This window comes from Setaria viridis, chromosome 9 (assembly GCF_005286985.2).
Source record: "Setaria viridis chromosome 9, Setaria_viridis_v4.0, whole genome shotgun sequence".
NCBI lineage: Eukaryota > Viridiplantae > Streptophyta > Magnoliopsida > Poales > Poaceae > Setaria > Setaria viridis.
In genome coordinates this window covers 40830263-40970513 of record NC_048271.2, presented here as the reverse complement: position 1 = coordinate 40970513, position 140251 = coordinate 40830263, and the positions used below count along the sequence as shown (strand labels likewise).

Here is a 140251-nt window from a genome sequence, read left to right as displayed (position 1 = left end):
AAGTTAAAGATTATAAATGTGGATGAAAATATTATAGAGTAATTACTAACTGAAATCTATCACAATTGGATGAAGATATTAAGTATAATATCTACATAAGTATTGTGTTCGAATATTTAACAAACGAGAGGTAGCTTATGGTAATAGTTTTGTAGCAATGTAGTCTCATTTTTTTTCCATTGGAGACTCCGCATTAGTTCCCATGAGACAAGCAAGAAAAAAGAGAGATTCTCATAAAAATTAAAAACATCAAACACCAATCCTGTAAACTCTAATAATCATAGCCATTGATTTATTATATTTTTTAAAAAGTTATCCACCACTGTCATTGTGGAAATATTCAAAAATGAGCTCTAAACCTATACCTAAATTACCGAGCTCAGCTATTATAAAACATAATCTAAAGTAACCCCGTAATCTTTATCCAATTTACTAATACACATCATTATAAAGCATAACTTAAAATGTCTTTCTAAAATTTTATCTATATTACCCACGTATGTCGTTATTAAAAATAACCTAAATTAAATACCTAAATCTTAATCTAATTATCTTCACGTGCATCATATAGAAATGTCAAAAAGTAAACTAATATATAATTCTAAATTACCTATTTATGTCATTGTTAATATAAAAATACTACATTAAAGTATATACACATGATGAGTGCCACCATTAGACCATGTATACATGTATGTGCAGAATCGATGAAAAATATTGATTTGTATGCTAAACATAATGTATAGAGGATTGGAGTTGCGATACAAAATGGAAAAAGTATGAATATGAATGAAAAAGTGCATAGAATAATTATTAATTAAAAATCAATCACAACTAGACAAAGATAGATACATATCTATATAAGTATTATGTTGAAGTATTGGAAAAATAAGAGAGTAGTAGGTAAAACAATTTTGATTATTAGCTAAGAGTTTAATTTCTAAATAATTTTCAAATCCAATAGCTTATAAAAACATTAGCCCGTGCGGGAGCACGGGTTGATGGACTAGTTAATCCTAAATTTGTGGTGAATGATAAGGAGAACTTTGATTGATTAGTAAAAAAAAAGCTCTTTTACGGCACACACTACTTAATCGTATAGTATATATAAGATAGTGTTTAGTTTGTGCTAAGGTAACGTAAACGTAAAGGGAATCATATTACAGTGTATTTGGCGGCGGAATGGGCGATTACCCTCTTTATTTAGTTACACTCTGGTAACGTAATCAGATTACGGTATGGGTGTTGTATCTGATTACGGTGGGGAGGAGGAATGACAAGCTTGTATAGATATTATTTAGGTAGGGGATTCGATTATAGTGTCAATTGATTACAAACCACCACAACCAAAATATATGTAATGGGATTCGTTAACTTCAGTAATACGTTACATTTGAGCTAACCAAACACCACCTAAGATCTAACTATTTATTATTATAGATAATTTAGTAATTATTACACTATAAAAAGTGATATTTCAAATGGAACGGTCTTTTAAACTTTATGCTAGTATCACAAATAAAATTATAGTGATACCATTTGTGTTCTTTTTATCATGATACCCTTATACTACTTATACTACTCATGTATATTACCCATACCACATGTGAAAGTTTCACTATTATACACTTAATCTTAACCGTCTATGTTTTTACACTAGTCCTTTTCGAACACTAGTATAACCTAGTATTGTGTACTATAAAAGAGCTTCAAAAATAACATCAATCACATGCAAATTTAACATACTGATTCAAGTGAAAAGATCTCCCAAGATGAGGAGTAAAATCCACAATATGTCCTAAACTTTCATTATAATCAACGATGGGTACTAGAAGTTATCTCTATAAATTTCTAGAGGATTACAGCATCAACAACACATTCATTTAAGATGCAACTTAAAATCTACAACAATAGCCACAACCATCTGGTAAGAGGCACGACATTAGTCAAGTAAAGAAGTTACGTAAACACAAGTCCTCAATGCGTAAAATTTTGTGGACTTGTAGTCCCATGAGTTATCTACTCATTATCAACAACTCAATCGGACACCGTACACCACCCAAACTAATAATCTACCATAATTACTCTAGATAGAAACTGCACTAACCTGAAGTGAAAAACTCTCAAGTCTAATACTTGAATCAACAAATAATCAAACCAACTAACCAAATCGAAATAGTCTAAGTATAGAATGAGCTCACAAAGTTTGGTGTTGATCTACCTATGATTGAACTTCCGATCATGAGCTTGAGAACGATCCGTTTAGAGCGACCAAATATGGATGAATTGACCTCTGCACATTGTTTTTTGTGTGTTCTCCTCTCATCTCTCTTGCACAACCATCACTAGTTGAAGCAAAAGAAGGCTACGTTTTTGTGCTTGCTGCTTCCTCCGGAGAAATAATTTTAACCGTTCATTCGTGCCAAAAGAATTGTGTACGAGCAAGATATTCATGAGCAATGAGAAAAGATTGTTTATAAGACTACGAACTTTTAAGGGCGACAAAGTTTTGTCTTATTTAATCTCATATAATCCAATGCGTCATAGGTTAAAAGTCCGCGGATACCCTATAAAATGATGACATGAAACAACACATCGGAGGTATTATTTCATCCATCAACAAAAATTAGTTTAGTCGACGTGGTAGACCCACAAAATCTCTTTTGAGAGTGGCCTTTAGAGAGGCTCTGCTCTGATAATTATATATAAAAAGAAGAATTGAGATCATAGTGCACTTCATCTTTTTCGTAAAGCGTGATCTATTATCTTAATACAATAATGTTAAAAAGAACTACCACGTTCGTCGCGAGATTCTCGAAATTATCATGTTAATCTAAAAAAGAGAAGAACCTAGACCGTTATATTACTCAAAAAATCCATACATAATATAATTATTAATAGATAAAGAAATCTGAAAGAAAATTATAAAAATATAACTTGCACGTATAGAAGCCCACGTAAGGAAGCCTCAAGGAAACATCTCCGACCTTAACATGTTCACATTATGGATTCCAAAAAGAAATATATTACATATGTGTGTAAGAACATAGCGCAAAGCTAACTGTTTAGAGCAGCCAAAACACAACCCGATATCGACTGGAGATGTTATGCAATGGAGGCTGAAAGATTCAGCAGCCATGCGATTGGAGCTGGTGCTACAAGTATCGTAGAGGTCATGGAGGTCAGGGGTATGATGATACAATCCGTTTTGGTTCAAGCGGGCAAGCGAGACCGAGAATTGAACGGGTGGTAACCGTTGATGGACCACCGGTAAGAAAGAGGCCTGGAGCGGGAACCATGTCTGAGTTTCAAGGACGATGGATTAAAAAACCATGCAGAGATCAATTTCAGAGAAAGACGAAGGATCAATGGGAACCAGAAGCAAAAAAGATTGTGGTGGGAGTTCATCGTGAACCGGATTTGCCTTTAGTAGTTTAAACTTTAAATGTCACTGGCTGGTCTGGAGAAAGAGCAGAAGAGGAAGAAAAGGAAAGAGTTATTGCCGTCCAAGATTGGACGGTCGCATAGGGCAGAGGACAAAATAAGTCATACTCCTCGGCTTGATGGCTGGATGAGCTATTTGGCTAAAGAAGGCACTTGCGAGCCTGCGAGACGTGAGCTAAAACTGCCATGCTGTTTGACGGCAGAGGAGGCGCTAGGCGTTGTAGCTCTGGCGGGCAGACGCCAGTGATGCCGTCGCGAGCGGCTGGCTGTAACCGGTCAACGTACTAAAATGGAAGCAATAAGGACAAAATATGTTTTAGTTTCAGATTCATGGGTTTTGCGAAAAGAACTTTTTTATAGTTTTTTCATAAAGGAAAGCTCAGTTTTCAAGTAGAAACCTGGAAAGGATGTTCAGCCCACAGCCCAGGTTTCTAAAAAAGAAGTGCACAAGAGGGAAGGCAGGATATGGCCAGACTAGACCTGACCATTTTAAACCCGACCCAGCCCGAGCCCGATAGGTTTTGGCGCGCCCACGCATCTACCTGGTCGGGCGTGGCCAGAAAATCAAGCCCGAAAAAAATCGAGCCGGTTCAAGCCCACCCAAATAATTAATTTTATTTATTTTCCAACTAAAAAGAACAAGCGGCTCGAGCCAGCACGACAACGCCCACGGACAGTTCGTGAACACAAATTTTTGACCCAAAATGAACCGGGTTTTTTGCTGACCCGGCTCGAGCCTGGCCCAGCCCACAAGACGCTCAGGTCTAAGCCAGACCAGATTGTAGAGCTTGCTTGCATGGCTGCGGTCGCAACTCGCAGTCACAAGCAACGATTGATCTAGCAAGCAGAGGACCATCGTCGCTAAGTTGCTGATGGGCCAACATTTGTTCTTCCCATTGCTCCTTTATTAAATATACAACGGGTTCCTTTACCGTCAATTGAACGAATAAACAAATAAAGAAGTACTAACTACAGATATGTTAAATTGGTGAACAGCAACACCAAAATCATATACTCCTATACGTGCCTACACCGATGGAAAAAGATCCTCAGTGTTTCCTACAGGCTACTGCTACAGATATGTTTTCTACTTCATCTTGAATTGTTCTTCAATATAATATATTACATTTTAGTACTGTAGTGTTAAAATTCACCATATTCGATGAGAGGATCTACCACATTAATCATAAAAAGAAAATAATATACATCTTTTGTTTTCCTAAATGTACCACGTGATGTTATAGAAGAGAATTGCACCTAAACTCGTCTTATTTAAGCACGTGAACCTTTTGCAACAAGACCACAGAAAGCGGAGGTAACGTTGGATATCAGAAGCATAATGCATAAATCGACATTGGAAGTGTGGGTGCTTGCAGTGACAATTAGCATTGTTCAGGAGTGTGGGTGTCAGCAACGACAACCAACATTGTGCAGGAATATGGCATGTGGTTGTCAGCAGCAACACCTAGAATTGTGGACGTGTGTGTGCTTCGTGCAACATTGAGGGCAACAAGCACAAGCCACTAAGCCCGTGCAGCTTTTGCAACAAGACCAAAGTCAACATCCTATTGGACTTCAGTCAATGGCTTAGTTAGGGTCGCGAGATAGAAGAGTGGAGGTGATGCTGGACACCAGAGGCATGTGCATAAATCAAACATCGAAAGTGTGGGCATCAGCAATGATAACTAGCTTCGTGCAACATAAAGCATTTTGAACACATGCGTGCTTCGTGCAACATTAAAGACCAGAAGGTGCAAGCCACTGCTTTGCACATGACTACGTACAAAGACGTGGTGTAGATGAAAGGTTGGAAAGAGAGAGAAACAAATAAGGGATCCTAGAGACAAAATCACAATGAAAGAAAGTCCAGCCGAGGCACTGGAGATAGTGAGCCTGATGCATGGCTATAAGAACGGTGAACACTCATGACAAATTTGATCAGCTTCAACGAGAAAAATGGTGGGCACCTAACGATGAAGCCACCATGCTTGGCCTCATGCGATTTCAATCACGAAAACCATTATCATTCATTCATTTGAGCCGTAGAGCTTTTGATGACTTAATTTCATATATACCTCATGAGAGTTTTAATTAGTTGAGAGAGGAGGTGGGTGGGAATCTGTATGCAATCAGGCGTTGTTGTATGCTGTTAACCTCCACCACCACTAACGAGTAGAGCTAGCGGTCAAATCTAGACTGATGGGCGAAAATTTGCACGAACAATATGGTTGTCTATCCCCCAAAACCCATCAAGTTAACTGACAATTGGTGGAACGGGCGACAGTAGGAAATGGAGAGGGCATCCATTAGATGGAGCAGGAGTTGGATCGAGCAGTTAAGCAATAGGTGGTGGAGCAACTTGATAGCATAATAGCAACCACAAGATGGCGCTTTTCGAAGGTTGAAGAGGAATGTAGAGAGCAACGGTAGAGAAATGGCCATTATCTGCGAGGGTTGAGGAGGAATCATCACGTACAATCGGTCCTTATATTTTAGTATAAGGTATCTCCTTTTCTCTTCAATTAAACTTCAAAAAGGCATGCCACAAAATATGACAATAAAAAAATGATAATATCTTGATCTGTTATACAATCACACGACTAAATACAATTATTTACATTCATTTATTTTGAAATAAAATATCCAAATATTGACATAAAAAACTAGCTACCCGCGCAAATTGCGGGCCATCTTAATAAAGCAATGCGCGGGCCATCTTAATAGTGCTTTATGACTATACGCGTAGTTTTCGGTAGCACGCGCTGCCGTTGAGCACGGTCGCTCTCGACTAAACCAAAAGCCTTGGAGCAGAAGGGTCAACTGCGAAGTCAAGGCGAGCAAGACTTGTCATTGTAAAATCTTACTAGTCATTAGCGGAAAAATAAGAGGAGCATGCGTTCTCACTCCCCGCGGATCGATCATGAGGAAGCCAAGCAACGAATAATCACTCCACTGATGATGACGGACTGAAGTGATAGTTCGAGGTGAGCACGTGGACTAGATCAGCTCAGCCAGCACACCCGGCTCGCCGCCGGCCGCCGCGAAATTGCCGAGAGGCAAACGGGCCTTTGATGGTTTAGCGGCCACTTCGGCAGCAGGCAGCAAGCGGGGTACAAGAACTAGGGCCCGAACTGCTGCTGAATCTGCTGCACGGTGGCGGCTGACCGGACCTGATCTGGCCTGACCCCGTCGCGCACGGTGGCCCGTGCTGGTACACTGCGCTGCAGGAGGTCTGCACGGCGAATCTGGTGGCTGGTACGACGGCGTGAACCCTGCGCCGGGCCGTGGAACTCCAGTCTCCATCATCTCTCACTGAGGTGAGGTCCCTCCGATCTGAACGAGCCCGCCCCTACCGGAAAGCAGGCACCACTGCACTCACGCGCCAACCATGGGATGCCAATGCCATGCCACGCCATGTGTGGACGCGGTCACCTCTGCAGCCATGAGATGAGATTGAGAGCAAATCGCCTTCCAGATTCCAGAGATCGAAGTATACAATGAAGGAGTCAAAGTCTTGGTCAGTCTTCGTCCCCTTCCTTGGCCCAGCAGCGGGCCGGGCCGGGTGGGCCCCACGGTTTACTCCGAGCCCGAGCTGGCTGGCAGGCTCACTCCCCCTCCCCCGGCCACGACAACGACGGAGTACTATATAAGCAGGAGCAAACCACCACTACAAGCCGAGCTCGCTCGTGGCCATAGCGCTCAAGCAACAGGACAGAGCTCCCCGCCGCCCCCAGCGACCTCCGCTGCGCTCAGCAAGCTTCACCACTGGCCATGGCGAAGGCGAGCGCCGAGACAAACACCACGGCGCTGTTCTTCTCCTTCTCCGCGGTCGTCCTCCTCCTCCTCGCCCTCCAGCCGCCGGACCGGCGCCCCGGCGGCGGCACCCTCGCCGACCTCCTGCTCGCCGCGCTCGACCGCTTCCCCGACGCCCGCGGCCTCCTCGACCTCGCCACCAGGAGGAACATGGTCCTGCTCTGCCACGCCATCCTCCTCGTCATCCTCAGGAACGCCGGCATCCTCGGCGCCCCCGCTCGCCGCCGCGGCGCGACCGCGACCACAGCCTCCGCCGTCGTCGCCGACGCCGCTGATGCAGGCGCCTGCTGCGCTCCTGTTCTGACCGACGCGGCGGAGAGGAGCATCGTCGTGTGGCGGCGGCCGCGGGGCGGCGCCAAGCAGGACGCGCACGCCGACGGGAGCGGCCATCGTCTCGTCAGGCGTCGTCAGGCGCGGCGAAGCGCCCAGCAGCACCCAGCGGCCGCCGCGGCGCCGATCCCACGCGCCGTGCCAGCATTGGCCGAACAACCGGAACAGCAGCAGCCGCCTCTGACCAGCAAAGAGATCGTCCTCGTTGACCATGATCGCGCCGCGGCGGTCGTTGAGCTTCATATGACTTCTGCGAGTACGACGGATGGCGAGAAGAGCGACGGAAGGGACGTAGACACCGCAGCGGAGGAGACGCCGGAGCTAGCCGATGACAGGAGAATCGAGGAGTTCATCGCCAAGCAGTGGAGCAAGATTCGGCATGAGAGCCTGCAGCTGGACAGGTCGTCAGGGTCCCAATCCCAAGCGATAACAACATGCTAGCATAAAAAAACGATCCGTGTAGTAACAGAAAGAAACCTGTGATGACAAGCTCCCCGTCGATCGACCCGTGCGTGCGTCCTAGCCTAGGTGGCTTCGAGCACTTTGATGTGGGTGTGGGTGTTCCTCTGTTTCGCCGGACGAAATCTTTCGTCGTTGTTCATAGGCCAAATCATTTTCTGTTTTCAGTCAGCTCTCCTTTCTTCAAACCCACTTTCCATACACCGAAAAGTGAACCATAGGCGCAAACAGAGTGGTAAGCACGTAAACAGAGCAGAAGCAGAGCGCGATCGCGGGTCAGGGAGAGCTCGCTCTCAACGGTGAGGCCGAGCAAAGGAAGTCGTCGCCGTCGCTGCTGAGCGTTGACGCAGGAGTCAAGATCGATCGCGTACAAAAGACCTCCGCGAGACACGACAAGTCAGTGGTAATACGAGAAGGGTACCATTTTGACGTGGACATTGCGAGCCTGACTACGTTTTTTTAAGACATATATAAAGAGTTTTGCTAAATATCTGTCATCGGATTTATTCCTAAAAATCTGTCGAATTCTGAGCCACACGATTCCGCTTTGAGATATGTGCTATGGCCTTCCTCCATTTCTTTCGCTGCGCGGGCTCAGGCCATTCACGGGTCTGGACGTGCATCCGACTACCCGGTAACTGTTGCTGCCTTATCCTCTCGCCTCTTCCGTGTGAACTGTGAAGAACCCCACTGGACTCCATGTTCGCCGCTGGCCCGGGGGATTGCTTCTCCATCGATCTCCGGCACAAATCAAACCCTTCTGTTATCTACAGTTCGTTCTCTGATTTGATCACCATTTCTCCTCCTTCCCCTCTTTTAATTTTCTGATTCGTTTTGTTCATTTGAAGGTACAAGTAGATCTGGAGGCGCGAATCAACCATCCTGGCACAAGATTGAGTCCGCAGCACCATTCCCTTCAGGAAGCTCCATTGAATCCCAGGTTTATCCTGTGATTTCTTTGAGCAAGCCATGAACACATAAATGAAATCTCCTCCCTGTCATTTTCTTTCTTTTCCCCAAATTTGTTTGAGCTCCTCTTGAGCGTGGTAGGGTTATTATTAGGGATGTGATTTGTTTTGTGATTCAGCAGACAACTACTTGATCTGTAGCTATTTTTAGTGCTAACTTGCATTGTATTTTTCTTCAGATTTCACTAGTGAGAGACTGAGAGTTAGGATGTGAGTCGCATTGACCTGATTCGTTTGCACCCTGGACAAATTGTTGGGTTCCTGAACAACTCGAGAGAGTTAGGATGTGAGAAACAATTAGAACTTGCTTTAGTGATTCTTGTCTTGTCTCTATTTTTTTTTTACTAATTCGAATCCATGTATTTCTGGCTACCTGTCTTGCTAGTGTGCATGCGGGTGTTTTAGCTATCTAGTTATTTGTTTGAGCTGGCTGGGAAGAGATACTACTGGAAAGAGCCATGGTCTTATTTTTGTGCAATTTAATATTGGTGCTTTATTATTATTATAGTTGTGATTTCCACCTGAATATATGCTAATTTCTGTTCCTGCAATTTGTCCGTTATTAGATGGTAACTAGCCTATGAAAGTTTCATGTGGAGGCCATGACTATCATCTACCCCTTCTTGGACATCTTTTCTGCACTCTGTCCCTGCTATTTGTTTTTGCTAGTTCTTCTTTTCAGCTTGATGAATCTAAACCATGTGTCTCTTTTGGTTGCTATATGAATTTTCCTATGTTGCTTCTCTATAAGATTCAAAAATTAGTATCATGTTTTGTGATGTAGTTTCCTACCCAGCCTAGTCCTGATGTGTGAAGTGCTGTCTGCTCACTGGTTGTGCATGTGTTATTCAAATAAAGGCGGCATGTAGTTTTGTTGGAAGGTTTGCTAAAGTTAATAATGAAAATCTTTCTCTGACAGCCTGTGTTGATTTACGTTAAGTTGACCCTTTAACTGAAACTTTTGTTTTAAAAGGATGTCTTTAACTGAAATCGACACGTCGGATGTTCGGATGCTAAACTGTGTCATATCGGATGTTCAGATGCTAATTAGGAGGACTGAACATGAGCTAATTATAGAACTAATTGCAGAACTCCTGAGCTAATTCGTGAGACGAATCTATTAAGCCTAATTAATCCATCATTAGATCATGGACTAATTAGGCTTAATAGATTCGTCTCGCGAATTAGACTCCATCCGTGCAATTAGTTTTGTAATTAGTCTATATTTAATACTCCTAATTAGTATTCAAACATCCGATGTGACAGGTGCTAAACTTTAGCGGGTGGTATCCAAACGCCTCCTAAGAGTACAATCACGATCAGAACACAGAGTCACTACTCACTAGTGAGCCACTCGACGTCGCGGTTTACTAGTAAAGGTCACATGTTCTTGAAATTGTCAGCAAACACGACGATTCACAGGTAAACGGGAGGGCCATAATCGAGTGCTCAAATCTTTGGACTTGGCCACTTGGGCGCGGCTGACGGCCAATATGCCTAGCTGGGTATGGGTAGGTTTCCCTTCACCTTTTTGTGCTCGTTTTACGTTTCATGAAAAGCTAGCATCGGCCAAACTGTTCCTGCTACTCTCTGCAACCCTTTAACTCTGATGGTGTTCGGTTTACACTAATTGGAGATCAGTCTTTTCTTTGGAGCAATCAACTGGAAAGTAACTGTGCAGCTAATTAACAGTGACTTTACAAAACCACAGGCGGATTGTTCTGGCACAGCCAAGCAAACTTTTTTTGAAGAAAAAGCATGATGAGTTTTTTTTGGGAATTTAGCCTAGCCAGTAATTTTGGGCCGTAATTGGGCCGGTCTTAGTCTTATGTGGGCTGAATAGTCAAGAACACACAGGAATACGTAGGCCGGGCCACCAGCCTTCTGACGTCGGAACACGCCCATATGCTTCCGGTGTTTGAGTTCGTGCAACTAATTTTACCCGTTCGATGTGCCGCATCCACACAACCCTGGCTCTCTCCCACCCACACGGCCACGCCGCTGGTGCCTCGCGCGCCGGCCTCCTGCCCGCGCGGCCCGCGCCCCCCCGCCGCCGAGTGCGGCTCCTTCTTGTACACGCGCGCAGCTGCGTCCTGCCGCTGTTGCCCGCCGTCCGCCACGGCCCTCGCGCACCCCCACGCGCCGCCGGCCGCTGCCGCCGCCGGCGACCCTACCGTCCTGGAGGAAGAAGATTCCGAAGAAGATAGAGGAAGTGTATTTTTTTGAGATGTTGATTGTTGTTTATAAAAATGTTGAATCCACTTTTCTCAAATGTTGAAATAGGCTAGGGAAAATGTTGAAGGTCGTTACAAAATGTTGAATCTAATATTTTCATATGTTTATCCAACTATCAGAAATTGTTGAATGTAATATACTGAAATGATTATATTTATTTGGGCCTACTGGGCCTTAAAGCTTAACCAACTTGCGGAAGTCGTAGGAGCCCCTCTGTCGTCCACGAATTCAATGCTTAAAAAAAGATTCAATGAGCAGAAACTAGGCTTCCTCGTTCATGTTCGCATCAGAAGCAGTTGCCGTCTTCCTGGCCGGCTTGCCCTGCCCCATTCTAACACATCATCCACGTACTTACAGGATCATCACATTCACCTTTTTCATACTACATCCGTACGCTACGAGATATGGAATGGACGAATGGTGATAGGCGTGGCTGACCATCTCTAAACCATTCCTGATGGCTGAGGCGAGAAGAGTAGAGCAAGTTCAGAGGAAGCTTTTTCCATGCCAATTCAGGAACGCCTTGCGTGCTGCTCAGACCCACCGTATCACGCTCCAAGATTGTTACAGTAATAGTATTTGTACACCCGTACAAAAATGCACACTACACTACACGGGGTAACTTTTTCCTCCATCGTAAATACATAAAAACACGGACACAAGCATAGCATATATACGATTTGTTCAGCTTTACATTCGACGGGGCGCTTCATCCTACACTCACACGTCTACTCACTTTAATCCCTCCAAAATACAAAAGAGAGCAGTACTCATATACCAACACAACACAACACCATGAACCAAAGCAAAAGGAAGTGAAAAATACGGTACATCCTAACATATTCTACTAGGAATTTTACAATGAACAACACGACGAAGCTGCAGATCTTCGTATATTTCCGAGACGAAAAGGCATCATGCACCCAGCTGAATAAAATTTCCACGCGCAAAGCTACGATCACATGACGCTGCACCCGGCGCTGGGCTCCTCCTCGTAGTACTGCTGCTGCCCGTACGGGCTCCTGCCGTAGCCGCCGTACGGCGCGTACGCGGCGTGGCCGTACGCCGCGGGCCCGCCGCCGCCGTAGTACCCGCCGGCGGGCGGGCCGCCGTACGGCTGCGCGCTGTAGCCCCACTCGGGGGCGGGCGCCGGCCAGATGGACGGCGCGGCCTGCGCCTGCGCCTGCGGCTGATGCTGATGCTGGTGCTGCGGCATCATCGGCGGCATCATCCCCGGCATCCGCACGGGCGCCGCCGCGGCCATCGACATCGACGGGCCGGTGCGGGGCGCCTCGAGACGCGCCGCCACGGGGGTGTTGGTGGTGATGATCTTCGGCTTGCCGCCGCCGCCGTGGCCGTGGCCGTGCCCGTGACCGTGGTGCGCGTGCCCGCCACCGCCCGCCGGCTTGCCCATGTCGAAGTCGAAATCGTCGAAGTCGTCGTCGTCCAGGTCGTCGTCGTCGTCGAACTTGACGTGCTTCTTCTCCGGCTTCGCCTTGCCGCCGCCGTGGCCTCCACCGCCATGCCCGCCGTGGCCCTTGCCCTGGGCGTTCCCGTGCCCGTGGCCATGGCCATGGCCATGACCGTGGTCGTTACCCTTCCCGGGCTTGGGCGCCTTGGCGGCGGCGGCTGCGGGGGCACCGTGCTTCTGCTTCCCTCCGCCTCCGCCCCAGGCACCGACCCCGGCGACGTGTATGTCGGTGATGATCTTGCCGGCGTTGTGGGTGAGGCGGTCCGCGACCTCCTCGCCGTCGAAGGGGCCGGACACCGTCACCGTGTTGCTCTTCTCGTCGTAGGTGATGGTCCTGATGCTCACCTTGTCTGTCCACGAGCAGAGTGAGGAAACAGAGGATCATCAGTTCATCATGGATTGAGTTAGACCACCCCTTTCTTTTGTTGTAATTTAGGCAATTTTCTTGGAGGAGAGCAGAGATTTGTGATAGAGAATTTGGGAGGAAGGCAAACCTTGGACCTTGCAGAGGACCTTCCTAATCTTCTTGTAGCATTTCTCACACTCGAGATCCACTCTCATGACAACCGTCGACATCTGAATGCAAATTTTGGGATCTCAATCTCATACAAATGTAGTAGTAAAAAGATTAAAGAAAGGCAACTGAAGAATCTTTTCCACGAGAAGCAGAGGAGCCGTAGCAGTGATTACAGTAACATGATCGACATCCTAGCTAATAGCTTGGGGGCAGAGTGTTTTGCAAGCTAACCAGGACTGTTTCCAGTTAGGTGGTTGGTCCTCTTTTTTTTTTTTTGTAAAAAGGGAAGAGGAATCGCACGTTGCTTGCTGTCTACTTCGCGCGTGGTACTTGAGTGTGGAGGGAGCACACTCGAAAGCCATGCGCAATCACACCGGGAGTTGGCATGACGCCGACACCAAGCGATCCCGGAACAGATTCATGGCGTGGTCTGGTTTGAAAATGCAAGCAAACAAGGTGAACTCTCGGATGAGGTTTGAAACAGTGCGTTAGCACAAATTCCTCTTCGTCTAAATTTCTGGTAATAAGTTGCCTTCTTGAAAGCTAAGAAACACGATCTTTGGAAGGTACAGAAAGTCGTAGTACAAAGGGGAGGAAACTAGCAACAAAAACTCGGTTAACCTTTGGACTCAAATCAGAAAGGGAGTTGGAGAGAGAGAGAGAGAGAGAGAGAGAGAGAGGAGGTTTCTTTGCTTACCTTGGGGTGCTGCTATGGATGCTTGGAGAAGGCCTTGCCACCTTTGTTGCAGGTGCAGAGGACAGAGGAAGCAGGAGGTTGCCCGGGGGGAAGAGATAAGGGAGAGGAGGGTGGTGGGCGAGAGAGTGGGAGCCTCCCAGCACTGAGCTCAGTTCAGCTCCCTTTTGTTGAGACGCCAGAGCAGAGGCAGGGTGATTAACCTGGCAAGGGCAGGGCAGAGGCTGGCGGCGTGACGCTCTCGAGTGCTCCCAGCTACTTAGATAAGCACCAGACTAGCTCTGGCCGCCACGTGGGCCCGCCCCCGGCTTAAACCACCTGTCTATCGCCGCCCTTTTCCACCGGTACAACCATCATTGCCACGAGCTGCTTAATTAATCTGCTCCTGCTAGCCTTCTGTATTATTCCCGCGGTAAGATTACTCTCTTTTTACTTTTTTTTTTTAAAAAAGGGAAAATTGTACTCCCAAAGCGGGTTGCGGGCACCCAGACCAGATTCATGTCGACCGCGGCATCCGCTACCATCTAAGCAAGGTCTCGATCATCGCTACAGGGTAGGAGGAGTTAGCGAAAAGTGAGTTTGTTGAGCGGCGACACCAATGCAACTCACTCGCCTGGGATAGCATGCAGTGGATTAAGTTAACCAAAAGCTTGCAATGAATCTTTGAACAAATAATGCAAGCTTCTTCCACGCAACGTGTGAATGGTTGAATGGCCGGCTGGCCGCGCCACTAGTAGCAGTACCCCGGGAATTAGGCAATGCAATGCCGCTTTGAGTGGCAAACCCTCCCTGTCCCTGGCCCCAGGCTAGTGGAGTGGGCACTGACACCAATCGTTTGGTTAGGCCCGGCCTGCCCAATTTTCCGTTCCAGAGGTTCAGAGGTTGGTTGTTGTTATCTCCCACAGAGCTAGCTATAAAGCTACCGAGGATGCAACAAAGGAAGAGGGAGTGAAAACGAGTGTCACGTACTCACGTAGCTTTCGTGGGAGCGGCGTCGTGGGGCTGTTGGCCTCGGCCATACCGGCCCGGCTGGTTGTATCCGTGACTTGCTCGGTGGGCACTGATGCTGCTAGTGCTAGGCGAAGAAGGATTACCACCACTCCACATACAAGATACTACCAGTGTCACCCATGATTGCCAACCGATTAATCAATGTGCACTGCTAGGAGCGTCGTGACATGCATGATGTACCGATCGATTTTGACGTGCTGGTGTGCCTTCGCTCTCGCCCTGCAGCAGGAAAGAGAGCTCCGGACCTACGCCACCGACGAGCAAAGCCCCAGAAAGCGGAAGCTGTGCTGAACCTGGACGGGTAGCAAAATCTCCTCGGTCCCAAACACAACCATCAACCAACGTGCAATGTAACGCAGCATCCTCCGGTTTGCCTACCAGCGATTTGACTCACTCTGACCCTAGTATCTTTCCGGTCCTCCGTCGGTATCGAGACGGTGCTCTGCCCATGCAAGGCCTGCCTGCCTTTCGCAGTATCCTGAAAGCTTGGCATCTGGGACCGATTGCAAATTCAGATCAGGATTCCCGGCCGGCCTTCGCATCACCCATTGCAAAAACAACAAAGGTTCCGGCAACGTTTAGCTTTTCCAAAACTTTATCATCAACAACGGGCAGTACGTTGAGAAGCTTCGACCTGGGGCTCCACGCTTTCTTTTTTAACCTAACATCAGCTTTGATTCCCTTGTACTGACGCTCCAGAGCATCTTCGTGCACCGTCCGCGTACGGCCCGTAAGCATCACGGATAATGAAAAGAGCCGACGAAAACATTAACAGGTTGATGATGGCAAGCATCATGAAGCGTCCCCCGAGTGTCCCTGCTTGGACCAGAGACCAAGAGGCAGATGCAATGGACATAAACCTGCAAAGCAACGCCTCAACCACCGGTCTCAGCGAGGCTTATCCATCAAAGCAAACGCAATGTTCCGGAGCAGCGTGCTGGTCGTACATATCCAGAGGATCAGGAATTCCTGCAGCTCCTAGTTTATGGGCAAACAATTCCCAGTAGTACACTGATAAATCGCCAGGCTTTCTCACTCAGTCAAGCTGCTGGCAGGGCAGAAGGTATCACTCGGAACGAGCCGTGATGGACACAAGGTCAAGCACCTCTCTTGAAGGGGTCCTTGGCATGGTTGCCACCATTGTGGCGATGGAAGTCTCCTTTGTTGTTCCGGCCAGCTCCAGACACCTTCTGATCAGCTTCCCTCGCTTTGTTCTTGTCACGGAACCCAGTTGTAGCTGAAGTGTCCTCTGGCTTCTTAGCTCGGGATGGTGGTGCACCGTGTGGTCCAAGATAGATGTTTTCTGTGTCCTTAGTGGCCTGTAGAGAAAAAAAAAAGCAGCAATGTAACAAATAGGTATGCATGGGCAATGATTATATACCAAGTGGAACAACCAGATTTCTTGCTTTGCTGCTGTTCAATAGTACAAAACATCAATTTTGCCATATGCAACTCTCCCCAAGGTCAGCACAACAAGCATCATGTTTCTTAAACATGGCCAGTGCCATGTTAATTTACAGCTTACAGTAAGTCAGTCCTCATTCACGGCGCAATGAAAATTAAATTATGCTGGTGTTTAGCTGTCATACACAACCAAGGAGAACAGCCTGATTAGAAAGAAACCTTTGGAGGTGGCTGAGGATCAGAAGCCCGTGCAGCTTCCCAGTCACCGAGATTGGATTCTTCAACACTGAAGCTTGGGATCACAAAGTCATCATTATCTGTGAAATGTAACACATAGCATGTGAAAAATATGTTCCCTAAAAAACCAACAGGCACTTTTTTTTCCTCGAACACGCAACAGGCACTTAGTTCTAAAAATAATAAATTGACCAATACCTTCCTAAAAAATAACAAAAAGAAAGAAAAAGGTCCACTTTTCAACCTAAGTTTTTTTTTCCTAGTCTGTCTTTCAACTTCCAGCTTTGAAGCCATATAAAACACAAACACAAAATACCAGTCAGAACAAAACCAGGGTGGCTGACGCCTCCTTCCCTCCAGCAGTTTTAGAGTTCAGGGACCATGACCATAGTTTATTTCCTAAAATAAGCTTAACCATATAAGGAGTGCAGATAAGTACAAAGAAACGAACTTAAACATCAAGATGACCCAAAGAATGCACAAAAACTTACTAATAAGGAACCTACATAATCAGATTAGTAAAGTATAAACAAGATTTAACTTTCTCATTATCATCCCTACGTAGACCTCTCAGCGTGCACCGACCCTGTTTCAGGTGCAAACAAAGGGCAGATAAAATGGTATTTCACTGACCTATTACTCGACTTGCTGGACCAGGACATCGACGTGTGTGTACTAACACCAAATCCCCAAATCCAAATAACACATCATATTTATCACCAATGACCAATCAATAAAGGGCGTGTTTGGTTCCACAGGCGAGCCTCGACTGGCCTTGCCCGCACAGAAACCGGAGCAAAGGAACGTGTTTGGTTTCCTTGCAGTTTTGCCATGGGGCCTGTGCAAGTTTTTCCTCGCTGAAGTGAGTAAGCCGCAACGGCTCTCCGCCGTGGGCAAGGCAAGCCTCGTCTGGCAAAGCGAGGCCAGGAAAGCCTCTCTAGTCTCTCCACAACCAAAAGTGCTGAAAGTCTCTCATCCGACACCCCAAAACTAGCCCAATTCAGGTGACCGGTAAAGCTCAATGAACCAAATCATTCTTGTAGGCGAAGACAGCACGCAAAGAAATAAATTACAACATAATAGTAATAGAAACTGAGTTTATTGGTCCATAGAAAAAAAAAAGTACTTCCATGATGCTATGAAAACTCGTCATTGGAGATGTCATGTGCCCTCCGCACACATGACAAATCTACGTGACTACGCCTATACAGAAAGCGCTTTCTACAACAAGGCCACATTAGACAGCAGCATCTGAAACATATAACCAAAGCACCTATTCATGCTTGGAACCAAAACTCTGTTCTTCCACAATTATTAACGCTCAACCAGCTCTACCCTACAGGACATGGCTGAGGCACAATTGCACCAAATTCATCAAGATTTATTCATTGCATCTCATCTCACAATCCTCATACATTGGATATATCAAACCAGAAACATATGATGAGCTGTTTTCAGAGGGAGCCAAATATGTATGGAGGCACTTCATCAGGATTGTTTTCGCCATCATCTGCTCTGAGCTTTTTAATTTTGTCAATGCTTATACCACTTTATTTTTTACCAGCTCTCACCTACAATTTCTTGTTTCTTCTCATTACCTAAGGCGAGGCAAATTGTTGATAAGTGACCGAGGGATATTGACATGGCTATGTTGCTAAAGCTAACTACAAACAATTTAAGAGATGAAGCACGAGCAAGTTTTTATGTTATATTGGATGTACCAAATTGCAATAAGAAAAACTGAATATTCGTTTCAGTTGCTATCTCAACGAACCTAGTCCTGTTGACGCTTTTGAAATAGGGTAACAGCAAGGTCTGAGATGTCTCTGATGGTGGCAAACTTCGCCGGGATTCTTTACTAAGCATAACAGAACCAATTTTGTGTGCATAACCAATTTTTGTGAGCATAAATTTGCCAAAGATTAATATTCTCTTTCCCTCTTCCCCCAAATCGCGTGATGTACCTAATTCAGAAAAAAAAAGTCAACCAAGTAGACCATCCAGACTCCAGTAACGGAGCTCATCCTCTACCCCACTGCGCCAGATAGCACCGCGTCAATACTAACCAGACTAATACTGTATTTCAATGCACAGCCTAAAGGCTAACATTACTGACCCAAACCACTTTCTCTTGTTGCGAAGTGCTGCTAAGGCTGGTTCAGATGTCAAGTTTCCAAACCCAACTCGTTCCTAGTAGAAAAAAGAAAACCAAACCAAGCTAGAAATGAAAAAAAAAACGTGGAGAGAATGAGGCGGGACGGGAATGAATTTAGAAAGTTACCCCAGTCGTCGGCGTCGGACGCGGCGGGGCCGGTCACGGGGTGCGGATCCATCGGGCACAAAAGGACATCGAACTTCGGATGAGGCTGGGCGCGAGAGCCCGAGGTAACCTTCTTGAAGGATTCCGGCGGTGGCTGCGAGGAGGCGAAGGGGGCGGTGAGAGGTTAGGCGGCCGCCGGTCTCGAAATCCGGGGGGCGGCTGCGGCTGGTGGGGGTAGGGGGTATCCGTCGATTTGGCGAGCGGCGATGGAAGAGACGACGAGAACTCGAGAACGTCGAGATGGGATTTGGAATCTGTGGGTGGATGGTCTTCCCGTTATACCCCTGGTTTTCTATTCTCTCAAATTTTTTGCAGTCCTACCCATTCCATGTGTCATGATCTTCGTGTGGGCAGCTTGTGTTTGAGCGAACTGTGTTCATCTCCCTTGGAAGTTGGAACTCAAGGTTCTCAAACTGAAGGATCAAGAAACACTTAAGAATTGGAATGCACTGTCAATTCAAACCTTACAGGATCCTAAAACGCAGGAAAATTTGAAAAGAAGCCTTTGGAGGCAAAGGGGAAACATAGGAAACAGATGTACATGCACCTCATGTTTAGTTTTCTCCGAAGTTCCTTTGGAATAGCCCAATCCATATGAATCAAGCATTTCTTTGTTTCAAATAGTCTCAAAAAAAATTCTATTAGAATTGAATCTTCTAAGATTAATAGGGTATAGCCAACATAGTAGGGCATGTCATTGAATTGGTTTCAACACGAAAATCAGCTATGATATTGAAATGGGCCATAATTCAAATTATATTATTTGGATGGCCATTACATTGGCTTTTGGAATCCTAGGAAGTAGCACAATCCGATTCCTATTTAAATGCGCAGAAGGTTTGCCATTATCTATGAACGATGAAGAACCCATTTTTTTAATAAAGGAAATAGTTCCTACCTCTGCGACCACACACAGTCAAGTTTTTACATCATCCTCAGCTTAGAAGCTGAACACAAAAAATAGGGAAACAAGTACACATAGAGCATGAATAATTCAAAAGCATAGTCTATTATTGTTTCTCCATCCATTCTTGGTGAATATATCCAAAGCGACGATCTCTAGTGCTTTGCTTGCCGGATAAATGGTCTTCCTTGTGTCCTCATGCTGCAACAGGGACCAAAATCGTAGCCAATATGCTCCCCTAAAAATGACCTCATAAACAAATTGAAACGTTTTTTTCTCAAACACCAAATCGTTACGTGTACACTAAATAGCCCACATAAGAGCTGCCACCCCCATAGAGATTAAAGTTTTATCTTTTTTCAATACATGTTAACCAATTTCCAAGCATATGGCTTATTAATTTTGGAGGGTTAACCCAGTAGCTATCTGAACAATTCTTCAAATGTCTTTAGCATGTTGACAATTAAAAAAGAGATGTTTGATTGTTTCATTACAATCACAAAAACAACACTTTTGACTCCCAGTTCCTTTTAGTTAAATTATCCTTTGTTAAAATGACACCTCATTGCAGCTACCAAAGGAAAATCTTTATCTTTAGATGAATGTTTAGCTTCCATGTAAATTTATTATTGAACGGCACACCATGGTTTATCAAATACTCATACATAGACCGAACTGAAAAACGTCCATCTCGATGCAGGTCCCATGTGAAAATATCTCTACCTTGTGAAAGCTGGTGGTCGGCTATTTTAGCTACTAGGTTATACCAGGCAATCAATTTATCCCCAACTAATGCTCTTCAAAGAGAAATATTCAGATGCAGGTCCCATGTGAAAATATCTCTACCTTGTGAAAGCTGGTGGTTGGCTATTTTAGCTACTAGGTTATACCAGGCAATCAATTTATCCCCAACTAATGCTCTTCGAAAAGAAATATTCGGTGGCCTTTGATTCATAATATTCGCCACACGAGGATAATTGACTATATTATACAGGCTACAAAATTGCTCTTCAAGTGGTTTGGGCTCACCCAAGTATCCTCCCAAAATCTGGTTTGTGAACCATCTCTTATCTTGAAGGTCCCACATCTCAGAAAATCTTTCTTGACCTTTAATAAACCCTTCCAAAAGTGTGACTCTCCAGGTTTAATATGAACCTGAGAAAAACACTTTGAGCTCAGATATTTATTTCCGAGTAGGGTCTGGCAGGTACCTTCTTTGTTGAGTAGTTTGAATAACCATTTTGAGAAGGTATTTATTTTTAATCTAGAGATATGTTATTCTGAACTGAAAGCGAATTTTGCTTATTGGAAACGCAAAGACAACTTATCACTAGAACATTTGAAGAAAGCAAACAAAATAATGATTCCTTGACATCGGCGACGGCCCGTTGTGTTGCGCCTCCGGCCTGCTCGCTTCGCGTGCTGGCTGCCCCACTCGCGACGGCCCGTTGTGTTGCGCCCGCACTCGCCAGGCCCATAACGTCGCGCAAGGCTTCCTCCTGTAGTGGTTCACATTTTGTGTGAATGCATGGTATTATTTTCCCTTGCCTAAAGGAGCTGGTCACGTATAGGCATATTGCCATGTATTTAATTAGATGTGCTATCCGCGAAGAAACCATGTTCATACGAGATATGTATAGGAGTTCTGTTTATACTGTTCACGCGACTAGTGCTCCTGTTCATACTGCTCACGGCAACTATGAGGTGTTTGGTAGCACTTAACTCAAAAAAAAATAGCTCCACTTCACCAACTCTACAAAATTCTCGGTCAAATTCGTTCAGCTCCACTGACTCCAGCTCCAGAAAAAAGAAGGTAGAGTTGATATCCACGTTTTTTTGGAGCACCTCAAGGGATGCTCCAAAAATACCGATTTCAGATCTCCTCATAAAGTTGTGGAGTAATTACCCACCATGCATGCCACTGATTACAAAAGATACTGGTTTGTCAAACAAAACATAAACGCTTCCTGTCGCCCTCCTCCCCCTTCTTCTCCGTCAATTTTTCCCCACCGTCGCCGGGTACGCCGCCTCCGGCCGGGCCGAGCTGCCCTCCCCCCTCCCCGCCCCGAGCTGGCGCTACCCCTTGCCTGGCCGGACGCCGCCGCTATCTTGGTTGGGCCGCACCGCATCCACCCACCTCACCCGCCGCGCCGCCCCCAGCCTGGCCAGGCGCCGCTGCCTCGAGCTTCCTCGAGCTTGGTCGGGCTGCGCCGCCTCCACCCACCTCGGCCTCCGCAACTGCATCGCCGTGCCGCCCCCAGCCTGACTGGGCGTCGCCATCTCCACCCACCACCATGCCCTGCCGGCCCTACTCTCCCGTCCGTCCGGTGGCAAGGGTATAATAGAGTTTTCACAACAAGACCTCCTGTTTTTAAAGCTGAGTCTGTGCTTCTTGCCAAACATGTAGATAACTCTAGTATTTTTGTGGAGTTGGTGGAGTGGAGTGAAGTTGGTGGAGTGGATAGTTACATGCGCATCGAAGAGCCCAGTCCACACACGCTGCGGCCATGCATGCCCACACACGCTGCGGCCATGCATGTCGGAGCAGATGATGGATCGGATCACCTGAAATGAACAGAAATGCATCACAGTCATGTACCCATGTAAAGAATAATCCGACCCAAAATTCCAAATTAACATACACACACACACACCCCAATCATCGGCGAATATATGATCGTGGCTCCACCCTAGCCACGGCACTGTAATAACTCAGGAATCTGGCCCGGATCACTTGTTTCAGATATTTCATTTTTCAAACATGTCCATGTCGATGCCGTCATAAAACGAAACATTGATCCGTCACCATCTCCTTCGCCCCTTTCAACTGCCCCCCGGGCTTTGTGTGTTGCATCTTGGCACACGACTGGGCAATTCAGCCGCAACAGCTCTCCTGACACCGAAAGAGCATCAGAAAGGGTACCATGCGTGCATGAACATCCGCCGGTTCCGCTATCTGCCAAGTGAACTGCGTCAACTTTGGCCACTGTGTTAGTTTCCTCTAGTACACATCATTGGCGATGGATGATTCAGAGTAAACGAGGATAAAATCAAGAGAGACATGTAGTGCGACATATGGGCCCCTGTGGATCGAGCACTAGTTTTGCTTAAATAAAGTTCTCCACTTACTTAAAGAGCTAGGATTCTCTATCATTTTTCATAAAAAGAGGCTTCTTGCGTATAGTTTGATTAATTGTTAGTCAAAATTTGCTAAGTTTTAACCTTTTAATAAAAATCATACGCGTACTAAAACCGAACGTAGAGCACAAGGTTATGAGAAAACAGAAGCATGATTTTAACAGTGCTTCTCCCACCAGTTTAACAGGTCATGATTTTAACAGAAGCATGCATTGAAGTGGTATTGGAACTTTTTCAAATACTTTTTGCTGTAACTAACTATACATATATATTCAGTAGTACAATATAGCAACCACATAATCTTATGCCCAAACCTGGATGTTATGTTTAAGTTGAATATTAAATCCATAAGAAGTTGCGCCATACCAATCCAATGAAATCCTGAATGGAGAAAATCTTTGTGGCGCCGATATGATCTTGACACCAATGGACCACGATTCCTCCCCCGCCGCCACAACACATGGCCGTCTCTTTTGTTTTGCATGTTTCATATGGCATGTTGACCGCGAAAAGTTAGTAAACTCTGGATCACAGAATAGTCTAGTTTTTTATATCAACATATAGTCAAATCAACATATCACTAATTACCAGTATACGTATTATTATATGAAAAATATAATAAGGTTGTGATTTTGTCAAAACCACTTTAGTTCAATTGAAATGCGCAAAAAAAGACATTGATAGTCAAAGATTAAATATATTGATGATGACTGCGCATTCTTACAGAACCTGTTATCACAACCGGTTCCAAACCCCTGTAAGTACTTAGTTTTGGAACATAGACTATGATAATGGGACTAATACTCATAAATATTAGTACCGGAAATGTGGTTATCTCACTACTGATTGGTAGTTTGAACTTTAAACAAGTACTGAGATCCTGGACAGGTACACGGTACCGGTCAGTAACACCAACCGATAGTGATTGATAGTTTGAACTACATTGGTGGTTAGTGGTTATACATACAACCGGAACCAATCTTTCCCGGAGGAAGTTGTGCCAGTTAGAATTATAGACCGTTAACTGATAGGCGGCATAGATACTAGTTATAGCCATGTATTAATCATTGTATCAAAGGTCAGTTCTGTAACAGTGATGCATACTAGCTACTCAAAACGACACTCCCTGTGTGGGAGGGGAAATAACAAACAAAAATAGCATCAAAAGAACAAATTTGAACTGATTGTCAGTACCTTCACCAGGATTCCGAGAATTAGGACACATATCACTGTTGGCGTCGCTCTCCTATCTCTGTTACTTCTTGTTAGGTCTGTACAGTTGGTTGTCTCTGCCCGACAGTGATGATTTCTATTTATTTCTACCGCGACGTCCTAGTGCAGTCTGTCATGAACAATTGGTTCCGCTGTCTGCCAATAATTATGTAGTGTCAACTTTGGCCACTGCTTGCTCTAGTACAGTGACAATGGCCGGCTCAGAGTGAAAGAGGAAAATATCAAGGGATATAGTTTTCTCCACAAAATTAAAAAAACCTTATCTACGTTTCCATTAAAAGAATAAGTTCTTCACAGAAAAAAGCCAGATCGAGTACCCTGGCTCAATATACAGCAACGAAAGATGATGTTTTTAATGCATGCACACTCCTTATCTCTTTTTTTCGAAGATATATAAATGTAACAGAATTGTTTAATTATAAGAACATTCTTCTACTGTTGGGAATTTCCTGAGCCTGCATGACTCTCACATGGTGGTGGAGTGGAGTAGACATGGCCACATTCAGAGACACCGCAATCATTAGCCGGACAAAAAGGATAGGGATTCTTACTCTACTTTCATCCATTAAAACCCATCCTTTTCGGGCTACATGACATTTGATCTGGCATTCCGGATTCACCGGCGCCGCTCATTCCTCCGCCATGCCCTCTTAGCCTCAAGTAGTCCGGCAACCACACGTATATGCATCCCCCCTTCGTCGTCGCCGTCTTTATAAGCCTAGCTAGGGAAGTTAAGTTCTCACTCACTCGTCTAGCTACGTAGACAGCCCACCCCCGCATTCCAAGCATTGATGATGCAGCAGAGCCGGCGGCAGCACGGCAGCTCCGGCGAGCTCGACGTGTTCCGGGCGACGAGCTACTTCGCCGGCGGCCTCCCTGACTGTCCTAGTAAGCCTGCAGACCGGATGATCCAAGAGTCTAAGGTGAGGATGATGGAGGATGAGCAGCTTGGGTTGCATGACGATGAGCGCCATGGTCAGCTGGGAGGAGTAGCCAAGCCGTCAGGTAAGAGCAAGCTCGCCGCCCTCTTGAGCTTCGTGGTCTCACCGTCACCGAGAGCTAGCTTTCGCAAGGAGACGCCGCCATCGCCGCCGCTTGCTAGTAAGCTTCTGGCAGCAGCAGGAGACGAGCCGGCTAATAAGGCCTCGTCGTCGTCGTCCTCGCGCGAGAGTAGCGTGCAGCTGCAGGGCTGTGGCGGCGTGCATGAGCTTGATCTGGGCGTGGCGACGGGGGACAGGAGGTTGCAGGGCGTCAGGGTTGTGAGGGGCCGCAGCGGTGGCGAGGAGAGGTGGGTGGTGAGGTGCGGTGCTTGGGATTGGGACGAGGAGGAGCACCTTGAGAGGATGCTCGATGATGGAGGATCAAGTGATCCCAAGGATGAGGTTGAGGAAGGAGATGATGGCAACCCTGGTGATGATGACTTGGAGAGTGACGCTAGTTCTGATCTATTCGATTTGGATCTTGAGTACATATGTTGATCTTCCAGTTAAAGTAGTATATCTAATATAGGATCAGATACAATTAACTGCTTTTCGCTGTTATTGGTCAAGGCTAGCTAGTAAGCTGGCTAGCGTGTAAACTGCAAATGAATTGTTCTGTACGTGCAGCATGTGCAATCACTGGTGGAAAAGTGATAGTCCCGGTTGGAGAGAGTCATATCTCTCCAAATCCAACCGGGATTAATCTTTTAGAACTAAACGTTCCTTCTTTAATCCCGTTTAGTAATACCAATTGGGATTAAAGGAGCCACCATGCAGGTGCATGCACGTGGCCCCTTTAGTCCCGGGACTAAAGATTTTTTTTCTTTTTACCCTGAATTTTTTTCCATATTAATGCTAATTATTGCTTCACTTATATATATACCTATACGTATACATCCTTAGCGTACACTACTTACACGTATATGCTCGTATTGTATGCATGTCGTACATATATTTCATGATAGTATATGCATAATATTAATTATAACTACTATATATACAATTCTTAGTATATTATACACATCAAACTAGTATTAATACAATTACTATCTATACAATAATTTGTCCTCGTAATTTTTAGGATCCTCCTGTCGTGGTGTTGCTCGATTCGGCTACTGAATGTCTATTGTAATAAAATTCTCCTTTGGGATTTATCACCTCGTCCACTAGAAATCCTATGAGTGCTTCTTGGATTGCCAAAAGCCTTTCCTTCTCCAAGGGTTCTTCACGAATCTACCACATATGTAATTTCGAAGTATGTGAATGTTACACCAACAATTAAATAAAAGGAGCTAGAAAATAATTAATAATTAACAGGTTTATTTTACGTACAATTATATCGTTCGATAGCACCTTATCCCTCATGAAATGGTGTATGTGCTCACAGACGTGGTATCCACGTAAATTATTCCCCTGTTGCTATCTCAAGCACTTTAGTGGAAAAAACAATTATGAAATATTCATATTATAGAATGTACAAAATGTGCAAACTTCATACATCCCAGAAAAGTTATACTAAATGTAAGTTTTTCTTTGAAATCACCATGGTGAATCTTAGAAATCGTTTCCATGCACTACAAATTAAAATAATGAATGATACAGTGTTAGGTGAAAATTTAGAAAACAAACTTTTGTATAGAGATAAAGATCCAGAATTATTACAAGTTAAGTATGTATTGAATGTCTTGGTACTCGTCCTTTGGTTTCCTTAATGAATCAAACACAATAAAATTGCTTTGATCAATCATAATTATAAGGAGAATCAAGTGGAAACTGCGTACATAAATTTTCATATTAAAACTAACTAACATTAATTAGGTAAGGAAAAGAAAACGAAAATAGATGGTACCCACACTTACTTAAAGTTGTAAGGTTGTGATTCTATTGCTCCAAGAATTTGTATATTCGGTCCAATGTATCCTTTGGGTGATCCCGTATCTAATCTTGGTTAGCAAGCGCTGGGTCCATGAAGCCAACATTGAAGTACGATTCTCGACGGCACCTCTGAATTTGCATCCTACATAAAATGAAAGACAAAGTTAGTAGGACGACACACGCAAAATAATAATCAGAGCCAAAATTAACATCTAATAAACACACACTTACAGAACCCAAACACTGATGAGAGAGACATTAAGGGCATCTTGATGGTACACTTCATAAATATCCTTGAATTCCAACCACAATAGTTTCTCACCTTCATTGAAAAAATCAATCGGTTTAACAAGAAGAGCGAACATGAGCCTGTCATTAGCCGACTGCTCCATATACCATTGATGGAATTCATACATCTTAGTTGTGAGTTTCCGTACCAATTCAGGTTTGACTAGAGGCTTGCCTAACTCAAAGGGTCATTTAGGTTCTTGGAACGTTTGAGCCACTAACGTTGGCAATAATCTGCTCCACTATATACCTTTCATCCTTTTCATCTCCCATCTCAACTAATAATGACATTAGTTATACACACATGTAATCATAGATACATTAAATTATTGAAATATACATACATGGATACTTATACACATGGAATCATAAAAGAAACTTATACACATTATTAAAATATACACATTATTGAAATATACAAATTATTGAAATACACACATTATTGAAATATACAAATTATTGACATATAAAATTATTGAAATATACACATGAAACCATACATTAAATTTCTAAGCATTTATAACAATTTCTAAGCATTTATACTATTTTCTAAGCATTTGTACTAATTTTCTACCAATTTCTACTTAATTTCCACTAGTTTCTACTAGTTTTGTTCTAATTTCCAAGCATTTGTACTATTTTCTAAGCATTTATACTAATTTTCTACTGATTTGTACATAATTTCTACTAGTTTCTACTAATTTCTACTAATTTTCTACTAATTTTCTACTAGTTTCTACTAAATTCTACTGATTCCTACTCAATTATACTAATTTCTACTAAATTCCTAATCTAATCTACTAATTTCCGAAAAAAATTCCTAATTGAAAAAAACGGCTTGTGTCAGCTAGCCGGGGTGCCGCGCCGGCCGTACACATACCGAACGGTGGCGCAGGGGTGCGTCAGGGCCGCGCGGGCGTCGCGGAGGGGGCCGGGGCGGAGGAAAGGCGGTGGCTGGCGGGGGCCGCGCTGGGGCACCCACTGCAGTGGCGAAGGGGCGCTGGGCTCTACGGTCTGGCGCCATGCGGCAGCGGCGGGCCGAGTGAGAAGAAGGGCACCGGGCCGGGAGGGCGCCGCCTGGAAGCTGGAGCGCGGATCGGTAGCGAAGGGTCGCGGCAGCGGTGCGGCGGCCCGGTGCTCCGGGGGATGGTGCCGGGGAGCCGGGGCGCGGAGTGGACAACGGCGGTGCGGCGGCCAGGGAGGGACGACAACGTTGAGGGGGACGCCCGTGGGGAGATGACAGCGGCGCCGGTGGTGATGCGGTGGCGAAGGAGGCGACGAGGAGGAGGCCGTGCGCGCGGAGATCGATCGTGAAATTGGCTAAGTCCAGAGGAGGGAGAGGGCCGGGATATTTATACTCCCCCTTTAGTCCCGGTTGATAACATCACCTGGGACTAAAGGGTCCCGGGTGGTATTACCAACAAGAACTAAAGGGGGTCCATGATCCTTTAGTCCCGGTTAGTAATGCCAACAGGGACTAAAGGCCCTTCCTTTTCGTTTCCGCTGGTGTACATATGGTTTTGTTGTTTTAATTTATATATATAATAAGTTGTTTTGGTCTGCTGTTGTTCAAGAAAAATAAAAAATACATATTTTGAATATGCAAAAATATATTAAATTAGCAAGTATATTTAAAATAAATTTGAATCAATTATTAATTATATACTAGTCTATTAAGTTTCTATTATAATTCTTTTAATGCATCAATTGATCACCAAACTCTTCAACTAAATAATTTCAACGCGCAAAAATGCAATTGATGTATGTGGTTAACTTAACATTATTTATATTGATCGAATAAAGGTTCACCATAGAGCATTACAATATAATTGAAAGGTTCTGATAGCCATAGAGCATTACATAAAAGTGCACCATATATAGTGCATTACAATGTAATGTTAAAAAAATTCTTTTTGATGAAAGTTCCTTGTCATGATTTCGGCGTAAGTACGAAGCCTCTTCTTTAGCTAGCATGATGCTTGGGTCAATTGTAGAATGGAGGCGTTCCATCAAACTGATCAGAATCATCTGACTGGTCTGTCTTATCCTTAACTGCCACAATTTTTCTTTTACTTGGAAGAACTATGTGGCCCTTTGGCTCCCATAGTTTTTCTTTATCTTCTGAATTTTTCTGAGGTTTGCTATACATCCTTCACATAGAAAACCTGATGCACATCATTAGCAAGGATGAATGGTTCATCATTGTATCCAGTCTTGGTCAGGTCCACTATTGTCATTCCATACTGATCTTTCGTTACGCCACCTCCAATCAGCTTCACCATTGGCAATGAAATAGAGGGATGTTCAGTGGTCCGTATTCGAGTTCCCAGATCTCCACTATGAAACCATAATGCGAGTCCTTGCTCCCGTTGCTGTCTATGGCATCTCTATGGACACCACTATTTTTGTTGGTGCTTTTTTGATCTTGACTCTCGTGTAAAATGTATAACCATTTATCTCGTAACCTTGGAATTTCACGATTGTGCTAGAAGGTCCCCTACCTAACCAAGCGAGTTGTTCATGAATCGCGGAGTTACCCATAAGGTTTTGACGCAACCAAGAGGGAAAAGTATCCATGTGATGACGTATAATCCAGGCATCAGATTTCGTCGGGTATTGGAAAAATAGAATCTGCTTGTGTTCCTCGATATACGGAGCCACAAAGGATGATTGTTGCATAACCATGAAGTGTGCTTTATAGAACGAATCACTATCATTGCTCAAATTTGATTTTCTTGTAAGTGTGCCCTTTCCCCGTAGTCTCCCCTCATGGCGTGATACTGGACCCCCAATCGAAGTAATTGAGTCAATAAAATCAACACAAAACTCAATGATCTCCTCTGTTCCATATCTCTTGGTGATGCTTTCTTCTGGACGGGCATGATTAAGAACATAGTTTTTTTAGACTAACGTGAACCTGTCGAAAGGCCAGATATTGTGCAGGAATACTGGACCGAGAATAGTAATCTCTTTGACTAGGTGAACCAGGAGGTGCATCATAATATTGAATAAGGATGGTGGAAATACCAACTCAAAGCTGACAAGACATCGTATCACATCATTCTGTAGCTTTAATAGCTTGGTTGGATCGATTGCCTTCTGCGAAATCGCATTGAGAAATACACATAGCTTTATGAGCGTCAATCGTACATTCTCTGGTAGAATACCCCTCAGTGCAACCAGAAGCAATTTGGTCATCAACATGTGGCAGTCATGGACCTTTAGATTTTTGAACTTCTTTTCTTCCATATTTATTATTCCTTTTATATTCGAGGAGTACCCAGACGGAACCTTGATACTATTCATGCAGTCAAACATGCTATCCTTCTCTTCCTTGCTGAGAGTGTAACTGGCAGGACGTAAGTAGTGCTGTCATTTATCTCTCTTTTCCGGATGTAGGTCATCTCGTTGCTTCATATGTTTTAGGTCCTATCGTACTTCCAGTGTATCTTTTAAGTTCCCATAACAACCCAGAAAGCCTAACACGTTCACGCAAAGATTCTTCGTCAAATGCATCACGTCTATTGCGTTGTGGACCTCTAGGATTTCTCAATAAGGTAGCTTCCAAAATATAGACTTCTTCTTCGACATGGGTGCACGTCCGTTATTGTCGTTCGGAATAGGTTCGCTAGCAAGACCCTTTCCAAAGACTACCCTTATATCCTTTATCATCTCAAATACACGTTTTCCATTACGGTGTGTAGGTTTTTTACGATGGTCTGGTGCCCCTTTGAAATGCATCCCTTTCTTTCATAACGGGTGGTTAGCTGAAAGAAATCGATGATGACTCATATACATGACCTTCCTACAGTGTTTCAAATACATGATGTTCGTGTCATCTAAACAGTGGGTGCAGACCCGATATCCCTTGTTTGTCTATCTTGAAAGGTTACTCAGCGCAGGCCAATCATTGATGGTTATGAATAACAATGCTCATTGGTCAAAGCTCTCTTGTTTATCCTCATCCCACACACGTACACCTTCTTCCTTCTAGAGCAGTAAAAGTTCATCAACCAACGGTTCTTCGGTCCACGTCAATGTCATTGCTGGGTTGTTTTGGGTCTTGGATAAGCACCGACATCATAATGAAGTTCCGCTTCATGCACAGCTAAGAAGGAAGGTTGAACATACATAGGGTCACATGCCAAGTACTATGACCACTACTCAACTCACCGAACGAATTGAATCCATTAGTACTTAAACTAAACCTTATGTTTCTTGCATCAATTTCAAAGTTCGAGAATGCTCTATCAATTGATCTTCACTGGGCCCCATCAGCGGGGTATCTCAGCATGTCATCTTGCTTGTGTTCTTCTTTGTGCCATCGCATGAACTTAGCATTCGCCTTGTTTCTGAACAAACACTTCAAATGTGGTATTATAGGAAAATAATACATCACGTTCGCGGGAACTCTCTTCTTGGGAGGCTGCCCCTCAACATCACCAGGATCATCTCGTCTGATCTTATACCGCAGCTCTCCGCACACAAGACAAGCATCCAATTTCTCGTATTCATCACCACGATAGAGGATACAATCATTAGGGCATGTGTGTATCTTATGAACCTCCAATCCCAGAGAGCAAACAACATGTTTAGCTTCATATGTTGTGGACGACAATTCATTATTTTGAGGAAGCATGTTCTTTACAATTTTCAATCTCCCATGAAATGTCTTATCGGATACACCATTTTTTTTTACCTTCCATTGCAGCATTTCCAGTGTGGTACCTAGTTTTTTATGCTCCTGCTTGCAATCTAGGTACAATAATTTTTTGTTATCATCTATCACACGTTGCAACTTTTTTGATTCTTTCTTAGTTTTGCAGTCTTTCTATGCATCCCGTAGCACCTGACCAAGATCATCAACAGGACCATCTTCTACAAACTCTTCTTCATCAGCCTCACCCATTGTAGTATCTGCAAAAGTTTGGCCTGCAACCCAGTCTGGAATGTTGTTATCATCATCCTCTTATTCGCCGTCTTCCATTATAACCCCTCTTTCACCGTACTTGGTCCAAACCAAATAGTTAGGTATGAAACCGTATCTAAACAAGTGGTTGTGCAGTGTCCCCCCAGGAAGAGTAATCTTTCTTGTTACTATATTGGAAGCATGGACAACATATGAATCCCTTCTCTGGCTTGTTGGCTTTGGTCACTATGTAAAAATAATACAAGACATCAACGAACTCCTTGGTCCGTCTGTTCGCGGTGTACATCCATTACCAGTCCATCTTCATTGTATTACGTGAAAAATAGACATAGATCTTCGTATTAGATAAAGAACTTGATCAATATTGATAATTTACACCAATCAACCTTCATATCATTCACTAGGTTGACAAAAAGAAAAATGCTAGAATTCTGGAACAAGATAATATAGATGCTCCATAGTGGACTTCACGTAGTCAATAATCCTAAAATAATGGTACAACATAGCAGAATCTTCACCCTCCAAGCCATCTCTGCACATGACTCAATCTTCTTCGAAGTCTATGGAGAGTCACCTCTACTCCCCCAGTATCAGAAAATAATGGTACAACAGAATACCTTCGAATCCAAATACTTTGGCTGAATATCATAAAGGAATCTTGAAATAATTGTCCAAATGCCTTTTGGAGCAAGTGCCACATTTTCATAATAGAAGTATGGTGGCATAATAGCCTGTCCAGGCAAAAGACCTGTTCACTGAGTATGGCCCATTTTGGCAAGCCAAAACCAACCAAACATCGATAGGTGGGTCCCCATACTTCTATTATGAAAACGTGGCTCCAAAAGGTATTTGTAAAACTATTTCAAGATTCTTTTATAATATTCAGCCAGAGTTTGTGGACTCGAAGTTCTTCTGTTCTACCATTATTTTAGGATTCTTGACTCTGTGAAGTCCACTATGGAGTGTCTGTTGTCTTTAGTGTATCTTTGTTGTCCTGTTCCACAATTCTACCATTAAGTTGACCGGTGTAATTTTCATATCATTCTAATTTAACATCCAAACTATCTAAAAAATTGTAGCAATAACCAAATTCTATTTCTTACACCTACAATTTATTTACCTCTGTTTTATTGCAATAACTAAATATTAAAAACATATTTACTCTATCTTTTTCCCCATACCTAATATTGCTCAAGATATTTATCAATACGAATCATATATAACAAGCAAGCTATCTATCAAATTATAGCTCAAAAGCATGTATAAATAAAAAATCCTCTTCATTCTCCCTCATTAAGCTCATTTTTCTCTATCTCTAAAGCATAAAACAAAGCATAATAACAATAAATGAAGGCAGGATGAAGTAGCTAACCTTTACAACACTTTGGATGAGTGAAATCTCCCAAGAAATTGAAGAAAAACATCGGGCAACACCTCTCTAAGCTTGCTTGGTCGCCATGTAAAAGGAGCCTGAAGCTCTCGGTCTGAGTGGCTCAGGCTCGGGGAGAAAGAAGCTGACTTTTATAGACGTGGCATTTAGTCCCGATTGGTAACACCAACCGGAATTAAATGTCATCCATTTAGTCCAAGTTGGAATTACCAATCGGGACTAAATGGATGGCCTTTAATCCTAGTTGGTGTTACCAACCGGGACTAAATGTTCCACTAGAATCCATCGTCTTTACTAGCCATTACAACCAGGACTAAAGAAATTCTTTAGTCCCGGTTGATATTACCAACAAGGACTAAAGCTTCCGTCGTCGGTGGTGGCTGGTGGTGACCGTTTGATCCGGGACTAAAGCTCTTTTAGTCCTGGGTCCAAAAAGCGTCAAGACATATTACGCTGGATGGAAGGTCTATTCTCCACCAGTGAATTGTGCACTCATGCCTTTTTTAATTGTACTGTCAAAACTCAAAAAGGATCAGTTGTTAAAGCTCATGGCCTCATATGTGTGTAGCCCACTGCACACAAGCATGCACGAAAATGATCGAGAAATTGATGAACAATCTTGAAACAGTTACTTATCGTGTACCTGCCTACACATGTACTGTTGATGTATATAGTTCGTCCCCTTTTTGTGTATGAATGCAGCTGGATGTCCTGTACATACAGCATATACATGTAAAAAAGCTCTATGAAGCTTGTGATGGTGGAAGGATCGAAAGACATGAAAAGTTGGCTGTTGGTGTTGGCTACGGCAGAAGGAATCAAAAGTGGATGGCCCATGCTACGCTGTGTGTGTACGTGTACGCCGGGCAAGCCCGTCTGTTGTAGGGCCGTGTGTGGGACGCGAAACTCGAAAGTCTTGGACAATCTTATCCCCTTGGTTGCGATCTAGCTGTACCTGTCCATCTACATGCAAGTGCTGTTCGGTTGTCAAATGAGTGTGCCTCCTTCGCTTCCTTCCTACCACACGGCGACTCTGCACGTGCACCAAAAATCGTTTCAGAAGTGTGATCATCAGCAGCCTACAACTACATGCATGCATGTGTATGCCTACGTTAATCACAACGTTCCAAAATGAGATGGGGGTGCAGATAGTATAGGCGAGATTGCTTGGTTCAAGGTTGTTTCGAGTCTTCTCGAAGTGTCAATTGATCAATTTAGATAATGAGATCTCTTTATCAACCAAGTCGTTGTAGTATAGTGGTGAGTATTCCCGCCTGTCACGCGGGTGACCCGGGTTCGATCCCCGGCAACGGCGTGTTTTTGGTTATTTTTATACCTGTTTTTTTTTCTGGACTTGTTCTTATGCAAAATATTTTAACTTCCCACGGTCCAAGCAACTTCTGCATAGATTGGATGGACACATGTATTTATAAACATCCTACTTCAGGAGGAGAAAACTTCCATTTTATGCTGCCATTCGTTATCTGCACTGCATTTGCTTAGTTAAAATTATGATAAATGGAAGTTGCTTACTGGTTCTCAATGTGTGCTTGCATTTGCAACCCATTACCAATTGGCTAGTCCTGGTGAATTCTTACTAGGTAATTAGCAATTTATAAATGTTATAGTACCCCTTAGACTAGTCTCATTGCACAGTAACTGTGCCTGTTGAGTGTCATGGGGATGAAACTTCTCTCACATGTGACGAAACTCCTCCTTCTCTCTCCTTATAAATACCTTGCTAAGTCAGTAAAATTGGTGATGTGGTATGAAAATTAATGCTTATGAAACTTTCCATGAAAATTAATGCTTATGAAACTTTCCATGAAAATTAATGCTTATGAAACTTTCCATGAAAATTAATGCTCATGAAAGTCCCATGGAGGCGCCATCTCAATGTTCGCGCGTGTGTGTTTTAAATTTCATGGGATACCCCAAGTCCAGTAGCATAAACTTCAGGACAATATTCATAATCTGTTATACAGCCCAGGCCCCAGGCACCATACAGCAGCTTACAGCTAAAGTAGCCACCGCTGACAAAACAGAAATCAAAGACACCATGAAACTCAAAAAGACTTGCTTTTGGCATCCGACTATGAAACAAACAAGGGTTTTCTCTTCCTCCCTATGAATCATCCCCTGGGCCCTGGCTGTGCATCAACACCCACAACAGGACGGGGCTGGAAGCTTGACCGGCTTTCCATCTCAATGTGGTGAGCTTTTTATAAATTTTTTTTTTGCCCCTGGATATATTTCCCACCGGTGAAGTGATGATCTATAAAGCATGTTTCACATTTTCATGCATATTTAAAAATGATTCAAATTTGAACCATGAAGCCATAGCGCCTTTCAAGTTCGAAACATGAAGTTTGAAAAAGAAAATTCCCATTTACGAACATGAAACTTGGTGTTGTTTCTTCCAGATTCCTATCGTTTACACTGTTGTATTGTTGTATCACTCTAAGGTAATCTAATTTCTATGGATATCTTCCCTTGAAACTACACTCGTCACATGCCCACGCTGCAAAACAGTCGTTCAGAGTTGAGACGAACCAGCATTAAACCACGCAACGAGGACGCACCACAGCAAGACCAAGCGGAAGCAGCCTTGTAATCACCCAAACCAAGTAACTGTTGCATATCTGTTATCCTATATGAATGTACCCCTCTAATAAAGTTGCCTATTCCTTATGGGTTCATGCAGAGCACACTACACCAGAACCTGGCTGCAAATGGAACAGAAAACGGGTGAATTCACATCATAGTTACTATATCATCACAAGAACAGTACATGTCCATCTACATCAATGTAAAATGCAGTATATCTTAACTCACCAAGCATGCCCTGATGTCCTGGCACCCGCACAACAGTCTACCATTGAGCAAGTCTGTGGATTGGAACACGCCCCCTCCATCACTTCTCTGGAATATTTCAGTTCAAAATAACGTCAGCATCATCCTGTAGAAAATCTGAAAAAGCTAGATAGTGCTTCCATACAAAGCAAGAGAGAAAATTTCCTATATTAAATAAAGTGAAATGCTTCTTTAGAATTTCTGAAAATGATAGTAGAATATTGATCTTCACATATGCTCAGTACCTTGTAGTAATCAACCGCGATAAAATTAGCCCATCGATTCCCTGCTGCTCCATAACATGTATTCACCATGTCAGTAAGACTTTGGGAATGCTGTAGACACGCAGTAAACTTTATAGGGACCGATGGGAAGTAGTTCATGAGGACCAGCGATTTAGTCTTGTCGCTAAGAGGTGCAGATTCAGCACGATTGGAGCATTTCCCAGCATCCATCCCATCATCACCATCTGAGATCAAGTGAAATATGTTACATTCAAGCATGCTGGTGGTGTTTGACTGCAATTCACAAAAGAAAAAAGATTCAAAGATTTGGTGCCTCACAATTGTTCTCAACCATGAAGTTCCACTGGTAAGCAATTCCTTCGGTACTCTGCTTTGAGCTGATGGAGGTGAACACCAGGAGGCGCTGGTTGCTTGCAACCATGTCACTGACAAGAGGCCAGTCCTGGCCATTCTGTGGCATTTTCGACACTGGGAACCAGTACTTCAGCAGGCCAGAGGTGTTGAACACGTTTGTCAGTCCATTCGGTGCATGAACATAGTCTTCCAGGATAATTGTGACAATTTCAGATGGATTGGCTGAAAGAAATGCCTCAATTTCCTGGAAGGTATCCAATGCTGGTTCCTAGAATAACACAAGGTATCGTAAAACACTGCAGTCTGAACACCTTCAGTTGAGATTCTACAGAGTCAGGCATGTTCAGTATACTCACAAATGCAGTGAAATCATTGCATTTCCCTCCACTTGAGTGGCATAGCCATACATCTCCTTTGAAGTCATATGTGTCTAGCATAAGTGCCCGAACGCCATTCTGCATATCATTGGTAATGTCATCAGAATAAGAATTCCTCGTGGAAAGATGCATATAATAGGACATGCTAAATTATTGAAGCACAAGAAGGTACATTTAACTGGTCAGTGACAGTATCCTCCTGGTTGTCGAAGGTGATGCGTGGAATCCCAGTGTGTGAAGGCTCACCAACGATCGCATATGAATTGTGCGTCGTGAGATAGGCATACTTGTTGAATGGCAATGAATTGTTCTGATAGACAACAAACCAGAAGCAAAATTCATTCAGGATATGACTCCAATACTTGGGAGAATGAACACAACTTATTACCCTTTGACTGTGAGTGCAAACGAGTCTTTTGGAGATTTATTAAATGGAAGTACAATCATCTAGATAGAGGCTTCTACTAGACAAAGGATGCAAAAGGAAGTATTCTGTATGGGGAAAAAAAAGAGAAAACAATTCAGGAAGGAAATAAATCACACTGCTGGAACAGTGTAACGTATAATTTTTCTCCGCCAAACAACCTTTGACGAAGATCATCTAGTACCAACTAGGTAGGAAAATCTGCGCACATCTACCAACTCGCAGAAACTCCTAAAAGTAAAGAATTGTGCTAATATCCTGAAACCTGAATGTACTGTTCGACATGTCGTCAGGGTGTGTTGCACAAGAACACCCTCACCCTGACGTGAGCGGAGAGAAATATCTTTTGCTAGTACGCTGCATTCTTCCTAACCGCTCATGTCTCGGCCTGGTAAATCAACTTGTAACAGGGAGCAGATCTGGTATCCGAAGAGATCATCATAATAACACGAATTCAGAACCGCAAACCACACGCACAGAACGACTGCTGCTCCTCCTCGGCTCGGCCGTTTTCCTTCACTAGAACAAGAGGGGAGAATCGAAGCGAAGTGCGACGGCGGCTTACAATGAGCTGGAAGGGGTTGGTGGCGGCGGAGCGGACGCAGTGGGAGCCGGAGAGCTTGGGCTCGCAGTCGAAGCACCACTGCCCGGCGCCGCAGTCCGCGCTCGTCGAGCAGGAGTCGCCCACCTGAATTCAGCAAGAAATCGCCGAGGTTCAGAATCAATCCCCCGCGTAGACAACCATGAATCGAGAAAAGGAGAGTTTTTTCAATCGGTTCTTGCCGGCCGCCGGCGCCGCTTACATTGGCAGTTGCCGCTCCCAGGGCCCCGAGCAAGAGGAGGAGCGTCGCCGCTGTAAAGGCGCGGCCCATGTGGGTGACTTGTTGCTGGTCCGCTCCACTCCTGAAAGTTGGAGAGAGAGAAGAACAGCGACGAGAAAAAAGGATAATGCCGTTCAGGATTCCTTCCTCAGGGGCTCCGTCCTTCTTCGGACTAATCAATCGTCGTCGGCTGGAGAGAGAAAGGAAAGACAGAGATTGTTGGGAAGGTAGGTGGCAGCGCAGGCCGGGTTAGCTTCGTCACGCGATTTATATACAGGACTGGCAGTAGATCGAGTACAGATTTGCAGCTTTGATTGCAGAAATAAAAGACTCGCTAATTTCAGAGAGCAAGAACAGCCGTGCAGATTTGCCAACTCGCTAATGCTGCTGCTGCTGGATTTCTACGCGCTGGTAACGTACGCACTGCTGCTGAATCTGAAATCTCTACTACGCGAGAGCCTTTGAGTCTACGCAGGCATTGATTGACGGAGAGGCACTGGATTGGAAAAGAAACGTGTTCAGATTTCAGCGTCCGCCTGGGGGCACACCACACCTGCCGAATTTTCACGTGAATGGAGCCTTGTGGAACAGAGGAATTTGCCGGTTGGGTTGGGTTGGGTTGGTGTTGCTTCCAAGGCGGTTTGTTTGTTGGGTGGCCACGACTCCGGTTTCGTCAGGTCGTCGGTTGTTAGCTTCATTGATGTGGTCAAGGGATGGAGACGCGACGTCAGGTCAGCCCATGCAGCCGCGCACCGGGCATGAACCCATCCAACTCAATGGCCAGTGGATACGAACTCCTGCAGCTTCAACAAGAGCCAAGATGCTCCTAATATTCTCGTCACAATCTAACTAGCGTGTTGGAAGAATCACAACTCCTTTTTAGGTTACTCATCATTATCTAGATGCATTGACGTTCTGCATATATAGGTTGCTTATTAACATTGCCTGCTTTGAATTTGATAGGAGGCTTTGCCTGTCCACAGGGACGTCAATCACTACCAAGCTAGTACTCATCCTTGAAGCTAATTAACGTTACTCATCATCATCTTAAAGGAAACACGGGCGCGTTCGGCTCATCTCCGCCGCCCATTCACAAATTTAATCGTTCATCTTACGGCGTAACCCGATTGAAGTGCCAAAGATAAAACAAAGCCGCACATCAAATTATCTGCCCAGGATCTGCGAACCGTTATTCAAATATTAACTAGCAGTTCGCTTCATGCATATCGTGTAAGTATGCTTTTCAAATGACAACTTGAACTAAACTAAAATTACAACAGGGTCACGTAATAATGCCAAAAAAAAAAGAGCATACTGAGCACGAGATTATATTGTCTACTATTGCATCTCAGCACACCTGTCAATTACTTAATGAAGGGTACATTTTTAAAAAAAAAGAAATTATCAATTTTTTTTATCAACAGCTAGATTTTGTGAAAAAAAATGGTGATATTCCAGGGTTGGATATACCAAAATTAAGATTAGAACAAATGGTGATCATACATGCAATCCTGAATTCTTGGTTGCTGGGAAAATCAACTTAAGGATAGATAGACATTGTTACACAAAGTATATTAAAAGTATATATTATGAATTTGTTGATTTCTTCGGAGCGTCGTTTCCAAAGGAAATTCAACTATTGTACGTGTAGTGAAAATATCTACAGCACAAATAGGCCTTAGGCCGAGGCTAGCCAATTCGGCCCATATATTACACAAACGCTGTCCCCCGCCGAGAAATTTCATTATTTAGGTTCCAATTTGCAAGTCTTTCAGAATTTAACGTCCGAACCCACGTATCAATGACTCATCCCGTATATAATTGTGATTGGAATGTCAAATTCTGAAAGATGTGCAAATTAAGATCTAAATAATAAAATCTCTCTGTTCCACCGAGACAAATGTCTGGCTTCGGAGTTCGGACAATGCCAATCACACATCTTGCACCTACCGTATTTATTTATGGAAAAAATCTATTTTAATCCATTCACCTATTCACTTTATTCGCTTAACCCCTAAGAAAATTTTTAGCTCGATTTACTCTCCCGAACTATTTCAATTGGTCCAACCTACCCCTTAATGAGTTTTTTTCCTTCATGTATAGTTAAATTTTAAGTTCAATTTTTGTGAGCAGATATAGATTAGGAATATTTAATACAAAATTTATCTTAGATACAAAATTGTATGAAAAGTAATCAAAATTTTTAATGTAGTTTTAGAGCATCATGTTATATGTCAAATAACAAAAAATGAAATTAAAACTTAACTAGTACGCCGATGAGTACGCGTAGAAAAGAAAAGAGAAATCTAATTAGAGATAGATTGGAACAACAAAAATAATTATAGGGAGTAAAGTGAGACTAAATTTTATCGGGATTTAAGCGGGGCAAAGTGCGGGGAAGTAAAATTAATTTTTCCTTTATTTATTTTACCGCTCATATTAATCTGGCGGATGTTGTTAACGGCCCCGACAAATCCGTCTCATCGGAATGTCACGTCACGCGCGGGACCGCGAAGCGTTTCGGCCTGCTACAATTCGATCCTGTTGGGGTCCATCCCTCCTTTTCTTTCTCTTTTCTATCGTGATCAGGCTGAGATATGGCTCCGGGCCCATGAAAGTAATTTCGGCCCGTTTAAGATTTTGGCTTGCTCCGCATACAGAAATTTAGCCTAGCTGCGGCCCATTTTCTAGTTTCCTTTTTTTATTATAGTGAGGATGTTTCTTTCTTTTCTTGTGCTTTCTTTTTTCCTTTCCTTTTCTCCTTTTTACCTAATTTCGTTTTCTTTTCTTTTGTATTTCCTTATTTCCTTATCTTTATTATTTCCGTATTTTTAATTTTTTTATATTTACATTTTAAAATATTTTTATTTATCTTTTATTTTCCTTTTTATTTATATTTTAAATATTTTTAAATTTTTTATTTTCTTATTTTTCCTTTTATAATTATCATATTTCCATTTATTTTCTATTACTATTTTACCTTTTCAATTTTACATTTTTTTAAAAATTATTTTCTTATATCTTTTGTTTTAATTTTCTCTCTCTTTTTACTTTTCCATACCATTTTATTACTTTATTTTTATTTTTCGTTGCATACTAACTTATAGTAAAAATATAAAATGAAGGGATAGCATATGTCTGCAGGTGATAAATAAGATGTTCCGTGTGTGTAACATTATCAATGGGGTATTGAGGAGAGCAAACACTAATATTCATTTCAAAGGTACTTTGGCGCAAACAATCCCTTCTGCTTTTGAGAACTTCTCGGTTTTGAATTTGATTCATTCTAACATGTTTTTGCTTTCAATTAGATTATATCATTTCAAATGGATACAGAATCATGGTTTCATCCGGAGCTGTGCACCTTAACAATGAACACTATGAGAATGCTCGGACCATTCACCCTTGGACATGGCAGGTAGTCGTCCTACATACGGCCTTTGGAATCCTACCAGTGTACAAAATAAGTTATATCACGCATTGGCATCTGAATGAAAAATATACGCAGTCAGGGTTGCAGATAACAGAAGTGTTTAACAATACGTATTGGTTCATTGCTCTGCAGAGCAAGAACAATAAAGTTCAGGATGTGCCAGCAGCATCCAACTTGTTTAGTCCTTGGTGGTGGCCCTCGTTAGTGCCCAGGCAATTTCGGTTTTCCTCCATCATCTTGTAACACGCTTTAGGTTAGTTTTGTATGTACTGTTCCAGGATGATTCTACACACTGTTCTGTTGCAGTCGACAGGCAGAGTTACAATTTTTTAACTGCAGACAACCGTACCTGACCACATTTTTCCTGATGACCAATCGATTTGCAGCTGGGATGAAGCAGAGGAAGATAAGGTTGTCTTCTTTCCTAACACTCGAACTCTCAAGGATACCCGATCAATCTGCGGCTGCGATCTGGCTCTATTATCAGCTGACCGCACAAAGGATTCCAGCTACTGTATGTTGTATTGCAATATAAATAGTAATAATAAAGGGAGAGAAAAATGGTTGCTCGTACTTGGTGCAATTTTTCTCCTTATGCATTTATCAATCTGTAACTAGTCTTCTTTCATACAAATATGTAACAACCCCATTTCCAGCAGTGCTTAGATATGGCAATGTAAGTTAGATGATTATTGAAGTGAGCAGCGTGGCGAGTTAATAGATAGTAGAAACACACACATGCCTGCAATCGAATGGAAAATTAAATTAGAACTCAAATCAAATAGTAATGCAGGAAGCACAAATATACTTATATTTTTTTTATATATCTACAAATCGAGGTATCAATTATGAATGAACAGGCATGTCATAGTTGTTTGCGATCACCATGGTAATGCAGCAGGTTCCATGCATCATGCATGTGACAAATCGAGGTATGAAGATTGATACTAGAATATTAATCATGGTAATATCTACACACCGTCACATGTATGGATCAGGCACCCCTGAATTCTAACAAGCATGTTCAAAGGCACACCTCCCAATCTTGATTAGGACATGCTATAGGCTGAAAAGGAAGTCGGCAACACCCTTTCATCCTTACATGTTACTCCCTCCGTGGCGGAACTGACTCAAGTACGCTGGTTAGAGCTGAGGACGTCCAACACGCCAATCAGTGTAAACTCGGTAGTCCGTCGAGTGTCCTCAGTTCACCTGAAGACTCCACTTTCAACTGATACATCTATACATTTCGGATCGCACACGCAGAAGCCCGTCACAGATATTACAACTTTAAACAAATAATTTATAGTAGCGGAATATTACAAACCATAAGAGAGTTGCCTTAACATACAATACCAATACTTAAGAGTGTTTAAAAACAAACCACTTCGTTCATAGTCAGGGACGATAACATTACAAAGGCTTAATTAAACAAACGTAAAAGAAACACGTCGTGGGTGCAACGTATTTCTCGTCTTTGGGAGCTCCCTCTTCCAAGCATAGGTCACTACTAACCTTCTTCAACTGCAACAAGAGTCACACAAACCCTAAGTGCTAAGTACTAAGGTACTTAGTAAGACTAACCCGTTAACGGAAAAGACTCAAGGATATGCAAGGCTTTCTTTAGGTTTCTTGCTGACTCAGGTTAAGTGGGCAAAGCTTACTAAGATTGATCCTTAGAACAACTTTTATTTCCCATTAGTTGCTAGACTGCTTCTATTTCAAAGTTTGGACTTCAAGCCAATACAAGCATGCTAACATCATAAAGCATTCATAAAGATCATTAGCAAGCAACTTTACGATGATGGTCAGAGATCAAGTGGTATTCATATTTGAGAAGTGCGACAATTCGAACCAATTTACATTTTTAGGAGATGGAGCTAATCACACGACACGTACGCAACCTGTTGGATCGTACGTGGTAACTTTTCCTTCTTCGACTTCCGTCGCCTGAACTGAGCTCGCATAGCCTGAGGTCGTGTCCTCATGTACATCATTGTCCGGTCAAAGGTCCCATGAGTTAATGCCCACAAACCCTGGCTTGTCCAGATAATGTCCTCGGGTCCATCCGTCCTGGTCTGTGTATCCTTCTTGGAACATCCTATAAAAGAAACGCGGTTAGGTCTAACGGCACTCACCAAACCCAAAAGTTTTTAAAACATGCTTATGCAACATGATGCAACGACTCCTACGTACTCACAGACTCATATACACTCTCGTAGAGAAATTGGTGGCATCGTAATCTCTCCCTAATAATATACTACCGAGTACTAACAACACGCAACAAACAGTTAGGCCCTGTTTGGTATGGCTCCAACTCCGGGTGGAGCTACTCCACTCTAGAACTCCACATGGAGCCAGCTTCGCTCCAAAACTCCAGAACTAAAATGGGATGTTTTGGCTAGATGGGTGCTCTCGGCTCCAAAAAAGATCAATTTCAGTGTGGATTGCCATTGTTGCCCCCCAATTAAGACCCCACTTGTCATCCTCTCTATCCCATCTTCTTCTTCCCCTTTCAATATGCCAACGGGTTGTGTGTATTTTACATCCATCCATCCCCTTTCAATATCCCAACATATGCTGTAAATGAATGGATGAACATGGTCAGGAGGAGTGAAACTCAAAAGACTTTTGCAAATGTTTCCCTTGGTCTGTCAAAATCTTCCACTTTCAATATGCCAACGGGCGGCAGGGTGGGCGGCGGGCTGGGCGGCGGGGCTGGGCGGCGAGCGGCGGGACAGGTGGCGGGCGGTGGGGCTGGGCAGCAGGCGGCGGGGTGGGCGGCGACGGGCGGCGGGCGGTGACGGGCGGTGGGTGGCGGGCGGTGACGGGCGGCGGGCGGCGACGGGCGACGACGGGCGGCGGGTGGCGGGCGGTGATGGGCGGCGGGCGGCGACGGGTGGCGACGGGCGACAGGCGGCGGGCGGCGACGGGCGACGGGCGCGACGTGGGGCGGCGACGGGCGGCGGGCGGCGACAGGCGGCGACGGGCAACGGGCGGCGACGGCGACGGGCGCTGGGCGGGCTACTGGCCTTGAGGATGGGGAACAATAGAATAGAACGAAACGTTTTTTTTCCATAACCAGTGGCATTGGTGGGTAATTATCCACCAACTCCACGAGGAGGTTCAAAAGAGAGGTTTCTGGAGCAGCAAAAGAGGTGCTCCAAAACTCCACCTCCATTTGCACTACAGCTCCATGGAGTTGGCAAGTCCATGGAGTTTTGGAGTTGGGGTGTTTGGCTGAACTTTTTGATGGAGTTGGTAGAGTTTAGGAGTGGAGCCGTGCCAAACACGACCTTAGCATCTGCAAAACAAACAACCGGTTAACACTACTGCCACCTATGACTCACGTTTTCTTTATTTAAAATAGAGTCTCAGTGTTTAAATAGTAATATTTGTTGATTATCCCAACCTATGGCTCTGATAGCAACTGTGGCATCCCGCCCCCAGGGCTGGGCCCGCTTACACCTGGCAGCTCTCTAGGATATCAAGAATTCCCTCGCAGACCAACACAAGTCTTTTCTGCGCACTTTGTCCTCACTCGTGCGCACCCGGGAAGAACTTTCCGGTCGGTCACCCATCCCGAAATTGCTCCAGGCCAAGCACGCTTAACTCCGGAGTTCTTTGAGGATGAGCTTCCGGAAAAGAAGTTGCAACTTGTTGGTATGAGTATTCTATCAATCCTGTTAAGCCTTGGGCCAGGATGTCACATACTCACCCCCTTAGAAGACCGACGCCCTCGTCGGTCAACCCCAAGCTATGAACGTCCCCTCTTGGCCATGTCCGTGTGTCCAGTGGTAGCGCATGTGCCATGTTGTGTAACCACTCTAGGCCCACACCAGCCATGCACACCATGCCTGCGCAACTGCGACCGCACGCGCCCGTGAAATCACGAGAGTCAGCTCTGATACCATCTGTGGCGGAACCGTCCAACTTAAACTGGTTTAAATGCGCCTAAGCGCTGCCGATACAGCAATTATCCGAAACGCACTTAAAACAGTATAAGTCCGGTCGTCCGTCGAGTGTCCCTAGGACTCATCGAATGATCTACGTCACGTCTTGTAGCCATACACCAGGATTGTTTCCGCGATGGGAAAGCATCAACAAATATTACATTTTTACATACATACATGAGGTACAAGTTATTACAGGACATAGTTTGAAATAAACTTAACCGTGCAGGTTAGATAGAGGTTCTAAGATTTAAATATAAGTGGTTCAGGTGGGAGATGAGCATTTAAGATTTCTTCTAAGGGTATTATGAGACTCATAACAATACCCTAGTTTTTCGGGGCTTCCTCCTCGGTGGATTCCTGTGGTGCCTCTGAAAAATAGCCACAAGGGATAACCCTGAGTACGAGGTACTCAGCAAGGCTTATCCGACTAACCAATATAATAGCTTTTCTTGGAACTACATGATAGCTTTTTCAGTGTACTTGGTTGACACATTTTTGTCAAAAGAGCTTACTAAAAGTGAGACCTTAGCTTTATCTTTTATTTTGATCAAGTTATTACCTAACCATTCTAAATGATGATAAAAGATTAATTGCAAACAACAAGGTATTAAGTCATACACCAAAACATTAGTGGAAAGATATAGCATTCATGAACTTATACTACGATGCTCAACAATGATCAAGTGCATTCATAACTGAGAATTGCGGCAATCCGGATCAAATTACTAAGCATTTCTAGACTTGGGTTATTTACTAAATGTTTGAACAAGTGGCAAAGATATCCTTAAAACAAGGTATGATAATGCACAAGAATGGGTTTCAAGCAACTCCTAGACCTAGTGCATTCATATAGCAAATAACCGATAATTGGACACATGAAATATTGACTCCAAAATAATAGGTATAATGCACCGGGGCTTGCCTTGTTCTACAAAAAAGTTAGCACTATCTGAAGGATTGGCCTCGTAGGGAACCAATTCAATGATCTCTTTGAACTCCGGAGATCCTTCTGAAAATTCCGAGAAACCCCTTTCCGGTGCTTCGGTGTCTATGACAAAGCATATGCAGGGGTTAGGAATGCAACTTTTTGAATACAAGACTATACAACTTCCCTTCATGATAAAGTTGCAAGCCAACAAGGACTATACAATTTATCATGATAAAATTGCAAGCCAACACACAAAAACCCGAAAAGATTAGCCTAACAATTTTATTTCCTTTACTAACCTTACCTAGGGCTTTTTCTTTTATTTTTAGAAAACGTTATAATTATTTTCTAGCCTTAAAACCTAATTTCCTATGAGTTAACAATAATTTGTGATTATGAAATGTTATTCCATATTTTATGCATTTACTAAAGATTAAGTATTTATTTAAATACCTTAAAAGAAAGGCATTAAAAAAATATCCAAATTTTTATTATTTTTCCTACGGTATAAAAATTTTAATATATAAAGGAAAATAAAATAAGCCTAACAAAATTAGTTTCACTAATTTTGGACACCCCTAGAAATTTCTGTGATTTAAATGGTGAGATTCGGATTTAATCTATTTATTCTACAAAGGAAATCTAAATTTTTCCCGAAAAACTCCCCGGCCTACTTTTCTCACGCACCCTAACTCTACCCCCTCTCTCTTATGCTGGGCCCGCAGCTCGGACCCACCCCCTTCTCCTATTCATCCTACCCGCGGGCCTCTTATACCTCTACTGGGCCTACTGGGCCGTTTTCTTTTTCTTTTTCCTTTCTCAACCCGGCACCGGCCCAACAGCCCACACTTCCTTTTTCTTCTCTCGCGCAGCTGCTAGCCCGCCTTACCGGCCTACCGGCCTGTTGGACTTCACGGCCTCCGTCCTTTTTCCTCCAACTGCCCCTCCCCGCACCAGCACTTGGGCCGACTGGACCCTCGGTCCACTTAAGCCATCGTCCAGCCTGCCTCCTCCCTCTTCTCTCCTCTCTGACGTGCGGGCCCGCAGCACCAGAGCCTTCTTCCTCCTCCCGTCAAAACCCGAGCGCAACAGGGGGCGATGCGGCTCGCCGGCCGGCGCCCCACTGGCGACAGGGCTAGGCCGGGGAAGCATCCCCATGCCCTAGCGCACCCGTGCGCGGCGGTAACTCCCCGGGTGATGGCCGGAGCCATTCCCTCCACGGCGACAGGCGGCGGCGCCTACGGCCGGTCGTGGCTAAGCACGACGACGGCTCGGCCTACCCCGACGACTACTTCTACGGCTTCCTAGTGCCCCGAGGACTCACCTACGACTACCCATAAGGAAAAAGAACAACGGCAGGAAGGTGCTCACCGTGAGCAGGAGGTGCGGCGGTGGCGGACGGAAACGACGTCGAGTACGGGTACTCCGGCAAGGATGCTGGGCAACAAGTTGACCGGGGTGTAGCTGGGGTACCTGCGGAGGAGTGGGCGAGAGGAATCAACGGGAGATGAGGTGTAGCAGTGGATTTTTTGGTCGGCGGCGGCGGCTCGACAGAGAAGGCGACGACGGTAAAAAGAACGGGCGGTAAAAGAGCGGCGACGGGAGCGGTAGTTATACAAAAGTTTCACCGGCGCATGAACGACACCGTGGCCTACTCGTAGGCTTGTGTGGTAGGGAGGTGGCGTAGCTGCTGTGCTGGCGGTCGACCAAAAACGCCGGCGGCGACACGTCGTGCTCAGCTCTGTCACCCCCCCTTCCTTTGTTTCTGATGCCCGAAAGTTCAGGTCCAAATCATGGTCGATTTTGAATGCGACGGCTCCATGGTCCTTTAAGAAATGTTGTAGATAAACTTGAAGTCTCCAAGTTTTATTTTTGCTCTGACTCGAGATAAACATCCTAACATATTCGAATTTTGAATTCTTTCCCCCATTTAACTGAATCATTCTGAACTTGAAGTTCAGTTCGTCAGTCATTTAATATGGCCATGTACCCATCTTTTAATTCACTTTCAGTGCACCAAACTCATTCTTTTCAGTCCAACTTCCATCCATTCATGTTCTACAACTTTCAAAGATTCCATTTTGCCCATAAACACCTATACCCTTTACACTATATTTTTCTGAAATTTATTCCAAACTCAGCCATTTCTCACTGTTTCAGACTTAGGCAATTTTGTTGTTTCAGTGCCTCGGCCGAAAATGGCAGAGTGCCAACTTTAGGCCTCAAGTTAAATTGGTTCCCTTGGTGGTTCTTGATCAACAACACCCCAATATGCTGGTCCAAAGTCCATACTTCATCACTGTACAGTTGCCTTAGTCCACTTATTTGGAAAATTTGGCAGAAATCAAATTCCAAAATGGGCTCTTATGCTGTTTTTCTGAAATCCTATTGTCGGACGGTGAATAGTGCTCTTCTATTTTGATTTCTTCTTTTGGTTTTCTTGAAATATTTAGGTCCAGATTTTGTCCCCAATCTTGATCTCCAAGTTCTAAACACTCTTATCCTTTCATTCCATATTTTTACCAAATTTTTCTGAATTTCGAATTCAAAAATCAAATTTCGGTCAAATTTGACCCGAATTTGATTTTTAGCCAATTTCTTCACCTTTTCTTCATGATTTACCTTTACTTCTTCTGAATTGTTTTGATGGCTAAAATGGCAGGTGTTACAGCCTCTCCCTCTTAACAGAATCTCGTCCCGAGATTCCAGGGGTTAAATTCTTGGCTTTGAGAATGGAAAGGAAACTGCGTCAGGTCAAATATCTTTCTCTTTTCTGTACAAGGAAAAAGGGGTGGTGGCTTCTGTTCATTTGATCTTGACGGTTTCAAATAGCTCAGGATATTTAGACTCTAGGTCTTCAGCCTGTTCCCAAGTAGCTTCATCTGGAGTATGATTCTTCCATTGTACCTTGTAAAACGTAATACTCCGAGTTCGGGTATCTCTTGTCTTTTGATCCAGAATTTTAATAGGCCTTTCTTCGTAGGTTAGGTCTGGTTCGAGCTCAATTTCTGGATCTTCTAGAATCTGTTCTGGAACTCTTAAGCACTTCTTGAGCTGGGATACATGAAATACATCATGTATAGAAGTAAGTTGGTCTGGTAACGATAGCTTGTATGCTACCGGACCCTTTCGTTCCAGAATTTCATAAGGACCAATATACCTTGGGGCTAATTTACCCTTTATTCCAAAACGTTGTACTCCTTTCATCGGGGATACTTTCAAGTATACAAAATCTCCGACATGAAATTCTAAAGACCGTCTCCTTTTATCTGAATAACTCTTCTGTCGAGACTGGGCTATTTCCAAATGTTTACGAATTTTTCGGACCTTTTCTTCGGTTTCTATAACCAAATCTGATCCCAAATGTGTTCTTTCTCCTACTTCCGACCAATTCAAGGGGGTTCGGCATTTTTGACAATACAAGGCTTCAAAAGGTGCCATTTTAATACTAGCTTGATAGCTATTATTATAGGAGAACTTGGCTAGGGGCAAACATTCGTCCCATAGCTTAGAGAAGGTAAGGACACAAACTCTTAACATGTCTTCCAAGATTTGGTTGTCTCTCTCTGTCTGTCCTCCGGTTTGAGGATGATAGGCCGAGCTTCTGATTAGAGTAGTTCTCATGTCTTTTTGTAGTTGTTCCCAAAACCTGGAAACAAACTGGGAACCTCGATCGGAGATAATTGTCCTTGGTACTCCGTGCAAAGATACGATCCGTGCTATATAGATCTTTGCATATGTCGACACTGGATATGTAGTCTTGACGGGGATGAAATGGGCTGACTTAGTAAGACGGTCGACAATAACCCAGATGGAATCATATCCTTTCGAAGTAGTAGGCAACCCAACTATGAAGTCCATGGAAATATCCTCCCATTTCCAGGTAGGGATTTCCGAAGGTTGAAGTAAACCCGCCGACTTTTGTAGGATTGGTTTAACTCTCCCGCAGGTATCACATTCGGCTACATATTCTGCAATTTCAGGTTTCATCTTGGCCCACCAAAATCTTTACTTCAAACCTTGGTACATTTTGTTAATTCCGGGATGAATGGCGAACTTAGATAGATGTGCTTCATCCAAGATCAATTTTCTTAGGTTTTCATCCTTAGGAACTACTATCCTTTTCTTGAAATATAGTCCCCCATCGTCTTCTTGAGTGAGTTCGGGAATCTTTCCTTCTGTCCTTTGTTGATAAAGCACCTTGATCCAAGGATCTTCTTTTTGGGCTATTATAATTCTTTCCTTTAGGGTGTCTTGCACAATAATGTTCTGGAGGGCACCTTGTTTTACTATTTCCAAGCTTAAATCTTCTAATTCTTCACATAGGATCTTAAGGTTAGACTGAACAGTAGTACAGTGGCATTGGGCCTTTCTGCTCAAAGCATCGGCCACCACATTGGCCTTACCAGGATGGTAGTGGATTTCTAGCTTATAATCTTTAATTAGTTCCAGCCACCTTCTCTGCCTCATGTTCAAGTCCATTTGTGTGAAAATGTACTTTAAGCTTTTGTGGTCAGTAAAGATACGACATTCACTACCTAAAAGATAGTGCCGCCATATCTTTAATGCATGGACTACCGCATCAAGCTCTAAATCATGGGTAGGGTAATGCTCTTCATGACGCTTCAGTTGACGAGAAGCATAAGCAATAACTCTGCCTTCTTGCATAAGAACACATCCTATCCTTGTCCCTGTGGCGTCACAGTACACGTCAAAGGGCTTCTCTAAATCAGGTTGAGCTAGCACTCGAGCTGGAGTCAACAGCTTCTTTAGGGTTTGAAACGATTCTTCACATTCGGGATTCCACCCGAATTTCTCTTCTTTCTTTAACAATTCCGTGATTGGCTTGGAAATTTTTGAGAAGTTAGGAATGAACCTACGGTAATACCCGACCATTTCCAAGGAACTTCTTACTTCATGAATAGAGGTTGGTGATTTCCAATCCAATATGTCTTTGACTTTTCCGGGATCTATTTCAATTCCTCTTTCGGACAGTATGTGCCCAAGGAATGGAACTTTCTTTAACCAGAATTTACATTTGCTGAACTTGGCGTATAATTGGTGTTCCTGGAGTCTATTTAGAACAATACGCAGGTGTTGCGCATGTTCCTCTTCATTTTTAGAGAAGACTAGGGTATCATCTATAAAGACGACCACAAATTTATCTAATTCCGGCATGAACACCGAATTCATGAGGTACATAAAATGCGCTGGGGCATTTGTCAGTCCGAAAGACATAACTAAGTACTCATACAATCCATATCGGGTTGAGAAGGCTGTCTTAGGTATGTCTTCGGGCTTTATCTTAATCTGATGATATCCTGACCGAAGATCGATTTTTAAAAAGACCTTAGCTCCAGCTAGTTGATCAAATAACAAGTCAATCTGTGGTAACGGATACTTGTTTTTAATGGTTACCGCATTCAAAGGGCGGTAATCCACACACAACCTTAACGTGCCATCTTTCTTTTTGACAAATAGAGCAGGGCAGCCCCATGGTGAAGTGCTAGGTCGGACAAAACCTTTGTCTAGCAATTCTTGGAGTTGGACTTTTAATTCTGCTAACTCCTTAGGCGGCATCCGATATGGCCTTCTCGAGATAGGAGCAGTGCCAGGTTCTAACTCAATAGTAAATTCTACCGCTCTATTAGGCGGTAGTCTAGGAAGATCTTCGGGAAACACATCTACAAACTCATTAACCACGGGAATAGATTCTAGAGTCACTGCTCTAATCTTTTTGACCATCTGGTCCAGACAAGGATGAGCGGGTAATTGGAGCTCAAAAGGATGACCTTGGTCACCTCTCATACTAATGACCTGGTTATCCATATCGATTTGAACTTTATGTTTCTTCATCCAATTTACCCCCAAAATAATATCTATTCCCTGATCTTCCAGAATTAAAGGATAAGCACCCACCTTATTTCCTTCTAAATTCAAAGTCACATTACGAGCTACCTGATTTGTATTTTGAGTAGCTCCAGTAGCTTGAATAGCGTATTTGACATTTAAGGTGTGCACTTCTAGTTGGTGTTGCTTAACAAACTCTCTACTTATAAAAGTATGTGATGCACCCGAATCAAATAAAATCATGGCAGGATAATCATTGACAAGGTACATACCTGCCAGAATAGGTTCACCTTCCGGAATCTCCTCCACATTCATATAATGAGCTTGCCCCGTCTTGGTATTCAAAAATTTGCGACGAACAAATTTTTGTCCGGTGCCCTGACCAGAGGTTTGAGCCCTCAAATTTGCATTTCCCCCAGCTTTGGGAAAACGGCAGTCTCGGGCAAAGTGTCCCGGTTTCCAACAGTTAAAACAAACCTGTGGATTCCCCGGAGGAGTAGGGCTGCGAAATCCAAGCGGTGGCGCATTTCCAGGACGAGGAGTATTAGGAGGAGTTCTGACATTCCAGGGCTGAAATAGCCTCTGTTGAAAAGAAGGCCGATACGCGGGTCGAGGAGGACCTCGGTATACTACCTTCATCCTCTGCGGGGCATTCCCGAAGGTTCCAAAAGAAATATTCTTCCTCTTCAAGGATTCTTCTTTCTTTAAAGTTTCATCTAAGATTCTCATCTTTTCTTCTGCAGTAATGGCTGTGCTTACCGTAGAACTATAATCAGCAAAGGTGCAGGTAGACAACTTCTCCTGCATCCGTGCATTAAGCCCGCGAAGATAACAGTACCTTTTTCTAGACTCCGTGTTAACATGTTCCGGTGCATACTGGGCCAAGTGATCAAACTCATTGGTGTAATCCAGAATGCTATGGGTCCCTTGCTGCAGCCCTAGGAATTGTTCCAGCTTCATTCGCATAATTCCTTCTGGCACAAACTGTGTTCGGAAGGCTTCCTTGAAGTTTTCCCGAGTAACCACATCTTTTAACAAGAAACCATGTCATGTCTGATCCTTCATTAAACAAGTTGTTTTGCACTCTAATCAATTTTAGATGTTATCCTTATGCAAGTAACAGAGAATTACTTGACTTCTGCGGCACTAGCAGATTAGACTTAACCTTCTAATCTTTTTGAACATGTGGCAAAGATGTCCTTCAAACAAGGAAGGGAGAAATGCATAAAAGGACTCTACTCAACTCCTAGACTTAATGCACAATCATGAAATACAACAGTTTGGGCTCAAATTAGCAAGGTTAAATAGGATTAATATATCGGGGCTTGCCTTGCTGCTCCTCAGGGTTAGGGGTCTCGACGACGAGATCTGGGGCAGCCTCGAGACTATGCTCCACCATGATCACGTCCTCGCCTTCCTGAGCTAGCTCAGACGGGATCTCCATGTACTCCACCTCCAGCGGCTCCGAATCTACACGAAATGATGCAATGAATGATAAGCAACATAAAATAACCATCCGCTAAATGTTATCCAGGCCAACCTATTCAAATAAGAGCTCCTTACATTTTTCCTAGAACAAGAGTTATTTATTTAACCAAGGAATAATTATAAATCAATTAAATATGATTTATCCTAATTTTTAATAAAAGAAAAGCATTTTAAATCTAATAAACCATTTTTATAAATTCTAAATGGTCACTTATTTTTATTAATTACATAATAGCTTATAGTCCTTATTTTGAATTTTCCTATATTTTATCTATTTAAGGAGGCAAATAAAGGAAATACATCCTAATTTTAAAAGAGGTTTAAATCAAGGAAAAAATATTTTATTATACCATTTATGATTTTTATTGAATCAAAAATAAAAATATGAACTCAAAAAAATTGATTTCATCAATTTTGGAGTTTTCTACAAATAGTTATGAATTTTGGAAGTGTAAACCTATTGAAATGCATTTTTAAAACAAAACAGCCAAAACTTCACAGAAACCCCCTGGCCTTTAACTAATTCCCGCCCGCGGTCCTTCCACTTTACAAAACAGGCCCCCCGGCCTGGACCGTGTCCTCGCGGGGTTGACCGGCGGCGCCCTCGCCGGCGGTGAGGCTCCCCCGCGGCGGCAAGCACATGGCTCGGCTCGTCTTGGCGCGGAGCACCCAGTGGTGGTGTTATAGATGCGGGACGGCGACCACAGGCGGCTAGCAGCTGCGGCGGCGGTGGCGACGCGCGCACGGCAGTGACGCGGCGGCTGCGGCGAACCGGCGACCAAAACCCGGACGAGGACTAAACGTATCCCACCTACGCTATCTCTCGCACCTCCCCCTCATGCTCTAATCCCTGGCGCAAGGCCCAGACAAGCTCGCCCCACCGGCGGCCATAGCGGCGGCGGGCTCTGGCTAGGGTTGGGCGTTCCGGCCACCGTAGCCAGACTCTTCTCCAACGGGAGCGCGCAAAAGCCTCCGCGAGCTCCATAGAACCCATTCCCGTAGCTAGCTCGAGCGGAGAGGGTGGGAAGGGGGTCCTCACCGTGGGGGTGTTGATGGCGGGCGGCGGAACAGGGATAGGTCGGCGGCGCTTGAGTTGATTTCGTCGGACGGGAAGCTGTCGGGGTTGCTCAGGAAGTTGTCATGGCGCGGTGTGCGGGAGGAATCGGTCGGTGGTTGCTCGACGGGGGCGGAATCGGCGGCGAGGTGAGGCGGGCGGCACTGGCGGGAAGCAGAGGAACACGAGAGGATGACGACGGCGTTGTGAAACATTTGAAACTTCACCTCTATCCCCCACGGCCACCTCCTGCCTGCTTGCTTGCTCTGGCTTCGCCGCATGCTGGCGCGTGGCGCGTGAGGATTTTCACCGCGGCGGCTTAGGCGGTGGTGGCGCCGCTGTGATGCAGGCCAGTTGCTGCCATTGCTTGAAGCTCCCAAATGCACAGAAAAGCCACCTCTTCTTGAATGAAAATCATCCAAAACCAAATGCAAATTTTTTCGAGATCCTTTAACCAAAATTTTAGAGGGTTCATAAATCTGCAACTGATTGATAGGAATTTCTCTCAAAGGAGCATTGGTTTGGGAGATCCGATGTTCTGAACTTTCGGCCAAAAACTTGACACTTCCAACTTCAGTTTCAGACTTCAATGCCATTCTGACAGTCTGAAACAGCACATAATTCAAACTTGGAGCTTCATTGAAAATATTCAAACTTCCATTTTTGTGAACAACATCTAGTCCCAAATGTTCTATACACATTTCACTTAAACTCTCAGCAGAATATTTTCCAAAGTTTCCATACAGAATCTTTTTAAAACAGGGCTCAAACATGAGTACCTGACCACATTTAGCATTCTCACAATTCAGGTTCAAATCTGAAATTTCAAATTTTATTTGAACTTGGCCCACTTTAACTTGTCTCATTTGATCCAAAATCACCTCTTTGACTTGAGTTCATCATGGTTGACTTAGTCAACTCTCATTTTGACTTTGTTTGACCAAGTCTTTATGTTCTTTTCCTTTCTCTTTTTCTTTATATTTCTCCTCGTTAGCTCTTTAAGTGGAGCTTAATCCTCGTTTAAACACCATTGGTGTTACACCCTCCATCCCAAATTACTATTCGTTTTTGGCTTTTTTAGATACAAAATTTTTGATATGCACTTAGATATATATTATGTCTAGATACATACCAAAATTTATGTATCTAGAAAAACTAAAACGAATAGTAATTTGGGACGGAGGCAGTACCTCTTTTCCTTCTAACTGCAGTAATTTTTTATTCTAGTGCACTCTTCATCCATATATGTTGCATACTAGTCCCACTTCACCTTGACGTCGTCACCTCTTTTCTCCAACTCGAGCTGCACACTTCCATCAGGAAAAATAGCTACGTTATTTTCACCCTTTCCAGGCAGTAGCATGATAGAACCAGCAGGCCAAGGTAGGCCTTTTCTGTTGTTTTGATTCACAATCTCATCATTTGTACCATAGAAAAGCTGAAGGTTAGCATGTAGCAAAATACTTCATTCGTCCCAAATTACTATTCGTTTTCAATTTTTTAGATACATAATTTTTCTTTGCATTTAGATATAAGTGTATATCTAGATAAATCTAAGTAAAAGTTACGATAAGTACTGGTATTTTTTTTAGCGCTCGTGACTGGTCAGGTGTTCAGATCAGCGGCGTGCAGTTGTGTGCACGTGGTGTGTATCTGTAGTCGTAGGTAAGACTTTTTCCTACGGAGGATATACGGCCGGTAACCTGGTCCACCAGTCAACGGCCCAGCACCCGTTGTTACCTCGGTCCTCGGAGCATCGATCCCTACAAAACCTGGCCGTCCCCCCGGCCCGTTGCTTCGGCCCCTCCGTCTACATACGTGTCTTCCAAGCCAGCAGCCAGCAAACCTAGGGTTTATTTCGGCCGCCGCCGTCCGCAGACGGCAGACCGACCCAGCCAGCGGAGGCGAGAGATGGCGACCACGACGGACACGACCCGCGAGCCGTGCCCTGACCGCATCCTCGAGGACGCCGGCGGCGCCTTCGGGATGGGCGCGGTGGGCGGCTCCGCCTACTACTTCGCCAAGGGCCTCTACAACTCCCCCAACGGCCACCGCCTCGCGGGCGGCGGGACGGCCGTCCGCATGAACGCGCCGCGCGTCGGGGGCAGCTTCGCCGTCTGGGGCAGCCTCTTCTCCACCTTCGACTGCGCCATGGTGTACGCGCGCCAGAAGGAGGACCCCTGGAACTCCATCGCCGCCGGCGCCGCGACGGGGGGGCTCCTCTCCCTCCGCCACGGACTCCTCGCCACCGGCAGGTCCGCGGTCTTCGGCGGCGCACTCCTCGCGCTCATCGAGGGCGCAGGGATCATGATGAACCGCGTCCGGGACTACCCGCCGGAGGACCTGCAGAAGTACTTCCCCGGACTGCAGGATCAGGGACAGTACGGACCACCACCTGGTTTCCTCGGAGTGCCGCCGCCGGCGTCGCCGGTCGTTGTTGAGGAGGTCCCCATCGCCGCGCCTGGCCCGACCGGGTGGCTTGGAGGTTTGTTCGGGAGGAAGCAACAGGACAAGGTTGCTGGAGGGGATCTTAAGTCGGAGGTGTTGCAGATGGATTTGCCCCCCGAGGCTATTCCCTCTTTCGATTGATGATTCAACTGGAAAATGTAAGGTTTTCGTCTGATTAATTATGTATGTTCGTGATGAACTGCGGTAGATTTGACTCTGTTTTTGAATAATGCGCGTTTTGCCGGGCTGTGTGCTATGGCCTTTTTCTTGTGCATATATTATTATATATGATGATCGGGAGCAGTGTTACATCGGATGTTCGGATGCTAATTAGGAGGGCTAAATATGAGCTAATTATAAAACTAATTGCAGAACCCCTGTGCTAATTCACGAGACGAATCTATTAAGCCTAATTAATCCATCATTAGCAAATGGTTACTGTAGCACCACATTGTCAAATCATGGACTAATTGGGCTTAATAGATTCGTCTCGCGAATTAGACTTCATCTGTGCAATTAGTTTTGTAATTAACCTATGTTTAATACTCCTAATTAGCATCCAAACATCCGATTGATAGGTGCTAAACTTTAGTAATTGGTATCCAAACGGAGCCTTTGGTGGAACTTTTCGCATGAAGTGGGACTAATGAGAAGCCGAGCATAAGCTCTGTGGTCGCTGGTATATCTGGTTTTTTCACAGTATAACAGCTGTAGCGGTAGAGCACACAAATTATCTCCATGTCTGCTTGAGCCAGCATATTAGGCTCAGTGATATGATGGTGATTGGTGAAATTAGTGAGGATGACGTGTGGTGATTTTTCCTGCAATTCTCTACCGCTAGCTTATTATCCAGTGATGCATGCGCCACTGTTAGTTCCAGCTATGTGTCGATGAGTACGTGCACCAAATTGCATATTGAATTTTTATGTAGATCTGTTGTTGATTGACACCACTCAAGATATGCAGATGTACACTACGTTTGCCTTCACTAACTATGCCAATTTGAATTAGGTTTCAGTTCTAATAAATCTAAATTTGATTGTGAAAGAGATGGCAGAGCCAAAGCCACCTATCAAAATCATAATATATACTCCATCCATTCCAAATTGTATACCGTTTTGCTTTTTTAGATTCATAGATATTATTATGCATCTAGACATACACTATATCTAAGTGCATAGCAAAAACTATACACTAAAAAAAGCCAAAACGACCTACAATTTGGAACGGAGGGAGTAGCTGAGAGGAAGCTCACCTTCACTGTTAGCAATTGGTTCTCATGTGGAAGTTGACCTCCCTTTTCACCAGCTCTAGGCATGGTAAAACATGGTCGTTGGATGCTGTCGTACCTGACGATAAATGGAATGAAGTTCAAGCCAACGGTCTGGTGTTCGGGCTTGCACCATGCACGGTCGGCTTACTGCAATTGAAAAGGCATATATACATAAGGCTTTATGTCAGAAGACCAAATCATTTGAAGTTGTTTCTTAAGTTGAAAGATCACAATTTTTCGTTCAAGGTGAATCAGAAGCAAGCAATGAAAGTTCACTTTTTTGCAATATATTTCGAAATTCCTAAAATGTTTAACGTAGCCTAAGTTTTCCTACAAGTAAATAAAAATCAGTTCAAATTTAACCTTTTAATTCCAAATTTCTAAACTTAGTTGAAATTTTTAGTTCATATTAAATTATTATACTCAGTTCAATGTGAGAAGGGGGAAAGGGAAAACTCTAGTAGGTGGAAAAGGAGAAGATGGGAATGCGGGACACAACCACCTTTGAGTTGGATTCTTCAGAAGCAAGTGCGCATTTTAGTCGCCCCCTGTCTAAAATTTATGGTCAAACGTTCCTTTACTCACAATTGGCATGATTTAAGTTTTCTCAATGATTCGCTAAGCTTTCACTAGCCGGTAAGAGTATCTCCAGCAGCTCCCCAATAAATCTTTGTTGTTAATTGGGATATCCAACATCTCATTCATTATTTTTGGGTCAATAATCTTATTCCAATCCAACTACTGCAACTCCCCTTTTATTTTGGATAAGTTGTGGTGAATTATCGGTTTGTCCCAATAATTATTGGAAAAAAGGGAAAAGTAAAGGGGATTTGCTGGAACACTATTTTTTTATGAACACTCCCAATACGGTAGTTGGATTGAGGAAAGAGAGACTGCTGGAGATGCTTTAATGGACCTTTCACGATCCAACTCAACCTTATATACAGATTTAATCCGCCTCTTTTTAAGATTGATCTTCAAATTTGTAGGCTAAATTTAGGGTGTTTTCGCTATTGGAAAACTGAGCATTGGTCCTAGCCCTTAGTACCGATTGGTTTTTGACCCGGTACTAAGCATTACTACTAGGTCTAATAGCTAGTTCCCCAGGAGTCCCCCATGACCCCTTTTAGTACCGGATAGGAGCTCCACCCGGTACTTAAAAGGTCACACATTAGTACCGGGTGGAGGCTCCACCTGGCACTAAAGGCCTTTATGTACATTAGTACTAATGGGTCACCTTTAGTACCGGTTGGAGCTCTCAACTAGTACTAAAGGAGCTCCCAACCTTATCCTCTCTCCGCCACCCCCTATCTTCCTCTCTCTTTGTCCTCTCTCTCTCTCCCCCGCCTCCTTAATTATCCGCTTCCCCCTCCTCTCTCTCCCCTGCCTCTCCCGTCGCCCCCGCCCCCTCCCTCTCCCGCCGCCGCTGCCCCTCCCCTTCCCCCTCTGCTCGCCCCTCACCGACAGTGAGGAGCGGCAGCAGCACGAGGTGCATGGCAGTGATTGGGCTGCGGGGTGAGGTGCGGAGTGCGCGGAGGTGTTCGGTGACGCGTGGGGGTGCATCGGCGCGCGGGGGAGCGGCGGCCAGAGGCGGCAGGGCGCAGGGGTGCGGCGGCGGGCACATGTATTATTTTTGCTCCGGGGCTGATGGCGGCGGGAGGATGGCGGGGCGGGAGGGCGGCAGGGCAGTAGGCGGCGGGAGGGAGGGTGGCCGTGGGGGCCGGGTGGGAGGGTGGCGGGGTCGATGGGATTTTTTTATTTTTTAATACCTCATTAGTACCAGCATTTGACCCGATACTAAAGGTCACCTCAGAAAGCAATATCGATTGCACAACTCGTAAATGTTAGGGAGTTAGGAACCGGTACAGGTAATCATTTCCAACCGCATTGTATCCGCTAATCCATTTCAATAGAGTCAGTGGCCCAAGACCTTATGTTCAAAAAAAAGCTCAAGGCCCACCCATGCAAAGAAAAATAGAACGACCTGGTGCGCCAAGCTTCGTGCGGTGTCTGTCATCCGTCCGATCTGGTACGTACGAAGCGGCGTGCGGCGCGTCTTCTTCTCTCGTCTCAACCTCCGTTTCGTTCCAATCGCACTCCTCATCCACAGCCCGAGCGGGAGCCGCGAGGGCGAGCGCGAGGCTGCCGGCGGCCCGCCGGAGTCCATCGCCACCTTCCACTGCGCCGTGCGCCCTCATCGCGCAACCGCCATGCCTGTCGCCGCCGCAGCTCCCCCACCCGCCGCCGCCCCGCGCGTCGTCGCCGTGCCCGCTGCCGTGGCGGCTCCTGCGCCCCGCCGGCGCGCGCTGCCCCCTCCGTGCCCGCCGCGACAGCTGCTACCCCGTGCCGCCCCTGCATGCTCGTCGCGATAGCTGCTGCCGCGCGCCGCCGTCGTGCCTGCTGCCACGGGTCCCGCCCCTTCATCCCCCGCCCTCGCCGCCGACGCCAACCCCGGCACGGTGCCTGTGCGCCCGCCCGGACTCCCTCCCCGTGGTGAGCCCGCAGGCGGTGGGCGGCGGCCAGTGCCCCCCGGCCGGCGCTCGGGTGCGCGGCGGACCTGGACGCCGGGTGCCCCCGCGAGCAGCTCCTGCTCGGCCACCAAGTCGCTGCCCCATTCCCTGCCGGCCGTGCTCCTCCGGTAGCGCCGCCCCATGGAAGCCCCCAGGTTCGCATCCTCCGATTTCTTGGTTACAAACTAAAATGAGAACATGATTTGGATTGTCAATGCTAGTAAAGATTGGAAGATGAGATTATGCTCCAATCTTGTGGTGAATCTGACCATGGATTGCATCTCTGCATTGCATGCCCGTCAATCTGATGAATGCAGTTCCAACTGAAAAATATTAGTACTAATTAATCAAGTATCCCCAGTGTGTGACTGTAAAATGGGACTGTGACCATGTTTTCTTTCTTTCATAATGCTACAAGAAAACAAGAACATTATTAGAAGTCGAACATGGTCTTTCACTAAATAATCATGTACTTCTTGACTATCATATATATCTGACAAGTTTTGGGGTGGCATCCTCAAAGTTCTCTACAATCTGGCTACTAGCTAGTCTTATCTAGTAGATTAGCATCGAGTCATGTAAACCTGTTGAATTCAGGGCTTCAGGCTTTGATGCCTGCCTGACCTGACAATTGCTGCAGGCACAAGAGCGAGAGTTGGTTATCTTAACATAGTTTAGTGCCTTCCCCTGGAACAGAAAGCAGCATGCATGCCCATATGGGAAATTGTCATTAACTGTACCTCATAGCCAGGTCATGCATGTCCCAAGCAGGCTAGTCAGGACTCAGGACAACCTGAATTTGTCACCTTATCTGAATGTCTGGTACAGAAGGCACACACAGACACACTAGTATACTTCACAAAGTAAGTGTACAGGTATTTTACTGGTATACAGTAAAGGACTACATACATACATACTCTTTTGGTATCCGACAAATCCGAAAGAAAAAGAAATAACCCATCAATCCGAAGCAAACAAAGCCGTGTAATTTAACCACCTGAATGATCATCATCAGTTTGAAGAAGCAAAGCAACACGGATCATGGATCAATTAATTTAACAATTTGCTATGTTCTGTGCATCTCTGAATCTTTTACTGCTATGCCAACTTTTTGAGTGCCTTACTTTTTGCAGTTTATCCCGTGCTTATTGTTTTTGAGCTAGAATGTTCTCTTTACATGTTTGATCTGCTGTTGGCCTGCAATTTTGATCCAATTTGTGGTGATATCATATAGTGATATAAAGAAGCACAAAGTGCAGCCATGGACTATTCCATTGTTCTTTTCTGATATATTTATCTTGTATATCATCTAAAGAAGCTTTCTTTCAGCTCCAACTTCCTGTTTGGATCCAACACTTGTGTTGGAATCTGTGAACACACATGTGTTATCCATATCATCTTTCAGCTCCAACACGGGCACATCACTTTCTGGTGTTTCGTAGTCACGCAACATCACTTAATGTAATGACTGTTTGCAGGCTCTGGAGTTTAGTTTAAAGCTAGCTAGTAAACTGAATGACAAAGTAAACCACAGGGTGGTGGCTGGAGCTAGCAGGCTTCGCTAGGTGTGCGCTGCTGCTGAATCTAGCTAGCCCCAGGAAATGGATCGATCCAGCCGATCCATTGGAGCACCGGGTCATAACAGGATATAGAAATGGATAGACCAGTGCTCCATAGTATATCATGTGGGTTGGTGGAGCGAGTATGGTTCGCTCCATGGACCAACCATGAGTATGCCGCATGCCGCTGCCAGAGAAGAAGATACAAGAAATTATGTTTTTGAAAATGTTGATTAAGGTGTTGACAAATGTTGAATCCACTATTTAAGAATGTCGGAATAGGTTGTAGAAAATGTTGAATGTATTTAAATATCCTATTTGTTTTCCATTACTAATAATCTGAAGGTTTTATATACTCTCAGGTTGATTTGTTGCTGTTACGCCAAAAATTACTATTTCAGCTTCTCTCTTTCAAGCATAACAAGTTTTAGTCAAAATTCATCAACCTTCTGCTCTAGTTCCAAAGATGCTAAAAGGTTTGTTTTTCCTGTACTCTTATTAAGTTTTCTTTTGTCTCTCTTTCAAGCATTACTATAAGATGCTAAAAAGTTTGTTATCAGTATTGCTTAAACAATACTACAATTAGTGATTGCACAGATGCTTAAACATTTCTGCTTCTACGTTCTTCAATGTAATATTTGTTTAAATTAACCTCAACATTTTAAAAATATTGAGTCAACATTTAGTGAACTTATATTCAACAATATGTTATTACATTTCAACATTTTCAAATATAATCTACTGAAACACTTTGTAATATTTTAATATTCAATATCATCAATGTTAATTGTTATCAAACAATTCGGCTTCCAGATTGCTCAATATTACATCTAGCATTTTTATAGATCACCTTCAACATTTCAAATATACATAATCAACATTTCATATATCCACTTTCAACTATCTTTTTAATACATTTCAACCCTGGTATATTATCCACTCAGCGTTTCATATTCTTATAGCTAACATATTTGTTTTTATATATATATATATACTTCAACATTTCAAATATACATAATCAACATTTCATATATCCACTTTCAACAATCTTTTTAATACATTTCAACACTTTGGTACATTATCCACTTAGCGTTTCATATTCTTATAGCTAACATATATCTGTATGTAAAATATAGGTAATCTAATTATGATCTTATAAATTTCACTTCACAGGTTCAACATTTCAGATTGCAGAACAATTTCATTGTCATGGCTTCAATGTTGTTACAAATTTCATGTGTATTTAGATTTACTTTACAGCTATAATTTTTTATTATTCAACAATGATGCTACAGTCCTTCACTTTGTAAATTGCAACTTCAAATGTTCTGTTCGAAGTCCCCCACCCGTTATTTTCCCCCTTCTCACCCACATTGCCCGGGAAAAAGTCATGTTACCAACATATTCATATTTTTGCGCTATAATTTTGAAATTGTATCCTGGATTAAGCCCAATTTTCCCGCGCAGCAAAAATCAAGAAACTCATACTGCGTCAACGCGCGGCAAAAAAGTAAAAAAAAAAATCGAACTACTTCCCTGCGCGGCAACGGAACAGAGAAAACGGCAACGGAAAAGCTACTCAGCAGCGCGCGCCATATTATTTCTGTTTTGAGCTTCCGCGGAACGTTGTTGGACTTCAAAGCCAAGTAGCTTATCTAGCTAACGGAAGCCAGCCCAACACTGGTGGGCTCGGAGCCTCGAACGCACCACCACGTCCTCCCGTCCCCGCCGCGTCTCCCTTGCTTCGTCCCCTCCCCTCCGCGCCGCCCGCTCGCCCGTCCCTTCCCATCGCCAGCTTGTCATCCGCGCCGTCCCCGCCCGCCTAGGGTTTTCCCCGCCGCCGAAGACCGCCTGAGGGAGGGAGGAAATGTCGTCGACGCCGGAGACGTCGCGGGAGCCCTGCCCGGACCGCATCCTCGACGACGTCGGCGGCGCCTTCGGAATGGGCGCCGTGGGCGGCTCCGTCTACCACTTCCTCAAGGGCCTCTACAACTCCCCCAAGGGCCACCGCCTCGCCGGGGGCGCCACGTCCGCGCGCATGCTCGCGCCGCGCCTCGGCGGCAGCTTTGCGGTCTGGGGCGGCCTCTTCTCCACCTTCGACTGCGCCTTCGTCTACGTCCGCGAGAGGGAGGACCCCTGGAACTCCATCGCCGCCGGCGCCGCCACGGGTGGCCTGCTCGCCATGCGCCAGGGCCTCATGGCCTCCGCAAGGTCCGCGGTCTTCGGCGGCGCCCTCCTCGCGCTCATCGAGGGCGCCGGGATCATGCTCAACCGTGTCTTGGTCGTCCCGCTGCCGCCGGAGGACATGCTGCAGTACCCCGGGCAGGAACCTGGCCAACACGCACCACCTGGCTTCCTGGGAGTGCCGCCGGCGCCGCCGATCGCGGTTCAGGAAGTTTCCGCCCCTGACTCTGGCTCGACTGGGTGGCTTGGCGGTTTGTTCGGGAGGAAGCCGCAGCAGGACAAGGTTGCAGGTGGGGATCGTAAGTCGGAGGTGTTGGAGATGGATTTGCCCCCCAAGGCCGTTCCCTCGTTCGACTACAAGTGAAAAAGGTTCGTCTTTTTTTGTTTGCTTGATTTTGCTTGCAGTCGAGTCCATTTTATTTTGTTGAATCATGAATGTCGCCATGTTTGTTCCTATGTATGCTGTATTGTGCAAAGGTATGACATTTGTTAGATTTGAGTTGCCTAATGATGGTATGAGGTGCTGTGTGACCGATGTGACAATGTCTACACACATACATTTTCTCCACTGAACGATCTCGTTCATAGGAGTGAAACATTTAAAGTGTGTTGGTTCCTCCTTCCTCCCAAGTAGCAGATTATTAGTTGGAATCCGCATATCAGTGAGAAAATTTACATCATGCTACCAAAAAATTATGTGGTGGCGATCCATGCAACCTGACCACTAGCTGAATTACACGTCATTGCATTTCTGTTGTGCTGTAATTAATCCAGGGCCATCTCCAATAAGGCCACTCTCGTTCTACTGTTGATTTTTGTCCATTTCACCGTTTTTCCAAGGGTATGTTGATGGGTGCACCACATGTTTGCATTGAATTCTTTATGTAATGCGATATTGGGTTTCCCCTTCTCCATTCAGTGTCGCAGTGTATGTTAAGCGGTGACAGGATCCTGCAACAATATAGTAACTGTACTCCATTCTATTTATTGGGGCCTGCTCTTTCTTCCCTGGTCATCACTGTTTGATGCTGCTAGGTGCTACTTTAGCTTCATTGGTACTGTGCTGTGATCATCCTTTTTAACTGTAATATAATCGCTGCTCGCCCGGAATTTAGGCGCCGTCTCTTCTAGTAGCGCAATTGTTGTGATGTAATCGCAATTTCTTTACTCTTTGTTTGTGTCATATTTTCGATGACCGAACTCTTTTGGGTGTAGCTCTTCTCTCCCTATTAATAATGAAAAACGTGCTAAGGCGTGGTCACGAAAAAAAAAGAGTGTTCACCTAGCGTGAGCTAATGATCTTTGTGTCACTAAGTTCTACACCTGATATCACTAGTACGCTGGTTAGTTTCGTGCCCAGTGTGAACTGTGAAGATTGAGCCCACTGGTGGGGTCGCAAGAGGATATATGTTAGGAATAGGAATTAACGGATGAAAAGGAAAAAAAATAGTGGCAGCACAATCTGTATTCCTTTCATAGTTTCACATGCCTAGCAAACTGTTGCCTAGCAGCACTATCTGTATTCCTTTCATAGTTTCACATGCCTGGCAAACTGTTGCAACTTACTACCAATTTCGTTCATATGTAGAGGGTATATAAAGTATAAACTTGCTTGTGTTGCATATAGGGTATGCCTTCTGAGGTTATTTTCTTTATGTTCTGCACTTCCGCCTGATAATTTTTAGAGGGTTTGTTATGTAGTTGCAAGTCCTTGAAAGAGTTTTGTTCTGATATGAATGTGGGCCACTTAAATACTTATACATTTACATTGGTTCTGTGGGGGAGAAGGCACCTATGTTACATTCTTCCAATATTTTACGGATTTCTTCATGATGCATTGATTGTTGAGTCGTGTTTATTACCCAATTGTATAAATTGGAAATTGATTGTTGAACTGTATGTGCCAATAGAGAAAAGAGATGTTGCATGATAGGTACACCAATTTCAAATTGCCTGACCAGGAACAGACATATTGATAGCACATACCTTAAACTACTAGTTCTACTGATGGTTGTATTTTAGCTTTTCTGTTGTTTATAAGTCTGAATATCCCATTCACCAATATCCTGTTATTAAGTATATCCGAGAGGGCTTCAAAGTTGTGTGCATAATCTATGCTACTATTTTCAATTGTCATATTTTTTTCTCAATTGCCTCCTTGTACACTTGATGTTAGTAATAGCAAGATGTGCAGATCATATCTGAAAAATCTTATTATCTACTAGAGTTTCAGGAACTTATTTAATTTGATTTCAAATTGAGTGTAATCAGGTTTATTTTCAGTTCAAATCAGCTATGCTTTAGTGGTTTGTATTCTTAAATAGCAATTATAAAATTGCCAGTTGCAATTGCCATAGGCTCCAAAAAAATGGTTTTTAGGAGAATTTTTTTACATGTACTGCATCAGGTGCTGCATTTACAGGTGGAATTTTATTGTTGTGTGGACATGATGGTGCACTCCGGCCTGAAATCCTTAGTTTCTCTAGTTCTATGCTTGGATCAGGGATGATATTCTTCCATTCTATTGTGTCGTTTGTTTGTTGAATGTTTTTTTCGTTAGCTATAAGAGTTCTAATCTTTCAATGGATTCAATAATGATTCATTTCCTACATGGTTGCTATTCATATGAATACGAGGATCCTAACTCCGCACATTATTGCCTTTTCATGTTCTGTGATACTATCTGTCTGCCAATTGGAATTTCAGTAGCAGTATCCTTAGTATATTACTAATATGTTCGACAAGCTTCCAAGAAAGTACTTAGTGTTCATGATATGGCTGCAAGTGTGGTAGTCCACCTACGTTTTGACTGAAAATCAGTTGAGTTGTCTTTGAGAAAGCAAAGTTGCAATGTGCAACTGTAGGTACGTTTTATGATGTTTAAAAAGTGAATTTTCAGGTTTGGTGCCTGTCTGATTGAGTTCTGTTTGGTGCCTGGCTAGAGGACGGAGACTGTATAACCTTTTGTGCTTTTTTCTTTACTTGTTTGTTGATTGCATACCACAGTATTTTTGTCTTGCTGTGATTATATCGATTTTCCAAGTTTCAACAACAGATGAGTAATGTTATGGGTCTTCTGCATGTAATACAGGAACATTTTGTCCGACCTTCTCTTGCCTGTGTGATATTGACCTGATATATTTTGTGCTAATAAACTCCACATGTTCGTATTGTGTAGGTCATTCATCCTACTAGCAAGGAGCATTAGAAGTTTGGAATGACTCATAAGGCCAGGTGACAAAAGAGTTGTAGGACAAAAGTAAGCTTATGCTTGAGTTCCAGGAAACAAATTTATTTGAGAAAATTCGGAAGAATCAAATAAATTTTGACTGTTGGCCAAGTTGAATGTAACTTCACGAGCTTATGTTTATAGTATGCGGTTACACGAGCAAAGCAGCTACAGATGTATTCCTTATGTAGGTACATCAAGTGGCTCAATTTTGAAGTGGGAAATTGAGAGTCAGGGCACCTCGTGTGTTCTAATATTTTAACTTTGTTCTGTTGGCACAAGAATTTCTGTCAATTTGTGAGGTTTCTATGGCTGCCTCTCTTCTATCGTGCTGGTTCAATTCCCGTGCATCGCCACGGACAGCATAGGCTTGGCCTTCCTGATCGGCGCGCCGTGCGGCGGCGCCTTCCACTTCGTCAGGGGGGCCCTCCGCGCCTCGCCGCGGGAGCCCAGGCCGCCCGCGCCCGCGCGCCCCGCGTCGCCGGCTGGTGGGGCGCCTACTCCGGCGCGTGGTGCGCCTTCGAGGGCGCCGCGTCCCTCGCGCGCGGGAACGAGGACCCCTGGAACTCCGTCGCCGCCGGCGGCGCCGCCTGGGCCCTGCTCGACGCGCGCCAGGGGATCCGCGTCGCGGCGCGCTCGGCGGTCCTCGACGCCGCCTGGGGCGCGTTCATTGAAGTCGCCCTCATCGTGTTCGCCCGCGCCTTCGTGGAAGCGCCGCGGTGGCGTGAACCGCCGCCGGTGCCGCCGAAGGATGATCCCGCCCTCCAGCCGCCGGCTGGCCATGCACCGACGTCGGGCGGCTTCCTCGGGATCCCGCGCCAGCCCATTGTGGTCCAGGAGATCGCCGTCGATGACCTACCCTCGTTCTGGCGCCAGCTTAATTAGTTAATTACTAATTATGTATCAAGAATAGGAGTGCACATGAGCTTTGAATATTCATTCAAAGAAAGAATTTACATCGGCAGGGGAAGAAATTCCTGCCATCCTTCTTCAGGAAGAAGAGATCGTGACAGCAGAGAGGCGACCACCTCGTAGTCGTAGGCCGTCAAATTTCAACGTGTATGTTTGCATTTTGTGTTTTCGTCGAACTGAGTTGCGTTTTCTTCCCGGTAGGGGAAATAGACTGAATATCTGCTTTCTTCTGTTCTCTGAAAGAGCTTTCCAACAGTTCTGGCCTTTATGCATATTGTAAACATAACGAGTCCTCTTAGAATTTATTTACAAAAATTATAGGAAAAATCATATCTATTTAAGAGTGGAGCTGCATAGTGCGGATGCACATCGTCTGAGAGCACGGAGGTTGTCGGTGTTCGTCTACAAATTCTCAGACGCAGTGCTCGTCTACACGGCCGTGTAGGTTGTTAACACGCCGTGTAAACGTTACTCTATGGCCTACCGTGCAGTTTAGGGCCTAAACGGTGATTACACAGTTCAACCGTTTACACGGTAAAAAAGTCCTACACAGGCTAAATGGTGTACACGAAACGGTGATTACACAGTTTTATACGACAAGTAGACCATTTTAAACAATGTTTAGGTGATAGGAAAATATGAACTACAACTAATTATGAATCAATATGGCATTTGTTATTTGATTTGAGAGCTGTCAACTAGTAACACCCAACCTATGATTAGATCTTTAGTCAATTTGACTTTTAAGCTTTGTAACTTTTTATATTTGGATGATAAAATATCAAAATTTCTAATTTTCATTTGCATAAGTATGAATTTTATTGTAATCTTACAAAACGTGTAGCCTGTGTACATAATATGTACATACCATGTACACTTCCTACTCGCTACTTGAGGGGTGACCGAACAACTGCAGTTTAGCATTTAGGTAAACATTGCTCACACGATACGATTACCATTGGAGCCCTCAAACACCGAACGCTGTATACATCCATTCGGAAAGGCGATCAAACCTGATCTTCCCTTTCCAAGAAAGCTACCCCACCGCGCGCCGGCACCCGAGACCGGCAGGCGGCAGCTAGAAGATGGGCTGGCCGGATGAGCCGTCGTACCATCCCCTCCGGAGCGCCGGCGTCTTTGGCTTCCTTGGCCGGGTAGGCGATTCCTTTTTGGCTGGTTTGACGGCCGGATCAGCCTACTACTTCTTCACGGGCTTCCGCAACTCGCCCAACGGTCGCCTCGCCGGCGGCGCCCGGGCTGTCCGCGCGTACGCGCCCGCCTCGCCGGCTCGTTCGCAGCCCTCTGGGCTGTCTGGGGCCTCGTCGACACCGCGATCCTCCTCGCGCCCCGGAACGAGGAGGATATCTGGAACACCATAGCCGCCACCGCCGCCACACGGGGCTTCACCCACGCACGCCGGGGCGTCCGGTCAGCCGCCCGGGCCGCGCTCGTCGGCGGCGCCTTTGCCGCGTTCGACGAGGGCGTCTTTATCGTGATCGATGACTCGGTCTTGGTGTCGCCGGCCCCGAAGGTGAAACGTCCACACGTCCGTACTGGGATCCCGCCGCGCAAGCCGGTTGGGGAGGTTCCTCCTGCTGAGATCAGACAGGATTGGCGGTGGCGGCGGCGGCGGCCGTAAGTTTGAGAAGAAAGTTGCAGACGGGAAGAGACAGTGTATGCACCGAAACTCTGCGTGAAGTTTCGTCTCAAATTGGTACTCTTATTAGACAGGAACTCAGGATACTCTAGAGCTATGTCTACACATCTGTCATGATTGTTTCTCCATTGCGCATATACCTGCCTTTTCTTATGGGCGACATAATTTTTAGTTCACCTAGGTTTTCATTTGGCTTTGTCAGTCTCGTGATCTTTAAGAACATTGCTAGATGCTAAACATCGATGACATATTTTTCTAGCAAAATATGTTGAACTCTGTACCAAATTCAGTTGGAGATTTGTACAAACCTTCTCTGCCATGACAAGATGCTGAACTAGAGAGATGGCTGAGTGGCCATCTGTTGGAGCCCGTAGCGCTGCGAAGGTAGTACTCGTGTTGCGTGGGTGGCCGAGGATTAGGACCCCGGCGGCGGCAATGGATGGCTGGCGTCGAGGAGCAGGGGGGCGCAGGGAGAACAGGCGTGCACAGGGGTTCGCCAGGAAGCGAGAGAGATTAACTCAATCTCTGGCTGATCTCTATTCAACGTGAAAGTCCAATACTTATACAACAGTTTGCTCTCACAAATCTTAACTAACATTAATAGATAACTCTCAAAGGAAACAGCACTCCTAATTCTTTGGACTCTCTAAGTAACTTGCTTGATGTCGCACGCCAGCCCTGGCTCCCCTAGCCACGGTCCTTCCTGCGGCGCCTATAGACGTGGCCGACCATAACATCTCTCGTCCTCGAGCTTGAAGGAGGGATGTGCTTCACGGAAAGCTTCGACGGGCTCCCACGTAGCTTTTGACGCTGGCATGCCGGCCCACTGTATCAAAACGTGCCATACGCCTCGGCGCAGGCTGCCGCGTAGGGCGCGCTTCGGTTGCTGGAGAACGCGCCCGAGCTGGAGAGGAGGCCAACGTGAAATGTGTCATGAACGCGCGCACCATCCGGCAGCTGGAGTCGATAGGCCACCTTGCTCACGCGGGACAGCACCTGATACGGTCCTGCATATTTGGGCCCCAGCTTGCTGCGAGCGCCGGCCACCAGGGACTGGGCGGGTCGATGTAGCAGCCGTAGCTAGACCTAGTCCCCGACGGCGAACTCGAGATCGCGATGATAAGCGTCGTAGTGTCGTCGAGCATACTCCTGTGCTTGGAGAAGACAAGTGCGGACCTCCGCGAGAAACTCCTCGCGGCTGGACAGCATGGTGTCGACGGTGTCGGTGCGGGCGCTTCCCTGGTCGTAGGGCAGCAAGGCCGGCGGCTGCCGACCATAGACGACGTGGAACGGCGATGTCCGTAGCGCTGAGTGGAACGAAGTATTGTAACAATACTCAGCCCATGGAAGCCAAGCCAGCCAGTCACGCGGTCGATCCCCGGTGACGCAGCGGAGGTACATGGCGATGGTTTTGTCCACCGCTTCGGACTGCCGTCGGTCTGAGGATGGAACGTCGTGCTCAGTCGCAGCTGGACACCGGCCAGCCGAAACAGATCGCGCTAGACGTGTCCGGTGAACACGGGGTCGCGGTCGGTGACGATGGAGTCGGGGAAGCCGCTAAAGAAGGCGCGCGCGACGGAGGACGCCATGTATGGATGGCCCAGCGGTATGAAATGGGCGTACTTGGAGAACCTGTCAACCACGGTTAGAATGACGCTCTTGCCGTGTACCTTGGGGAGCGCCTCGACGAAGTCCATCGAAATGTCGGCCCATACTCGCGATGGCACCGGTAGTGGCTGCAGAAGGCCGGCGGGATGCAGCGCCTCTGTCTTGTTCCGCTGGCAGGTTGTGCATGCGCGGACAAACTCGTGTACGAGTCTCCGGTCGTGCTCGACGTAGAAGTCTGCGCGCAGGCGGTGGAGCGTTTTTTGAATGCCTTCATGTCCTGCCGTATGTGCCAGCTGGATGATGTCGTTGAGTAGCACCGATGAGCTTGGGACGAATACACGGCCGTCGCGGACAATGAGCCCATCCGTGACGCGCCAAGTGTCTCCACGGGCACCGCTGGCGATGTCGTCGATAAGGGCCCGTAGGTCTGCCGCGGATGCCAGCTCACGCCGCAGGTCGTCGAAGAGCTGGAAGGATGGCGTCGATAGCGCAGCCAGCGATGGTGCCTCCTCGTTGCGGCGGGACAGCGCATCCGCAACCCTATTAAGGCTGCCTGGACGATACTCCACCCTGAAATCAAAGCCAAATAGTTTGCTAATCCATCGGTGCTGCGGAACGGTGGACAGCCGCTGGTCGAGCATGAACTTGAGCGCATAATGGTCGGTGCGCATGACGAAATGACGTCCCCAGAGATAGGGCCGCCAGTGACGGACCGCCTTGACGAGGCCAATGAGCTCGCTCTCATACGCGACGATTTGCAGATGGCGTGCTGCAAAAGGCTTACTGAAGAAAGCAAGCGCCCCACCTCCCTGGTGAAGAACGCGCCGAAACCGCTGCCTGAAGCATCGCAGTCCACAAGGAATTCTTTGCAAAAATCAGAAAGCTGTAGCACGGGTGCTGCTGACAACGCCTGCTTGAGTGCCGTGAAGGCTGCTGTTGCTGCATCGTTCCATTGGAAGCCATCGATCCTTCTTGAGAATGTTGTCAGGGGGCTGGCTATGGTGCCGAAGTCCTTTGATGAACCGCCTAGTACCCGGCCAATCCAAGGAACCCGCGCAGGCCACGGACGGAGCGTGGCTGCGGCTATGATGTCACCGTTGCCACCTTGTCTTCATCCATAGCGACGCCGGCTGCTGAAATGATGTGGCCCAGGTACTGGACTGACGAAGCGGTGAATGCGCACTTAGAGCGCTTAAGGTGCAGCTGGTGGGCGTGCAATACGTCAAGGACCGCGCGTATATGTTGCAGGTGTTGAGTCCATGATGAGCTGTATATAAGGATGTTGTCGAAGAAGACGAGGACGCAGCAGCGGAGGAACGGCTTGAGCACGAAGTTCATCAGCGCCTTCCGTTCATCAGCGCCTGGAAGGTTGATGCATGGAACGTTTGGTAGTCCGAATAGCATCACCAGAAATTCAAAATGGCCATGGTACTATATCAATGAAATAGGCACAATCTCGTGCGTTCAAAAAATGGCCATGGTGAGTGCGGAATGCTGTTTTTGCCACGTCGTCAGGATGAACGACACGGACTTGATAGTAGCCTGACCGAAGATCCAGCTTGGTAAATAATCGAGCCCCCTTTAATTCATCCAGTAGCTCCTCCACAACCAGTCTGGGAAACTTATCTTTGACCATGGCAGCGTTGAGCGCCCTGTAATCGACGCAGAAGCGCCAGGAGCCATCCGGTTTTTTAACGAGTAACACTGGCGCTGAGAACGGTGATGTGTTGGGCCGTATAATGCCTTGTCGGAGCATGGATTCGCACTGAGCTTCCAATTCATCTTTCTGTAACTACGGATACCTGTAGGGTCGCACCGCGACTGGCTCCGTGCTGGGCTTGATGTGGATACGGTGATCACATGGGCGTGCTGGTGGCAGCCCGGCTGGTTCGGTGAAGACGTCGGCGTACATATCCAGGAGCTGATCCAAGAGAGCCTCCTTTGGTCCGTGGACGGCATGGAGGTGCCCGGTCGGTTGGAATGTCGATGCACGTCGAGCCGATGCCCTTCCACAGAATCCGGCGGCTCTGGCACCAGAAGGCTATGCAAAGATCATCAAAGTCCCACAGAATTGGCCCCAGCGTGCGAAGCCAGGCCACGCCGAGCACCATGTCATAGCAATCCAGGGGAATCGAGTAGCAATCCAGCAGGAACTCCTCGGTGCCGATGTGGACGGCGACATCACGGGCGAGACCACAGCATGCCACGTGGTCACCGTTGGCCACCACCACATGGGCGCCGCAACTGTCGAGGAACCGAAGATTCACACGATGTGCCGCGAAAGCGCTGATGAAGTTATGCGTCGACCCCGAGTCAAGGAGGGCAGTGAACTCCTGATCGCCCAGCTGAACGTGGAGCTGCATCGTGTCCTTTGTGTGGATGCCGGTGATCGCATGGAGGGATATCCGTGGGGTTTCCTCATGTGTGACCGAGCCCTCCGCAGCTGGCACTGCATCATCCTCCATGAAGTCTGAGACCTCCAAGTAGAAGAGGCGCGGGCATTTGTGACCGCGCATGTACTGCTCGTCGTAGTTGTAGCAGAGGCCGAGGCGGCACTGTTCCGCCATCTCCTGCGGCGTGAGGCGACGGAACGGCCTCGTTGGAGCGGCTGGTGCCGGCTGGTTCGCCGCAGCCGGCGTTTGCATCGTCGACGGAGATGGTGTTGCCGTGGGCGTCACGGACGGCGCGACGATCGCCCCCTGGTACGGCTGTGGGCGACTTTGGGGGCGCACAGGGCGCGATGTCGACACCGCGCATCGCTCGTAGGCGCGGGCCAACATCATGGCGTGCTGAAGATCCTGCGGGGTTGCAGCTCGACGTCGATGCGGATGTAGTCTGGACCTATTGCTACGGCAACAGGCGGCCTGCATGCGCCATCTTGGCCTGGAATGCCACCTGGTACTCGTCAACCCACCCACAAAACGGCAGTCGCGCTAGGTCGGCTAGGTGGTTTGTGCCGAGAGCGGGCCCAAACCGCTGCTAGCATAGCGCTGAGAACTGCAGCCAAGAGATGGCGTTGATGTCACCGATGTCGCGTTCCAGCATGTAGTACCAGTGCTGGGCGATGCCGGTCATGTGGAACGAAGCGAGCCACACCTTGTTAGCCTCACGGGTGCGCTGAGCCGGGAAGAAGTGCCGGCACTTGTTGAGCCAGCTCATCGGATCGTCCGCGCTATCGTAGGTGGGGAACGACAGCTTGTGGAACCGAGGAACGCCAAGAGCGTCCGCCTGATCAGCACGCGGAGCGGGCGGCCCGGACGGCGCGCCATCGAGCGGCGGGATCGGCGATGGCGAGTGCAAAAAAGGAACCGCGGTGATCGGCAGCCCCGGGCATGTCGTGTGAACTACGACAGATCCCATCGACATTGCAGCGGGCAGCCCTCCATAGCCAGGGAGGCCATAAGGTGACGAAGCCTGTAGTTGGGATGATCCGCTGGAGTGCGGAGACGCGCAGCCCTCAACGTCTGCCAGCCTCATCGCGAACTGGCCCATCTGACGCTGGAGACCGTAGATGGCGGTAGTCAGGGTGTCGATGGCCGCAACCGGCACGGCCGTGGACAGTGGAAGAGTAACGGGCGCGGCGGTGGTGGTGGGGAAGCTGGCGGCTGTGGTGATTGCAGCCGCGGTGGAAGTCGAAGCTCCAGGCATCGAACTGGACATCCCTGATACCAGATTGTTGGAACCCGTAGCGCTGCGAAGGTAGTACTCATGTTGCGTGGGTGGCTGAGGATTAGGATCCCGGCGGCGGTGAGGTTGCGACGCCATCCTGGATGGCCGACGTCGAGGAGCAGGGGGGGCGCAAGGAGAACAGGCGTGCACAGGGGTTCGCCAGGGAGTGAGAGAGATTAACTCAATCTCTGGCTGATCTCTATTCAACGTGAAAGTCCAATACTTATACAACAGTTTGCTCTCACAAATCTTAACTAACATTAATAGATAACTCTCAAAGGAAACAACACTCCTAATTCTTTGGACTCTCTAACTAACTTGCTTGATGCCGCACGCCAGCCCTGGCTCCCCTAGCCACTGTCCTTCCTGCGGTGCCTGTAGACGTGGCCGACCATAACACCATCGGAATTAAACCACGCAACTAGAGAGATGATCCAGAAAATGACAACTATATGGTTGCATGATTTAGATCTAATGATCAGTAGCTTAGTCTGATGCAACTTTGGAAGAAGTGTCATCCAATCTCTAAACTCTGAACATCAATGATAGTTTTCAGTAAAGCTTCTGATCTTGGAGCTCTAACCATCACACTGATGAGGTACAACAGTCAGAGGTGTTCCAAACAAATGTGAAACTAATTGAGAATGTGCAGTTCTCAGGGCTCAGATTCATTTGAAACTAAAGCTCACAGAATCAAATAAAATTTTGACCGCGGGTCCCTAAATTAATACAAGTCCCTGAGGTTTTTTTTTTAACATCCAAAGTTTGAAACACTCGCCTGAACCTAAAAAACCTGCTGCCATAGAGAAAGAAGAAATTAGAGGACGAGTGCAATTCTTCTTGTTTTTAGCTGATCTATTATAAGACCACAAGGACACCAGTTGTTATTATAAGCTTGCTATTGAGTGTAATTAATTTGAGGACGTCAGGTAGATATAGCAACAAGTAGTTGTGCAGACGTGAAGCATCAGAATCTGAATTGAATTAAACGACTTGAGCATAAATCATATTCAAATTCGCACACGATACGTTTATCCCAACAGAGTTAAAAGTTTGGCCACGAGACGACTATTCGTTCCCTCAAAACTTACGGCCATCGTATACAGATCCAATTCCACAAAGACGATCAGACACCGTCGACTCCTGCGCTTCTTCTTCCTTCCAACAAAGCTACCTTGCCGCGCGCGTCGTCGGCCGGCGCCGGAGTCCGGCAGGTAGCGGCAGATGGGCTGGCTGGACGAGCCGTCGTATGCCCACCTCCCGGGCGCCCGCCGCCACATCATCGACGAGGTGGGCTGTGGCTTCTGGTGCGGCATGACGGGTGGCTCCGCCTACCACTTCCTCAAGGGCCTCCGCAACTCGCCCAACGGCGACCGCCTGGCCGGCGGCGCCCGTGCCGTCCGCGCGCACGCACCCCGCCTGGGCGGCTCGTGGGCCGGCTTCTGGGCCGTCTGGGAGGTGTTCGAGAACGCCATCTTCTTCGCGCGGCGCAAGGAGGACCCCTGGAACGGCATCGCCGCCGGCGCGGCCACGTGGGGCCTCGTCGACCTCCGCCGGGGCGCCCGCGTCGCCGCCCGCTCCACGCTCGTCGGCGCCGCCGTCATCGGGCTCGCCGAGGGCTTGCGTATCTGGTCGGACAAGCACGTCGTTGGGCACCCGGCGCCGACCGTGGAGCCTCCCCCATCGTTCGGGCACGTCGCTGCGTGGCCGGCGCTGACCGTGGACCGTCGTCCTCGTCCACTAGGGAGCACGCCGGAGGGCCATGTACCCAAGATCGGCGGATTCCTGGGGATCCCGCCAAGGGCGCCCATTGTTAAGGAAGTCCCGGCCGCTGACGTCGGGTACTAGCGGACAGGGCTTGGCGGTGGCGACGGCGGCCATGTCAGTCTCATTGCAGACAGAGACAATGTACTGAAACTCGGAATAATGTCTCATATCAAATTGATCTCTTGATCAAGGAGATTCTAAACCTATGTGCACACATCTGGCATGATTGCTTTTCCATTGCGCGTATCTGCATTACACTGTATTTGAGGTAATATTTACTCTCTCCGTTCCAAGTCATATTGATCTCTTAATCAAGGAGATTCTGAACCTATTTGCACATATCTGCCATGATTGTTTTTCCATTGTGCGTATGCATTATACTGTATTTCGTTAGGGAGTTAATAATATTTACTCCCTCCATTTCATGAAAACCGCAATATGATTGATATTTTTTAAAACATAAAATCTTACGAAGAGTGTAATCTTATGAATTGGACAGGTGAGACGGAGGGATTACCGGTTAGCTAAGTATTTCTGTTTCTTAGTGTCACGGTCTTTTAATTAGCTGAACATGTACAGAACTTTGACACATCATAAAGTGGTGTTGCCACAGTGCCATTCTGAATAGTAATGGTAATTTTCAGCGCATGCAGCTCCTGTCGATGAGACTCTGAACATCGACTAATGAACTACAACAGTCAGATGTGAATGTTGTGCTGCAGAAAAGAGAACCCCGGCTAATCGAGTAGTAATCTCTATCCGTATTTGTTAACGGTAGAGATTTACTGATGTATACTTCAATTATTACATGTATTATTATTTGGTTGGTTTATTTCCAAAATCATATATCACTACGGGAAGCAATAAATTTGCCGAGTGCCACAGGCACTCGGCGAAGATCCAAAAACACTCGGCAAACAGTTTGCCGAGTGTAACACTCGGCATATGGCACACGGCAAATTTTGTGTCGGCAAACAACAGATGTTTGCCGAGTGTCAAACCTCGTGCACTCGGCAAACGTTTTGCTGACGGCCAAAAATACACTCGGCGAAAATTAGCACTTGGCGACAACGGTTGTGACGGCGTCCAGGTTAACGGCGCGTTTGCCGAGTGCCAGACGGCAGACACTCGGCAAAAACGTGGACCTTTGCCGAGTGTCGGCCTTAGGCACACGGATTATGGAGCTCAATGCAATTGTCTAATTTGACTGAACAAAGATTATGGAGCTCAATGCAATTGTCTAATTTGATTGCCAAATGGTAGAATCATATTCTAAGCAAATTTGACAAATAATAGTGTTAAGAATGGAAAATATCAGAGCAAGGAAATATTTATAACCAGAGGGAAAGAATCCTTTCAAGGAAATATCAGAGAAGCATAAACTATCTTGTAATCCATAACAGTTACCTGGTAGTGGCTGAAATTTTCCAGAACATGCCTTCACAACTTCTTGACCAACAATTCCACCAAAAATAGCAGCCATTGGGTTCAGGACAGCTCTAGAACCACTTGCAAAAAGCCGCAGCAGCTTTTCATCAAGCTTACCTTCAATCTTGTAATCAATTGTGGATTCATTGAAAGAAGCAGTGAACTCCACAATCCTTTGGGCATCCTGGGCACAACCAACAGCAGGGAAACGTCCAAACTCTTTCCTAAATTTGTTCAAAGCTAGAAATGCAAAATGAAGCAGAGGTGGCCGTCAAACTTCAAACAATCACCCAGAGGGAAAATTGCCAGGTTCTCTAATAGAATCTCTCAAACTCTTAAATTTCTACAACCATTTGTTCTTTCACCTGCAAACAATTCCACCTTTTGTATAAATGCCAAAGTTACTTGTATCCTCCTCGATGCAAAACGAATACGGTCTTGGGCCTTGTTTAGTTCCCAATTTGGGAGTGGTAAAATTGGCATTTTGCCATAAATGCGCAACTGTAGCGTTTCGTTTGTATTTGTGAATTATTGTCCAAATATTGACTAATTAGGCTCAAAAGATTCGTCTCGCAAAGTACAACAAAACTGTGCAATTAGTTTTTGATTTCGTCTACATTTAGTACTCCATGCATTTATCGCAAGTTTGATGTGATGGGGAATCTTCTTTTTGCATAGTGTCAAAGTTGGAAGTTTGGAGGTAACTATTTGAACGGATTATCTTCCTTGGCTTGCCATCATTCAGTTCATTCATTCCCTGGACCTCTGAGAAAACAACAAGATCACCTTCCTGGAAATCAAGGCGCTCATCATCAATACAGTACACTGTTGCAGGATTGTCATTGCTGATGGATGCAATTATGCCAGTATGTGGATCTCCACCATCAAAATCATGAACAGCGAACTCAGGCCCAAAGTCACAAAAGACACTACCAAAAAGACCACGGACTTCTGTTTTGATAAAGGAAATTGGGGGCTGGTGGCTGCGACAATAATCATCGAATTGAAACGCCTTGTCCAGACTAATGTCAGTGAAAACAGCCACCTGAAAATCAGAAAGTGTAAGTATGATAACTGTATGATGACTTCACACAGTTACCTTGACAATTTATGATACAAGACTTGAACACTGCAGCAATACATTCAGTGATGCTACCAAACATGTCACTATCATTAAATAAATTATAATGGAGGGAAACTTTATCACTTTAATCTGAACATATAGGCTTAAGTCATATGATGTTACTAATCGGAGGTTGCAATTGTGGTGTCACTTAAAGATTTCCAAATTTATTGACTGTGGAAAGCTATCAAGATACTATCAGGCTCACAGAGAAAGATACTAATATACAAGGTTGGTTTAGGGGTTCTGCAGTAGAATAATAACCAACTTCTTTCACAAAGTAGGTTGGAAAAGTTGGGTCATGGATGCATCTGATAGCATGGAAGCACATCTGTGGTATAAGCAAACCCTACATAGACTTGCAATTGGCAAAGAGATAACATACAGATTTGCACTGATTCAATTTAACTCCAGGTTTCAGTAATTTTTATTTCAAGCAAATAAATTCAACTAGGCCCCACAAAAGGAGATCATTTGGTACTATGAGCACGATGACACTTGGATACAAAAGAAAAAATTACTCATAATCATAGGATCAGATACTGAAATCAAATAGAGAATATGAGCAAGAACATTAAAGATCATATCAAAGGCCAGGATGGATTAGCCTGTTACTATCAACACCAGGAATTAACCCGAATATATCTATAATGTCATACACTTCAAAAAGGGATCTCAAATAAAATAGTTTCTCAACAATGATTATGCTACCTATCACTGGATAGGAATGAAGACAACATAACAAGAAGTAACAAATTTTAACACAGTGGAGAACTAGCAGACCTGGAACTTTGAAAGGTGCTCGGTGGTCAATTCTTCTATTAAAGCAGATATATCAACAGCATTGTTAAGTTCTTGAAGCTTTGCAACACAAGCAACAGCCCTGTTCTTCTCAATGTCGTGCTCGGATAGAAAGAAATTGCCAGATAGGTCCCACATTTCCATATTTCCCGCATCATGTAGGGTGACAGACTTAAAACCAGCCAGAGCAAGATTCTTTGCTGTTGAAAGGTTATTAATTCCAAAGAACATTGATCCAGATAACATATAAATAATAAATCATAGTGCGATTAGCAATCATACCATACCAATAAGACAAGAAGACATGGTAGCATTAGAATTTGACAAAATGCATATAGGATAAAAGAAATTTCTATCTCTTAAATAATTAAAAATTACTGGTTCAAACAGGAAAAAAAAATCCTTATGTCCCTGTGCTGACAGGAGATACCTAACAACTTGAGGGGTGAAAGAAATACACACATGAGAGGCAATGAGTTAGGCTACTCACTACTCATACACGTATCTTATAATGAAGAGAACATTTACATGTCTCTGCCACAAAATACTGCAAATATGTACATAATTAGCAGAAAAATGGTCACTCTTCAACAGAGTATACACTCGTAGAGCAGAAATGAATAAGGCCTCCAGTCTGTTTGCTTGTGCAAGCTCATTACATGCAAGCAGGGGCAGAACCAGGATGAACACCTCGGGGGGGCTAAATAGTAGAGATTAAGGGCTAGAGCTAGAAATTAATGGTGACTTAGGCTTTGTCTACAATATTTTAGAGGTACCCCCTGAATCCGCCCCTGCATGCAAGTATTCAAAGTGTATTTCACAATTAAGCAAATGAGCCTCTACACATACTGCATTGCCTAGAAACATGGGGACACCAAAATATCACAGGGTACCAACGACATATAAAAACATGGGGAATATTTTTTGCAGGAGCACCAATATTAGAACAGGACATTAATAACTGTACCGATCAGAAATTAGAAGGGGGTACGCACCGATCTCCTGCGCGAGCAAGGTTCGCTCGCCTGCTCGCGTGCTCGCACAGGCCGCCTAAGGCACTGTCGAACGGCGTCACGGTGCCACAAGGAACTCCGCCGCCGTGATTCGAGCTCCGCCGCAGCCGATTCAAGCTCCTCCGCCGCCGAATCGACCTCCCCGCAGGCGCCGAATCGACCTTCGCAGCCGCCGAATCGACCTCCGCCGCCGCCGGATCGAGCTGTGGGGCGATGCAAGATGAGCAGCGGCAAAGAAAGCAAACTTCCCCTTGGGAGCTAGCCTTGCTTAGCCTAGCGAGGCGAGGCAAGCGGATGAGGTGAGGCGAGCGGCAGCAAGGGTTCCAAGCACGCCCTGCAGCAGCGGCGAGGCAGGGTAGCGGTGGGGAGCAGTGACAGGACTGGCGAGGGAGGGATATTTAATTATTTGCTACTTTTACGTAGGTGATGCACTTTTGCCAACGTGTAACATTTGAGCCAACATATTTACCACTTTATCCTACATGGCACGACACCTCCTCCCTCCAGCGTGGATCAGGCACAGGAAATGACCATCGTGCCATCCCCTTATCCGTTACCCCCGAACGCCTTCCTCCTCTCGTTGAACTGCCTCATCCTGCTCTGCTCGTCGAACTGCTCTTCCTTCCTGCTCTGCTCGTCTTCCCTTTCTCCCCTCGAACTGCCCTTCCTTCCTACTCTGCTCGTCGGGTATCTTCTCACCTTCACCACACACAAGCAATGTCGCAAGTTGGCATGTCATCAAGTGGCAGGAGGCCGGTTGCAGATCCTCTTGTCGGTGAGGAGATGGGCTTACCATTGATCCAGTGCCCTTTCTGCAATAGGGTACGGGTAATTGAGCGGTGGATGTAGCAAGATTCTATCAACTACGGTCGGATCTACATAAAATGCTCAAGGAATGAAAGATGGGTGAGTTTGATTTTGGATTTGTGATTTCGAAATTTGCATTTGGTTGGCTTTATTTTGTTGACTTGTATAGCACTTGATGTTCAGATTCCAGATAAGTGTGAGTACTATAGGTGGCAAAGGTTTTATTTCAAAGATTTGGTTGATGCCAAGGTGATTCAAGTGTTTCATGGGCAAGGTGATGAACAACTTGATGAACAAGAAGAGCAATCCATGGTACTTGAGTGTGCGGGGAGGGCAGTAGCAGGTGGGAAGTTGCAGAAGGAAGCCATGGAGGCAAAACTGGATAAAATGATGAATGCCTTGGTGCTCTTGACTGTGTTGCTCGTAGGATTTATGGGTGTTGTAGTTGGCTACATGTTGAAGTAGTAGGAACATTTGTGTTGCACTTTGTTATCTGTGTTTCAGTCAACAATGTATTGTATCTGTGTGTAATGAATGAACAATCACTTTTGTTTGTTAGGAATGATGTATTTCTACTGATGAAGTTGTTGCACTTTTGAATGAACCGTTCTACTGAATGAACAAGTCTAGGCTTAAGCAACCATACATATAATTCATGGCCAACTGCCCAACACACAGACAGAATAGTTCATGGCTAATACATAGACATAATAGTTCATAGCCTGCACACAGACAGAATAGTTCATGGCCAACACATAAAAGCAATACACAGACATTCACCCAAGCAGACACACACAAGTTAAACTTTTTTGGTGTGGCCTTCTTCACCTTGGTCACCAGCACCTTCCTGGGAGTCATATTCTTTGTAACCTTTGACACCATGGGTTCTGATAGTCCTGCCACCACTTCCAATGGTACTGGTTCCAAAGCCTCAACCTTAGGAGCAGGTGGTGCTTCCAAAGCAAGTCTCCTGTGCAATGCAACATGTTTACTATAGAGTGTTTTCAATAATATGAATCAATTTGACATGTTTGAGATAACCAACCTCTTAGTCCTTGATGCTTCAACTGTTTCTACTTGTGCTTCTACTTCAAGAGCTGCTTGAGTTGCCTTTCTGGTGGCTGCAGCTTAAGCTGTTTGTGCTGCTTCCCTAGCTGCTGCAGCTTCAGCTGCTTGGGCTGCTTCCCTAGCTAATGCAGCTCTTGTCCTGGGTGATGTCACTTGGACTGGTTCAGGAGGAGTGCCTTTCTTGGTCTTCTTCCTTCCTAGCTTGACTGCTCCTTTCTTAATCCTTTTCCTGTATTAGTAGTTAAGGCATGACAATACTTAATATTAGAGGTCAGTATGTGCACAACATACCTCTTCTTGGCCCCAGTCAGCCTACACTTCCAACTTCCCTTCCTATGACTCTTTTCACCACAACCATCACATATGGTTTGCCTAGTAGCCTTACCTGTCCTCTCCAACCAAATGTCAAAGGAAACATCCAAGTGTGGCCATCTAAAGTTAAGGCTAAAGGCATATGACCATTCCACTAGCCATTCAAAGCAGTGGAATCTATACTAATATAAGGTCTGCAGCTATACAAGAATCCATTTATACTACCTCTGAAAGCACAAAAAAATCTATTGAAGTGCTGCTTCTCTCCAATTTTAACAGTGCCTATCTCAACTACACTACCAGGTTGCCTCAACTCCACTTCTGCCTTAAACCTGTACAACCAATCAAATGAATCATCCACTTACCAAATAATTTGTCAACTGCTTTCTGCCTACCATACCAAACTGTCTAGTAATTTATCTGATCTTGTACTTATCCTCTAATGCATCCTTCACATCTGCAGCACCCATTCCAGGCTTCTTCTTCAGCAAAGGTATTGCCCTCTCAGCAACCCAAGCTTGATTGGCCACTGTGCCCACCACTCTGCTTCTTAAAGCACACTTATGAATTTTCCTGTTTATTTGGACCTACACGTGACATCAAGATTTCAGTTCAAGAACAAACAGATATGTAAAGATATGTAAGGTATATACAAAAATATCACAACACATGTAAGTTAGTAAATATACCTTGACACAACCATCAGCTTTTTTCCTAGCTCTAATTATCCATGGACACCCTTTATCCTTGCAATAACCCCTTGTTGGCGCTAGAAATCGGTCAACCGAATCCCCAGCGTCTGACACACGACCCGGGAGAATCTGCTTAACTCCTGTTCGGGTGATTGCCCTGGTGCGATTCGTACAGCGTGCCAGCCAATCTAACATGTTGATTGGCAAGGAAGAATACGTATCAGATCCAAAAGTTACGATCGGCTAAATTTCCGATCTCGAGGGAGCTTATCAGTGAATCGGCCGATTTACCGTAATGAAGAATTCGGCTATGAAGCAGCCGACTATCAGGCAGCGTGAACGACGACTAATTGAAGTAATCGGTACAACGCTACAATAGCAACACTAGGAACAGATCTAATTGGCTATGCGTGGAATAAGTAAATTAAACAACAAAATATGAGGAAAGCCGAAACTGCCGATTCCTAGCTGGATAACTGGTGATAAAACTAGAAAAACAGGTAAGACCTATGATTCTAGTAAATATTGATAACTAGTGAATAAATCTAAACGAAACAACAGCGATGCGCCCGAGGTTAAAGCTTAGAATTTACTCGGTAAACAGAACTTACAAGATCGGCCGGAGGTCAAGTTGATGCAGCCTTGCCAACCCGTACGAACTCGTGAAAAAGAAGAAAGTATTTGGCGAAGTCGCCTGCTTGAAAGTAAGTACAAGGAAATAGTAATTGGTTGTGTTGAGTAGTTGATGATTACAGATCTACAAAGGTGGCTATTTATAGCCCCGTACAGACGACTCCTTATCTGACTAGAACTCTATCCCTAATTCAAATAGAAAACGAATATTTACAAGTACGACTCGTACTAGGTTGGTTATTATACACTTCATGGGCTGATTTCCTCTTCATCCTTCTGATCCTTTCCAAGCCCATACCGGCCCAATTATTCCAATCTCCTAATCGGCCGATTCCTTATCGGCAAAGGGTAACCGATCGGGAACCAGGTGTGTCCGATCCAAACCCCAAGGGTATCCATCGGCCGATTCTGTATTGTAGCATCGGCCGATCCTGGACTGTAGCACCAACCAACCGATCTCTAACTGTAGCGCCATTCGGCCGATTTCCAACTGTCACCCCTGTATTCTACTGTACCTTCCCATTTCTTCTTCTCCTAACGCCGATTTTACTTGTGACGAAATCTGGCGTCAACACCCCTGAATCTTTTTTTTTTGTCTGACTTTTCAGTCCCAAGCTCAAACGCATGCACTATAGCATGCTGCCTAACTGTCAGTCTGAAATCTACCATGTTAGTATACATTGTCCCCACTCTCATATCTGGGTTGTCCCTGTCCCAATCAAGTACTGGCTCTGAAGGGTCATTGTCATCAACATTAATGCCAGCATCACACATGTATTGTTCAACATCAGGAGGAATGACAGGAATAACAACTTCTTCTTCTGCTGCTTGTGCTGTTGCCTCATCTGCTGCTTTGAAGTTCATTGCCTCAAACACCATATCCTCATCAGCCAGAACATAAGGTTCACCATCTTGATTAGTATCAGGCAGTATTGTCAAAGTACTCCAATCAACAAATCTGGAGAGTTACAAGCTTCACCTGCATCTTCATTTGTTACACCAGAAGTTCCTTCTGACCCAGCCCAATTGTGCACATTCTGATACCCTTCCTTATCAACGACTTGTACCCTAACATTTGTTAATCCTTCATTCCATCTATGCTTAATCATGGACTCAAACTGCACATTTCTTCTAATCTTCCACTCAGCTTCACTATCAACATCCACGGACCACACTGAAAGAGTTTGACTAGAACCCCAATATATCTTGCTAGCCATATCAACCTCAAATTTATCCAGATTGTACCCACTGCATCTATCAACCCACAACACATGTTGTTGTTCATCCATGTTTACAATACCATACTCTGCATTTGCCTTATATTTTTCAACCTTAACCACTATTCTAAACGCATTGCCAGGATCAATCCTGGCACAATCATGAAATAAGAAAATTTTGGAGTTAGAAACATCCAACTCCTCTAAGGCAAGTACCTACTACACTCAGTGAAGAGGGGGATGGTTAACTTACCAAGGAGGGTAATCATCAGGCTCCATTGTTGAGCCCCTGCACAAGGGGATGCGTAAGATCCCAACGGTCGCTCAGATCCAGCTCGTGCAAAGAACTTCGTCACCCGCCGCTGCCACCACCACCGTTCACAACTACGGTTCCATTCTGGTTGGGGAGAAAGGGAGGAAGAAGAGGATGAGGAAGGCGTTGGAAAAGGCGTTCAGAGGTAACGGATAAGGGGAGGGCACGACGGTCATTTCCCGTGCCTAATCCAAGATGGAGGGAGGAGGTGTTGTGCCACGTAGGACAAAGTGGCAAATGTGTTGGCTCAAATGTTATGCGGTGGAAAAAGTGTAGGATCCATTCTAAAGCTGGCAAATGAAAGGTGTGACCTGTGTAAAAGTGGCAAATTATTAAATATTCCGGCGAGGGAGGGTGCGGTGAGCTTGAAACGTGTTAAAGCTGTGCGGTGGCTCCAGAGCAGCGAGGTCCAAACGACCTGAGAATGAACGGATAAGAATAGCTGAAGAGGAATAGATAAGGAAGTGATAGGACCGGAAAAAAATTTAAAAAAGAGGAAGGGATATAAAATGAAACGGAGATAAATGAGGGGAGAAAATGGAAAACTGAGGGAGGAAAAAAGAAAGTATTAGTTAATTTATAGTTATATTCATTAATTTTGCATGACAATTTGGCTCAGTACATTCATAAAAAATAGGGAGAAGCCGTTTTGTTAAATGTTTTCAAAAAATGACTTCAGCATCACCGGGTAAGCTGCTTCATCGGAGGAGACACAACTAGAGCCGTTTTAGGAGGAGTCGTAGCCCTGCCAAACAGGTCCTTGATGCTGTCACCACCACGCGCTAAATGTTTAATTTTGTTGCCCGTAGCAACGCACGGGCACAACTAAGATAAGGTTACAAAACTGGCATTTCATTGTCAAAAGTGAAGGGCGACGCCCATGCTCGTCACTTGGGCTAACTCAAAAGTAATAGGCCGAGTGTTTTGCATCACCTTTCACGCAGTCAAAAATAACAGTGGCACAGAAACTGTCACTACTACTGGTAGTGATGGGCCATGTTATAGCTCCGAATTCTGATGATCGAGGCCCGACCCGAAGGCCTTAGCAGTGACGTGCGTTGTTATCTCACCGTCGTCACAGCGTCACTTCTATATATGCAGGGTAGGTCCAGTCGTTAAGAAAGCCATTGCCTACTAACTCAAACAAATACTCCCTCCATTCCAAATTATAAGTCATTCCAAGAATCTTGGAGAGTCAAAGCATCTCAAGTTTGACCAAAATTATAGAGAAAATTATAAAGATTTATGACCTCAGATAGATATACTATGAAAATATAATTGATGAAGAATCTAATGAGACTTAGTTGACATCATAAATGTTATTATGTTATCATATAAATTTGGTCAAACTTGAGATACTTTGACTCTCCAAGATTTTTGGAATGACTTATAATTTGGAATGGAGGGAGTATATATATAGATATAAAGATGAGTAATCTGTAGCATCTTCTAGTAATAAGCCATTGGACCCGGCAGATGGACAGCAGCGTACAAATCCCACCAGCTGTACGCCAAAGAAGAACAGTACAAGAACAGCCTCCAGGTACGTAGCAGTGAAAACAAGATAGAACCACGCCTGATGAAAGGTTAACAGTAAAAACTACTGCCTACCGTTTCCAGATAAATCAACCAGCTTGTGTATAATCTTGTACCACAACTAGCTCCTTAGTTTGATGTACTCAATAGCCGACTAAGCCTAAGCGATATAGGCTACCTTTTGCAGCATCAGTAGTGCCGGCCGGGTTACGTCACAGTATAGTACTCCTACCAGAAGACGACGAGGTGAAGCCTGACGGGTCCGGCCAGGCGCTGCCCGGAGCGGCCGTGCAGCTGCTTCCTCCACCGCTGCCGTTGTTGCCTGCAGTGCTTCCATAGCCACATGCCCAGCTGCCGCTACCCAAGAAATGGAAGAGGTCGTGGTCTCCTTGCACACCCACCAGGAACTCTCCCGGTGAGCTTGCCAATGTCCCCATCTCCGTTGAAGGTATTGTTGGGTTCCCCGCCATCATCTCTGACGCCAGTTCCGTGGTCGTCACCGCTGCCGAGCCGCGCACCCTGGAGATGGCTGCGTGCATCTGTCCAGCGAAGCTAGCAGCCTCGGCGCCGCCTGCTCCTTCACTGAACGGGAAAATGGCAGACGTAGCAGGTGCGGTGCCGCCATTTTTGTAGCCCAAGAGAGAGAACGGCTGCCTCTGCGGAAGGTAGCGCTGGTGCTCTAGCCTGATGGTGGTGGCGGCGCCTCTGCTATTGCCGAGCTGATGGCGATAGCCCAAGGGAACGGGATCCTGTGAGCTGTGCCCGGGAAACCATAGCCTCGACGCGCCAGCTCTGTGGTGTTCGGCACCTCCTATTAGCAGCTGCTCCAGCGGCTTCAGGATGGCCGTGGCCGCCGTTGCCACTCTACCGCTAAAAATGGTGGCACCTGAGGATGGGGATGACGACGGCGACATGCCTGTACTACCGGAAAAAGCGCCGCAGCAGGCCACCTTTGATGAGGTCTGCTTATTATTCGACGGCTTGTTGCGGCGGCGCCGGCGGACGCTGTTGGAGAAGGGGAGGTCCCTGAGCGCGCCGCCGTGCGTCCAGTACCGCCGGCAGGTCTTGCAGAAGTGCCGCGGCTGCGAGAGGGAGTAGTTGTTGTAGTAGCAGAACTTGGTCTCGGTGGACCGGCAGCGCGGGCACATGAGCCCCGACGCCGGCTGCGGGATCTTCGCGAGCCTGGCGAGCTCCATCATGCAGCCCGGCTTGACCCAGCAACTGCCGCCGGCGGATCCATCATCGGCGCTCGCTGAGGCTTCAGCTGGCGTGTCAGACAGATGAGGAGCCATGGGAGCTCCAGGGAGCCGTGGAAGCTGGTGTTGCGTGTAACGGTGCGCCTCCTTGCTGCCGCTGCCAGTGCCACCACCGCCATGAGTTGGAATCCTGCCATGGTAAGGCTGTTCATTCCAAACGAAACAGACACCAGAGAAGAGAAATGTGAGGAATGGGATATAGCACATGATTGCATCCTTGTTCCAGCTGGGATGGACAGGAACGAAAGAGAGCTACAATACCATGGTAGAGAACGTCTGGTCCTCTTTTGTGGTCTGTTTCCTCCTCATCATATCATGCATCATGCAAGAGCATGCAGTGAGTTGGTTGGATGGAGGTAGAGAGAATAACAACAAGTTGCAAGCTTTTTATGCTTCAATGGAGAAGGCAAGAAGTGAGGCCATGGTGAAGGAGGAGGTTTAGCGAGGGTTTTGTCTTCTTGCTGAGCTTCAAACGTATAGAGGACAGGAGAGAAGAGGTTTCTTTTCCTACCTCGATTGCATGGATGTGCGAATGAAAGGGATGGATGTGTGAGACTATTTCGAGAACATAGAAAAAAAGAGCATATGCTCGTGGAAAGTTGGAAACCCTGAGGCCAGGAGGTGCTGTGTTAGTGCGTATGCAGGTGCAACTCCAGCAGTTGGTCTTTGATAGTCTTTGCCGGGCCAGCGAGTAGTTGTGGCTCCAGCTAGCAGGCAGGCCCAAAGGTAGCAGCATCGATCGATCGGCTCTGATAACTCAGAGTGCCCCCACATTATCTGACAATAGCGACCATATATGTTATGTTTTTGCCACACTTCATGTGAGCCATCACCAATTGTATTTTTGTTTTTTACCACATTTAGACCCCTTTGGCACGACTTAGGTCAATAGGGCTTCGGCTTCGCGCTATAGTAACGCGCACTATTTAGCATTGTGCGTTACTATAGCATGAAACCAGAACAGATACCGAGACTTCAAAATGAACTGGAGGTGAAGCCAAGCCAAAAAAGTGGCTCCCCATGGCTTCGGCTCCACTTGCTACAGTACTGCTACAGTAGCGAGGCCGAAGCCTCCCTCAGCCATACCAAACGAGCCCTTAGGTTCTGTTTGGATGCATCTAGCAATTAATGCTTTCAACTTCCTAAGTCAATTAAAAGTTTGCTCATGTTGATTGACATTCCACACCCTACCCTCTAAAATAGTTTTTTTTTCAAATTTAATAAAACATCTAAACCAATTATTTAATTCAGATATTTATATATAGTAAGTAATTCAGATTGTGGATTTGAATACTTATAACCGTTTTGCATTGGTAGCATCTAACGTGCATAGTCTGATCCTGAAAAACTTGCCACGCCTTCGACACTCAACCAATGCAAAGGACAAGATCGATCTGGTCTATTTAAGCTGCCAGTCCATGGTCTGTACTCTGCACGAAGCAGTACATGATCTAAAGATCGATGTCGAACTATAGGGCCAGTTTGGCCGGGCTCTTTGAAGCTCTGGCTCCTGCAATGTAGCGTGAGGTCCAGGAGCTGAAGCTGGAGAAGCCACAACAGCTCAGGTGAATAATAGATGAATAGTGATGCGTTAGAAGGAGTCGCCCATAGAATCAATGCAGTTTTCTGCGTGCAAGTCCGTAGTTGTAGGCTTGCCTGGACCCACTCACTCCACGGTATGCATCATGCATATTGTGGTAGTACTTGACGTAGTAAAAAAGAAGAACTATAGACCATACATGGTTTCAGGAAAGGGTGCTACTGGAAATGATAAAGCGAAATTGTGAACAGTTCCTTGGTGTCACCATACCACAACCCTATATTAGCGTCAGACGTTTGATGGTAAAAATATAAAATCACCGTTTAGCGGTTGGTCATTATAGTTCGCCATGAGACATTGGTCGGTAAAAAAAAAACTTTTGCCTACCTATTTGGTATCATAAGCATTGGTACTTTTGCCTATAAATTTGATCAAAGTTAAAAAACTTTGACTTAAGGAAAACATAGAATGACTTATTTTTTGGGTGGAGAGAGCATGGTAAATAAGTGTGACGTAGTGCTAGCGTAATTGGTGCAGTTTCAAGACATTTGTTATTTTTTGCACAAGAGAAGTCCCAAAAAATTTTTTAGAATGCACTAGGAAACAAAACTCTGAATCCATTTGTATAATATAAGCGCACTTGTGGGGGATTTATATTTTTTAGAGACAATAGCCTTAAACACACGGACGCACCCTCATCTCGATAAATGCACGCATGCATATCATATTCTTTATGAGTACCTTGAAGAGGCTAGGCCACCGGATGTTGAAACTGATGAAATCATTACACATTTCACTATCGACATATACATCATCTACCATTGAAAAAATAACACAACTGATTTATAAAATAAATCTAGAAAATTCATGAGGATTTTATTATGCTCTATCTATTCTTAATTTTTTTCGGTACTTGATCGTTCATGCATAATAAGCCTTGTACAAGTTTTAAGGATTTTCTCTTAGGATTTTGACATAGAATTAATGAAATAGCCTCCGAGCTATTGAGAAGACGCTACTGCTTTAGATTCGTGCAATTCAGGGACAATGAATAGGAGTACTACAGTAAAGAGCATGGTACTTGCACGGCTTGTAGTCATTGCTGGCAATGTTAATTCATGTCGGGGAGCATTTGTTGCAAGCACCACGAAAGATTAAAATTAAGATGGACTCACGGCGTGCCCAAACGTCGAGGAATCGGTTGACCAAAATCCATAGGTGCCTTTGAGGAGTATTTTTGTTGGGACCTAACGAGGATGTCTGCCCCGAAAGTTTGAGTGGTTGGCCACGGCGAGCACTGCTCGCGTCGTCAAGGAGGATCTCCAGTGGCCTGGGAGAGATGATTGTCAAGGAGGATCTCCAGTGGTCGGGAGAGATGATTGGAGCGAAAGTTGTGTTAGCCATTTTAAGAGTTATATTATAAGTCGTTCATGAGAATAAACCTAGAGACGATAGCTATAATCATAATTGTTTATCTTTGCTCTTTTTAATAATTTGTTCATATTCTAACACACAATACCGATATAGATACTTTGTTATTTTTACATGGTTGTGATAGACTTCAGCAACTAGTTACGTGCCTGTTACCGTATACGTTTTTTCATCCCCATTCATAGTTTTGCCCTTGTACCTCATCTCCATGTGTGTGTTTGACATAGGATTTAACTGAGCTGTTATATCAAGCAATGTGTTTGACATAGAAATTAGTATGATCATCTCTTCATGCATACGTATATATGAGGTTTACATGGTGAACACACCATACATTTAGACTTTGAGTTAGGTTTTATGTATTAATAATGGCAGAGTTAGGTAATTTATGGGCACATATAGGAGTACTTTGAGATATTTCTATAATGATCAAGATATGTAATTTAGATGTAAACTTAAGAGGCTCCTTTATATTTTTATAATGACATAGATGAATAAATTAATGAAGATATTTAGAGGGATACTTCGGACTTATTTTCATAATGGAGGAGATGGATAACTTTGATGCAGATTTATTTAAAGGGTTTGGCTTTATTATAATGGTGGAGGTGGATAATTTAGAAACAAATTAGACCATATGGCTATTGTTGCAAAAAAAATGGAGGACTCTACAAAATTGACAGTAATACGTTTTCTATTTTTGTAGGAAGTCATAGAATTTATTTCTTATTACTTCCAGCATGTCTCATGAAGATTAACAATTCAACATGGACACTCGAAAAGGAGTATATATTTAAAACAAGGTTAAAAAAAGTCTTAGTACAGGCATTATTGATAGAAGTTATAAGCTTCTACTAACTTTCAGAAACCCTAATTGGTGATGCATGGCTACTCGCTTGCTCGGTCCCCGCGTCGTACGATTCTCCTACTGGCGATGTGCCTATGGTACGTAGGGTAGGCCAAGATCGATCGAGATGGAAGCAGTGCATGCAACTTTGTAGTTTGTACTATGCAGGACGCACTGGGTGAGTTGCCACTCGCACAGTGGCGATCTGCGATGAAAGATGGATGGAAATAAACAACCAACACACTAACTCTCTGGCTAGTACAAAGTGATGCATGTCGTGCCAAGAGTACTGTCCGGTGTGTGCTCGCAGGACATTCGGCCATGAATATGCGTCATCGATCTCAATCATGCACAGACCGATCGACGGGACCATGCATTGCGTGTCCATGTACGGGGATCGTCGGGGAAGGCCAAGGGGATCGGCTGGAGTTACAGCAGCTAGTAGCGCACCATGCAGCAGCAAGCTTTATGATCACATGTGAGCCTGCTCACGATGTTCGCCCACCAGGCTACCGCATCATTTACGTGGCCGCCGGCCGTTGCTGTTCTCCTAACAGGCTAACATACGACGACACGACGCGTATGTATGTACGATGACGTACGTATATACGGTCCTTTTGATCGATCGGCTAATTTGCTGCTTCCTCCATTCCAAATTACTATTCATTTTAGCTCTTCTAAGTAAATGATTTTGATATGCATCTTGATATTTGCTATGTATCTAGGAAAGAGTAATTTAGGATGGAGAGAATAATTAATTTCCTCGGATCGGAAAAAACACATTTGATCGATCGCAAGATCGCAAATACTCAGACCCCTACGTACTTAAAAAAAAACACTGGACCCCTATGAGCCATGCAATGTGTTGTGCAGTGTGCACACGTACTTGGTACTCTGACAGCTACACGACATGGAGCCTACGTACTATAGTTAGCTTGCCAACACGCACGCGATGCTTATTTGCCTGCATCAGTGAATGCACGGTTAAACTCATCAACCCTTGGAGCATTGCGCATATCTTCCGATCCTAGCGAGCCACCTGGATCTAATTAACGAGAAACTAGAGGTGCTGTTTGGTTTGACGAACCATCGTCCCAGGTATGTAATCTATTATGCATGAGTCCATTCCTCAAATTTGGTAGAATGAACTGATTAGTATAACTTGTGAGGAATGACATGATAATGGATCAACTTATTCCATTTCACAAACCAAACAAAAAAAAGAGAGTGAGAAGATGATGTACTACCTCATTTCTCAAACCAAACACCCTATAAACAGAGACAAATAGCCCCAGGACCACACCAGCCTAGTTTGCTTGAGTCATGTATGTTCATGAGTCAATTGTGTCCTCAGCAGGGCCTGCAGGGCCCCTGGTCTGATCTATAGGACCCCCCACCGATTGTACGCATCTAATTGGTTTCAAGAAGTCCATACTAAATTAGATTGATGTTAGCAGAGGACAGTACTAGTTACTAATTTCCTTATTTTTACTAGAACTTTCTTATTTCTATTAATACATAATTTTCATGACACAAAGTCTATACCATTAGATTCATATCCAAAATTATTTTCTTTTTGGATATACTTGTATCACATAAACAAAATACTGAGAGTACCTCTTTGTCAAAACTTTATTCTAACGAAACAAAATACGTGGAGTAAGATTTAAAACTTTAACTATCAATCAACATAAGGACTCGTGGACTATATCTTATCTTACTTCTAGTGATAGACTCCTTTTGGATCCTCTACATTAATCCTCGCATATAGGGCATGCTGGAATAAGAGAAAAATACTAAAACTTCTCACTAAAAGAAAAACATTGTGGGCGATTGATTTTATGGTCTATCTAACAATCATTTTGAACAATAACAATTGGATCTAATGTATTTCTAATCACGGACTATCGCCATTACAAAAAATTACCTACAATGTTCATAATATCTGCTTCTAAATTACCCGCACTCTGCCATTAAAAAGGATCAACAACAGACAATGCCCCTAATACTTCTAAATTACAACATCAGCCAATACCCAAAAACATAACTCAATACCCGATATTTATTTGCATCTAATAAATTATCACAAAGTGTTGTTTGTCTCGCATTCACCCAAAAATTGATTTAGATCTCTGCGTGTTTGTGTTATGCAAAGACCACACTAAATAAAGTTTGTGATCATAAACACTATAATATACAAGAGACGATATTAATTATGGTCGAACCATGTCTTATTACATTGTTTAAAAGAAATGGAGCACTGGAGCTAGGAAGCCTAAGGTTAATTAGTTCGGTACATACTGTCCTCTTTCTGTCCCCCTTTTGGTCCCACACTTACTGATTTTCTCTGGCTTCTGCCTTCCGTCGGCTGCAGAGTGCCATGCATGGACTGTCCGTGCATCATCAGCTTGCTGCTGATCTCCTCTGCCTGGACGATCGATGTGGGGTACCTCCACAAAGGCTTAATGTCATTGCCTTGCTTCTTTCAGTACAGATACTGGCCCAAGCACGTACACACGGCCAAACCATACTTAATTACACACTAGCTAGCATATATAAAGCTCAGCATTAATATTGTTACGCGGCCTGCAAATAGAAGTCATGTGCCCACACATCTCCATCCCACTCATAATAAAGACGTAGAAACATGTTTATATAAAGATGTATGGACATGATTTCATGTATTGAAAATTAATTAGTGTAAAAGCTGCTATTCGCGCGTGAAAACCTTGATTAATATGATATTGTCGATTTCTTTTGACGAACTTGGAGATATACTGCACAGTAATGCCATTGTCCTTTTTTGTTTGCCACTATACATGTGTGGACTTCCGGCAAGTGAAAAGTGAAGCCAAACCAGATCAGCTGCAGCAGCAAGAGAATTGCTTTTTTTTCTGCAGGTTAGGATCGGACATATAGTACAAAAAGGGATGAAAAGCGGCATTTACAAAGAACTGTAGAGAATGGAACGTGACTCAATCAATTCGAAGGAGATATATGAAATCCCACTACATGCGAATCGGTCATTAGTGACACAAGGATCGTGACGGTAGTTCTCGCTCCTCATCACATTACTAATAACCGAATAGTGATGGATCCCAACATGACCCGTCACTAATATGGCCCTCGAGTTAGGGGCCTTATCGTGAACCTTCACTAATGACTGGTTATTAGTGATGTGGTATAACATGAACCATTACTGATGTTAGAAATGACGGGCTATATCATGAACTGCCACCTATGTGGTCTTCATAAGTGATGGGTATTTCTAACCCAATCCATAGTGGCATGCTGCAACATCACCTGTCACGGCCAATTTGACATAATAAGTAATGTGTCTTGTTGTTGCACATCACTTGTTCCTCTCTTGAAAATCGTGTATGGTCTTATACACTCACCTTATCCTCTCACTCATTCCCATCCTATCCACTAGATCTAGTTCTCCATGCCGCCACCCACGCATCCTCTTCCTCAAGGCCTATTGCCGGCACCTCCTTCACCCTCGACACTACTGCCAATGCACTACTACCTCACGCACCTCCTCCACCTCAATCAGTGGTCCTTCATTAGCACCTCCTCCTCCCCCATATTGTTGTCACTGCAGTACCATGCATGTGCACCTCCTCCATCTTGTGCCACCAACGTGCCACCGACCTCCCCTTCATCCTCCTTGTCATTGCCGACCTTCACCTTGATGACAAGGATAACCTCAACGCCACTGATCACCTATTCCACCACCACCACTGCAATGAGTGGTGACCTCCTCCAATGGCAGTCGCTGGAATGTGTTTATAATGAACCAAGTTTGTTGTGAATTGTGATTCTTGAATTGATAATGAAATATTAATTTTTATTGAAAATTTATGAGTTGCATGGAAATTTATGAACAAGGTAGTGACATGGTACATGACGACATTGGTAATTGTATTTGGAGCTTGCCTCCATCCTAGGAATATGCTCTCTGGATACTCACTGATGAAATTCCTTTTGTCTTTGTGGCATGTATAGGATTTTTCATGAATTTGGTGAGTTATAGTAGAAATTTACGAACGCCACCAAGGTATGTGCCCCGGTTGTCAAATTCTGCCAAGGAGAGACATCGAGTATAGTAAACTCTTTTCTTTTCCTCATAAGGTTTCTTGACACATGAGCTAGTTCTTCCTAATTTCCTCTAGGATATATATAAATGTTAGTCGTTAGACATTTTTGGTACATCTATTATTCTATCCTATAGCTTGAAGATGTAAATAGTCACTCATGTAGCTGTTATTGCACCGTTGGTACAATTCACATGAAGGATATCATCGCTCGTGATTGAGATATAAAGGACGGGTGATGATATTACTTGCCAAACTATTAATTAGTCACTAATGACCAATTATTGGCCCCGGCCGAAGGAGATATAGGTGAATGGTCATATGATGATAGTACTCGCCGTTATTTTGATATTAGCTAGTGACATGTCGTGATTGCACTTGACTTACATCGGTCACTTGATTAAAAATTATGAAGAAGAGAACAATAACGCTCGTCCATTTGAGAAATATCTAATATTATATAGTTTCTATTCCTAAACGACAAGCTTAGAAGAAGCGAGTACAGGCCAATAACTTTTCACTTTAATCGTACTTAACAAGCTGTCATGTACCTTGCTGGTACTTTTGTCAAAATTTATAAGATGTCATGTTCCACGCATGCTCGTCGACGTCCAGAACACCCTAGAGCTAGCTGATTTTGGATTCATGCCACTCGATTGGAAAGGGAAGTACAATTTGAGCCAGATTTCCCAAATGGGAAATATGATGGTGAATGTTTGGAATGTTTTAGTTGTCCCTCATTTGGTGAAAGGATCATTTTTGAATCTTCCAACGACAACGATCGAGGATGCAGAATCTACACACAGCTCTACGTGTGACCGCATCGAACTGCATGGATTTGAACCACGAGTTATCTGGGCAACACTGAAACCGACCGACGCAAGAGATAGGTCCAGGACACAAACCACCTTCCTCGACAACGACCATGCATCCCAAAAACATGGTGGTCCCTCAAGGCTAGCTGCAGCAGGCCCCAATCCCCACCCTTTCAGTTTCATTATCAACTAACCCCAGCCGTATCCTATCCTATCCTCCAATCACACACAAATCCAGCACAAACTAGCTAGCTTCTCTGCACTCGCTGCACTTGGTCTCCGAGCCCTAACCCTACAGAACCTAGGCAACCAGCAGGATGGGCGAGAGAGATGCCCAAGGTAAATCCAAAGGCGCTGCAGCCGCGAGCATCCACTCCTTCTCGCAGCTCCCTTTCATCCGCCTCACCCGCGACAAACCGCTGCCGCCGCCGCCCACCTCCAACCCAGCGCCGCCCGTTCGGCTGTTCGGGTTCGACGTCCCGCCGGACGCCGCCGCCACGGTCTCCCCCTCCGACGACGTCAAAGAATCCAGCGCCAAAGATAGCACCACAACGACCGCGGAGGCGACAGCCCCAATGGCGCCGCCAGGTCCAGGCGCGAGCGGCGGCCGGAGGTTCGAGTGCCGCTACTGCTGCCGGAACTTCCGGACGTCGCAGGCGCTGGGCGGGCACCAGAACGCGCACAAGCAGGAGCGGCAGCACGCGAAGCGGGCGCGCTTCCAGACGGCCATGGCCATGCGCCACGGCCAGTGCTACCCGCACCCGCTGGACCCCGCCGCCCACCTCTACGACCCCAACTACGCCGTCATGCCGGCGCCGCCGCCGCCGCCGCACTACCCCACGTGGGCCGGCGCTGCATATTACGTCACGCCACGGCCCGTCGACGTGCCACACCAGATCGTTGGCAGCCCGGCGATGCCCAAGCTCTGGCGGCCCCGTGACGGCGGCGTTGGTGTGGGGACGACGTCGTTGGCTACGCGGCGTCAACAGGCGGTGGTGGCGGGAGGTGCCGGCTCGACAACATTCTCGCAGTCGACCTCCTCATCGTCATGGTCCACTTCGCCGCACGAGCTGCCCACACTACCGGAGCTCAAAGAGAGTGTGAGTTTGGATTTGAGTTTGTAGTGAACTGGTTGGCGACAGACATACAATTGTTGGTTTCTTACAGCGCTTCTCTTCCTTTGTGTCCTTTCTGATTCACATTTGTTGTTTCGTTCGGAAATTTTGCTGCTTAATTAGCAGCAATATAATGCCAATTATATATGGTGCTCGATCAGGTACTACGAAGTTCTTCATTTTTTTTGAGCTCTTCTCTCATCTAAAATCGGTACCGTGGTCCATAGGGACTAGTCTCTTTGCATTGGTTTAGAAAAAGAGGTACCAAGTGAAGTCTCTCAAAACACCAAAACGAACACAAAAAATATATACACTGCACCCAAGCTAGTTCTTCACAACTTGAGTCCATGCCTTTTTATCATAATTCCATCCATTGCTCTCCATATAAATAGTGCTTTAGAGTTTAGAAAATATAGCGTTAGTTATATGTATTTGACACATCTTATTAGTTCTGAAATATATTTAATTTAGAGTGTGTAATAATGTGACATACATTTCCTTTACAAGACACTAACCTCCATAAGGATTGACAACGCCGATGTCCTATTGAGGATTTTTGTAGTGTTATAATCTCCATCTAGTTGGTAATAGGTGTCAACAGTACCTTCACCATACATCTAGCTAGTAGGGGACTGGCTGCTGGAACCTCGTCTTGCAGCTCCAAATTTTTTTCATTGCAACCAGCCAATTACAACGCAACTAAGCTTTGGAGTTTCAAGCATAAAAATTACATTGTTCGGCTCATCATTGTCAAAAGAAGTTCTGCTACTTGATGTTTGGTTGGTAACTAATGTTGCCACGCATGTTTTTTTTTACTAAGGTGTCTAACTTTAGTCTTGCCACACTTTTGTGACAAGAAAAATGGGCAACTAACCTTAGACAAAGTTAGGTAAGAAACTTGAGTCTATGACGTATGGGTCATGAAGCTAAGAAGTCAGATATGCTAATGTGTGGCAGAAACCGAACACTGTCTAACTAAAACTGTGGCTGACTAAGGTTAGATGTGGTAAATCTAGTGGCCAAATCTCCTTGCCGGCACTCGTTTCGATCCATCTGATTCTGATCTGGGACTCCTTCAAACTTGAAAGAAAAGGCTGACGTAGCAAGGCTGTGCATCCATTAGTGGCCTCTTCTTTCACAAAGGTTAAGAATGTGATATCTGCAAGCACACGTAGCAAGCAAAAAGTCCTACATACACGTGGAAGAAGAAGGGAGGCAAATTAAACTAGCTAGGGACCAACAAGGACATCAGCATGGATCTGGACGCTCTCAGTGGATTGTGTTATCTGCTTCAAGTGGACGCTCTCATGTTTCGAGAACTTGTGGATAAGTGCTTGGCATATTCTACCGATAATGCCTATATCTATGTGATAATGTGAACTTGTGCATCTGATGAATATGGCAAAAAAAAAAACGATCGAACAGCAAGGGTGTTCATTTTTTTTGAAAATGGAAAAGGTTCCGACCTTTAATTTGCGACCGCGTACAAACCAAGTTTTTATTGCATTCTCAGCTCGTAAGCTGATTACAAATAAAAGAAAAAAGAGCACGCAAAGGAGGAATCAAAAGCAAAGTTTATTATTGCTTCTGCATCCATTCTTGCCAAATATATCCAAGGCGACGATCTCCAATGCCTTACTTGACAAACGGACAGTCTCTCTTCTATCCCCACGCTGTAGTAGGGACCAAAACCGCATCCAGTAAGCTCCTCTCAAAGCAGCTAGCATAAAAGAGATAAATCGTTTTTTCTCAAAAACCAATTCGTTACACATATTCTAAATTGCCTACATAAAAACTGTAAGGGTGTTCATGTGTGCATGACTATGTCAATCGTATATGAAGTCGTGGGTAGTCACGATGATGCTGAAGATGTAATGCAAGAGCCGCCATGCACTTGACTGCACCTAGCTGGGAGGGTGTGTCTCAAGATGGTAATGACCATGGAATCAATGCCATCACTGTATGAAAACAGGTCGTCACTGACGTGGAGAAATGTGGATGGCTCATGTTGCATGCCACTCATATCTGTAGGGGTAATGGGCAATGACCATAACACATCACTCATAAAACCTTTAGGCTGGGGTCCAAGAATGACCCTTCACTTTTGGCTGCAAAAACGTAGTCCATTGCTTCTATTTGAGGTTTGGGGAGACAACGTAGTCTGTCACCTTTAATTTATCTCACTAAAAAGTAATGGGCTTTGATTGTAATTTTGCCCTGTATTAACAGTGGCGGATCCAAGGGGGTCTATTGGCTTGAAGAAGAGAGAGAGAGGTGGGCAAAGAGGAAGAAGAAAAGGTCAGTCCCTGGAACTATCCACTGGGTCCGTCTATGCCTGTATATATTAGAGGAACATTTTATTTTTGAAAATAAAATGCCTAATAGCTCGACCACTTCGTGTCCACCGCCACCACTGCCTATCCAGCTGGATCCATCTCTTAGCCTCGCTCCACCTCTTCCATCATTAACATAGACCTGGCCTCCTCATTTCCAGAGCCCATGCACGGAGCCGACCTCCTCAGCTCTTACCTAATTTCATGGCGCTGCCCTGACCTAGCGTGCCACAGCGTCTTTCTACTCCTCATATGAGTTATTCCCTCCCCTTTTCTCATATGATGCATGGATGGATATGGTGTCCATGAGGTTATTAGAAACAAAGAATCGAATCAATTTTAGGCATCATTATTAGATGGATACAAGAATAAGCTAGTCTTTTGGCTCCTAAGGAAATTCACTAACTCCCAAATTTTGCTGTATATAGCTATATAGTATGATTCGGTACTTAGGGGGTGTTTGGATACCCCATGCTAAAGTTTAGTACATGTCACATCGGATGTTTGGATGCTAATTAGGAGTATTAAACATAGGCTAATTACAAAACTAAGTGCACAGATGGAGTCTAATTTGCGAGACGAATCTATTAAGCCTAATTAGTTCATGATTTGACAATGTAGTGCTACAGTAACCATTTGCTAATGATGGATTAATTAGGCTTAATAGATTCGTCTCGCGAAATAGCATATGGGTTCTGCAATTAGTTTTATAATTAGCTCATGTTTAGTCCTCCTAATTAGCATCCGAACATCCGATGTGACACTGCTAAAGTTTAGCATCTCGTATCCAAACACCCCCTTAGTGAAAGTTGCAGTAAGAGCTGACAATTTTTTTTATGTCTAGGATTGTTGGCTCTCATTATCGCATTATTATAGTAGATAATAATGAATTTACATTTTATTTGGTCTACTAGTAGTTGTTTGTGCCTGATGTAATTTTGCAGAACGCCTGACCCTACCGGATCAGGCTTGACCCGGCGACCGATTGAGCTAGCTAGCGTGATCGATGCCGTGGACCACGCGGTGCGCCACCGTCGACTGCTCGAGGCTAGTACTTGGCTCCCGTACGTGTCCAACCAATGGTGCACGTACCGTGCATGAGCGCTAAAGGCGGCGTCGTATCCTTGTCTGCCCGCACGACACCGTATCCAGCTAATTTAGTTTCATTATGAACGCAGCGCACGCATCCCGAGTAGTGTCCGGCGCCGGCGGGCCACCCGGCCGGCCGGCGACACTGTAGCACGGCCGGCCGGCAGCGGTCGGCCGGCGTGCGCAGCTGTCAGCTGTGTGCATGCCTTCATGGCTGCGCCTGCGGTGCCGGTGTTGCCGTGCGCGCGCGCGCGCGTCCACGACTGTCATACTGTGGCGTCTGCTGGCACGATCATCATTCACTTCAGCAGCCAAGTGTCGCGCACTGCTGGGAGAGTGAGTGACAGCTCAGAAGCAACTTACGTTCGTTAGTGTTGTCTGTGATTCCATTTTTCTTCAATCTCTACGCGTACAAGGCCCATCACTTGATGAAGCAGTGTGTTTTCAAGGCACTGATCAGCTGGAGCCTGATGGGACCAACGACGACAGTAGTCGCCTTTTCGTGCTGTCAGAGAGTGAACAGCTAAAAGCGAGCTCTGCTAGTTAGTTATTCACTGTTGCCTCTTGACTCCAACATATAACAAGTCCATCAATAGCTTGAAGATGCCCTTGTACCAACTCTTCTTTCATATGTTTATCATACTTAAATGTGCCTACTCAATAAAAAAAAGGACGTACTCCCTCCGTACTTAATTACTTTTGATTTTTCTAGCATCTAAATATACGTTATGTTTAGATACATAGCAAAAACTATATACTTAAAAAGCTAAAACGAATAGTAATTTGGGACGGAGGAAGTATGTACCAGCTATAGGTTTTGGTCTATCTAAAAACAAAAACTTCTAACGGTAATAAGAAATAAAAACTAAAAAGAAAGGGAAGAAAGCAAGAAAAATATGATAACTCAAGCCAAGGTACGGGAGAAAGAAAAACAGAAACAGAAAATATAGGACATGGAATGCAAAGAGAAAACGATGTTACAGATAAAATAAACAAATTCGATGTGAAACGAAAAGGCTCTTCCAGTTTACTGCATGTGTGTTTTCAAAATTCCACTGGTGATGATCACAAGAAGAGAATTCGTGTTTCTGGTGGTAAGCAGAAAAGAGAAGTAAAGTTTGCTGGGAAAGTACCAGAAGCCTTTCGTCTATGGGCTGAGGGGAAAGCAAAGCAAGGAGATTGGGCAAAGACTCATCCTGGGCCGTGACAAAGGTGGGAACGACTTTCATGTGGGCCGTAACAAAGGTCAATTAAATGGAAGGAACGACTTCATGTGGGCCGTGAGAAAGGTCACCAAATGAAACGTCGACACAACTAGTATTTTTGATATTTTGGTAGTTTCTATTCCATCTTGTTTCTAGCCATTTAGAGACTAAGATACGGTTTAGGAAAATAATTATGTATTTCCATCATGCAAGTTGTCGTATATCTAGTATGTTTGCGTGAAAAGTTGGTGTCAGGTTGTTTCGTATTATTAGGGTCAAATTTTATACATCATGCAGTTACATAATGATGCCCCCAAACTCAAATTCCTATTCCTACTCCTCTTCTTCCTTGTCGTCTTTTTTGTTTCCGAACATGACTCCAACAATTTGCTTACCCTCCGAGAGGAGGGATCGAGCCCTGAACACCGACAGACGTAGCTGGGGTCCAAAGCAATCCAATCCTTTCAGTTCCAGACAACAAGCTTCACCGCCGGTGCCGGAAGGAAGTGGCGGCCAGAGCCCGATGAGCGACGAGGAGGAGCAGCAGCCGGCCTACGACCGGATCCCAGACCTCTGTTATGAGTCATGCCCTCGGCTGCCCAACTGACAGCGGCAGCCACTACCTCCTCGACATCCCTCTACGTTCGGGCATTACATGATTTGGCATATACAAAGAAACGGCTTCTAAACCTTAATCATCAAATCCTCTACCTGGCATAACAACACCGATACTTCATTAGAGTCCTGCCACGATGAATCATGGAAGAGATTCTAATCAGAAAACACCACCTCCAAATTTGCCTTTTCCTCGTTCTATTTCAGAGTATCCATTCATTCGATACTCATCTGCTTCTAGTTCGACTTTCTGTAATCGAATCCAAGCTTCACCGGGTATTATAGGTGTGAGGCACAATTTGGCTCCAGCCATTTTACACGAACCACTTTTGATGACGATTCTGCTTCAAGACTGCTGCCAGCTTCTTGCACACCTTCGAGTCTAGAAAGAAATCTATAGAAAGAAGACAATGGTGATGCTTATCCTCTCTGCTAGCCAATATGGTGAGTAAAGTAAAGAAGAGGGAATGCTCGATCGGCAGGTATTTGAGTGGCCAACCAGTAAATCTACGCCTTTGCTTTCCCAACGCAATTGCTAATTGAAAGGCGAAAAATAGAGAACTGAAAAAAAAATGTCAGAGAAAGACGAGCTAATAACCTATAACTGGCCAACATGAAGATGAAGTACGTACGGTACGGAGTATCTGGCACGAGAAAGTAGAAACAGAGGAACCGTTGACGCCGAACAACACGTAACAAAAGGTGGTTGCCCAACATGAAGTACGTCTTTGCTGGGAAAGAGCCATCTTATCTTAGCATCATTATTGCATGAGGAGAAGCATATATAAAGGCATGCATAAGCATTTTCACAGCAACGTACGGATGGCTCCCTGCCACCAACATAGCTTGATGAACACCCTTTGTTCCCCAGTGAAAGCGAGGCCCCGGCCGAGCGTGTTGACGAAATATGCCGAGAGCTTTTGGGCTTTTGTGTGCATCGATGACCACTTTTGCAAGCTAGAGACGGTACGAAAGGCCAAAATGACGGGGCAAGAGTAAAATCCACCGACGCAAATATGGTCTCTGAACTTACTGTCTATTAGTCTATTTAATTTGTATCTTTACACTTCCTATGTATATCTACTTCCTCCGTTGCAAATTATAGGTTGTTTTTACTTTGTAATCTTAATAAGACATGTTCTGTCCAGTAGTTCGGAGGCGTACATCTAGGATACGTGTACCGTATCTTAAAAAAATGATGTATAAGGAGAAAAGCTCTATCTACCTACCTACTTATGGTCTTCCTCTTGCTCTGTTGACATTCGCTTATAACATACATTCTTTTTGCAGGTATAACATACAAAATTCTGGCCGGCCCAGGAAAAGACAAACATACTATAAGTTGTAACATCAAAAAATTCTACGTACGTACATACGCACGCCAGCGTCGAACACAAAGCGGTTGGAGACCCCCCCAAAAAAAAATCAGGATGGATAGCTTAATTACGGGTGCATCTTCCCCACACAGGCTGTTCCTGTGCGTGATCAAACGTCGCAACTAGCGTAACAGCATCTCCTCACCTCACTCATTTAAAGAGTTCCGATCGACGTGCTCGTCCGTCGCCATCACGGATCGTACCACCAGGATGGTAAGATACCGTTGCATCGTCCAATCTGAGCTCTCCTCCTCCCAAAGATCCCCCGCGTCACTTTCCTCCCTCCCTCCCTCCTCCACTCACCATTCACCAACCACGGTTGCTTCAGCGGGGAGCAATGCTGAGATATGCGCGCGAGAGAACACCACGCCATGGCCCATGGGCATTATTCAATTCAGAGAGCAGGGAGCGCCAGCGATCAGATTCAGAGGAGGTGGCGCGGAGCCATCACCGGGCTCCCCGTCACGCGCGCGCGCGATTTCAAATCGAGTCCTCGTTACGCAACTCGACCAACCGGGGCGTCGGGGCGGCCGGCCGCGCATGGTGGTGACGTGCCATCTCGATGGCATCTTCCTCTTCCGCTTCCTCTTCGTGTCCAGCCTTTATCTTCCGGCCTCTTCCTCGAGGAGCTTGTGCCACCAGCTAGCAGCATCGGCGCGTGGCGTTCTTGCAGTGGCCGGCCGGCTCAAGGATGGGGCTCCGCGACTCCGCCGCGCTGGTGGCTCTGGTGCTCGCAGTCACCTGCTCCGTTGCAGGTTCATTGATCTGAAAGCCCTTAGCTTATTTGGAATCTCAATTCATTTGCCGCTCTCCTTAATTTGCACTGAACCATGGTAATCTTCTTCGTTCGTTGCTCGCCATTGTTGATGGTTCGCGTTGCAGTGGCCTACGATCCGCTGGACCCGAACGGCAACATCACGTTGAAGTGGGATGTCCTCTCATGGACGCCCGACGGATACGTGGCGATGGTGACGATGAGCAACTACCAGCAGTACCGGCAGATCATGGCGCCCGGGTGGACGGTGGGTTGGTCGTGGGCCAAGAAGGAGGTGATCTGGTCCATCGTGGGCGCGCAGGCCACGGAGCAGGGCGACTGCTCCAAGTTTAAGGGCGGCATCCCGCACTGCTGCAAGAAGACCCCCTCCGTCGTCGACCTCCTCCCGGGCGTCCCCTACAACCAGCAGATCGCCAACTGCTGCAAGGCCGGCGTCGTCTCCGCCTACGGCCAGGACCCCGCCGGCTCCGTCTCCGCCTTCCAGGTCTCCGTCGGCCTCGCCGGCACCACCAACAAGACCGTCAAGCTCCCAAAGAACTTCACCCTCATGGGCCCCGGCCCCGGCTACACCTGCGGGCCCGCCAAGATCGTCCCCTCCACCGTCTACTTCACCCCCGACCGCCGCCGCAAGACCCAGGCGCTCATGACGTGGACGGTCACCTGCACCTACTCCCAGCAGCTCGCGTCCAGGTACCCCTCCTGCTGCGTCTCCTTCTCCTCCTTCTACAACGACACCATCGTGCCCTGCGACCGTTGCGCCTGCGGCTGCGGCCATTCCGGCGGCGGCGCACATGGCGGCCGCGGTGGCCGTTCCCACGGAAGCCACGGCGGCGGCGGCGGCGGCGCCGAGTGCATCGCCGGGGACTCGAAGCGCGCGCTGTCCGCCGGCGTGAACACGCCGCGCAAGGACGGGGCGGCGCTGCTGCAGTGCACGCCGCACATGTGCCCGATCCGGGTGCACTGGCACGTCAAGCTCAACTACAAGGACTACTGGCGGGCCAAGATCGCCATCACCAACTTCAACTACCGGATGAACTACACGCAGTGGACGCTGGTGGCGCAGCACCCCAACCTGGACAACGTCACCGAGGTCTTCAGCTTCCAGTACAAGCCGCTGCTCCCCTACGGCGCCATCAACGACACGGGCATGTTCTACGGCCTCAAGTTCTACAACGACCTGCTCATGGAGGCAGGGCCCTTCGGCAACGTCCAGTCGGAGGTGCTCATGCGCAAGGACGCCAGGACCTTCACATTCAGCCAGGGATGGGCGTTCCCGCGGAAAATCTACTTCAACGGCGACGAGTGCAAGATGCCGCCGCCGGACTCGTACCCCTACCTTCCCAACGCCGCTCCGGCCGTGGCGGCTCGTTCCGGGATGGTCGCCGCCGCCGCCGCCGCGTTCCTGCTGGCGACGCTCCTGGTGGCATGATCGACGTAATCAGGCTGCAGAGATCTTGGCACTTTTTGAGTCTCCAATTACTATTAGACAGACAGCCTGAGAAAGAAAATGATACATAGAGGCAGCACAAGTTTTTCCTGTGATTTTCCTTGTGTACACGTAATGCAGATTCTTTGTTCGAATGATGTGAATCCACTTGCTTAACATTGGCAATGCTTTTCTGACGGAAACATTTGTTAAACGCCCAGTCACATACACAAGGTTTCTCTTGGGAGAGTACAGAGTAGTGCTGAGGCTGGCTTGACTAATCTTGAGATCTAGAATATACAAAATGTGAACCTACAATCAGCTTGAAGGGTCACAAAATTCACATCCTAATCAAAGCACATTTGAATCACCCTTTTCATGCAAGATTGCAAACCCAAACCTGCAAGAAACTCAGGATGTGTCAGCAGACAAATGTGCAATGCGACGATCACTACTTCCTAAACATCAGCTGATCCTTCAAGAGCACTACATACGAAGGGATAAGAACAGCAATGCTGTCCAAATGGCAATGGGCAGAACAAGGGATGAGGCCTTCAGTACATCCGGTGGAGGCATGACGCAGCTGTCGCCATTGAAGTATATCCGCCTTGGAAAGGCCCAGCCTTTGTCGAAAGTGAACATCGACGGGTCCTTGCGGAACAGAAGCTCAGATTGCACATTTCCATCTGGCCCAGCCACCGTGAGCAGGTCACACAGCATTCCAGTATCATCTGCAGCAAAATAGCAGTCATCAGCTAAAACATTGTAGATTAAATTGCCAAAAGTGTTCAGGAGGTGCAACAAATACTAACTTATCACTCCATAGGGGTTCAGAGACTTGTAGTTGAAGCTGAAAATAGTAGTGACTTTGTCGAAATTTGGATGCTGAACTACCAAGTTCCACTGTGAGTAGTTCATCCGGCAATTCCAATTTGTAACGGTAATCTTCACCCTCCAGTATTCCCTGTAGTTGAGCTTAACATGCCAATGCACTCTTATTGGGCACATATGGGGCGTGCATTGTACTAAAGGAGCCAGGCTGCTCGTGCCTGGTCCATTCACGACAGGCGCCAAATAAGGTGAATTACCCCTACAAATGTAGTACATACATACAAGGAAAAGTTAAGCACAAAATGTATACGTTGTCTGTGAGACTTCATAAAGGGATATAGTACTTACTCCACACAACTCCCTGGTCTGGTTATATTGTTCTGGCAGCCACATGAACATTGTGGGCAGTTAACTATTGTTTCATTGTAGAACGATGAGAGGGAAACACAACAAGTTGGAGCCCGCTGAGCTACAAATTGTGAATACATACATGTCACGTTCCATGTCACTGCAAGAAGCAACCAGATGTTCACTATTCAATGACCTGACCATATGCTAGCAGCTAGCATACCTTTCAGCTCTGACAAAAACCATAAGCAAGATATTTTTTTATTGTACAACAAAATAAACTATTTCAGAATGTTGGAACGACTAACCATGAGCTTGAGTTGTTCTCCTTCCATCCTGAGAAATGAATTTTGTAGGAGGCTTCACCTCCTGAGCAACTCCACAACTGTATCCTGGTCCTGGGGCCTTCAGAGTAAAGTTCAAAGGCGCTTTCACTGTATAGTTGGTAGTTCCAGATCGGCCAACACTGATCTGAAATGATGCTACCGCGCTGACTGGATCTTGCAGCCATGAGTTAAGTACTCCTTTGCAACAATTTGCAATTTGCATGTTGTAAGGTGTCCCAGGAAGCAAGTCGACAAATGTTGGGTCCTTCTTTGCCCACATCCATCCGAGATTCCACCCAGGTGCTTGGATATGTCGGTATTTTTGGTAATTGTATATGGAAACAACAGCCTGCGGAACAGATATTTACGTGACATCAACAGCACAAAAGAAATTGCATACATGTCCCCAGTTATGTAAGGACCGTTTTATGAAAAACATACATTATAGTACTACACATATAATAAGATGAAGTCCAAAATACAAGTCACGCCGCCTACCGTGAGTATGAAACTAGAGTTCTTTCAGGCATTTGGTAAAATTAGGAGTTTAATATGATGATGTCATGTGTATGGGCGGCCTTGTCTTCCGATCAGACGGTGGAAATAAAGGAAGATAAGTGTGTTATACAAATCTGTACTTCATAAAGACCCGATTAAATCTAGAGTATTGTTTACTAGTATATAAGTGAAGAAATATTAATTAAATGCATTTCCTTGTTGCTTGAATAGTATTGTACTTGATTTTCTCTTGATTACTACTAGTATTTTAGACAGCAGGCTGTTAATCAATAATTTTCAGCTTCAAAAAATATATCATTACTTTTTTTGACTATTTATTCTGCAAATCATTTTTCACACTATAAACCCCATTTTTCATCTTTAACAAATATACTGCTGCTCACTTTAATTAAATTAAATCCTTCATGCAGGGCAATAGCCAATATGGATATTAAGCCAGACTTGTTCCACTATGCTGGTTGATCAATTTCATACCAAGACATCTAATCGGCAGTGGGCATAAGCTGTACCAGAAGGTCAGTGGGGGATAACATATTTAACATTTCAACTATGTTTTCTACATGAACTTTTTTAGTTCATACTGATGTAAATCAGTGGCATCAAGGAAATACTGCATGCTAATTCATTAAGTCATGAGATTCTCTATCAAAAAATATATAATCTGTTGAGCCATCGTTAGTCAGCACTGTGGCCACTTCTGATGAGGACTACAAGATAGCTTTGAGAGAACCACTCTGTGTTAGGATCCGTGAAGAACTCAATAACAGGATTCTGATGGCAAGGCGAAGGTGTCCGCAACCGAGAATGCTATTGATGTTGTAGACGCTTTTGTTGGGTGCACATATTAGGCGCCGCAACAAGATAGCGCCGGCAGCACCTGAAGCTTAGGCACACAGTTGGTTCAGATATGTGGCAGCAGGTTAGCAGTAGATGGGATGGTTGTTATCCAATCCCTGGTTGTTAGTGTTTGTTAGCGGCTGACGGCTGAGTTATTTTGTTAGGCAAGCAGAGATTGAGTCATCACGGTTCAGAGCCTTCTCTGAGCGTGAACTGGGCTTAGTCCCTGCCATTGTTTCTCTTGAACCCTAGATCAATAAAGCTAATCTCCCATTGCCACAACATTTGGTATTCATAGACAATTTTTTCCCTCACCGCCTTCCCTCCCAGCCCACCCTCATCCTCGCTTGCCGCCACCACCATGGGCGACGACAACATCGCTGAGCTGAAGAAGATGATCGGCGACGTGATGACAAAGGTCAATTCCGTGGATGGCCGCCTGGCGACCGTGCAGACTAAGGTGACCTCCGCGGAAGGGGACATCTCCTCCATCAAGGTGGAAAGTGGATCAGTGGCACCTCCACGCCTCCGTCAACATTGTGCAGTCCCAACTTTTGAAGACAGTACTGTTGGTTCGAAAAGTTCACAAACCAACATCCTCAATTCAGACAATCTTCTGATTGGACGTACTGCTACTGAATCATCAGAGGGCTCCAGATCAGCATCAGGAGATAATGACGCCTTCTGTGGTGCACATTTTTTTTTTGAAGGGAAAACAGCAAGGGAGGCCCATGTTGTGGTATATGGTGCACTTAAATTTCAGCTAGTGACCTATTATGTTATGGTCAAAAAATCATTTTTTTTATGTAACATATGTTTCTCTTGATTCAGAGAAATCTGGCAAACATATTTATTTCCCAATGAGAGCTAGAAATAGGGTTTTGACGCTATGGATCATGATTCTCTTAAAAATTCAGCCACTTCTATTGTAACAAAGACCGTGTCCATGGCACTGAGAAGCGCAACAAGGGTTCATGAAGAACAGAGCCTAGACACCAATAGCTCCCATCAGAATGGTTCTCACTGTAAGAATAAGTCAAAGAGAGTCAGGATGACTAAAAGGTGGCTTTGCTGCTTAACCCCTGACACCATAGGTTGATGAGAGAACATTTTTCTTGCCCTTTGAACCTATTTCTTGATTTAGTGTCGTGTATAACAAACAGAGAATAGTAAATTGTAGAAATTCTGTGGCTCACTCTGGAGACTGGAGGCCTAGATAATATATTTGATAAATGTAAAGTATTTTTTGAACAATATGTAATTGTTTTCAGAGAGCTCCAAGGGTTCTAGTTATTTACAGACATTATTTAATAAATATATAATCAGCTTAGCTGCTGTCAATAAGAGAGCTTAGTAAGAATTGAGAATTATAGTTTCCTAGCCATCATTGTGAGCTTTATCCTGATCAAATTTTAAAGCTTTGGACAGGTTAAGTCTTTGTAAACCAATGTGTTCTTGAACTAGCTTTCCATGTGTAGTAATTGTATTGGCTTGAGCTATACAATTGCTTGAGATGGTGTTGATCACATATATAACAAACTGGTTACCATGTTTAGCATGGATGAATAAATCTATAGGGGTAATTCGCTCAATAGCTGATTACGGCAACCCGACCATGAGGACCTTAGAAGCTAGATTAATTCAAACTTTTGATGACAGTATGGTACACACCAAATATTTTCGTAAAAGAAAGAAAGAAATGGATCCCATTGAGCATCCCTCTTGGTTGGCTGCTGTACTGACGTGTAGTCCTTGTCTTCCCACGTTCCAATAAGACAATATGCTAACATGGTTTCGGCTGCGCTCATAGGAAAGAAACATTGACCAAACTCTGGTGGATACATGGCCACTGCTGACAGCTTTCTAGTTTAGATTCACGTAGACAAATTTGTACCCTATCCCTTTCTAAGGAAGCATTAGCCTTACGAGGAGGTAAGTGTGTCCCTGTAGCCTCCTCGTGGCTGTAGCAGTAACAGTATTCTGCTTCTCATTGTTCTTCTTTGCTTTAGTGTCTCCAGATTGCAGAAAAGTCACGATCGATGAGCATGCACTGCCGGCCTTCAAGTCCATGCTGTCAATAGCTTGCGGGTGCAGCTGGCCCAGAGTTGTATGCAGCCATCAGCAACCGACAACCAATGGTGGTCTCGCTGCTCATGGATTCCTTCAACCTTTCAGGACGCATATCGCTGTTCCTGGGCAACTTATCATTTGTCAACCAATTTATTGGGAGCAGATTTCGGATGCTGAATCTGAGAACAAATGCTCTTCAGGAAGCATCCCTACGGCCATGGGAGGGTCCACTGATTTTCCGATCTTTCAATTCAAACATTTCTATCTATTTTAGTCGATGAAGTTCCAAGCAAGAGATAACGTACCAAAAGATACATGTAATTTTATCAGCTTACATAATTTTGATCTTAGTAATAATTATTTTACAGGAACACTTCCCTCTTCAGTAGGCTTAAGAGTTTGCATTCTTTCTATGTATAGAGACAAATTCTATGGTTCGATTCCAATGACCATAGCAAATCTTACAGATTTGGATTGAATTTTGACACGAAAGCCTTCAGATTTGTTGGCACACTTGGAAGCATTGACACATTTCTTAGCACAGCCGAATTCAAACTGAAATATTCAACGTCTCTACTCTGAGATTCTAGAGCTATCCAATAGTAACTTGGGAGGGTTCAATACAACAAGTAATATGAAATCTAAATAATCTTATCAACCAAGCACCAGGGCTTAAGTAGCAGCAAGCATGAGGACAAGATGCCCCAAGACACATAGTGCATACATCAATATAGCGTGTTAACAACAAATAGAATTATCCATACAGTAGGGTAACACTCATAATCCATGCAACAGGTTAACGGATCCCACAGCTTCACTAGAGTTGAAGATCTGTCATGCCAAAAATAAGCAATTGCAATGCTTCACTGGTCTAACAGTCTGTCACTAGTATTAAAGATTTGCTATGATGAAAAGAAATAACTAAAGGTGGCAAGAGGCGTAGTAAGTTAAGGCTGATTTGCTTAACTGCCTTCAATACTTTTCCTGGTTGTCAACACAGGCTACATGCACTCCACACGTCCGTAACCCTAAAAAATGCAAGGAAAAATGGAAGACCCAATTAGATACAAAAGAAAAGAAGTAAAAAATAAGAAAGTAAACTATCCAAATGGAAAATAAATAGAAGAATTGGTGGTGATTGCTGCAACAGCAGCTGTGCTTGCTGCAGCCGCAGCCATCACCAAAAAGCAGGCTCCAAGAGGGGGGCTATGGCAAGAACAAGAACAAAATAGGGGGAAATAGAATAAAAGGCAACGCAAATAGTACCTCTTCAGGTACTCCTCCTCCGACGAGCTAAATATTGCTATTAACACCCATTTGATTAGATCTGACACAAGATCACCAAATACACTAGCACTTAAGATCTTTGTGTCATCAACGGTTAACACTTTGATGTTGCTATTAGGTATATGTGAAATAAAGTTCTTGACGAACCGCACCAAATCTACCCTTTCCTCTTTATACTCATCATCATCATCATCATCATCATCATCATCATTGTCCTTATTGTCTTTCTCCCCAACGCTCATCTTATCATCATCATTATTTTTCTTACTATCTTTCTCCCAACACTCACCTCATCATCACAGCAGCAACCTCATCTTCAACTCCAACAGTCACCTCATCATCTCCAACAGCAACCTCATCTCCACCTCCAACAGCCACCTCATCTCTAACATCTGCTTTCAGTTGATCTGAAATGGCATCAGCTTGAACAGCCACATGATGCACAATAACTCTGTGTGGTTTGTTGTAGCTTTCCCATTCTATTTTATTACCTAGTTTAGTTGTTATTCTCACCTCATTGGCCTTTTTGCACACCGTCAGATTTTTCTTGAGATTCTTTCTATAGTTTAAGGTTCTGCTAAGAATAGGATACTCATAAGCATCCTCACGCCAAATCTATTTGGTACATCTGTAAAAAGATTCATTAAGAGCGAACTGTTCTTGAAATGGAAGGATTTTGAAACTAAATGTATTTCAAGTATAAAATTGTGTCTTGCTGATGGTGAAGCAAATGCTGGGTGGTAGAGAAGGTAATCTAAATACCATTTTGATCCAACAAAACTTTCGACACCCTTCGGGAGATCATTCTTGAGACTTGCAAAGTATATGGGAAGTGTTTCACCTTCAACCTCAAAATAAGGGACCATCATATTAGTCTAAATACCCTTTATAACTTATATTAATTGCTCAGTTTTGACATTCTATTTTATTGGCCTTCTAAGAACCTGGATCTAAACCAACCCTCTAAACACAGACCAATAAATATCATTAAGACAAAGTTTTCCATCCCAAGTGTATACATCTCGAAGCATCATCAATATCACTCCAAGAAGGGTTTGAAAAATTTTCTTCCCACGAGATGTTACTACTTTAACCGTGACCCGATCAGCTCTTTTAAATAGCCTAATTATTTTGAAGGGCTTCTGGTGAGAACCTAAAATCTCTTTTAGTGGAAAGCAACTGCATTATAAGAAAATATGCTTAGAAATCACTCATGGTAAAAAAAAATACAACAAGAAAACGCCATATGATACATGACATTAAGACACCATAAAAATTATATGTCACTCATAGTAAAAAAATAGAACAAGGTTGAACCATCATCTCACCAATTAGGCTTCCGAATAAACTGGTAATCTGATGTAGGTAGTCCATTCTTCTCACACAAATCTTTAAGAGCTGAGGCCACCTATGAGTTAAACCTGCAACAAAAAGAAATAATCAACAACATATAAATTGAAACTCTCATGGCGCATGAAATGTGAACTGTATAAGTTCCTAACCATTCAACTTCATGTTTCTCTTTGGCATTGCAGATGGTGCACACAAGCAATGCAGAGGTAACGAACAAGCAATGCAAATGTAACAAATCACCTAGTTTTCGAGGTAGTGACATAGTTCATCCGATGGATTAAGAACAGCGCAGTGCCACTGTGGAAGCTCTACTCCTAGTGGTGACTCAGGGTCCAACGGCTTGGCCACAGGTTTCGGTTGCTCCTCCTTCTTCCTTTTCCTGTTCTGTCTTTGCTTCTTATTCTTCTCCATGGTCTCATAAGTGTCAGTAGAGGAAGGGGGAGTTTCTTCACCCAACAAACAGGATCCCAACGGATCTTCATTTATCAACCAATTTGTAGGGCAGATACCTCAGAAGCTCGGTCAACTCAGCAGGCTTCGGATGCTGAACCTGAGCACAAATGCTCTCCATGGAAGCATCCCTACAACTATATGAGGGTGCACCGATTTTTCGATCTTTCAATTCAAACATTTCTATCTATTTCAATCGATGAAGTTCCAGGCAAGAGGCAACATATCAAAAGACATAAGAAATTTCATCAGCTTACATAATCTTGATCTTAGTGATAATTATTTCACATGAACTCTTCCCACCTCAGTAAGCATAAGAGTTTGCATTATTTCTCTATATAGAGACAAATTCTGTGGTTCGATCCTAATGATCATAGCAAATCTTAGAGATTTGGATTGGATTTCGACACGAATGCCTTTTGATTTGTTGGCACACTTGCAAGAATTGACAGATTTATTGGCACAGCCGAATTCCAATTAAAATATTCAGCATCTCTACTCTGAGATCCTAGAGCTGTCCGATAGTAACTTGGGAGGGATCAATACAGCAAGTATTATGAAATCTAAATAATCTTGTCATTCAAGCACCAGAGCTTAAGTAGCAGCAAGCATCAGGCCAAGATGCCCAAGAAACATAGTGCATACATCAATATAGCGTGTTAACAACAAACAATAGGTTAACACTCATAATCCATGCAGCAGGTTAACGGATCCCACAGGTGCGCTAGTGTTAAAGATCTGCCATGCCAAAAATAAGCAATTGCAAGGCAGAAAGGCTCGCAGGGGTCAACCTACTTCACAGGTCTAACAGTCTGTCACTAGTGTTAAAGATCTGCTATGACGAAAAGAAATAAGTGAAGGCGACGAGGTGCGCAGTAAGTTAAGGCTGCTTTGCTTAACTAACTTCAATACTTTTGTTGGTTATCAATACAGGCTGCATAGGCACTCCACACGTCCGTAACCCTGTAAAATGCAAGAAAAATGGAAGACCCGATTAGATACCAAAGAAAAGGAGTAAAAAATAAGGAAGTAAACTATCCAAATGGAAAACAAATAGAAGAATTGGTGGTGATTGCCGCAACAACAGCTGTGCTTGCTGCAGCCGCAACCATCACCACAAAGCAGGCTCCAAAAGGGGGGCTATGGTAAGAACAAGAATAAAATAGTGGGGAAACAGAATAAAAGGCAACGCACATAGTACCTCTTCAAGTAGTCCTCCTTTACGAGCTAAATATTGCTATTAACACCATTTGATTAGATTAGACACAAGGGGCATGTTCGCTTCAGCTTATAAGCCGGCAGAATAGCTGAAATAGCTGATTTGTTGTGGGAGGAAAACACTGTTTTGTGGCTAATAAGCTGAAAGGAACAGGCCAAAGATAACAAATACACTGGCACTTAAGATCTCCGGGTCATCAACAGTTAACACTTTGATGTTGCAATCAGGTATATGTGAAATGGAGTTCTTGACAAATCGCACCAAATCTAACCTTTCCTCTTTATAGTCGTCACCATAATCATCATCATCATCATCATCATCATCATCATCATCATTTTCCTTATTGTCTTTCTCCCCAATGCTCATCTTATCATCATCATTATTTTTCTTACTGTCTTTCTCCCCAACACTCACCTCATCATCACCAGCAGCAACCTTATCTCCAACTCCAATAGTCACCTCATTATCTACGACAGCAACCTCATCTCCAACTCCAACAGCCACCTCACCTCCAACAGCCGCTTTCGGTTGATCTGACATGGCATCAGCTTGAACAGCCACATGATGCACAATAACTCTGTGTGGTTTGCTGTAACTTTCCCATTCTATCTCATTACCTAGTTTAATTGTTATTCTCACCTTATTTGCCTTTTTGCACACCGTCAGATTTTTCTTGAGATTCTTCCTATAGTTTAAGGTTCTGCTAAGAATAGGATACTCATAAGCATCCTCACGCCAAATCTATTTGGGTAATTCTATTAAAAGATTCATTAAGAGTGAACTGTTCTTGAAATGGAAGGATTTCGAATCTAAATGTATTTCAAGTCTAAAATTGTGTCTTGCTGATGGTGAAGCAAATTCGGGGGATCATTCTTCAGCCTTGCAAAGTATATGAGAAGTATTTCACCTTCAACCTCAAAATAAGGGACCGTCATATTAGTATAAATACTCTTTATAACTTATATTAATTGCTCAGTTTTGACATTCTCTTTTGTTGGCCTTCTAAGAACCTGGATTTGAACCAACCCTCTAAACACAAACCAATAAATATCATTAAGACAAAATTTTCCATCCCAAGTGTATACATCTCGAAGCATCATCAATATCACTCCAAGAAGGGTTTGAAATTTTTTCTTCCCACGAGATGTTACTACTTTAACCGTGACCCAATCAGCTCTTTTAAATAGCCTAATTATTTTGAAGGGCTTGTGGTGAGAACCTAGAATCTCTTTTAGTGGAAAGCAACTGCATTATAAGAAAATATGCTTAGAAACCACTCATGGTAAAAAAACAATATAATAAGGAAATGCCATATGACACATGACATTAAGACACCTTAAAAATTATATGTCACTCATAGTAAAAAAATAGAACAAGGTTGAACCATCATCTCACCAATTACGCTTGCGAATAAACTGGTAATCTGGTGTAGGTAGTCCATTCTTCTCACACAAATCTTTAAGAGCTGAGGCCACCTATGAGTTAACCCTGCAACAAAAAGAAATGATCAACAACATAAAAATTGAAACTCTCATGGTGCATCAAATGTAAACTGTACAAGTTCCTAACCATTCAACTTCATGTTTCTCTTTGGCATTGCAGATGGTGCACGCGAGCTCCGCATTATGAGATAAAAAATGAGTAAAATCTATGCATAGCGTCTCCTCTGCATGTGGCATCTCCTGCAGAACTCTGTTTCCAACGGGTGAAGGGACATGGTAAGGAGTAGAACAAGTGGACAAGCAATGCAGAGGTAGCAAACAAGCAATGCAGAGGTAACGAACAAGCAGTGCTAAGGTCACGAACAAGCAATGCAAATGTAACAAATCACCTAGTTTTCGAGGTAGTGACACAGTTCATCCGATGGATTAAGAAGAGCGCAGTGCCACTGTGGAAGCTCTACTCCTGGTGGTGACTCAGGGTCCAACGGCTCAGCCACAGGATTCGATATCTCCTCCTTCTTCCTTTTCCTGTTCTGCCTTTGCTTCTTATTTTTCTCCATGGTCTCATAAGTGTTAGTAGAGGAAGGGGGAGTTTCTTCACCCAACAAATAGGATCCAAACGGATCTTTATTTATCAACCATTTTGTAGGGCAGATACCTCAGAAGCTCGGTCAACTCAACAGGCTTCGGATGTTGAACCTTAGCACAAATGCTCTCCGTGGAAGCATCCCTACAACCATATGAGGGTCCACCAATTTTTCGATGTTTCAATTCAAGCATTTCTATCTATTTCAATCGATGAAGTGTCAGGCAGGAGGCAACATATAAAAAGATATAATAAATTTCATCAGCTTACATAATCTTCATCTTAGTGATAATTATTTCACAGGAACTCTTCCCACCTCAGTAAGTTAAGAGTTTGCATTATTTCTTTATATAGAGACAAATTCTGTGGTTCGATCCTAATGATCATAGCAAATCTTAGAGATTTGGATTGGATTTTGACACGAATGCCTTTTGATTTGTTGGCACACTTGCAAGAATTGACAGATTTATTGGCACAGCCGAATTCCAATTAAAATATTCAACATCTCTACTCTGAGATCCTAGAGCTGTCCGATAGTAACTTGGGAGGGATCAATACAGCAAGTATTATAAAATCTAAATAATCTTGTCAGCCAAGCACCAAAGCTTAAGTAGCAGCAAGCATCAGGCCAAGTTGCCCAAGACACATAGTGCATACATCAATATAGCATGTTAATAACAAACAATAGGTTAACACTCATAATCCATACAGTAGGTTAACGGATCCCACAGGTGCGCTAGTGTTAAAGATCTGCCATGCCAAAAATAAGCAATTGCAAGGCAGAATGGCTCGCAGGGGTCAGTCTTCTTCATTGGTCTAACAGTCTGTCACTAGTGTTAAAGATCTGCTTTGACGAAAATAAATAAGTGAAGGCGACGAGGTGCGCAGTAAGTTAAGGCTGCTTTGCTTAACTGGCTTCAATACTTTTCTTGGTTGTCAACACAGGCTGCATAGGCACTGCATACGTCCGTAACCCTGTAAAATGCAAGGAAAAATGGAAGACCCTTTTAGATACCAAAGAAAAGGAGTAAAAAAATAAGAAAGTAAACTATTCAAATAGAAAACAAATAGAAGAATTGGTGGTGATTGCTGCAACAGCAGCTGTGCTTGCTGCAGCCGCAGCCATCACCACAAAGCAGGCTCCGACTGGGGGGCTATGGTAAGAACAAGAACAAAATAGTATGGAAGTAAAATAAAAGTCAACGCAAATAGTACCTCTTCAGGTACTCCTCCTCCGACGAGCTAAATATTTCTATTAACACCCATTTGATTAGATTAGACACAAGATCACCAAATACACTAGCTTTTAAGATCTCCGGTTCATCAACTGTTAACACTTTGATGTTGCTATTAGGTATATGTGAAATGGAGTTCTTGACGAACCGTACCAAATCTAACCTTTCCTCTTTATAGTCGTCACCATCATCATCATTATCATTATCATCATCATCATCATCATCATCATTATTATTGTCGTCATCATCATTATCATCATCATCATCATTATCCTTATTGTCTTTCTCCCCAACGCTCATCTTATCATCATCATTATTTTCCTTACTGCCTTTCTCCCAACACTCACCTCATCATCACCAGTAGCAACCTCATCTCCAACTCCAACAGTCACCTCATCATCTCCGACAACAACCTCATCTTCAACTCCAACAGCCACCTCATCTCTAACATCCGCTATCAGTTGATCTGAAATGGCATCAGCTTGAACAGCCTCATGATGAACAATAACTCTGTGTGGTTTGCTGTAGCTTTCCTATTATATCTCATTACCTAGTTTAGTTGTTATTCTCACCTCATTTGCCTTTTTGCACACCATCAGATTTTTCTTGAGATTCTTTCTATAGTTTAAGATTCTGTTAAGAATAGGATACTCATAAGCATCCTCACGCCAAATCTACTTGGGTACCTCTGTTAAAAGATTCATCAAGAGCGAACTGTTCTTGAAACGGAAGGATTTCGAAACTAAATGTATTTCAAGTATAAAATTGTGTCTTGCTGATGGTGAAGCAAATGCTGGGTGGTAGAGATGGTAATCTAAATACCATTTTGATCCAACAAAACTTTCAACACCCTTCGGGAGATCATTCTTCAGCCTTGCAAAGTATATGGGAAGTATTTCACCTTCAACCTCAAAATAAGGGATCATCATATTAGCCTAAATACTCTTTATAACTTATATTAATTGCTCAGTTTTGACATTCTCTTTTGTTGGCCTTCTAAGAACCTGGATCTGAACCAACCCTCTAAACTCAGACCAATAAATATCATTACGACAAAGTTTTCCATCCCAAGTGTATACATCTCGAAGCATCATCAATATCACTCCAAGAAGGATTCGAAAAATTTTCTTCCCACGAGATGTTACTACTTTAACCTGACCCGATCAGCTCATTTTAATAGCCTAATTATTTTGAAGGGCTTGTGGTGTGGACCTAGAATCTCTTTTAGTGGAAAGCAACTGCATTATATGAAAATATACTTAGAAATCACTCATGGTAAAAAAATATAAAATGAAAATGCCATATGATACATGACATTAAGACACCATAAAAATTATATATCACTCATAATAAAAAAATAGAACAAGGTTGAACCATCATCTCACCATTAGGCTTGCGAATAAACTTGTAATCTGGTGTAGGTAGTCCATTCTTCTCACACAAATCTTTAAGAGCTGAGGTCACCTATGAGTTAACCCTGCAACAAAAAGAAATAATCAACAACATAAAAATTGAAACTCTCATGGTGCATGAAATTTGAACTGTACAAGTTCCTAACCATTCAACTTCATGTTTCTCTTTGGCATTGTAGATGGTGCACGTGAGCTCCGCATTCTGAGATAAAAAATGAGTGAAATCTATGCGTAACATCTCCTCTGCATGTGGCATCTCCTGTAGAACCCTGTTTCCAACGAATGAAGGGATATGGTAAGGAGTAGAACAAGTGGACAAGCAATGCAGAGGTAACAAACAAGCAATGCAGAGGTAACGAACAAGTAGTGCTAAGGTCACGAACAAGCAATGCAAATGTAACAAATCACCTAGTTTTCAAGGTAGTGACACAGTTCATCCGATGGATTAAGAAGAGCGCACTGCCACTGTGGAAGCTCTACTCCTGGTGGTGACTCAGGGTCCAATGGCTCAGCCACAGGATTCGATATCTCCTCCTTCTTCCTTTTCCTGTTCTGCCTTTGCTTCTTATTCTTCTCCATGGTCTCATAAGTGTCAGTAGAGGAAGGGGGAGTTTCTTCACCCAACAAACAGGATCCAAACGGATCTTCATTTATCAACCAATTTGTTGGGCAGATACCTCAGGAGCTCGGTCAACTCAGCAGGCATTAGATGCTGAACATGAGCACAAATGCTCTCCTTGGAGGCATCCCTGTGGCCATGGGAGGGTGCACAGATTTTCCGATGTTTTAATTCAAACATTTCTATCTATTTCAGTCGATGAAGTTCCAGGCAAGAGGCAACATACATAAAGATATAGGTAATTTTATCAGCTTACATAATCTTAATCTTAGTGATAATTATTTCACAGGAACTCTTCCCTCTTCGGTAGGCTAAAGAGTTTGCATTCTTTCTCTGTATGGAGACAAATTCTGTGGTTCGATCCTAATGATCATAGCAAATCTTAGAAATTTGGATTGGATTTCGACATGAATGCCTTGTGATTTGTTGGCACACTTGGAAGCATTGACAGATTTAGAGGCATAGCCGAATTCCAATTGAAATATTCAGCGTCTCTACTCTGAGGTCCTAGAGCTATCCAATAGTAACTTGGGAGGGATCAATACAGCAAGTATTATGAAATCTAAATAATCTTGTCAGCCAAGCACCAAAGCTTAAGTAGCAGCAAGCATCAGGCCAAGATGCCCAAGAAACATAGTGCATACAGCAATATAGCGGGTTAACAACAAAGAATTTGTTAACACTCATAATCCATGCAGCAGGTTAACGAATAGATACCAAAGAAAAGGAGTAAAAAATTAGAAAGTAAACTATCCAAATATAAAACAAATAGAAGAATTGGTGGTGATTGCTGCAACAGCAGCTGTGCTTGCTGCAGCCGCAGCCATCACCACAAAGCAGGCTCCAACTGGGAGGCTATGGTAAGAACAAGAAAAAATTAGTGGGGAAACAAAATAAAAGTCAACACAAATAGTACCTCATCAGGTACTCCTCCTCCGACGAGCTAAATATTTCTATTAACACCCATTTGATTAGATTAGACACAAGATCACAAAATACACTAACACTTAAGATCTTCGGGTCATCAACAGTTAACACTTTGATGTTGCTATCAGGTATATGTAAAATGGAGTTGTTAACGAACCGCACCAAATCTAACATTTCCTCTTTATAGTCGTCACCATCATCATCATCATCATCATCATCATCATCATTGTCCTTATTGTCTTTCTCCCCAACGCTCATCTTATCATCATCATTATTTTTCTTACTGTCTTTCTCCCAACACCCACCTCATCAACACCAGCAGCAACCTCATCTCCAACTCCAACAGTCACCTCATCATCTCCGACAGCAACCTCATCTCCAACTCCAACAGCCATCTCATCTCTAACATCCGCTTTTCAGTTGATCTGAAATGGCATCAGCTTGAACAGCCACATGATGCACAATAACTCTGTGTGGTTTGCTGTAGCTTTCCCATTTTATCTCATTACCTAGTTTAGTTGTTATTCTCACCTTCTTTGCCTTTTTGCACACCGTCAGATTTTTCTTGAGATTCTTCCTATAGTTTAAGGTTCTGCTAAGAATAGGATACTCATAAGCATCCCCAAACGGATCTTCATTTGTCAACCAATTTGTTGGGCAGATACCTCAGGAGCTCGGTCAACTCAGCAGGCATTAGATGCTGAACATGAGCACAAATGCTCTCCTTGGAGGCATCCCTGTGGCCATGGGAGGGTGCACAGATTTTCCGATGTTTTAATTCAAACATTTCTATCTATTTCAGTCGATGAAGTTCCAGGCAAGAGGCAACATACCTAAAGATATAGGTAATTTTATCAGCTTACATAATCTTGATCTTAGTGATAATTATTTCATAGGAACTCTTCCCTCTTCGGTAGGCTAAAGAGTTTGCATTCTTTCTCTGTATAGAGACAAATTCTTTGGTTCGATCCTAATGACCATAGCAAATCTTACAGATTTGGATTGGAATTCGACACGAATGCCTTCATATTTGTTGGCACACTTGGAAGCATTGACAAATTTGTTGGCACAGCCGAATTCCAATTGAAATATTCGGCGTCTCTACTCTGAGATTCTAGAGCTATCCAATAGTAACTTGGGAGGGATGAATACAGCAAGTATTATGAAATCTAAATAATCTTGTCAACCAAGCACCAGAGCTTAAGTAGCAGCAAGCATCAGGCCAAGATGCCCAAGAAACATAGTACATACAAGAATACAGCATGTTAACAAAAAACAATAGGTTAATACTCATAATCCATGCAACAAGTTAACGGATCCTACAGCTGCACTAGTGTTAAAGATCTGCCATGCCAAAATAAGCAATTGCAAGGCAGAGTGGCTCGCAGGGGTCAGTCTGCTTCACTGGTCTAACAGTCTGTCACTAGTGTTAAAGATCTGCTATAACGAAAAGAAATAAGTGAAGGTGACAAGGTGCACAGTAAGTTAAGGTTGCTTTGCTTAACTGGCTTCAATACTTTTCCTGGTTGTCAACACAGGCTGCATAGGCACTCCACACGTCCGTAACCCTAAAAAATGCAAGGAAAAATGGAAGACCCTCTTAGATACCAAAGAAAAGGAGTAAAAAAATAAGAAAGTAAACTATCCAAATGGAAAACAAATAGAATAATTTGTGGTGATTGCTGCAACAGCAGTTGTGCTTCTTGCAGCCGCAGCAATTACCACAAAGCAGGCTCCAAGAGGGATGCTAGGGCGAGAACAAGAACAAAATAGGGGGGGAACAAAATAAAAGGCAATGCACATAGTACCTCTTCAGGTACTCCTCCTCCGATGAGCTAAATATTCCTCTTACCACCCATTTGATTAGATCTGACACAAGATCACCAAATACACTAGCAGTTAAGATCTCTGAGTCATCAACAGTTAACACTTTGATATTGCTATCAGATATATGTGAAATGGAGTTCTTGACAAACCGCACCAAATCTACCCTTTCCTCTTTATAGTCGTCATCATCATCATCCTCGTCGTCGTCGTCGTCATCATCATCATCATCATCATTTTTCTTATTGTCTTTCTCCTCAACACTCATCTTATCATCATCATCATCATTTTCCTTACTGTCTTTCTCCCCAACACTCACCTCATCATCACCAGCAGCAACCTCATCTCCAACTCCAACAGCTACCTCATCATCCCCGATAGCAACCTCATCTCCAACTCCAACAGCCACCTCATATCCAACAGCCGCTTTGAGTTGATCTGAAATGGCACCAGCTTGAACAGCCACATGATGCACAATAACTCTTTGTGGTTTGCTGTAGATTTCCCATTGTATCTCATTACCCAGTTTAGTTGCTATTCTCACCTCATGGGCACCGTCGGGTGTTTTCTTGAGATTCTTCCTGTAGTTTAAGGTTCTGCTAAGAATAGGATAGTCACGAGCATCCTCACGCTCAATACGGGAAGTGTTTCATCTTTATCCTCAAAATAAGGGCCCATCATATTAGTCTAAATACTCTTTATATCTGATATTAACTCCTCAGTTTTGACATTCTCTTTTGTTGGCCTTCTAAGAACCTGGATCTGAACCAACCCAGTAAACTCAGTCCCATAAATATCATTAAGATAAAGTTTTCCATCCCAAATGTATCCATCTTAAAGCATCATCAATATCACTCCAAGGAGGGCCCAAAAAATTTTCTTCCCACGAGATGTTGCTACTTTAACCATGACCCGATCAGCTCTTTTAAATAGCCTAATTGTTTTGAAGGGCTTGTGGTGAGAACCTGGAATCTCTTTTAGTGGAAATAAACTGCATTATAAGAAAATATACTTAGAAACCGCTCATGGTAAAAAATATAACAAGGCAACTACCATTACCATATGATACATGACATTAAGACACCATAAAAATTATGTGTCACTCATAGTAACAAAATAGAATAAGGTTGAACCATCATCTCACCAATTAGGCTTGCGAATAAACTGGTAATCTGGTGTAGGTAGTCCATTCTTCTCACACAAATCTTTAAGAGCTAAGGCCACCTATGAATTAACCCTGCAACAAAAAGAAATGATCAACAACATAAAAATTGAAACTCTCATGGTGCATCAAATGTGAACTGTACAAGTTCCTAACCATTCAACTTCATGTTTCTCTTTGGCATTGCAGATGGTGCACGTGAGCTCCGCATTCTGAGATAAAAAATGAGTGAAATCTATGCGTAAAATCTCCTCTGCATGTGGCATCTCCTGTAGAACCCTGTTTCCAACAAATGAAGGGACATGGTAAGGAGTAGAATAAGTGGACAAGCAATGCAGAGGTAATAAACAAGCAATGCAGAGGTAACGAACAAGCAATGCAAATGTAACAAATCACCTAGTTTTCGAGGTAGTGACACAGTTCATCCGATAGATTAAGAAGAGCGCAGTGCCACTGTGGAAGCTCTACTCCTGGTGGTGACTCAGGGTCCAACGACTCGGCCACAGGTTTCGGTTGCTCCTCCTTCTTCCTTTTCCTATTCTGTCTTTGCTTCTTATTCTTCTTCTTGACCTCATAAGTGTTAGTAGAGGGAGAGGGAGTTTCTTCACCCAATAAATATGATCCAAACAGATCTTCATTCATCAACCAATTTGTTGGGCAGATAGCTCAGGAGCTCGGTCAACTCAGCAGGCTTCGGATGCTGAACCTGAGCACAAATGCTCTCCATGGAAGCATCCCTGCAGCCTTGGGAGGGTGCACCAATTTTTCGATCTTTCAATTCAAACATTTCTATCTATTTCAATTAATGAAGTTGTAGGCAGGAGGCAACATATCAAAAGATATAAGTAATTTCATCAGCTAAATATTGCTCTTAACACCCATTTGATTAGATCTGACACAAGATCACCAAATACACTAGCAGTTAAGATCTATGAGTCATCAACAGTTAACACTTTGATATTGCTATCAGATATATGTGAACTGGAGTTCTTGATGAACCGCACCAAATCTACCCTTTCGTCTTTATAGTCTTCATCATCATCATCGTCATCGTCGTCGTCGTCGTTATCATCATCATCATTATTTTTCTTAGTGTCTTTCTCCTCAACACTCATCTTATCATCATCATCATCATTTTCCTTACTGTCTTTCTCCCCAACACTCACCTCATCATCACCAGCAGCAACCTCATCTCCAACTCCAACAGCCACCTCATCATCTCCGATAGCAACCTCATCTCCAACTCCAACAGCCACCTCATCTCCAACAGCCGCTTTGAGTTGATCTGAAATGGCACCAGCTTGAACAGCCGCATGATGCACGATAACTCTTTGTGGTTTGCTGTAGATTTCCCATTGTATCTCATTACCCAGTTTAGTTGCTATTCTCACCTCATGGGCACCGTCGGGTGTTTTCTTGAGATTCTTCCCGTAGTTTAAGGTTCTACTAAGAATAGGATAGTCACGAGCATCCTCACGCTCAATATGGGAAGTGTTTCATCTTTATCCTCAAAATAAGGGCCCATCATATTAGCCTAAATACTCTTTATATCTGATATTAACTGCTCAGTTTTGACATTCTCTTTTGTTGGCCTTCTAAGAACCTGGATCTGAACCAACCCAGTAAACTCAGTCCAATAAATATCATTAAGATAAAGTTTTCCATCCCAAATGTATCCATCTTAAAGCATTATCAATATCACTCCAAGGAGGGCCCAAAAAATTTTCTTCCCACGAGATGTTGCTACTTTAACCATGACCCGATCAGCTCTTTTAAATAGCCTAATTGTTTTGAAGGGCGTGTGGTGAGAACTTGGAATCTCTTTTAGCGGAAATCAACTTCATTATAAGAAAATATACTTAGAAACCACTAATGGTAAAAAATATAACAAGGCAACTACCATTACCATATGATACATGACATTAAAACACCATAAAAATTATGTTTCACTCATAGTAACAAAATAGAATAAGGTTGAACCATCATCTCACCAATTAGGCTTGCGAATAAACTAGTAATCTGGTGTAGGTAGTCCATTCTTCTCACACAAATCTTTAAGAGTTGAGATCACCTATGAGTTAACCCTGCAACAAAAAGAAATAATCAACAACATATAAATTGAAACTCTCATGGCGCATGAAATGTGAACTGTATAAGTTCCTAACCATTAAACTTCATGTTTCTCTTTGGCATTGCAGATGGTGCACATGAGCTCCGCATTCTGAGATAAAAAATGAGTGAAATCTATGCGTAGCGTCTTCTCTGCATGTGGCATCTCTTGTAGAACGTTGTTTCCAACGGGTGAAGGGACATGGTAAGGAGTAGAACAAGTTGACAAGCAATGCAGAGGTAACAAACAAGTAATGCAGAGGTAACGAACAAGCAATGCAAATGTAACAAATCACCTAGTTTTCAAGGTAGTGACACAGTTCATCCGATAGATTAAGAAGAGCGCAGTGCCACTGTGGAAGCTCTACTCCTGGTGGTGACTCAGGGTCCAACGACTCGGCCACAGGTTTCGGTTGCACCTCCTTCTTTCTTTTCCTATTCTGTCTTTGCTTCTTATTCTTCTTCTTGACCTCATAAGTGTTAGTAGAGGGAGAGGGAGTTTCTTCACCCAATAAATATGATCCAAACAGATCTTCATTCATCAACCAATTTGTTGGGCAGATAGCTCAGGAGCTCGGTCAACTCAGCAGGCTTCGGATGCTGAACCTGAGCACAAATGCTCTCCATGGAAGCATCCCTGCAGCCATGGGAGGCTGCACCATTTTTTCAATCTTTCAATTCAAACATTTCTATCTATTTCAATCAATGAAGTTCCAGGCAGGAGGCTACATATCAAAAGATATAAGTAATTTCATCAGCTAAATATTGCTCTTAACACCCATTTGATTAGATCTGACACAAGATCACCAAATACACTAGCAGTTAAGATCTCTGAGTCATCAACAGTTAACACATTGATATTGCTATCAGATATATGTGAAATGGAGTTCTTGACGAACCGCACCAAATATACCCTTTCCTCTTTATAGTCTTCATCATCATCATCGTCGTCGTCGTCGTCGTCCTCATCATCATCATCATCATTTTTCTTATTGTCTTTCTCCTCAACACTCATCTTATCATCATCATCATCATTTTCCTTACTGTCTTTCTCCCCAACACTCACCTCATCATCACCAGCAGCAACCTCATCTCCAACTCCAACAGCCACCTCATCATCTCCGATAGCAACCTCATCTCCAACTCCAACAGCCACCTCATCTCCAACAGCCGCTTTGAGTTGATCTGAAATGGCACCAGCTTGAACAGCCACATGATGCACAATAACTCTTTGTGGTTTGCTGTAGATTTCCCGTTGTATCTCATTACCCAGTTTAGTTGCTATTCTCACCTCATGGGCACCGTCGGGTGTTTTCTTGAGATTCTTCCTGTAGTTTAAGGTTCTGCTAAGAATAGGATAGTCACGAGCATCCTCACGCTCAATATGGGAAGTGTTTCATCTTTATCCTCAAAATAAGGACCCATCATATTAGTCTAAATACTCTTTATATCTGATATTAACTGCTCAGTTTTGACATTCTCTTTTGTTGGCCTTCTAAGAACCTGGATCTGAACCAACCCAGTAAACTCAGTCCAATAAATATCATTAAGATAAAGTTTTCCATCTCAAATGTATCCATCTTAAAGCATCATCAATATCACTCCAAGGAGGGCCCAAAAAAATTTCTTCCCACGAGATGTTGCTACTTTAACCATGACCCGATCAGCTCTTTTAAATAGCCTAATTGTTTTGAAGGGCGTGTGGTGAGAACTTGGAATCTCTTTTAGTGGAAATCAACTGCATTATAAGAAAATATACTTAGAAACCGCTCATGGTAAAAAATATAACAAGGCAACTACCATTACCATATGATACATGACATTAAGACACCATAAAAATTATGTGTCACTCATAGTAACAAAATAGAATAAGGTTGAACCATCATCTCACCAATTAGGCTTGCGAATAAACTGGTAATCTGGTGTAGGTAGTCCATTCTTCTCACACAAATCTTTAAGAGCTAAGGCCACCTATGAATTAACCCTGCAACAAAAAGAAATGATCAACAACATAAAAATTGAAACTCTCATGGTGCATCAAATGTGAACTGTACAAGTTCCTAACCATTCAACTTCATGTTTCTCTTTGGCATTGCAGATGGTGCACGTGAGCTCCGCATTCTGAGATAAAAAATGAGTGAAATCTATGCGTAAAATCTCCTCTGCATGTGGCATCTCCTGTAGAACCCTGTTTCCAACGGGTGAAGGGACATGGTAAGGAGTAGAATAAGTGGACAAGCAATGCAGAGGTAACAAACAAGCAATGCAGAGGTAACGAACAAGCAGTGCTAAGGTAACAAATCACCTAGTTTTTGAGGTAGTGACACAGTTCATCCGATGGATTAAGAAGAGCGCAGTGCCACTGTGGAAGCTCTACTCCTAGTGGTGACTCAGGGTCCAACGGCTCGGCCACAGGTTTCGGTTGCTCCTCCTTATTCCTTTTCATATTATGCCTTTGCTTCTTATTCTTCTTCTTGACCTCATAAGTGTTAGTAGAGGGAGGGGGAGTTTCTTCACCCAATAAATATGATCGAAACAGATCTTCATTTATCAACCAATTTGTTGGGCAAATAGCTCAGGAGCTCGGTCAACTCAGCAGGCTTCGGATGCTGAACCTGAGCACAAATGCTCTCCATGGAAGCATCCCTGCAGCTATGGGAGGGTGCACCAATTTTTTGATCTTTCAATTCAAACATTTCTATCTATTTCAATCGATGAAGTTCCAGGCAGGAGGCAACATATCAAAAGATATAAGTAATTTCATCAGCTTACATAATCTTGATCTTAGTGATAATTATTTCACAGGAACTCTTCCCACCTCAGTATGCTTAATAGTTTGCATTCTTTCTCTGTTAGAGACAAATTCTGTGGTTCGATCCCAATGACTATAGCAAATCTTAGAGATTTGGATTGGATTTCGACACGAATGCCTTCAGATTTGTTGGCACACTTGGAAGCATTGACAGATTTATTAGCACAGCTGAATTCCAATTGAAATATTCAACGTCTCTACTATGAGATCCTAGAGCTATCCAGTAGTAACTTGGAGGGACTCTGAAACAGTCAGGGAGGACTGTTCAAGCAAGATGAAGATTAAAGCACGAGAGCATTATGATGGTGAATCTGTCGTTAAAGATGGAGATGCAATAGCTTTGGACTAGTTCCTATAAAAGATGGGTCATCGTGAGCAAGTGTTGTTCTCCACCCCATAACTATTTGGACTAATTTAGTAGTAACAATGATGGATGTAAGGGAGACTTTCGGTTGCCCAGTAAGATAAGCTTAGACTCTGGAGAAAAATGGATGTCTAAACTTCGTCAAATGCTGTTGGTCTTTGTATCGATGTGGTCAGCCTTTATGTATCGGTTTATGTTCTCCAATTCACTCACTATTTCTGGACATATTTTGGCTGTAGTTTGGTTGTTATTACCCGTAGTACGAGTTTGCACCATTTGAGTCAAGGGAAAAAAGTTTCAAATGAAGAAACTGATAGAAGTCACATTGAGGGTTTATCGAATGTTTCTTGCGCACAAACATCAGTACTAGCTGGGAGCTTTCAGATGGGGACATTAAAACAAAAATTCTTGACTAGGCACGCCACCTGCTATCCGGGTCTTCAAGTTGTTTCTACACATCTTCAGGAAGGTTTGGAATTCTGTCAAACAAGCAAGCAAGAACAAAAGTATTCAGTGTGCAAACAATTATAACTCTACTTCAGCAGTGTACAATGCACCCAGAACAGAAAAAGAGAGGCAAAGTATGTGACATGAGCATAAACATGCCTTGGTGCCAACCGCAGCGGCCTTTTCCTCAGCTAGGAAAATCAGGTACCTGCGTGCACAAGGCAAAGCACAGCTCTGTAATTAGTTTCAGGAACGAACTGTACCCTGACTTAGAAATCAGAAAATCCGACCTTCCTAACAACCTCATATATTCAGAGATACAAAGCATATCTTAACACTCATCTCCATCTGGAATAGTTCGTTGGTGATCTTGTGCTGATCAGCTGATGCCATCTGCATGTGAGCATGTCCCCCGAGAGCATTATATTACTCCTAGAAGAGATATCTCTTATTCAATATAGTGCCATGTAAACTAAAAATCATATGTGGCAATGCAATTAATAATATAGAAACTATTTTGTGAAGGGGCGTGTATCCTAATGGTTGTAGTGACCTTACTAGCATCCTAGGTTCTAAGTTCGAATCCTCGTAGAAGCGAATTTTAAGCTGGGTAAAAAAATTCACTCGTTGGTTCTCGTCCTGGTCAGCATGGGTGAAGCATCTCCATGTACGAGGAAGGCCAGCTTCCGCGACCTTTCTTGGTCAGACTCCGGTTGAACTCTTTTTAGTGAAATACTATGGGCATGGCCTGAAATACTAGTGAAAAATTTATGTAACCGGAATGTTTGCATTCTGCAGGAACCCGTCCTTTGATCTAACAAGATGGAGGGCTCAGGGCTCCAACACGGGTCTCCAGACCTATCCTATCCTACAACATAAAGGTTCCAAGCAATAATAAATTTCCAAATTTGAAACGATCAGAGCAAAATTTAGCCAGAGGACAACTTAATTGAAATGCATCTTAGGCTCAGGATTCCAATATATCCAGCAAAAATACTGCTACCCGCTAGAAAATATCATAAAAAGGAATATGATAAAACTGAGGCAACACTAAACAGTATCATATGACCAACGTTCGAACTTAGCTACTCTGGTACTTCAGTTCTCGGCATAAAATACATGTTGCATCATTTTTTCGTCTTCTCAGAAATCAGATCTAAGTGCTCCCCAAAACTTCTCCCATCCAAACACATCAACGACATGAACAACTCTACATTCACAGCAAAAGGAAGAAGAAGAAGAAGAAGCGGAAGGATGTCCAGGTCCAACACTTGTCTCAGTACTGGTGCTCGTAAGCATCGTTCCCAGCTTCAAGGGATGAGGCAGCCGCCTCATCCAGAAACCATACCAACTTCCCGTCAGTTGGCTGAACCATTGTAGCAGGTACTGATGTAGCACCTAGGCTTTCGTTGCAGTCAGAAATAGCAAAAGACACAGCCTTTTCCTTGTCTTCTCCAGTGGCAACAATAGCAATGTTCAATGCCGAGTTTATCACAGGGAGAGTGAAGGTAATCCTCTCAGGTGGAGGCTCTGGAGAATCGGTGATGTAGGTGACCCAGTCATCTTTCAGCTCAAGAGCTGGATGGTTGGGGAACAATGAGGCTACATGACCATCAGGACCAATGTTCAGAAGAATGAGGTCAAATTTGGGGCAGTCGTTGCTCTCTGAGACTCCAACTGTTCGAACCTTGACCAGCTGCCTGATGACAAATTCATAGTCAGTTGCAGCCTGTTCCACCGTTGCGTTGTCGTTGATGGAGTAGACATGACCATTAAGAATAGGCACCTACAAGTCATTCAGATGCAGACTCATGGTTAACCCAATGGAAACGGGGAGCAGACAAGCTGTAATGGTTCATAACAGTCTTACAAGAAAACAATCCAAGCCATGCTTTACAAACCTACATCAAGTGCTTGTGAACGTGAGCTAAACAAAACAAACATATATACAGGATCCACATACTAGATGTAAATGCAGTTAGAAAGGTGGATAAATAATGCATATTGTTCCAATACGACAGTAGAGATGTTCAGTGAAACATTGCTAGTTGTTTACAGTTTACACACCCACTTGTAGCATCCTTCCTTGACAATTGTAAAAAAGTATCTGCTCATTTTGAAGGCCCTAATATGCCCTTCTGCGTGTTCTCGAAAAAAAAAAGCTTTCATATGCATGAACACATGAGCAGCAAAGTTTGATCAGATGAGGATGACTAGCAATTTTCAAGTAAAAAGGTAATCCAAAATTTGATGTAAGCTCCTTGAGTTCACTATCATGCTAGTCTCGTATGATATCCACTGACAAACAGCAATCCTATCCTGATAAAGTGCAGCCATATGGATAAGCTTTAAACTTGATAAAAATTGTTGGGCATAACAATAAAAAGATGTGTGAAGAATTTTTTGCAAGGTCGAAAGATATGCGAAGCAGCTGGCACTCCGAGAGTAGTTGGAACAATCAGTAGGTAGGCAGCCTTAATGTGGCTTAATTATTCAGAAAAGGATTTCGCATGAGCTGTACAGACTACAGAGTAGGCCACATCCTAAGTCAAACAAAAGCATATGTCAGACAAAGAACAGCTTTCTTGATACAGCAACAAATAAGCTGACCAATGAACACGTCTCCGACCCTAATTTATTGAGGTAAAAAGATAAGAATGAAAATTGGTAGATACATAATCTCTGTGAAATAAAAAAAACTGTTGTGATTTATAAACTCAATGCGTGAAAATTAAGTGAACGTCATGTTTTAAGTTGATATACCTTGGAGAGAAATCCTTCCTTTGCTAATTTGTAGTTACTCTCTGCATGGTTCTTTGCTACTGCACGTTCTTCAGCCCAGAAGATGTACCATTTAGACCAATCAAGGGTCTTGTTGTATGGTGCTTCACAGAGCTTCCTTTTTAAGAAAAAAACAGTTGAGACGTCAGACACGTACAAGAATATACATATAGAGTTATAGATTTATTGCTTCCTTTGAAAACAGAAAACTGATATATAGTTAATGAAACTGATGTGGATACAGCATTACCGCATATGTCTGATAAGAGGCCCTCCGCAGAGAGCAATAGCAAAGTATCCTCTTTCCTTAACAGAAATTTCTGAAACTTGTGAAATAAACTCTGCCAGATCTGTTGCCATCTCGTCTGAACTCTCAAATACCCTAATTTCACAGTTCTTCTTGGTTTCATAGGAGGTCATGATTTCCCTCTCCATGGTTTTGTTTGCTCTTGAACCTTAAATCAAGTTATTGTTCCAACTTCCAATCTAACACACCTATGGAAGAAGAGCAGGACAATAAAGTTTAGGAAGGCCTTCCAGAAAGCCATGTCCAACTGACGTTTAGAACGTCTGAAAATGAAGAACTTGTATGGATTGAGCCTTATGTACTAGTTCAGGCAGATGTGTTCATTATGTGCAGTTATATTGCTTGATAAAACATATGTGCTATTTGTGCAACATCTGTCAAACAGCCAACATCAGTTCTACTATGCATGGAAATACAGAAAAAAAAAGTTCATATTTGTATGGATTGAGAAACACAGAACTGGTGTATGCAGCGTATATAACTATATTAAATAACTAATACGAAGGTTGTTACATGTTGACCAAACTGACAGAACATTTTTTTTAGTAAACTGCTAGTTAAAAGAAGATAAACATGGCAGGGTTGGGCTAACAAATTTTAGGATGACCATTTCCGGATGTTTGGCTACAAAGAACTGACTAAATATGACCATCTATATAAGGGGCATGGGGCAGTACTCCTCTGTATCTCAAAACTGAAACTCCCTATACATTGTTAAAAATATCTCAAATAGAAAGTTGTATTCCAATTCTGTAAAATAAACAATTCAGTATGGGTGGAGATGAATGCAGAACCAGTAAGTAGTACAACTCACAGTCATACCACTAAAAGGTTAAACATATTATGCTGCTTACAGTCTAGCTTCGAGGATGGATTCTCTGGAAAACATTTAAATACATAAGGATATAACAAACAGGAAAAAAAAAGAAGGCAGATCTGGTAATATCACAAAATCACCAGTACTCTCATCTGAGCAACAGGAAAATGACATGTTTAAAGACCATCTGCTTTATCGTTTCAAAGGCAGTGGGGTTAAAAAGCAGAGCAGCACCGGAATAGAAAGACAGGGAGCAGAGGAAGGGAAAGGGAAGCTGCCAGTGCGCAAGCTCTAGCAGCCATCATTTGGGCCAAAACCAATTCAAAGATTCCAAACTTTTTTCTCGGAATCACAACAAAAGCATCCAAAAGTGCAGGGAGGGGCCAAGAGCTGAGAACCCGTGAGCAAAGAAAATTCCGTTCACTTTACTACTGAGGAGTGAGGAAACAAAGGTAAAATGAGAAACACTGAGAACTTGCAACGGCCATTGCTGAAAGAAAATGAGCACAGATGGATCGATCGAGCTGATACAGCAACGAGAAATCTCAAGAAAAATCTTAAAAGCGACATTCAATCGAGTAAAGACACACTCATCGGCCAGCATTATCCCAACAGTTTGCTACAGGGTTTTTATATATATATTTATGCAACAATGCAGCAATAAGCAAGAACGCAATTGCGAGTGCTTCTCGGTTCTTGCACCCCAAATCAAGGACCGCTCCCAAGATCACGGAACAGAGCAAGAAGAAACCCCAGGCCCCAAGAACCCTACCTGAGCTAAGCATTCGCTGCCCAGCGCAGCCAGCCCTCTTCTCTTCCTTCCCACAAGAGAATAGCGCACAAGAATAAAAAGGAAACCGGGGGAAGCAAGAACGCAGGCATGAGGAGCCCTTTATATATGCGCGTATGCTCTCGCTCGAGCAGGGTGAGCATGAGCATAAATTTTGCAGGGGAAGAAAAAAGAATTGGAGAGAGGCAGCGGGTGAGTGACATCACCGGAGCAAGAGCACGAACCCTTATTTTAATCCGGAATTCCGCGGCGGATTTCTTGTTGTTTTCTCGTGGCGTCGTCCCGTCTCTCCCTATCGCCAGTGGCTGCGCGTGGGGAGCCTGGCCTGGCCTGGCCTGGGATTAAGGAAGGCAGGAACTCTGGGTTTGGGGGACCTAGCTACAGCAGCCGTACGTGCGGGTTGTGCTGATCCTTATCTCGACGCCCAAAAGCTTCTCTAGAAGGAGCGATCCACAGGTGATCTCTCTCCTAGCTGGACTGCGACCCATGGCTGGATGCTGCAGCTGTTTGTTTTGATGTGCCTCGTTTTTCAGGCTCCTCATTTCAGAATGCAGGAGTTTTACCTTAAAAAAAAGAATGCAGGAGTTTTACGGGAGCTTTACATGAAATTTACCATCTCTTTTTGTTTTTGCATGATTTGGGGAAAAAAAAGATAATCACATGTTCCGAAAAGACTTTGAACCATATATGTATGCAAGGGAGAAGAGGCATGCGCGACGGTAGGAATTCCGTGGACTCTTCACACCTTGCTGGCTAATAATAAAGAACCGGCCCGGGAGAGCTACACGTCGGGCTGGGTGGGAGAGCTACACGTCTGGCTACCGACGGGCACCGCAGAAGCTGTGGCAGGCCTCCAAAACTTTGAGCGATATGTGGAATCTTGACAACCTCTCTAAAAGGTATATTAAAAAAATTCAAAAAAAAATTGAAACGACACATATCTACAGTGCATCCATATACATATACGCTATTGTAAAAAGTTGAGATGCAAATCTAATCTAGAAAATTTCACACAATTTTTTTGTATGATTTTTTCTTAGAATGAGTTTGCATCTGAAGAACTGCAGCAAATTAAATATATAGATGCACTATAGATGTGCTGCCTCGCTTTATATATTTTAATTTTTTAGTTTAAATATTTTTAAAAATTTAAGTGTGGTTTTTAGAAAGGTTTTAATGATTCCACCAAATAAGTGGTTTGCACCGAGTATTTTCCCTACAAAGAAAGGAATTCGTGGTTAAAATGGACAAAAATAGTCGGTGGGAAAAATGGTGAGGTGGTGAAGAACCAACATTATTAAGTATTATTGCACATGTGATACTTTTATTTGCAAAATACCTTAGTTTCAAAAGTCTATAAGATCTTTGAATGTAACAAATCTTGTACACTATGTTCAACTTCTTACTCTTTGATTAAAAAATATAGAAAAATATATTAAGATCCACAATACAAAAAAAATGCACTACTAAAAAATACTCAATGATGGATTTAATGAAAATAACTTGATGTTGTAGGTCTTGGTGCATTTATCTATAAATAAAGTTAGAGAAATCCGATTTAGTACAAAAGTAAAACGTCTTACATTTAAAAATGGACGGACTAGCTAGTTTTTAAAACAATGGTAGCTATATTATTTCTTTTTACAGTTTCTACTCAAAACCTCTTTTTCTAAATCTTGTTTTTTTACATATCCTTAATTTCTAAAGTAGAGCTTCTTAATACTATAGTTTTTTTTAAGCTAGAACGTTCAAACAAGCCCTTCGACTGTGTTCCAACCAGAAATCCTGGTGTGAAACTCCTCTTCTGCCCCTCTGGCATTTCCAGGTGTGAAATTATTCTTATGCCCCTCTGGCATTTCCAGGTGTGAAATTCTTCTTCTGCCCCTTTGGCGTTTCCCCGTCCAGTGTACTTTCCTGGTTGAGCCAACCTTCAGCTGTTTCGAAAGTGAAGGGGTCTCGTACATGTTTCTTTTGAAATGTTTGAGGGAGAAGTAATTCGCCGGGTCTTCATGACGTGGAAGCATCAATCGTTGGCTGAAGCGACTGAAATTAATTGTACTCATCTGCGTACGTTCAGCCCCTAGGATGGCCGGAGCCAGAGGGTGGTCCGGGTGGGCCATGGACCACCCTAAAATTTTGTCAAAAATCCCTTATGCTTTGGTTTTTATCAGCATCTCTTCTGTTCATGTCATTTCTTTTCGTATCCCTAGTGGTATATGCAGATGGCGGTTGTAGGTGGATGGCCGGTGACAAGCAACAGCTAACTCCATCCGG

At 44.3% G+C, this 140251-nt stretch overlaps 13 protein-coding genes, 4 long non-coding RNA genes, 1 other non-coding gene and 1 pseudogene across 23 annotated transcripts; 8 read left to right on the top strand and 11 right to left on the bottom strand.

Moving 5' to 3' along the window:
* Window positions 1-7056: 7056 nt before the first annotated feature.
* Window positions 7057-9932, top strand: LOC117839540 (uncharacterized). 3 transcript variants are annotated; one of them, XM_034719893.2, is made up of 3 exons: window positions 7057-8818; window positions 8895-8986; window positions 9194-9932. In XM_034719893.2, exon 1 carries the CDS (start codon window positions 7216-7218, stop codon window positions 8026-8028), a length of 813 nt encoding a protein of 270 aa, XP_034575784.1. In that variant the 5' UTR covers window positions 7057-7215; the 3' UTR covers window positions 8029-8818; window positions 8895-8986; window positions 9194-9932. The 3 variants fall into 3 exon arrangements, with proteins under 3 accessions (XP_034575784.1, XP_034575783.1, XP_072147060.1); XM_034719892.2 differs by having other exon boundaries at window positions 8895-9932; XM_072290959.1 differs by having other exon boundaries at window positions 7057-8986.
* A 1958-nt stretch (window positions 9933-11890) lies between these two features.
* On the bottom strand, window positions 11891-14182 carry LOC117839538 (uncharacterized). Of its 2 annotated transcripts, XM_034719891.2 has the most exons (4): window positions 13935-14182; window positions 13469-13667; window positions 13215-13296; window positions 11891-13070 (listed from the first exon to the last, which is right to left on the bottom strand). In XM_034719891.2, exons 3-4 carry the CDS (start codon window positions 13294-13296, stop codon window positions 12208-12210), a joined length of 945 nt encoding a protein of 314 aa, XP_034575782.1. In that variant the 5' UTR covers window positions 13469-13667; window positions 13935-14182; the 3' UTR covers window positions 11891-12207. The 2 variants fall into 2 exon arrangements, with proteins under 2 accessions (XP_034575782.1, XP_034575781.1); XM_034719890.2 differs by lacking the exon at window positions 13469-13667 and having other exon boundaries at window positions 13935-14180.
* A 1609-nt stretch (window positions 14183-15791) lies between these two features.
* Window positions 15792-19171, bottom strand: LOC117839541 (uncharacterized). The gene is made up of 3 exons (XM_034719894.2): window positions 18865-19171; window positions 16566-16663; window positions 15792-16261 (listed from the first exon to the last, which is right to left on the bottom strand). Exons 1-3 carry the CDS (start codon window positions 18914-18916, stop codon window positions 16040-16042), a joined length of 372 nt encoding a protein of 123 aa, XP_034575785.1. The 5' UTR covers window positions 18917-19171; the 3' UTR covers window positions 15792-16039.
* A 15713-nt stretch (window positions 19172-34884) lies between these two features.
* On the top strand, window positions 34885-34956 carry TRNAD-GUC (transfer RNA aspartic acid (anticodon GUC)). Its single transcript has one exon. It is a non-coding gene; the product is annotated as a tRNA-Asp (tRNA).
* Window positions 34957-36009: 1053 nt separating this feature from the next.
* Window positions 36010-39250, bottom strand: LOC117835933 (PI-PLC X domain-containing protein At5g67130). The gene is made up of 8 exons (XM_034715266.2): window positions 38698-39250; window positions 38460-38582; window positions 37643-37780; window positions 37450-37548; window positions 37058-37361; window positions 36740-36963; window positions 36477-36563; window positions 36010-36367 (listed from the first exon to the last, which is right to left on the bottom strand). Exons 1-8 carry the CDS (start codon window positions 38764-38766, stop codon window positions 36338-36340), a joined length of 1074 nt encoding a protein of 357 aa, XP_034571157.1. The 5' UTR covers window positions 38767-39250; the 3' UTR covers window positions 36010-36337.
* Window positions 39251-46226: 6976 nt separating this feature from the next.
* LOC117837157 (uncharacterized) lies at window positions 46227-55944 on the bottom strand. The gene is made up of 3 exons (XR_011897116.1): window positions 55410-55944; window positions 53155-54352; window positions 46227-47152 (listed from the first exon to the last, which is right to left on the bottom strand). It is a non-coding gene; the product is annotated as an uncharacterized lncRNA (long non-coding RNA).
* A 1304-nt stretch (window positions 55945-57248) lies between these two features.
* Window positions 57249-58146, top strand: LOC117840858 (mitochondrial import inner membrane translocase subunit TIM17-3). The gene has a single exon (XM_034721395.2). The coding sequence runs from the start codon at window positions 57336-57338 to the stop codon at window positions 58011-58013; it is 678 nt and encodes a 225-aa protein (XP_034577286.2). The 5' UTR covers window positions 57249-57335; the 3' UTR covers window positions 58014-58146.
* Window positions 58147-61644: 3498 nt separating this feature from the next.
* On the top strand, window positions 61645-64581 carry LOC117839862 (uncharacterized). Its single transcript, XR_004636903.2, has 2 exons — window positions 61645-63690; window positions 64388-64581. It is a non-coding gene; the product is annotated as an uncharacterized lncRNA (long non-coding RNA).
* Window positions 64582-64919: 338 nt separating this feature from the next.
* LOC117840803 (mitochondrial import inner membrane translocase subunit TIM17-3) lies at window positions 64920-65897 on the top strand. Its single transcript, XM_034721339.2, has one exon. It carries the CDS (start codon window positions 65082-65084, stop codon window positions 65760-65762), a length of 681 nt encoding a protein of 226 aa, XP_034577230.1. The 5' UTR covers window positions 64920-65081; the 3' UTR covers window positions 65763-65897.
* An 11800-nt stretch (window positions 65898-77697) lies between these two features.
* On the top strand, window positions 77698-78321 carry LOC140221208 (mitochondrial import inner membrane translocase subunit TIM17-3-like). Its single transcript, XM_072290524.1, has one exon. It carries the CDS (start codon window positions 77698-77700, stop codon window positions 78319-78321), a length of 624 nt encoding a protein of 207 aa, XP_072146625.1.
* Window positions 78322-80208: 1887 nt separating this feature from the next.
* Window positions 80209-81764, bottom strand: LOC140221379 (ubiquitin-activating enzyme E1 3-like). Its single transcript, XM_072290930.1, has 2 exons — window positions 81575-81764; window positions 80209-80713 (listed from the first exon to the last, which is right to left on the bottom strand). The coding sequence occupies exons 1-2, from the start codon at window positions 81734-81736 to the stop codon at window positions 80288-80290; spliced, it is 588 nt and encodes a 195-aa protein (XP_072147031.1). The 5' UTR covers window positions 81737-81764; the 3' UTR covers window positions 80209-80287.
* A 1387-nt stretch (window positions 81765-83151) lies between these two features.
* Window positions 83152-87613, bottom strand: LOC140221207 (uncharacterized; annotated as a pseudogene).
* Window positions 87614-89076: 1463 nt separating this feature from the next.
* LOC117840359 (uncharacterized) lies at window positions 89077-91242 on the bottom strand. Its single transcript, XM_034720867.2, has 2 exons — window positions 90701-91242; window positions 89077-90583 (listed from the first exon to the last, which is right to left on the bottom strand). Exons 1-2 carry the CDS (start codon window positions 90761-90763, stop codon window positions 89396-89398), a joined length of 1251 nt encoding a protein of 416 aa, XP_034576758.1. The 5' UTR covers window positions 90764-91242; the 3' UTR covers window positions 89077-89395.
* Window positions 91243-99278: 8036 nt separating this feature from the next.
* LOC117841124 (uncharacterized) lies at window positions 99279-100467 on the top strand. The gene has a single exon (XM_034721697.2). It carries the CDS (start codon window positions 99487-99489, stop codon window positions 100291-100293), a length of 807 nt encoding a protein of 268 aa, XP_034577588.1. The 5' UTR covers window positions 99279-99486; the 3' UTR covers window positions 100294-100467.
* A 4676-nt stretch (window positions 100468-105143) lies between these two features.
* LOC117841125 (uncharacterized) lies at window positions 105144-106520 on the bottom strand. The gene is made up of 2 exons (XR_004637157.2): window positions 105701-106520; window positions 105144-105622 (listed from the first exon to the last, which is right to left on the bottom strand). It is a non-coding gene; the product is annotated as an uncharacterized lncRNA (long non-coding RNA).
* Window positions 106521-107449: 929 nt separating this feature from the next.
* Window positions 107450-109289, top strand: LOC117841123 (COBRA-like protein 5). Its single transcript, XM_034721696.2, has 2 exons — window positions 107450-107657; window positions 107785-109289. Exons 1-2 carry the CDS (start codon window positions 107594-107596, stop codon window positions 109104-109106), a joined length of 1386 nt encoding a protein of 461 aa, XP_034577587.1. The 5' UTR covers window positions 107450-107593; the 3' UTR covers window positions 109107-109289.
* A 90-nt stretch (window positions 109290-109379) lies between these two features.
* LOC117835663 (COBRA-like protein 2) lies at window positions 109380-112327 on the bottom strand. Its single transcript, XM_072290523.1, has 5 exons — window positions 112280-112327; window positions 110591-110957; window positions 110283-110442; window positions 109916-110193; window positions 109380-109834 (listed from the first exon to the last, which is right to left on the bottom strand). Exons 1-5 carry the CDS (start codon window positions 112325-112327, stop codon window positions 109590-109592), a joined length of 1098 nt encoding a protein of 365 aa, XP_072146624.1. The 3' UTR covers window positions 109380-109589.
* Window positions 112328-133137: 20810 nt separating this feature from the next.
* LOC140221313 (uncharacterized) lies at window positions 133138-133581 on the bottom strand. Its single transcript, XR_011897071.1, has 2 exons — window positions 133442-133581; window positions 133138-133314 (listed from the first exon to the last, which is right to left on the bottom strand). It is a non-coding gene; the product is annotated as an uncharacterized lncRNA (long non-coding RNA).
* A 766-nt stretch (window positions 133582-134347) lies between these two features.
* On the bottom strand, window positions 134348-138359 carry LOC117839083 (probable 6-phosphogluconolactonase 1). Of its 3 annotated transcripts, none has more exons than XM_034719331.2 (4): window positions 138202-138359; window positions 136314-136558; window positions 136046-136181; window positions 134348-135068 (listed from the first exon to the last, which is right to left on the bottom strand). In XM_034719331.2, exons 2-4 carry the CDS (start codon window positions 136496-136498, stop codon window positions 134559-134561), a joined length of 831 nt encoding a protein of 276 aa, XP_034575222.1. In that variant the 5' UTR covers window positions 136499-136558; window positions 138202-138359; the 3' UTR covers window positions 134348-134558. The 3 variants fall into 3 exon arrangements, with proteins under 3 accessions (XP_034575222.1, XP_034575223.1, XP_034575221.1); XM_034719332.2 differs by having other exon boundaries at window positions 138184-138339; XM_034719330.2 differs by lacking the exon at window positions 138202-138359 and adding an exon at window positions 137960-138172.
* Window positions 138360-140251: the final 1892 nt, after the last annotated feature.

Bases quoted from the DNA above. Each gene is read 5' to 3' on its own strand.
- LOC117839540 (XM_034719893.2), top strand. From the start codon at position 7,216: ATGGCGAAGGCGAGCGCCGAGACAAACACCACGGCGCTGTTCTTCTCC.
- LOC117839538 (XM_034719891.2), bottom strand. From the start codon at position 13,296: ATGTCGACGGTTGTCATGAGAGTGGATCTCGAGTGTGAGAAATGCTAC. The intron at 13,071-13,214 runs GTTTGCCTTCCT...GCTCGTGGACAG, and splicing joins GGTCCTCTGCAAGGTCCAAG to ACAAGGTGAGCATCAGGACC.
- LOC117839541 (XM_034719894.2), bottom strand. From the start codon at position 18,916: ATGGATCCGCACCCCGTGACCGGCCCCGCCGCGTCCGACGCCGACGAC. The intron at 16,664-18,864 runs GTAACTTTCTAA...TACATTTCACAG, and splicing joins GTCCGACGCCGACGACTGGG to ATAATGATGACTTTGTGATC. The intron at 16,262-16,565 runs GTTTCTTTCTAA...TTTTCTCTACAG, and splicing joins ATCCTCAGCCACCTCCAAAG to GCCACTAAGGACACAGAAAA.
- LOC117835933 (XM_034715266.2), bottom strand. From the start codon at position 38,766: ATGGGCCGCGCCTTTACAGCGGCGACGCTCCTCCTCTTGCTCGGGGCC. The intron at 38,583-38,697 runs GTAAGCGGCGCC...TGCTGAATTCAG, and splicing joins TGGGAGCGGCAACTGCCAAT to GTGGGCGACTCCTGCTCGAC. The intron at 36,964-37,057 runs GTGAGGCACCAA...ACTTGATCTCAG, and splicing joins CTTCATGGTTGAGAACAATT to ATGGTGATGATGGGATGGAT.
- LOC117840858 (XM_034721395.2), top strand. From the start codon at position 57,336: ATGGCGACCACGACGGACACGACCCGCGAGCCGTGCCCTGACCGCATC.
- LOC117840803 (XM_034721339.2), top strand. From the start codon at position 65,082: ATGTCGTCGACGCCGGAGACGTCGCGGGAGCCCTGCCCGGACCGCATC.
- LOC140221208 (XM_072290524.1), top strand. From the start codon at position 77,698: ATGGGCTGGCTGGACGAGCCGTCGTATGCCCACCTCCCGGGCGCCCGC.
- LOC140221379 (XM_072290930.1), bottom strand. From the start codon at position 81,736: ATGGAAATGTGGGACCTATCTGGCAATTTCTTTCTATCCGAGCACGAC. The intron at 80,714-81,574 runs GTCTGCTAGTTC...TCTGATTTTCAG, and splicing joins AGCACCTTTCAAAGTTCCAG to GTGGCTGTTTTCACTGACAT.
- LOC117840359 (XM_034720867.2), bottom strand. From the start codon at position 90,763: ATGATGCATGATATGATGAGGAGGAAACAGACCACAAAAGAGGACCAG. The intron at 90,584-90,700 runs GTATTGTAGCTC...TGGAATGAACAG, and splicing joins ACCAGACGTTCTCTACCATG to CCTTACCATGGCAGGATTCC.
- LOC117841124 (XM_034721697.2), top strand. From the start codon at position 99,487: ATGGGCGAGAGAGATGCCCAAGGTAAATCCAAAGGCGCTGCAGCCGCG.
- LOC117841123 (XM_034721696.2), top strand. From the start codon at position 107,594: ATGGGGCTCCGCGACTCCGCCGCGCTGGTGGCTCTGGTGCTCGCAGTC. The intron at 107,658-107,784 runs GTTCATTGATCT...TTCGCGTTGCAG, and splicing joins AGTCACCTGCTCCGTTGCAG to TGGCCTACGATCCGCTGGAC.
- LOC117835663 (XM_072290523.1), bottom strand. From the start codon at position 112,327: ATGGTGGTGGCGGCAAGCGAGGATGAGGGTGGGCTGGGAGGGAAGGCG. The intron at 110,194-110,282 runs GTAAGTACTATA...CTACATTTGTAG, and splicing joins AGACCAGGGAGTTGTGTGGA to GGGTAATTCACCTTATTTGG. The intron at 109,835-109,915 runs GTTAGTATTTGT...ATTTTGCTGCAG, and splicing joins GAACCCCTATGGAGTGATAA to ATGATACTGGAATGCTGTGT.
- LOC117839083 (XM_034719331.2), bottom strand. From the start codon at position 136,498: ATGGAGAGGGAAATCATGACCTCCTATGAAACCAAGAAGAACTGTGAA. The intron at 136,182-136,313 runs GTAATGCTGTAT...TTTCTTAAAAAG, and splicing joins CCTCTTATCAGACATATGCG to GAAGCTCTGTGAAGCACCAT. The intron at 135,069-136,045 runs GTATATCAACTT...AATGACTTGTAG, and splicing joins AGGAAGGATTTCTCTCCAAG to GTGCCTATTCTTAATGGTCA.